The sequence below is a fragment of the Amborella trichopoda genome, chromosome 11, assembly GCF_054954075.1.
Source record: "Amborella trichopoda isolate Santa Cruz 75 chromosome 11, AtrichopodaSantaCruz75HAP2 v2.0, whole genome shotgun sequence".
Classification (NCBI taxonomy): Eukaryota; Viridiplantae; Streptophyta; class Magnoliopsida; order Amborellales; family Amborellaceae; genus Amborella; species Amborella trichopoda.
The window spans coordinates 18,484,837-18,629,015 of record NC_142346.1 but is presented as its reverse complement, the minus strand read 5'-3'; positions in this window follow the sequence as shown (position 1 = coordinate 18,629,015).

The window sequence follows — 144,179 nt, the reverse complement described above, 5'->3', positions numbered from 1 at the left end:
GTAGTACTATTGAACAAGGGGAGCTTCCCATTTTGATAGTTCGGAGGGAAGGGTACCTGGTCTATGTACGAAGAGTACAACTTTTGATGGAGCGGCGTCTCCTGCATGTCTGGGAACTTGTTCTTGAGACTTTGGGCCACCATAGCATCTATGTTGGTCTTGGAGACCTCGCGGGAGGTAGAAATGTCTTAGGAGGCTGATGGAGGTTCATTCGCTCCTCTTGCGTGTCATTCGGGTCATTAATCACCATGAAACTGACCGTCTCTTCTGGAGGGTTAAAGCCTGATGGGACAGTGGACTGCCAAGGTCGGTGAGTGGTGCGTGGGAAGTTAGTCTGAAGGGGTTGGGCCTACCTCGACTGGACTCAAGCCTTGTATGCTGATCTTGTGAGGTCTAGTTCTTGACGGTCTTGGGACCATGGTTTCTGAGTAGTGACGACTCAACAATACTCTTGAACTCGATTAGGCTCTAGAGTTTGGAGAGGGAAAAAGGGGTTACGAAGCAAGAGGTCATCAAAGGTGGTGGCCTAGACTGCCTTGGAGGCTTCTTTAGTCAGGATTTGATGACCTCTTTCCTTCTTAACCCTGAGACGGCTGTAGACTTCACTTCAGAACCACGCCTAAGGCCTGGACTTCCCCACCTTCTTCGAACACACAAGGGTCGTGTCTAGGAGCTGGAGCAGAGAGTGGGGTCCAGGGATGGAAGGTAGCTTGGGTTTCTGCCTTGGAGGCTGGAGGCCTTTGTCTAACATCAGGCCGTTGCCCCCAGTTCCTTTGAGAGTGGCCTAAGATGGTACTCTTAAGGAAGACCTTTGAGTACCAGGGATAAAGGTGTTTTCCTGGTGTCTGGAGAGTGGAAGAGGAAGGAGATGGTTCACGACTCGATCTGAGTTGAGGTCGAAAAGGAACCTGCTAAGGCAGTGCATGTGCACCTTTAGAGTTAGCCATCCGGGTGACTTGGGAGTCGACTCGGGCCTGGTCAATGGGTTTAACCTGAGGAGGTCGAGACCCCCGAGCTTGTGCTTGTGAGGGGTGATGCCGAAGCCCCTCTTTTGCAGGGTGAAGCTGTGTGTGTTGGGAGGGAGGACGGAGTGGTCGACCCTCATGTGCTCGAGGTGGCGTAGAGCTAGCGCTGCCCCAGGCTAAGGAAAGCAAATGCATGGTGCATGTAGGGTTTGGCCCAAGGAGGCCGAGCCCTAAATGTGAGCCCAAGGCAACATGAGGGTTGCCTCGAGGTGCGACTCGAGTGGATGGACCACGAGCCCTTGGATGTGTGCGAGGGGTGAAGATCTCAGGACCTCTGCCTTTATGTGCTAACCCTCTAGGTGTGGAGGTTTGAGGTGGTCAAGGAGCATAAGGGGTTGTCTTTTGGTGAACCTATGGGAACAATGGCAACTCGTTTGCCTTTCACGGGAGTGATGAGGGCAGCCTTCCGGTGTGGCTTAGCAGTATGACCAACAAGAGACTTGCTGGTAGCAGGGTGTGTGCTATGTGTGGTGGCAGATGTCCCACTGATGCAAGAGGCCTTGGTGGAGGGTCCACCAGGGTGAGGCAGCAGGGAGGCGGGGAATTTTAAGTCCCCTCTCGCACTAATCGAAGTGAGAACCTGGGAACCGAACTGTGAGTCTTGACTCAGGAGGAGAGTTGAGAAGGAAGCTTGAGCAGTTCACTTCCCTGGGACGGTCATGAGTGTGGTGATAAGGCATTCCATAGAAAAACCCCGATGCCATAGAAATTAATGTAGAAAGTAAAAGAGGATACTGGTCAAATAAGAGCGAGCCGATTAAGGGGTAGTAAGTCCCTAGTGGAGTCACCAAGCTGGTTAGGTGCCTCGATCTTGCCCTCCAGATCTGGATGATCTGGCGGCATGTATCTCGAGTTTCTAGCGAACCCGGGATTTGAGATCGCTCTCTCAGAACCTTGCTTGAGAGCAAGGGTAGGTATACCAACCGATGAGACCAAGGGTAGGAATTGAAGGTGGGTTTGGGACTTATTCGGGCTGGCTCGCGTGGGTGCCCTCTTCGATCACGAAGAAAGCCCCCCAACTACTTTAGCTGGTTCAGAATCATCTTCCTTGACTTGCAATCCTCTTGTTTTCTACACAACACTTTTATGGTTAATTTGTAGGACAAGTGGGTCAAAGAGACCCACCCTTGACTTAGGGCAACAAATGTTCATGCCAGAGGGTGATGAAGCGTAAGGTTTAACTAACGATAGAAAAGGGAAGAAAACTTGACGAAGAGGCAAGACTAGTGTGACAACTAGGAAGTTATCGACTAGAAGTGGTAGCAAGATGGGCATGGTTCTCAAGACCAGCATGGCGGCAATACTACTCGAAATCAAGTCTGATATGGCAGGGCTAGGGTAAGTCTAGCCTCTGTCAAGTGAAAAGAGAAAAGAGAGTGAAAAGAACACACGAGACAATAGAGGGATGAGTTCCCGATGGTGCTAGGCGTCACCATTCACGATCTTGGAGTAGCAGAGTTGTGGCCCATGGGCGGCGCTCGCCACTACTGCTCATGGCTAGAGAGTCAAAAATGAACTACAGGCGACTCTAGGTACCACTGCTGGAAACATAAGAAGACAACATGCCTCCAGGCAGGTGGCAATAGTTTCTGATGAAGTGCACGACGATGGTCATTCGTGAAGCACGGTAGTCCTCACGACACGCACCACAATTGGTGTGGGATGCAGGAAGGACGACGATGAACCTCGAATACGAGAAGGACACTTCGTGGACAAAGATAGGAGTTGTCGAGGCTCCTAGTAGGCGGCGAATGACATCACCGTCTACCATAGACACGCAACAGGGAAAGACCCCTACGGGCTACAACGTATTTCGTCGTCTGGATTCCTCACTGAGACATCCAATATATGTCTATGAACTTCGATGAGTAGCACCATCTATTGGCCTCACTAGACGAAAGAGATAGAAGAAAAAAAAAGGAGAAGGAGACTCACGCATGGCGTTGCCATCGCTATGCGTGACCTGTGTGAGCTCAGGGGATGCATACACGACACTGCCACTGTCGTGCATGACCCCTGCAAGGAACTCAGATGGAGAAGAGAGAAAAAAGAGGAAAGAATAGAGAGGGAAGAAGAAAAGGAAAAGAAGAGAGAGAAGATTTACCTTGAACCTAGGGATACTGGTCAAAATTTTCTCTCACCTCACTCTCTTTCACAAATGTGTCGCAACAATGAGAAGAAAAAGAAACTTGTATTAAGTAAAAACTTTCTCTTTTGGGAAAGGTTGAATCCTCTAGTGTATACAATGCTAGTACGTATATATAGAATTTGCCCTAAACATGGGTGGATGATCAAAAGTAACCCTAATTTCTGGAAATTAAGATGAAATTGAATTAAAATAATTTTGAAAATAAGGTGAAAAATGACAGATTCACCCTTTCTTAACAATTCATGGAATTCTAGAATAGTTCATGTGTTGCCTTAGAACTTGCATGGCTGATATGGGGTCGTTCTGATGCCCGGTTGATCATAAGATGATTGTTTTCTTGTAAGGCTCTGCATGGCGATTGATTTGATATCAACTAACACCCATAGATAGTGTTTTTAGTGCACGATCTTGTGACTTGAAATTTGAATGGATCTTGAAACTTCAGATCGATAGTGTACTCGTTCCTTGATGCTTTTCGATGATTTCTTTGCTGAATTACACTGAGCATGTCGTTACGATCTCGGGGCAACAAACGTAGCTCAATTCCGTGCCCGAACGAAGATTTTGTAACTTTAGAATTTCGACCGGAATCTGGAATTCAACGATAGAATTTGTGGTCGCTTCATCGCCTTTGTGTGTAGAATTCGACCGTTCATTATGTACGGGGTTTGAGTCGATGATAGCCCTAGACCTTACGCATATGATGGAATTGGTCTCACGACGATCGGGATTGCGAGCGGTGTGATCTGGCCGCTCGAGTGAGGCACTAACGCTGCTAAATTTCCTACACTTTCTTCATGGATCCACAACCTCTCTCTAGCTTATCTTCGAGCTCGGATGTCGTCATGGGGCGTGCCACATATCGAATCGCTTGTCTTGACTAGACGAACATCCTCACCAAATTTGAGCGCAATTAGACTTGGGACAGATGTGATATGAGTGTAGAAAGTCACTGGTCTTGAGTATCCCTTCCGTGGCGTGGAGTTGCAAGGTGGCTGCAAGGGAATAGCGTGCAACCCCTCCCGTTTCACTCTTTTGCTTATAACTATTTTTTGACTGTCCGTTTAGGCTGAAATTTGACCCCTAGGTTTTTATCGTGCTGGATCCAATTGTGGCGATCCCATGGTGATTTGAGACACCAAAAATGTAGCTCTAGTTATAAGGGCCATTTGAGGGTCCGAGAGGCCGATTCTGCTGGAACTGTTTCTCAGTCTGCACTGCCTTAGACATGTCGGACTACGATGGAACTTGGCAGGAGAATTTTGAGAGAACTTATGAAGATCTTTAGTAGATTCTAGGGCTATTCTGTGACTGCCGGAGTTTCCACTGTTTGCTAGGCTTTATTGAGCGGGGGCCTCAAGTTGATGAAAAATACCTTCCAACAATTGTCACACCCTTCATCATGGGCTTAGCGCCATCAGTAGCATCCCGAAAATAGCATCGTACGCATGCCACGACACTCCCATATAGACCTTTGTCCAGCAACCCCAGGAACATCATTCCCTGTACCCTAGTCTCACTCTTCATGAGTCAAGTCCCTAGTTACGACTCGATTCCCAAGAGAGTCACTTTCCCCTATCACAGCCTTCGTCCTATTCGCGTGACCTCAAATACGCGGCCACGGTCTTGTTGCACAACCTTAAACTGCATGGTCCAAACTATATGACCCTAAATTGTAGTGGAGGTCTAGTTGCACGACCTTAAATTGCATGGTCCTAACTGCAAGACTTTAAACTACATAGCCATGGTCCGAGCTACAAGACCTTAAAATTGTAATGCACGACATGACAAATAGTCCACATGTAAGACCTTAACTATGAAATGGATGCCCCTTTTCGACCAAGTGTATTCTATTGACATCCTCAGTGAAGTTGTGTGTATCTAAAAGAAAAAGAGGGTCCCCTTACCCCTTCAATCCTCGAAAGGTCTGTTTCACTCCAACATCCCCCAGTAAGAGTCACATCTTATTGCAACCTACTATCCCCGGGGGTTTAGAGCTTTTCAACCCCCAGTGAGGTTGCATCTGTGCTCTAGCATGTCATTCTCAGCAAAGTTAGGTTATACCGATACTCATCATCCCCAAGGGAGTCACACTTGCGCTCTTAATCCCCTGTGAAGTCCGCTTCCACTTGCCACTCATCGTAGGGCCACCATCTTCATCTAAATCTCTTTTCTTGTGTATAGCCTTTACTATATTTATCCCTAGGGAGTCAGATTGCCATCCATAGACCAATCCCCCCCCCCCCCCCATGCCACTTTACCTACAAGGTGACCCAAACCCTGGTCCATCCTAAACTGCACAACCTTGGTCCTAGTTGCATGACCTTTACATGATCTTAAACTGCACAGCCATGGTCCGTGTTGCATGACCAAACTGCACAGCCTTGGTCCATGCTGCATGACCTTAAACTGCACATCCATGATCTGCAGTACATGACTTTAAATTGCATAGCCATAGTCCAATTATATGACCTTAAATTGTTGCGGAGGTCTAGTTGCACGACCTTAAACTGCGTAGCCTTAGCTGCATGACTTTAAACTGCATAACCACGGTTTGTACTATATGACCATAAGGTATAATCCACGTTCTAGCTGCATGACATTAAAAGTCTCAGCATCGTGGTCAAAACTATAAGACCTTAAACTGTAGCGGAGGTCTAGTTGCACGACCTTAAACTGTCTGGTCTTAGTTGCATGACTTTAAACTACATAACCACGGTCCAAGCTATATGATCTTAAACCATACTACATGTCCTGACCGCATGACGTTAAACTGCTTTGCCCAGGTCCAAGAGGAATGACCTTAAAGACACCCCCACACATCCGTGCAAATCCCCTTTACATGCATTTTCATGCACACTTTTCCTAACCGATCAATTCGTGTACGCGTACCACCTTCATTGACTCTCCAGTGAACCCATTCACTTCACTACCACTATTCATCATTCCTTTGTGAGTCTCACCTATGCTCACAAAATGGTGAGCCATCTCGCCATCCATACTCGTCATCAGTTAGTGGGCCACCATTTTTCACCAACCATTCATACACCTTCCATCTTTCATACGTTGCCTGGCGCCATCCCCCCAAAGTGAGTCAAGACCATCACCATACTCACTCTATGGCCTCCACAGACTGTCATTCTTCACCACTCCGGTCCAGCTGTATTGCCTTAAACTATAGTATATGTCCTGGTCGCATGATGTTAAAAGGCTTCGCAAAGGTCTCAAAGGCATGACCCTAAACACGCCTTCACAAAAAAAAATAGGCATGGTGTATACCTAGACAAGGGAATGCCATGAGTAAAAATGACAGACTGGCATGGTCACTAAATTATGAGTAAAAGAGTTCCATGATAGCAAAAACCCCGGCATGGTGAAAACCCCAAAAGGGTACCGTGAGAAAAAACAGATGAAAAGAGTGGACATGGCCGCAAGGTCGTGGGTAAAAGAGCCCAAAAATCAAGGAAGTTGGTGAAAACTATCTTTGCGGTGCCACTTCCCCTATTCAAGTGAAAACTCGCAAAAGGGCGCTTGGACCAACAAAACAGGTTGACACAGCACCACGGCCTCAGCAGACACACAGTTGTCAATTAGTCAAAATCCTAATGAGGTCTACCTAAAATCCTCAACTACTAGTATCCAATCATAATGCAACGTGGCTCTCCCGAGAGTGAAAGCCTCATAAGATCTCCCATGTTTCACTTCCAAAAACAATAAAGAGTTCTTGAGGGTGAGGACGACGACCGAAAGATCCCTCCAAAATGCTAAAGATCCCCATGAAGGTAAGAAACTGACTAAGCCAAGGCTTAATCTTCCAGATACTTCATAGTAATGTCTCACCATGAGATCGCCTCGCCTAAAACCTTCCTTGGCCAATAGGCCCATATTTTCAAACTGACTGCTAAAAAGCCCCCAACTGGACCCGATAGGATGGGGTCCATGAGACTGCCTTACCAAAATTCCCCTTAGCCGACAGGCCCTGATTTTCGAGATAGGTCAAAAGCACCTGACTGGACCTGGTTAAACGGGACCTATAGAGATACCTTGATCATCAAAAGCAAACCTAGTGTAGCAAGAAACAATGTCGACCAAAGGTTCATAGGACTTGGTCGCTAGAAAGGCTCGATTCTGACCAATGAGGTCCCTACAAAATCCTCTAGTTGTCAAAGTCACAAATAGTCCCTCGAGGGTTAGGACATTGATAGGATCCCTCAAAAGTCCGTTCTCCCTTTAAAGGCTCCACGGATGTGCACGTACATTACGTCTAGATGTCTGAGCATCCTAGTTATAGCATTGCATGGATCTACTCGACATTCACGTAGTCCAATGGATTGTCAGGGGAAATTTATTGAATGATTGTACTTCTCAATTCTCTTGAAGCACAAAATTCGATAGGGCATGCTGTTGGAAAACATAATTCTTCATCATGGGTCCTCAGTCAATAAAGCCTAACAAAAAGTGAAAATTCCTACCATATCATAATAGCCCCAGAACTGGCCAACATCTTCATAAATACTCTAAAAGTCTCCTGCCAAGTTTCATCGTATTCTGACATGTCTAAAGTAGTGCAGACTGAGAAACAGTTTCGATAGAATCAGCTTCTAGCACTCTGAAATGGACTCTATAATTAGAGCTATATGTTTGGTGTCTCAATTTTCTATGGGACCACTGCCATTGGATCTGGCATGGTTGAAAACCCCTAAGGGTTAAATTTTAGCTTAAACGGACACTCCAGGAAAATGTTATAGGAGAAAGAACGAAACAGGAGGAGCCGCAAGCTATTGCCGTGAGGCCACCCTGCAACTCAACTCCATTAAAGGGACAATCACGATCAGTGACTTTTGGTGTTCATATCTCACCCGTCCTGAGTCGAATCGCGCTCAAATTTGATGAATCTATTTATCTCATGGAGATGAGTGTTTCGATATGTAGACGTGGGGCGACGACTCCCGGGCATGAAGAAAGTTAGAGGGAAGTTGTTGATTCATGAAGAAAGTGCAAGAAAATCAGCAGCGTCATGCCTCGCTCGAGTAGCCAAATAATGCCGCTCATGAGCCCGATCGATGTTAAACCAATTCAATCGCGTGTGTAAGGTCTAGGATATCTCTGGTCCGAACCCCGCACATGATGAATGGTCAGATTCCGCACATGAAGCCGATGAAGTGACAACAAATTATGTTGCTGAAATTCTAGATTCTAGCAAAAATTCCCAAGTTGGAAAATCTTCGTCCGGGCATGAAATCGAGCTGTATTTATTGCCTCGTGACCGTGATGTCATGCTCAGTGTGATCCAGCAAAGAAATCACAAAAAAACAACAAGGAACGAGCACACAACTAATCCAAAGTTTCTAGATTCATTCAAATTTAAAGTCACATGATCGTGTTCTAAAAACATGATCCACGGCTCGAAGTCGGTATCAAATCGATCGCCATGCTGAGTCCTACAAAAAAACATTCATCTTTTGATCAAACAGGCACCAGAACAACCCCGGATCATCCATATAAAATCATGCACATTCTAGGGCAACAGAGGAACTATCTTGAAATTTCACAACTTGTTAGGAAGGGGCAAATCTATCATTTTGCACCCTATTTTTTAAGTTCTTTTAATTCAGTTAAATCTTAATTTCTAACAAATAGGTTTAATTTTGATCAATCCACCCATGGCTGAGCACAAATCTGTATATACCATGTACCATCATTGTACACAAAGGCTTGAAAACCCTTCATCAAAGAGAATTTTTACGTAATAAAAGTCCCTTTCCTTCACATTGTTGGGTCACATTTGGAGAGAGAGAGTAAGGAGAGAGAAATTTTTTTGATCGGTACCCCTAGTGTTAAGGTAAATCTTCTCTCTCTTCTTGTTTTTCTTCTTCTTCTTCTTCGTTTGGGCCTCCCTCAGAGGCCATGCACGATAGTGGCAGTGTCGTGCATGCCTCTTTCTCTTCTTTTTTCCCCGTTCCTGTGGTTTCACAGGTCATCCATGGCGATGGTAGTGCCATGCGTGAGATCCTTTCCCCCTTCTATTAGTTCATAATTATCGCTCCTTTCCCCCTTCTGTTAGTTCATCCTGATCGCTCCTTTCCCCCTTCTGTTAGTTCATCCTTGAGATAGCGCTGCTCTTCGCCATCCGTAGATGAATCATAGACACCTTAGGGAAGAACGCAGACGGCAAAACTAATAACCGCGCATAGGGCATCCACCTGTTGCATACCAATCGCAGAAGGTGATGCCTATCGTCGCCTGCTATAGGTCGTGGCAACACCTATCACCGTCCACAACCTTCCTTCATGCGTTCGATGCCTGTCACCGTTCGCGAGCTCGGTGCCTATTGCAGTCCGCGAGCTTCCTTCGTGCGCTTGGTGTCTATCGCCGTCCACGAGCTTCCTTCATGCATTTTGTGACAATCGCCATCTGTGAGCTTCCTTCACACGCTCAATGCCTATCGCTGTCCATGAGCTTCCTTCGTGCGTTCGATGCCTATCACCGTCCGCGAGCTTCTTTCGCGTGCTCGGTGCTTATCGCTGTCGGCGAGCTTTCTTCGCCTTCTCAGTGCCTATCGTCGTCCGCGAGCTTCCTTCACGTGCTCGGTGCCTATCGTCGTCTGCGAGATTCCTTTGCATGCTCGGTGCCTATCGCCATCCACAAGCTTTCTTCGTGTGCTTGGTGCCCATTGCTGTGCGCAAGCTCTTCTTACGTCCGATGTCGATCGCCGTGTGCCATGGTAAGAATTGTCACCGCATGCTTTCGTGAGTGTTCCTAAGGAACATGTTCCTCCAACGTCGTTCCCAACCATCCTTTTGAGCAAACATCACTTGTCTAGCTCCTATGTCTTAACCTGAACCAATGTGAGGTGGGACTTTAAATTCCCTCACTCCCTATCTCCTCGCTCTAGTGGAACCTCCACCAAGGCACCCTGCATCGGCAGTACATCTGTTGCCACACACAATATACACTCAGCCACTGGCATGTTACTTGTCCGTCGTGTTGCCGAGGTACGCCAAAGGGCTGCTCAGTCCCTTTCTGCAAATGGCAAGCAAGTTGCCATTGCTTCTGTGGGTTGTCGTAAGGCTCGCCTCACATTTTTGCACCACCACGAGTCTCTATCCCTAGAGGTTCGACACATCAAGGTAGGGGTCCTGTGGCCTTCATCTCTTACACACACCATAAGGCTCGTGGGTCACCCACTCGAGCCACACCTCCGGGCAACCCTTATGCTACCTCGCGTCCGTGTCCAAGATCAAACCTCCCAAGGCCAGGTCTTGCACATGCTGCTCATATGCATCTCACTGTTCGGGGCAACATTGTCATTGCTTCAACCCGGATACACCGAAGACGACCTCCTCGTCCTTCTACTCAGCACACACAAGCACAACCTGTAAGGGGCAGGCCTCCACCTGTTCTATTATAAACAATTGCTTGCAGTTCTCGGCCTCCTAAGGCCAAACCACTTGCTCAAGCCCAAGCTAACCCCCAGGTCCCCTGAGATCCTTCTTCAAGGGGTGCACATGCGTCACCGTCATAGACATCCCGTCACTCTCGACTCAGGCATTCTCATGAGTCTGCTATGTTCATGCCTGCTCTTCCTTCTTCGAGCAATTACCTCCAGCATTGGTACTCCAAGACTTTTCCCAAGAGTACTATCCTGAACCAGACCCGTTATTTTGGTCATGTCTCTAGAACCCACAAGAGAGCTCGGGGCAATGACCTGATGGAAGATCGAATCCTTCATCCTCCCCGACCCGAGATGACTCCCGTCCTTTGCCCTTATCCTTTGCCGCACCTAATGGAGACCGCTTTATCTTGTTCAGGAGGAGCTGACTAGCCACAGTCCTGATCACAATTTTGGCGCGAGGTCCATCAAAGCCTCAAAGCTAAGCATGATAGAGGTCTACAAATTCTGACCAAGGAAGTGACCAAGGCGGTCCGAGAAATCTGCTCTGATGACCCTCTTCGCTTGAATTCTTTCTACCCTCTTCAGATGACAAAGCCTGAAGAAGAAGGCCATGAGCCCTGCACTGTGGTTAGTGTCATAAAAGATGACTCAGCCACTCAGCAGCCACGGTCCCAGCACCCTTGAGAACTGGTCCTCACGCGATTGATATATAAGAGTCGAATTCAGTTGGGGCATGTTGGCTCCTTGCTGACTGATCTACCGCACACGACCCATCAAATTCGCAAGCCCTCAACTACAACTAACACTAATCTTTCGAGAGAAACACTCAGCGTAATGGATGTAAGCAAGCCTGGTGACACGTAGGAAGAGTGCATGAATAACTTTGAGGATATGATGCGTGAGATGATGAAAAAGATCAATCGTATGGACACTACATGCTAATCAACTAACCATGAGGTCAGTTCCCATCACTCTAATGGTGCACCTCCAAGGTAGCCCCTTCCCTCTGCCTCACAGGACAATTCTATCCCTCACCTCCACTCTTAGGTAGACATCGATGCTATGGTGACCCATAGCTTACAGAACAAACAAATCTTAGGGATACAGGGTGCGCTGCCTTTCCAAAGGTTGTACCTTTCATATATTGACCAGGTCCCGTTTCCCTCAGATTACAAGAAAGGGAAGTTTCCTTTGTTCAACGGAACCACGTCCTCGAACCAACATATTACCCACTTTCAGGTTGAGTGTTGAGAAACAGCGGCTGATGGGAGACTTCTTCTTCATTAGTTTGTTGAAACCCTTGACAAACCAGTTTTTCAATGGTGTGCTCGAGTCCCTCCAAACTCAGTGCATACATCGGAGGAAATGGAGAAACTATTCTATTAACGCTTCTATGAGGTCCAAAGAGAGGTCCAAACCATTGAACTTCTCACTCTAACTCAAGAACCCGTTGTGCCCAAGGACCAGTTCATATCGAGATGGAGGTAGTTTGTTGCTCGCCATCCTAATCCTATGCTCGAGAAGGAAGCATTTCGGACTTATGTGCTGAACATGGGACCTGAAAATGCACTACATGTTGAGGCCTCTAATCCGACCTCCATGTTAGAATTGATCAGTAAATCAATCCCCATAGAAATTCTATCGTGCCACCACAGCGAGTCATGACAACCATTTACAAGCTTTGGAAACAACCGCTGCAATGGTAGACCTAAGACTAACACCTGGGGTAACTAACAAAAAGGAGTAATCAGTGAAGCATTCACTGTCACTGATCCAAGGAAGGCTTCCTCCCAAACTTTAGACATCTCCTAATGGGTGAGCATAGCATAGACAACTCCTAAGGCAGGGAAGCAACAACAACCATACAATCGGGTACCACCACCGACGAATCTTAATTGGGATGAGTATTTCACATAGGAACAAGGTTTACCGCTTTGAAAGGAATGGGTCCCTGCATTGTTCCAGTTATTATTAGAACAAACTATGATTCAGCTTTCAGAAGCCAAGTTCCCTGAGCAAGCCAACCTTGACACTCAGGCGAATTATTGTGCTTACCATCGAAGGATCAATCATCCCACATATGACTGCTACATGCTAAAAGATATTATCGAGGCTCCAATCCAAAAGGGTGAAATAAATCTCGAATACTTAAAGAAGGCCTTCGGGGTAGCAGAAGCCTCTGATGCAGTAACAATCCAGGAGGAAGACAAAATGCCTGATATCCTTCACGCCTTCTTTATTATAGTGCTTCAGAAAGGCATAATCACACCGAAGCCCGCAAGGCAGCCTCGACGCATTTCTCAGGGGACTGAAGACCGTTGGTGCCCGTATCACCAAATAAGGGGTCACTACCTGTGGGAATGCACCAGTTTCCATGATATATTCACAAAGAAAATGCTAGAATGTTAGGAGTTTTACAATGTTCTAGTAAGTGATCCCCAAGTCATCGCTCCATCAGTGTAAGAGGAGGACCTCCCAACACAAGGCTCTCCTAATCATGAAACAAACTCTGCTGAACCCTTGACTTCCCTTGCATGAATAGTCCACCATGGGTAAAGCAAACTCAAGTCCTTAAGACGAGAAGCTGTTCAGCAAGTAGGGTCGTTCACAAGCTTAACGAGATGAATCTAACACTACTTCAGAAAATCAGAAGGAGACGGGTACTATGGGCTGCTCACCGTAGAAACAAAACAGTTCAACCGCCAGTTGAGCAGGAATTTCTCAGGCCCCTTCCCCCACTACCAACCTTACTAGATTTTATCTCTAGCACAATCCTCCTTCCTTCTCATCGAGAGGACCTCCCGGAGTTATTTTCTCTCAGAGCACGTCCAATGAGGGTGACGATCTAAGCAAGGGAAAGACCTAAAAGACCCCTGCACCCGTCCAACCCTGGCGATGACGTAAAAAACTGCCCAGATCAGTCTGATGAGGGGAACGACCTTAAAAGTCCCCCACCTTCTAACCTTTCTCCTTCTTCTTCTTCTGCTTCTCATACTTCCTCTTCTATATCTCCTGCAATATGTCCGAACTTCAAGGCTCTCAACAGAGAATTTGAAGGACTCAACATAAGCAAACTGCAACGGAAACGGTTGAAATAGGTGCTAGCTCAGAAAGTAGGATTTCTAACAATTGCTAATGCCCTGGCAGCTAAAGCTAAAATAGAGCCATCCGCTTCAAAGAAGCATAGAAAGTCAAAGCCAAAGAGACCCCAGTGATCCCCTGAGCCCGACTTTGAGCAGAGACTGAGAGATACAAGGGGGCAGAGTTTTTATTCTCAAGAAGCTTGCCACATGGTACAAGTCTCTGAAGCACCGGCTAGCACGTGGCAAGCATTGCAGACACCCGTGAAAATATCGGGTGATTCATATGAGGACACTTCAAGCTCAACCATCGCTGAACCCAAAGACAAGCTCCTACAACCTGATTGGCTTCTTATGTTTGGTGTTGACCCTTCTGTCCCTTAGTTCGAGAAAGGCGCTGAAATCATGACATACTTTGTAGCCCTATTGGAAGTAGAGATGTCAGGATCATGGGTCTCTGCACTTGAGGTCGATCAAAGGACCTTTGAAAACAACGATGAAGAGTTGCAGGCGATAAATCTTGGAGATGAAGCTGACCCCAGACCCACTTTTACTTCAACGAATCTATCCCTAGAAGAGAAAGAAGATTTCACTACTTTCTTACAAGAAAATCGAGATGTCTTTGTATAGCATTACCATGAGATGCCTAGTCTAGACCCTGAATTTGTCGTCCACCGTCTTGGCATTGACCTGACTGTCAAGTCTATCAAACAAAAATCAAGTAGGTTTAGGCCTGACCTTGAAATGCAGATAAATGAAAAATAACCAAAATCAGACAAGCAGGCTTCATTAGTGAAGATGGTTAGAAAATGCCATTTCAATCAAGAAGAAGAACTGTCAAATTAGGGTTTGTATTGACTTCCGAGACCTCAATATCGCCTGTCCTAAGGATGACTTCCCGTTCCATTCATCGAGATGCTCATCGACTCAACGGCTCACTGTCAAATCTTTTCCATCATGGATGGGTACTCCGAGTATAACCAGATAAAGATGGTGCCTGATGATGAGGAAGCCACTACGTTTTTTACTCCAAAAGGGATCTTTTGTTACACAATGATGCCTCTTGGATTAAGGAATGCTGGTGCCACATACAAGAGAGCAGTGACGACCATCTTCAAAGACATGATGGACAAGGACGTGAAGTATTATGTAGATGACTTGGTGGAAAAATCCAAGGAGAAAGATGCTCACATGAAAGAACTTGAAAAGGTATTCAAGCGACTACGTCTTCATCAGCTTAAAATGAACCCACTAATGCGCTTTTGGCGTGCATTCAGGAATGTTCTTGGGGTCATTGTTGGACATCGAGGGCTTGAAGTAGAGCCAGACAAGATCAAAGCGATCCAAGAAATCACATCACCAACTACATTGTGAGAACTACGCTCTCTTTAAGGGCAGCTAGCGTACATCCATAGGTTCATCTCAAATCTCTCAGGTCGCTGTAAACCCTTCACACACCTGTTAAATAAGGATACCCCATTTATCTGGGATGAAGCATGCCAAGCAGCTCTTGTTGACATCAAACAATATTTACTCAACCCTCCAGTACTCTCTACACCTGTGCTAGGAAAACCTCTCATCCTATACATGACCACTTTGGATGATTCACTCGAGGCATTATTGGCACAAAACAATGACGAAGGAAAGGAAACCGCATTATACTACCTCAACTGCAGGATGCAAGGGGTCAAGAAGAATTATCCCCCTATTGAGAAGATGTGCTTGGCCCTAATCTTCGCGGTAAAAAAACTCTGTCATTACTTACTTAGTCATGAAGTGAAACCTATATCAAAAGCAGATCCTGTAAAGTTTCTCAAGTCACACCCGTGCTTATCAAGACACCTTGCTAAGTGGGCATTATTGTTGATGGAGTTCAACATCACGTATGTCCCACAGAGGGCCATCAAGGGCCAAGCCCTGACCGACTTTCTCGCAGCACATCCCGTACCTGCAGAGTCTCCATTATGAAGCGACCTCTTTGACGAAGAAGTATTCTGTGCTGAGCTTGCTCGTGCGTGGGAAATGTACTTTGATGAAGGCTTTCAATCTGATTGAGGAGGAGCAGGAGTGGTATTCTTGACTCCGAAAGGAAGACTATTACTACTTTCTTTCTCCCTCACCGAAGCCAGTTCTTATAATGAGGCAGAATATGAGGCCCTTATAATTGGGTTGGAGATAGCCTTTGACCTAGACTTGGAGCAGCTCAAGATCTATGGCGACTCTGAGTTGGTTATCTGACAGCTCAAAGGGATCTATGATGTAAGAAAAGACACTCCCAAGCCTTATCACGATACTGCAAAATCGCATATGGCCCAGTTTGAGGACGTATCCCTGAGTCACATCCCCAGGAGGCTAAACTTGCAGGCTTATGCACTGGCAAAACTTGACGTTGCAATTAAATTGTCCTCATCATGACCCACGCTTCTTTGGGTGGTAGAATGGAGACACATTAAACTAAAAACTGAGGTCGACGTGGATGATGAGAGAAATATTTTCCTTAAGTGACCCCCATATCCGTTTGACACACTTCTATCAGCTAAAGAAGTAATTAAGATTGAACAAGAAATGGCACAGACTCAATGAGCTAAGGGTAGAAACCAAGAACCAGAATTCTTTGACCTAATATGCACGGAAATTGAGCAGGTAGAAAATTGGAGAGAACCCATCAACAGTTTCCTAAAACATGGCAGGCTCCTTGAAGAGCGTGTCGAATGCAACAGCGTATGTCGAATGTCAATCAAGTATACCCTCCTTGAAGGAGATGCTCTCTTATGATGATCATTTAACGGTATTCTTCTTAGATGTGTGGATGTTCAAGAAGCAAATACGGTGTTAGAAGAAGTCCACTCGGGCATTTGTGGACTACACCAGTCTAGTTTTAAGCTCTATGAATGAATACGTAGGTTGGGATACTATTGGCCTTCCATGATCACCGAATCCTTAAACTATGCTAAAGAGTGCCAAGTGTGCCAAATACACTCAAGCCTAGTTGACCAGCCTCCATAGCCCTTACACCCTACAGTGGCATGATGCCCCTTCTCACAATGGGGTATGGACATTGTAGGGCCTATTGACCCTCCTTTGGAAATGGGTCATGTCTTTATTCGAGATGCAATAGATTATTTCTCTAAGTGGGCTGAAGCAATTCCCCTCAAGAAAGTTCCTGGCACAACAGTAGCTAACTTTGTTCAACATCACATCATATATCAGTTTGGGGTGCCTAACCAGATTATATCTGACAATGGTCCCCAGTTTTGAAGTCACCATATTGATCACTTGATCAACCAATTCAGTTTTGAATGGAGATACTCAACTATGTACCACCCTCGGGCGAACGGCTTAGATGAGGCTTTCAATAAAACCCTGTGCAATGTTTTACAAAAATCGATATCAAAGACAAAAATAACTGGCATGAGAAGATTCTTGAAGCACAATAGGCTTATCGTACTACTACACGAAATGCTACTGATTCCACTCCTTATTCTCTGGTCTATGGGGGTGAAGCAATTTTACCTCTTGAAATTCAAATCCCTTCACTTCGAGTCGTTATTCACTAAGGAATAACCGAAGAAAAGAGAGTAAAGCTCTGATATCAAGAGTTGGATGAGCTCAATGAAAAGAGGTTAGTAGCTCAGCAAAATGTTGAACTTAACCAAGGGAGAATGAAGGAGGCTTTTGACAAGTCCATCAAGGTCCGCTCATTCACCCGTGGCGATCTAGTTCTTGTTGTCAAGAGGCCTATTATTATGCATGGCCGATGTAAAGGGAAGTTTGAACCTAAGTGGGGAGGTCCCTTTATAGTAAGAAAAGCCTCGTCAAATGGAGCCTACGTACTGGCACATCCTGAGGGAGAGGAGGCAATGCCCCCTATCAATGGGCGAAACCTAAAGAAATACTATTTGTAATGCATATTCAAAGTATGCAAGATAGTCTAAACAAATTCTAACTCTTTTTATTGCAGTAAAAGTAATCCAAGAAGCCCATAAATAGGGGAGTTACAATTCTCTTCTATATGAGGAAAAGAAAACATTTGACACCAAATGTGTTGCTCTTGCATCTAAGGATAAGAGGACGGTTACAAACCAAAATCTAAAGTTTCACTCTTACATCTGAGGGTAAAAGGATGGTGACAAGCCAAAAGAAGTGCTCTCCTCATGAAGACGAAGCAAACCCATGAAAGAATTGCTCTCCTCATGAAGAAGAAGCAAACCCACCAAAGATGCACCCTCATCATGAAGAAGAAGCCAAACCACTTGGGGAAGTTAGCTTCCATTCATCTGACGAGTAAGAGGATGGTTACAAGCCAAAGGATGAAGCGAAACCCCTCTGAGAAGTTAGCTTTAGTTCATCCGACATGTATATCAAACATTCAAGCTAGAGATATTATCGGACGTGTGTATCAAACATACAAGGCAAAATTCATTCAACGTGTGTATCAAACATACAAAGTAGGTTGCTCTGGCAAGGCACTGGCCTATGATGAAGAGCATACCCTATTCACAGTGGATGCCCTTCCACAGAACAACATGGACATCAATGTTGGGCTGGAGGGCTTGGCTTCCAACAGGTACTGCAAGCCATGGCTTACCATCATTCACCACCCCTTACCAGCCAATGTTAGCGGCACGCACGAACATCGTCGGACGTAGTTCATCGTCAGCTGCCGCAAGTCCTGCATGTGACTTATTGCCACATGCGAGCAGCATTGTGCACGTCATGACATGCCACATGTGCTGATGAGTGCCGTCTGAAGCCTGTGTCTGCTATGTTCTCCAAAGGGCAGCATCGGCTATGCTCGTAGCTCTTAGCACCAATTACCATTCTTGACGATCAGCACCGACTGTGTCAGCTCTGGTTATGCTTCTAACCATCAGCGCTGGCTGTGTCAGCGCCGGCTTGCCACTGTTAGCGTCGACTCTGTCGCGACTATTCGCCTCCAAAAACTCCTTATTTTCAGTGCCTAAGTCTCTTCACCTCCTTAATGCTTGCAGGATTTTCAAGGGCAACCATTCACCTCTTGTAATGGTCAACCTTCTGCGGTGGTTCTCCTCCAGTGACCGTTCATTTCCCCCAACCATTCGTCTTCCCTGCGACGGTCCACCTTCCGTAACTGTTCGCTTTCCCTGCGACGGTCTGCCTCCCGCAACCGTTAGCTTTCCTTGCAATGGTCCACCTTCGGCAACCGTTCCATTCCCAGACGCTTTGGCCTCTCCCCGAAAACCCACTAAGAGACTTTCCCTGCCTGCGCCTTGGTCGGGAAGTCACCAAAACCTTGTCAAAAAATATCTACAAGGCCACCGATAACTGGGAAACCACCTAAGACACCCAAAAGACTCTCAAAGCAAGAGGAAATGCCCACTGCTGGACTTCCCGTCTCTTTTACCCTCAACGACCACGGCAGGAGTTCCACTGCTTCTCGAAAAGCCCCAATGCTAACTAAAAAGCTCCTGCAATGCCTCCTTTTCTAGCAATCCCTTTACAATATTTCCAAAACCTTCACAGTACAGTTTTTCGGAACACTTGATCTCTTGCTAGAATTCCACTGCTTGCTGGAGCTTCTACTGGGCACCCTCTACTCATTGTTAAATTTTTTATGTTTTTTTACCTTCTGTGAAAATGTGAAGGAAATGGGGTTTTACCCCCCTAATATAGCCAACACTACCCTCAAACACGCCTCATAAACTGGGAATTCAAGTCATGTCCTGGAAAGCTAAACGATGATGGGCCGAGTCAGGCTTTGACCAGAGGCTCGAGGCAAGTCTCATCGCAACTTGTAAAATTCCAGCAAAGAAGCCAAGATCGGGTCGGGCTCAGGTCATGACTTGAATATTAATCCATACCCAGCGCCGGCTATACAGTCGAAGTCACTTAGCACCGGCTGTGTTTCGATAAACCTAGCGCCGACTGTGTGATAGGCAACTCAACACTGACTGCGAACAAGCAACAGCATAACGTCAACTGTGTCTAGTAACTCAACATCAACTATGCTCAAGCAATAGTATGGGTCGTCCTCAATGCCGACTGTGTTTATAACTATCTAGTGCCAACTTAATGATTAAGAAGCAGTGTTGGTCGTCTCCATCACCTATTGCATTTTTGAAGACTTATCGTCGGCTGAGTACTCAAGAAATAATGGTTGTTACACCTGATGTCGACTGTATTTTATGCAATCTAGGTCGAAGTCGTGTGTGTCCTTTCACTATCCCCAGCAGAGTTACAGCTTGATCTTGACCTATTGCCTCTAGCAAAGTGGAACCCAAGTCGACCAAACTTAGGTCATGACTTCTTATTCCCAATAAGAGAGCCATACGCATAGTATTGTCCCTAATGGAGTTAGGGACCTTTTTTCTGTTGTAACCCCCAGTGGTCTTCCCCATGCTTAGTTATTCTGTCCTCAAGGATATAAAAGACCCACATTCTTCCCCTTTTTCCAAAAGAGGTTGGGTTTCCAATTTTGTCCTCAGGGAGTCACATTGCTTCCGCATGGAGTCTCACTTACATGGCGACCCAAGCCTTGGTCTGCATTGCATGACCTTAAATTGTAGTGGAGGTCTAGTTGCATGACCTTAAACTGCATGGTCCTACCTTAAACTGCATAACCCTGGTCCGTACTGCATGACCATAAACTGTAAAGGCCTGGTCGGCTCTGCATGACCTTAAACTGCACAACCCTAATTAAGTTGTCAGACTCTAAAACTATATGGTCCAAACTATACGCCCATAAACTGTACGGGAGGTCCAGCTGCATGACGTTAAACTACTCGGTCTAATCTACATGACTTTAAACCCTAGTACACGTCCTGACCGCATGGCGTTAAAAGGCTTCTCACTGTGGTCCGTGCTACATGACCTTAAACTGCATAACCCTAGTCTTGTTGCACGACCTTAAACTGTATAGTCCTAGTTGCATGACTTTAAACTTCATAACCATAGTCCAAACTATATGACCTTAAACTGTAGCTGAGGTCTAGTTGCACGACCTTAAACTGCATGGTCCTCGTCGCATGACGTTAAACAGCATAACCCGGTCCAAGCTATATGAGGCTAAACCATAATGCACGTCCTGATCGCATGATAATAAACAACTTTGCATAGGCCCAGGAGGCATGATCATATACTAGCCCCCACATACACGCACACACCTTTTACGTCCATCTTCGAGCATGCCTTCCTTAACCAACTTGTTCGTTTGCATGCACCACCTTTACTATCTCCTCAGTGAGTCCATTCCTGTCATCATCTTACATCATTCCCCAGTGAGTCACGCACTCACAAAATGGTGAACCATTCCGCCACCTATACTCGTCGTAAGCTAGTGGGCCACCACTTTCCACATTCCATCCATATATCATAGGTAGTCTCGTGCCATCTCCCCAAAAGTGAGCTAAAACCACTATCATAAATCACTTATGGCCTCTACCAACTGTCATCCATCTCCACTATGGCCCAACTGTATGACCTTAAATTGTAGTGCATGTTTTGGCCGAACGACGTTAAAGGGCTTTGCACAGGTCCTCGAGGCATGACCTTAAACACGCCTTTACAAAAATGATGAAATAACGACCATGGTACATACCTTAACAAGGGAATGCCATGAGAAAAATATGGATGGGCATGGTCACAAAACCATGAGTAAACGAGTTTCGTGAATAAAAGCCGAGCATGGTGAAAACCCGAAAGGGCATCATGAGTAAAAATGGAAGAATAAGGGTGGACATGACTGAAAGGTAATGAGTAAAAATTCCTCAGAATAAAAAGAAGTTTGTGAAAATCGTCTCTACGGCGTCCCAGCCCAAGTTCAAGTGACATTCTGCAAACGACGCTTCTACCAATAAACAGATTGATGCAGTGCTCGCCTTAACAGGCAGCTTCCACCCTCACTCAAAAAGAAAAAAATTCCTGGTGTTACAATACCAAGGTCAAAAAATATGTTCTCTAAGTAAAAGATTCCGACAACCTGAGTACATTTGCGAACAGGACTCGAAAGACTGAAGACTGGCCAAGACAACAAGACATGTCTCATGAAGAGGAGCATCTTTCCCATGAGGTCATGAAATGCAGTCCAAGATGCTGGAGTTTCCCCAAGACGGCTAAGTCAACCATGACTTTGGAGGGACAGTCAGATGATTGTCATAGCTGCAAAGCAGTGGGTAGGAGTGATTGTACCCAAAGCTGGTCATCTCGATAAACTGAGGTACCGTACTCGCCAAGGAATAACTGGTTAGTTATGACTTTGGAGCGACAGTCAAATGATTGTCATAGCTGCAAAGCAGTGGGTAGAGGTGGTTGTACCCAAAGCTAGTCACCTCAATAAACTGAGGTACTGTACTCGTCAAGGAATAACTGTGCATAAAGCAGGCAACGCCGACGTAAGACCCTTCAGCATATCATTCTCACAATCCTTGAAACATGGCCGAACACCAGAGGATACAAACAAACCCAGATCGAATGGGAACAATTCCCTTCGACATAGCACTCAATTGTCAGACATGCCCGATTCTGACTGATGAGATCCGTATAAGATCCTTAGCTTAAAAATCACAAACAATCCACGTGAGAGTGAGGACTTCAACAAGATCCCTCAAAAAAGTCTCTTCTCCCCCTAAAGTCTCCATGGATAGCCCCGTTAATAATGCATCCCTACGTCTGAGCATCCTAGTTGCACCAATGCGTGAATCTCCTCAGTGTTCACGTGGTGTTGTGGCTAGGAAGATAAAAGTAATAAAGCCGAAAGAAATTTTCTGAATTTTATCCTTCTCGCTTCTCTAGAATTGCAATGTTCATGGGGCAAGTTATTTGAACGCATTTTTCAACACGTTGGTTCCTGATCCGGAATAAAGAAGAAGCAGGTCAATAAAAGTCTACAAAAAAGTGGAAATTTTGACAGTCTCATAATTGCCCCAGAACTACTCCAAATCTTCATAAGTTCCCCAAAAGGCTACTTGTCAAGTTGCATTGTAATTAAACATGTCTAATGCAATTAACATAAAGAAACAATGTCAGAAAAATTGGCCTCTAGCACCCTAAAATGGACGCCGTAACTAGAACTATACTTTTGGTACGTCAAACAGCTGTGGGACAACCACCATTGGATCTAGTACTGTTGAAAACCCCTATGAGTCAAGTTTCAGCATAATTTGACACTCAAAGACAAAGTTATGGGTAAAATAATGAAAAGGGGTAGGCCGCACACTATTCCCGTGTAGTCACCTTACACCAAAACACCATTAAAGGTGGTTGTTTAGATAGTAACAAGCAGTTACTTTTGGGGCCTATATCTCACTCATTCCAAGTCGGATCGTGCTCAAATTTGGTGAGCGTGTTCGTCTCGTAAGGACAAGCGCTTCAATATATGGTACGCCCCGTGACGATGCCCAAGCAGGGAGAAAAACTAGAGAGAAATTGTTGATCCGTGAAGAAATTTACAGAAAATTCAACCGCGACATGCCTCACTCTTGTGGCCAAATGACGACACTCACATACTCGATGGACACGAAACTAGTTTCATTATGTGCGTGAGGTCTGTGGCCATCTTTGGTCCAAACCTCACGTATGATGAACTGTTGGATTTCATACATGGAGGTGTCAAAGCTGCTGTAAAATCTGGCTGCCAGATTTCAAGATTTCGGTAAAAAACGTAAGATGACAAAATCTTCATTCGGACATGAAATCAAGCTGTATTTGTTGCAACGTGACCATGACGACATGCTCAACATGATTCACAGAAGAAATCAAGAAGAAACATCAAGGAACGAACCCACAATAGATCCAAAGTTTTCAAGATTCAAGCAAATTTCGAGTTCGTGATCATGGCTTAAAAACATGATTCATAAGTTGGTATCAAATCGATCGTGATGCCAAACCCCACAAAAAAATAATCTTCCTTTGATTAACGGGCATCAGAACAACCCCAGATCAGTCATGGAAGATCACGCAAGTTCTTGGACAGTAGCCAGGACTGTTATGAAATTTCACACATTGTTAGACAGAGGCAAAACAATCATTTTCAGAATTTCTTTTAATTCAATTAAATTGTAATTATATTCAATTCTAGGTAGTTTTTAGGCGTACACCCATGTTTTAGCCCAATTCTATATAAGCATGCAAAGTCAAATTATTAAGGACTTTTGGTTCATTTCACACAGTGATCAATAAAATTTCAATTTCTTCTTGAGCTTGTGAGTGCATCTTGGAGAGAGAGAGAGAGGAGAGAGAAGAAATGGGTCGATACCCTTTGATAAGGTAACTTTCTCTCTCCTCCCCTCTTTCTCTATCCTTCTCTCTTTCTCTCTCTTCTTCTCATCTCTTTCTCTCTGTTCTTCTCATCTCTTTCTCTCTTTCTCTCTCTTCTTCTCATCTATATCTCTCTTTTTCTCTCTTCTTCTCATCTCTATCTCTCTTTCTCTCTCTTCTTCTCATCTTTATCTCTCTTTCTCTCGCTTCTTCTCGTCTGTATCTCTCTTTCTCTCTCTTCTTCTCATCTCTATCTCTCTTTCTCTCTCTTCTTCTCATCTCAATCTCTCTTTCTCTCTCTTCTTCTCATCTTTATCTCTCTTTCTCTCTCTTCTTCTCATCTCTATCTCTCTTTCTACTCCTCATCTAACACAATGAGCGAAACCTAGTGCCGACTACATCTCTCTCTTCTCGTCTAATATAGTCGGTGAAGCCTTGCATCAACTGCATCTTCTCTCTCTTCTCTATCTAACTCAGTCTGTGAAGCCTAACACTGACTGTATGTTCTCTCTGTTCTCTGTTTAACATAGTCGATGAAGCCTAACACCGACTGCATTTTCTCTCTCTTCTTTGTCTAACACAGTTGATGAAGTCTAGCATCGATTGCATCTTCTCTCTCTTCTCTATCTAACACAATTGGTGAATGCTAGCACCAACTGCATCTTCTCTCTCTAACATACTCGGTGAAGCTTAATGTTGACTGCATTTTCTCTCTCTTCTCTATCAAACATAGTTAGCGACGCTTAGTGCCAACTGTGTTACCTCTCTCTTCTTTATCTAACATAACTGACGATGCTCAGCACCGACTGTGTTACCTCTCTCTTCTTTGTTGAACTCAGCCAGCGATGCTCAGCACCGACAAAGTCCTTTTCGTGGTCTTTACCTAATACAGCTAGTGATGCCTAGCGCCGTCTGTGTTTTTCTCTCTTGCCCCTCCTTCTTTCTGTTCTCTTCTTCTCTTATCTTGCTTCTTATTCTTTCTTTATGATCTTCATTCTGTTATTCTTTCATTTGATTAAGAAGGGTCGAGATTAGCCTTTCATGATAGTTCTGTCGTCTAGTCGTAATGCTGTTATGCTAGAATTACTGTACCTACTTTATTACCACGATATACTAACCATCGCCTCTAGCTAGTCAGTACCGGTATCGACGTCTAGTAGTAATCCTGTTCAGCCGATTTGAGTTATAGAGCCCATTTAATCTAGCTCAGTCACTGTGTTGATCGCCCCGCCTGGTACAAATCTTCTCTCCCCCATCTTTCTTCTCTCATTCTTCTCTTCTTCTTTTGAATGTGCATGCTTATGTACGTTCACTAAAGAGGCGAGGTGAGCTCTGTTGAGCCACCTATCTTATAATACTTGCCATATGTGTGTTATTTTAGAAAACATGTGAATACAAGCTAAAGGAGGTGATTTCGAACTAGTTTTAATACTGGGGGCTTCTTTGTGATCTAAGAGGGCGCCGACATGTGCTCGCCCGAATAAGTCCTGAACCCACCTCAAATTCCTCTCTCATCGGTTGGTAATACCTGACCTTGTTCTTGAACGAGGTTCTCGAGAGAGAGATCTAAAAAGTCCCGGGTCTACCCTAAACTTGAGATGCGTGCCGCTCGATCATCCAGATCTGAGGGCGAGATCGAGGCACCTAACCATCGAGACCAGGCACTCAGGTTTTCCCTAAGCATACCATCTTGAATCAGGTGCCTCAAGTCAGACATGCACCTGGGCCCCACAAGGGAATTCAGGGTAACAACCTGATGTCAGACAAAGCTGTTGAAAGGTATTTTCATCAACATCGGGCCCCCGCTCAATAAGGCCTAGCAAGTAATGGAAATTCGGACAGTCTCTGAACAACCCTAAAACTAGCTAAGATCTTCATGAGATCCCTCAAGAGTCTTCTGCCATGTTTCGTTGCGTTTTGACATATCTAAGGCAATGCAGACTGGGAAACAGTTCTAGTAGAATCGGCCTCTACCACCCTAAAACGGACCCCTATAACTACAGCTATATTTTCAACATCTCAAATTTTTGTGGGACCACCACCATTAGATCCGGCATGATTGAAAATCCCTAAGGTTCAAGTTTCAGCTCAATCGGACATTCCAAGAAGACGTTATAGGTGAAATAGTGAAACAAGAGAAGCCGCACGCTATTCCAGTGCGGCCACCCTACAACACTACACCATTGAAGGGACGGTTACGACTAATGACTTTTGACGCTCATATCTCGCTCGTTCTAAGTTGAATCATGCTAAAATTTGGTGAGGATGTTCGTCTAGTCAAGATGAGCTATTCGATATGTGGCACGCCCTGTGACGATAACCAAGCACGAAGAAAAGCTAGAGAGAAATTGTTGATCCATGAAGAAAAGTGTAGGAAACTCAATAGTAACGTAACACACTCGAGTGGTCATGCCGCTCACGAGCCCGATCGATGCTAGACCAATTCCATTACGAGCGTAAGGTCTCGAGCCATCTCTGACCCAAAATCCTGTGCATGATTAACAATCAGATTTTGCACACGAAGCTGACAAACAAACTGTAAATTCCATTGCCAGAATTCTTGATTCCAGCCAAAATTCCAAACATGCAAAATCTTCGCTTGGCCATGAAATCGTATTGCGTTTAGTGCCCTGTGATCATAGTGGCATGCTCAGTGTGATTCAGCAAAGAAAATACAAAAAAACATAAAGGAATGAACACACTATCGATCCAAAGTTTCAAGATCTACTCAAAATTCAAGTCACATGATCATGCACCAAAAACATGAATCATGACTTGAAGTTGGTATCAAATCAATCACCATGCCGAGCTCTACAAGAAAAACAATCATCTTGCGATGAACCAGACACCAAAACGACCCCGAATCAGCCATGCAAGATCACGTAAGTCCTAGGGCAACACAACGACTATTCTAGAATTCCACAACTTGTTAGGAAGGGGCAAATTTATCAGTTTGCACCCTATTTTAAAATTTCTTTCAATTCAATTTGATCTAAATTTCCAGCAATTAGGGTTATTTTTTATCATCCAATCATGTTTGGGGCATACTTCTATATATACGTACCGTCATTGTACACATAGGCAGAGGCATACACACACAAGAGAGAGTTTTCACTTAATACAAGTTTCTCTTTCTTACCATTGTGGTGTCACGTTTGAGAGAGAGAGCGAGGTGAGAGAAAATGTTGGCCAGTACCTCTAGGGTTGAGGTAAACCTTCTCTCTCTTTTTTTTTCTTTTATTCTTTTCTCTCTCTTCTCCCCTCTCTTCTCCCTCTTCTTTGTCTAAGTTCCTTGCAGAGGTCGTGCACGGCAGTGTTAGTGCCATGCATGCCTCTCCCTTTGTCCCACAAGTTGTGTATGATGGTGGCAGTGTCATGCATGATTCCCCCACCCCTTATATTTGTTTGTCTCGGCAAAGAACCCAGATGGTGAAACTTGTTACCGCCCGCAGGGGTCTTCCTCTACTACACGTCTAGCTGAGACGTGATACCTATCGCTGCTCACTAGAGGCTTTGGCGACACCCATCGCTATCCTTGAGCTTCCTCCCTGGGACCGACGCACATTGCCATTCTCCCTGTGTCCCACGCCTCTTGCCGTGCGACCTGGGAGAAGTTATCGGCTTGTGCCTCGTCAAGAGCTAGTGCCATCCATAGGGGATGCGTCATCTCCTTACAATGCCCAACGTAATGCTTATTGATGGCCAGACTTCCCTTTTCTCTTTGACGTCTCGTTATCTCCTCTTCACCTCTTCACCTCTTTCTCCTTTCACTTGACTGAGGGTAGACCTAGCCTATCCCCGACATGCCGACCTCAATTTCGAGTAGTATTGCCACCGTGCTGGTCATGAGAACCATGCCCATCTTGCTACCACTCCGAGTCGGTAATTCTTGGTTGTCACGCTAGTCTCACCCCCACATCAAGCGCTCTTCTCTTTTTTATCTTTCCTCAAACGTTGCACTTCATCGCCTCCTCATGTGAATGTGCATTGCCTTAAGACAAAGGGTGGGTCCCTTCGACCCCACTTGTCTTATAAATTAACCATAAAAGTGTTGTGCAAAAAAACAAGAGGATTTCAGGTCAAGGGAGGCAATTTCGAACCAGCTCAAGCAGCTGGGGGGCTTTCTTCATGATCGAAAAGGGCGCCCATGTGAGCCAGCCCAAGTAAGTCCCGAACCCACGTAAAATTCCTCTCTCATTGATTGGTATACCTTCCCTTGCGCTTAAGCAAGTTTCCAAGAGATCGACCTCAAATCCCGGGTTCACCAGAAACCGAAGACATGTGTTGCCAGATCACTTAGATCCGGAGGGCGAGATCGAGACATGTAACCAGCTTGGAGAGTCCACTGAGGACTTACTACCCCTTAGTCGGTTCACTCTTGTTTGACAAATTTTCTTTTTACTTTCTGCATCTTTTTCTATTGTGCCTGGGTTGTTCAACCCATTCATCCGAGTTGGGAACTGTCCCAGGGAAACGAGTCACTCAAGCCTCCTTCCTTACTCTCCTTCTGAGTCAGGTTCTCACTTGGATCGGTGTGAGAGGGGACTTAAAGTTCCCTACCTCCCTGCTTTCTCGCCCTGGTGGACTCTCCACCAAGGTCCGTTGCATGGGAAGCCCTCTTGTTGTCGCACGCCCTGCTACTGGCAAATCTGCTGCCAGTCATACCGTTGCAGTACGTCGAAACGCTGCCACGTCCATCCTTACAAAAGGCAAGCAAACAGCGGTCACTACTGAGGTTTGCCTCAAGGTGACCCCCTGTGCTCCTTCGCTACTCCGAGCCTCGACACTTGGGGGGTTGTTACACAGAGGTAGAGGTCCAGAGGTCTTCACCCCTTGCACACACTCAAAGCCTCGTGGTCTATGCACTTGAGACACACTTCGATGCAACCCTCATGTTGCCTTGAGCTCGCGTCCATGGTCAGACCTTCTCGGGCCAAACCCTACATGCGCCATGCATTCGCTTTCCACAGCTCGGGGTAGCGTTAGCTCCATGCTGCCTCGAGCACAGGAGGGTTGATCGTTCCGTCTTCCCTCCCGGCGCACACATATTCACCTTATGGGAGACAAGCTCCGGCCTCATCCCTCACAAACACAAGCTCGTGGGTTTTGTCCTCCTCAGGTCGAACCCATTGACCGAGCCCAAGTTGACCCCCAAGTCACCCGAATGGCTAACCCTAAAGACACACACGCACCATCTTTGCACGGCCCTCTCGAATCCAGGCTCAGGCAGAGTCGTGAACCAACTTCTTCCTTTGCCGCCTCCCCGACATCAGGCAAGCACCTTGAGCCTTGCTATCATAGGTCTTCCTTAAGAGTACCATCTTGAGCCAAGCCCGGGTCAACCAAACACCCAGGACTTACAAAGGAATTCGGGGCAATGTCTTGATGTCAGACAGAGGCCTCCAGCCTTCAAGAAAAGAACCCCAGCTGCCCTCCATCCTTGGGCCCCACTCCCTGCTCTAGCTCATAGACGTAACCCTCATCTGTTTGAAGAAAACGATGCATTTCAGGTCTTAGGCTTGGTTATGAAATGAGGTCTAGAACCGCCTCAGGATCAAGTAAAAAGGAGGCCTGTAGATCCTGACCAGGGAAACCTCCAAGGCAGTCGAGGTCACCACCCCTAACGATGTCCTGCCTTGTAATCCCTTCTTCCCTCTTCAAACTCTGAAACCTGAGCAGGTTTAGGAATACTGTTTGGTGATCACCACCCAGAAGTCACTGTCCTAAGACCGTCAAGAACCGGTCCTCACAAGATTGGCATACAAAACCCGAGTCCAGTCAAGGCAAGCTGAGCCACTCCAGACTGACTTACCACGCATGGCTCGCCTGCCTCGACAGTCTACTGCATCACCTGACTCTGATCTCCTAGAAGAAACGGTTAGTGTCATGGTCATCAATGACCCGAACGACGCTCAGGAGGAGCGGATTAACAAGTTCGAGGAAATGATGCAAGCCATCCTCGGAAAGATGGAGCGCCTAGAGGCCTTCAGGTCCCCTTCTTCGTCTGATTCCCCGACTAGTGAAGACACAGATCCTATACAGACTCTCCCTTCTTCCTCCTAAGACAGTGCCTCGTCTCGTGGGGTCTCCCAAACCGACATAGATGTTATGGTGGCTCATAGCCTCATGAACAAGGTCACGGGAATGATGGAGACACCACACTACCAAAAGCTGTATCCTTTGTACATTGACCAGGTGTCGTTAACCCCGAACTACCAAAAAGGGAAACTCATCCTGTTCAATGGTACCACATCTCCTCACCAGCATACAGCCCACTTCCAAGTGGCCTGTCGGGAGCCGGCAACTGACGGATGTCTCCTCCTTCGCTAGTTCGTCGAGACTCTTGAAGGATCGGCCTTTCAATGGTATTCTTGACTGTCGCCAAACTTGGGGCACACTCGACATGAAATGGAGCAGTTTTTCTACTAACTCTTCTACAAATTCTAAAGGAACGTAGAGACCATCGAGCTCCTCACCTTGATGCAAGACCCTAGTGAGCCAGATGACAAGTTCATCACCCGATGGAGAGAGTTGGTGACCTTTCCCGCCACCCCCATGACTGAGAAGGAAGCAGTCCAAACCTGCATATGAAACATGCTTCCCGGATCGCCCTGCATGTCGAGGCATCCAATCCACCCTCCATGTCAGAGTCAATCTATAAGGCAGTTCGTATTGAGGGATTATTTAAGCACCACGATAGTTCTCGTTAGCAATCCTCCAGCTCAAACTCTTGCTAAAACAGTCAGGGCAATCAAAATGCAGTGATTAGCATGGCCGACACCATGACTGACACCAAAGGCATGGCTCCTCAAACTCTCGACCTCTATAAAGCAAAGACGCCTCAGATTAGGGGCAAGCAGCAATCCTACAATGCGGTCCCACCTCCTTCAAACAATAAGCAGAACGACTACTAAACCCAGCATTAGAATAAGGTTTACACTTTTGACACGGAGTGGACCCCTGCACTGCTCCAACTGATATTAGAATATAACATGATCCAACTACAGGAGGTCACCACTGTAGAGTCACGGGGGCCGGAGTTGAATGAGAAGTACTGCTGCCACTTACGACTGCTATAAGCTCAACGACACTGTTAAGGCCCTTATCAACAAGGGCCAGATAAAGTTCGAAGACTTGAAAAAGACATTCGAGGCAGCTAAGGCATCTCACATTGTCACTATCCAAGAGGACGACGGGGCACCCTCTATTCTTCGTGCATTTTTCTCTATAATGCTCGAAGAATGGATCTCCACCCCAAAGCCGACAAGGTAGCCCAAGTTCCTGCCTCCAAGGATCAACAACCTCTGGTGCGCGTACCAGCGGATACGAGCTCATGACGTCAGCGAGTGCACTGGATTCCATAAACTCTTGGAAGAAAAGATGCAGCAGTGTCAGGAAGTTTAGCACGACCAGGCACACACACGCTTAGGTCCCTTTTCTGCTTGTGCAAGAAGACCCCCCTGACGCAAGCCCAGTAAGATACTGAGCAAGACCCTTTGCAGGCCCCCTTTGAGGCAATGCTCGAGTAGAGTTATGTCACACCTAAGTTAGCCTGACAGCCTAACTGTCTTGCCCGAGGCAAAGAAAAACTCTGGTGCTCCTATCACCGAGTGTGGGGTCACGAACTCAAGGAGTGCACTGGGTTAGATGCCATAGTCGCGGAGAAAGTTCAGTAGGGACACATCCAATGCCTCGCTCCCTTTCAAGAGGAAGCCTCGCTAAAAGCTCCTCATGAGCATGCATTGGACCTTTTAGAGCCCTCGACCACTCAGCCTTGGGAAGTCTACCATAGGCGAAGTAGGCTCAAATCCCTGAAACATAAGGCAGTCTATCAAGCTAGGACCACTCACCAGGTTGATAGGGGGGTCCAAGCACCCCTTCAAGGATCTTGAAGGAGACAACAAGCACTTAGCTTAGCCTACTGAATGAATCATCTTCCTCAACCACTAGTCGAGGAAGAATTCCTCGGGCCCTTTCCTGTAGTGCCGACCTTATGGGACTTTATCCCAGGTGCAGCTCACCTTATCTTATCATCCAATCAGGCAGAAGACCTTAAGTTATCAATATCTCAGAAGTCGACCAAAATGGGTGACAACGTTAAAATCACCCCACAACGGTCAAAGCCGGGGCATGGCCTTAAATACCCCTTGCAAACGTCTAATTCCAGTGATGACGTAAAAAGCTACCTGAAACATTCTAAATCTTATTTTCCTTCTCCCTCCTCTATTTTCTCCACAGGTGCAGCTCGACGATGCCCAAATTTCGACACTCTAAACAAAGAGTTTGGAGGAACTAGCATCATCACTCCACAATAAGAATGCCTCAGAGAACAACAGGCCTAGGCGGCAGGATTCTCTACAGCTGCCGATGCCCTGTCAACCCGAGCAATGAACGGGTCATCTTTAGACTCCTGTTCCAAAGTGGCCTTTCACATGGTGCAAATCTTGGAAGTACTAATAGCACGGGACAAATGGGTCTAAGATCGGGTAAAAACCTATACAAATGGGTCTAAGATCGGGTAAAAACCTACAACCCACACCTCAGAAGCTCAAGGTCCTCATACTTCCTGATCCTTCATTTTCCCCTAAAACTAAAACTCAAACCTCTACGTCCCTAGTACAAGTTCCTATTACTACCCCATCAACCCAGTCTGCACTGGCAGAACAAAGTTAACAAGTGTCACAAATCAGATTTCAACCAAAGCTTATTCCTAAGCCCACCCTACCACCTACACCAGTGACTGGATCACGAACACAGAAGACTAATGACGATAGAGTGAAGTACGATGTAGTTGGGAACTTGAGAAAGCTTCGAGCCCTTTAAAGTATCTATGACGCCTCCTGTTATCTAGAGACTATCGTATGGCTCTAGTCTAAGCTCTTTCTAACCCTGAGGTGCACGAGACTGAGGCGGAACCTATTGAGGTTGATCCAGCCATTCTAAGTGGGTGCTTGGCAATCTCCTTTTTCAAAGATAACTTTCAGTTGAGAGGCAAATTCCACAATTGCCCCCTCTACGTGAATGGTGAACTGCACACTTACCCTCTCAATCGGATCATGCTGGACAAAGGGTCAGCAGTTAACTTGATCTCAAAAAGGATTCTCACTCGACTGGATTAGGGTCTGACGACCTCACTCCTACCCACATCACTGTGCAAAGGTTCAATGAATCAAGAGAAAAGCCAGCCGGCACAGTGCGTCTTCACCTCATGATCAGTGATCTTATGCTCAGTTTCATGTAATCGACATCGATACCTCTTAGAACGTCCTACTTGGTCGACCTTGGCTTCACGATCAGGGGGTGGTTCCTTTCACGCTCCACCAATGTTTCAAGTATAGTCGAGATGGAAGACAACACACGGTCTATGCTGACAAAAGACAGTTCCCTGTAGCTGAAACTCACTACGCTGATGCCAAGTACTACTTCACAGACCTTCCAAAACCAGAAAAGCCAAAAGATGGTGACCAGACTTCAAAAGAAGGTCCTACACTTCTCCGAGGAAGAATTGGCGCACTTACAATGGGAAGAAACAAAATAGAAAAAAGAGAAATAATGCTTCATAAAAATCAATCAATTACTTCATTGATCTTTCTGCTGTACAATGCAGCCGATTTTTTCACTTGTTCAATCTCGTTCTTCAGCTCTGCTACCATCCTCATCTCTTGCTCCATCAAGGTGGTCGCTTCTCTCAAATAATGTTGAAGGGAGGGCCAAGGCATTATCAGAAACCACTTTATCCTTCGTTTCCCAATCCGCAGTCTCTTTCTCGAGCTTGTCAAGACTCTGCGTGAGCTCTAATATCTGCGCTCTCAAGGCCATCACCTTGGGATGATAGATGATGGCCTCCTCACTAAGGCCTGTTCTCTGGGAGTCCGCGGTATCTAGCTGCTACGATTGAGTGTTGACCAATTCACGGTAGAGCAGTAGAGATGACTCCAAAGGGGGAAACATCAAGCTTTCCAGTTGCTGCACAGTTGCTTCTTCTTACAGTGCGGTCACCCTCCATACCTCCAGCTCATTGATAACTCTGTCAAAAGAAGGAAGGACTTCAGGTGCATTGCCTAGGGCAATCTCCCTCAATCATTGGATCGCTGATCCAATCTCTTTAAAAGACAGCTTCTTTAATTGCTGGAGGCCTGTCTGAAGCATCCCAAAAATGACATCTGACAACCCTCTGAAAGAACACCTGGGCAATGCAGCAAGAGCAACCATAGTAGGAGGAACCCCAGCTATAGCCTAGGTCTCGGGTTCCTCAGGAGCAACCTCAGGCTGCTTTGGCACCTAGGCAACAACTTTCTCGCTCTAGCCTTGGACATGACCACGACGAGCAAGATCCCTTGGCACCCAAGCACCATCGGCTCGTCCTCTACAGGCACTGTAACCACAACCAGAGCAAGGCTAGCCTCCTCGCCTGGAGCCACTACCTCAGACTTAGGTGGCACATCGGTAGTCTCCTCGCTTGGGGCAGCGACCTCTCCACTTGTCCCCTCCTCTAGAGACATCTCCACCTCGGGAGGATCCACACCCCCTCCCTCTCCTTTCTTGCCCTGATCTGCCACGACGATCATTTCATCAATGGGCTCTCCCATGGCGTCTGCCGCCTTGGCAGTCACGAGCACCGCCCCAAGGCCCGGTTGATTCCTCGGAACATCTTGCTTCTACACCCCTCGCAGATCTGTTGCTCGAGGTAACTGTCTCCTGCTACTCGGATGGTCCCTCTTTAGCACTAGGGGGTTCGTCCTCTTCTATTATCATGACCTCTATCGGGGTTTACCTTCCCTCAGCAAGCATGATGACTATCAGAATTCAAGAGGTCGTTGCTACCTTTGCTGCCTCATCAAGACCAGCCTCTTCAGCCCTAAACACTTCCCTCGGGATTGGGCCCTCCCCTTTAGCCACAGTCGGGGCAGCAGGCTCCGAGGCACTGACTTGAATCTCTGATGAGTGGGGAGAAAGCTCAAGCGAAAGAGAAGGCAAGGCCACAACAGAAAACGTTGATGGGAAAAAGGCCAAAGATGCATAGCCCTCCGAGGTAGCCGAGGTCGAGGAGCCGTCTCCTGGCTTGTGAATGACTGGGACCTTGCCTCCATTGCGCCCCGAAGCCTTGGTTGCCTTCTGGGCTGGGGCATGAAGAGTCACTGGGGCTGTCTACTTTTTCTCCAGTCCTTTCACTAGCTCGGGTGCAGCAGCCTGCGTTTTCTTCTTCACAGGCTCGGGCGCAACAACCTGCTTTTTCTTCTTTGCCACCGGCTAGGGGGCAACAACCTGCTTTTTCTTCTTTTCTTTCACGGGTTCAAGTGCAGCAGCCCTATTTTCTCTTCTTCCCTTTCATCTGTCTAGACACAATAGCATTTGAAGTCCCAAAATTGGAAGAACTTGCGGCCAATTTGCTATGAGGGCCGCTCCTTATCAACTCATTTAAGTCCTGGATCGAATGCCCTTCATACCCCACGACTTTACGGCCATCCCTCCATTTGAAGATCTCACAGAGGATGTAAAAAATACTTTCTTCTTCTTCAAACTAGGAAAACGTGACAAAGACTTGTCCACGATAAGTCAACGAGGCCACCCGAGTATGCACCTGTCACAAGGAAAGCTCAGGGTAAAGATTTTTCCTATGGGAGGGGTCTTAGCCAATTTTTGCTGCCAGGTGTCTTGGCTCCAGCGGCCATCATCCTTTATCCAAGGTGGTCCACGTCCCAGTACCCCTTGTTCATGATTCTCCACCAATGATTGTGAGCTTTGGTTGCCCGTGCCATTCTTTCAAAATGGAGCAACACGTACTTGTTGGCCCAGGTGGCGTTCAGGCATGTGGCCCATGCAGTGCAAACACGACTCAAGTGCCAAGCCTCCTGGCGGCTTCTCAATTCATCCTTCGTCCAGCAGGCTGCCCTACTATGTCGCTTCTCAAAGAGCATAGAGAACGGGAACCCCTGATCTAGCCCATGCTGTCGGGTTAACCGATGAGAAAAGTAGCCCTCATTCTTCACACCATGGACACTGCGATAGGCAAGATTGCCGCTGACACTTAGCATATACATTAACTCTTTCTAGCTGGTGAAGTCACCATCTAGGTGATGGCGCTGCTCGTCGACATACGTGTAGTCTGTGAGGCTTCCAACTAGAAACACCACCTGGGTCATATAGAGGTGGTCGTTGAAAAACAGGTTGCATGCATGGCCCGAGCGATGGAAACTTACTTTCCGCCTAGCAATCTTAAGAAAAAATGGACACATGCTATCCTCCAGCTCTTGGGTTCTAAGAAATGTGTCCCGAAAGTAAGCTCCAAGCTAGCCGTACACGTAATGAACATGGAAAGGGGGCTTGAAATCCCCTGGGAAAGCCTCACCCTCTACTATGCCATTTTTCCCCTCTTCATCCCCCTAGTACAGTCTCCCCTTGAAAATGGCACCCAAGACATAACAAATGATGCATAGCAGGGGCTATGCGAGCCCGTATTCCCTCCCCCGCACCATGTAATAGGCTAAATAAAAGGTCCTGGGATGAAAGACGTCTGACCCTCCCGGTAGGGCAAATTTGCACAATAAAATACAAAGTAAGCCACCAAGAAAACATTTCCATTCTTCTTCTGTCGCTCAAAAACTAGTGGGGTTTCCTTCCCCTCTTTTCTCGGTGACGGACCAGCTTCATCCGTATAGTCGCCATAAAAGAACGCTACCCACTTGGCGAAGGTAACCTGCTCCTTCTTGGGCTCATCATAGAGTTGTTGGTAGATCTCGAGCAACTCACGAAGCCTAACCGGTGGGGCTTCTTAGCTTACCTTTTCCCCTACCAAAATGATTGAGTTTGGGAGAATAAACTCATCATACATGGCACCGAGGAGAGGCAGCCGCCGACAAAGTGTAGGTCCATCAGTGAAATCCTTGCCTCTCCGTGATCAAGCAACCATGTGGTTTTAGCATGGCTCATACTCTCCAACAACACTTTGACCATGTTTGAGCAATGGTTGTAGTAGCCTAGTGAGCACTGGAGGGCATCCAGTCTCAAAATATCCTTGAAGTCCCACAGCACGTTCGGGTCTAGGAGGAATAACCCTTAGGTACTGGTGCTCCCCTTGCACCCGCAGATCAGAAAAAGACCATTGCATGCCCGGGGTTTCCACCATTCGCTTGCCTAAGGTCAGCAATTTCATGTTAGAGGCTACGTTTTGGTGTAGGCAATGTAGAAGGCCCACCTCTTCCTCTATGCTCACTGTTCCATCATTATCTTCCCTCGTCACTAACTAAATGGGGGAACTCACAAAGGTGACACGCAAAGGCCACCTTGGTTTACATAAGGCTTTGATGAGCCATATTAGTTCACCTCTCACCCAGTTCTTGCCGGTGAAAACGTCAGTGCCAAGCTCCCCTTCTCACGGGAGGTTCTTCCCTTCTGGAATGACCCACAAGGCTCGGTCATTAGAACATAAACAAAGGACGCTAGGCGGCCACGAATAATTGCGCTCACCAGGGCGAGACTATCGCCATCTGCCCAGCAAGACACTATCGCCGTCTTACAGCCAAGGGCCGAACTATCACCGTCTACCACCGGTATGGAATTGCCATCTCACCTCCGAGGATTATCGATGTCCTGCGAACCAAGGCGTATTAATGGCTCACTCCAGCTATTAGCATGCGCTGCACGTGCGACCCTTGAAACCTGGACACGTCGCCTGACACTTGCAGCAAGTCTGGTCGCCACGCATGCAGAGGGTGACTGTTCGCCGTCCCATGACTCCTCTCGTCCTCGACAGGTATGAGTACCCCAATCCTTCTGGTTTCATCGGGAATTCACTCCCGCCCACCTGGAAAATGCTTCTCGCCTTCTGCTTGTTTCTGGAGTTAGTGAAAAACCACCGAAAATCCCCAAAAGCTGCCTTGCGATCCTGCAAATTGCTCTTCTTCCTGGTTTCCCACTTCAGCAGTTCACCAAAGCTCACCAGAAGTCCGCTATGTTTCTGGTGAACTTAATACGCCCCCTTCTCCTTCTCCTCCAACAACCAGAGACCTGACAAAGCTCTCTAAACTCTCTGCAACCTCCCCTTGCGCAACAAAATGACTGGAGGGGAACTAGAACTTTGGCAAGTCACCTCTGTGAACCTTGTTAAGGCCCCGAAAAGCCTTGTTCCTTGCTCAGAAAGCCTCGGTACTTCCCGGAAAGATTCTCAACTACACTACGAAGCATCGAACCTCTTGAAGCTCTCCAGAAAAATCCCTAGAGACCTGTCTCTGTAAATTTTGGCAGAGAAGTGCTCACCGGAAATGGCCAAAAGCATTGGCTCTCTCTTTCTCTGAAAAGCTTCCTACTATTTTACCCTTCCGTAAAATAGTAAGCTGGGGTTTCGCCCTTTTTTATACTCTGTAGTACCAAAGACTTCCCCCCGACAAACTGAGAATGACGCTCCCGTCCTCAGCTTTTGATGGCGATAAGACAAGGCCAAGGCGGGCCAAGCCTGAGACTTGAATTATCATCATCGCACGCCTCGTCAAGACTTGCGTCGTGTGCCTCATCAAAAGGCTAGTGTCATGCACCCAATCAATACTTTTACAGAGTGCCTCGACCAAAGACTATCGTCGCGCATCTCATCCAGAGATTATTGCCTTGCGTCTCTTCCAAGGGTCATCGCCTAGCACGTCCCGTCCAAAGATCATTGCTGCATGGAATGTCAGAGCCTACTGCCACGTGCTTCACCAAGGGACCTAATGCATCACCTAGGCTTACTGATGCAAGCGCCACTCCACACTTGGTGCCGCGTGCATGCCTTGGCACTCCCCTCCAGACCATCATCTCTCATCCTCAGGAAACTCATTCCCTGCATCACAACCCTACTCCTCAAGGAGCCCAGTCTCTGGTGACGACTCTATTCTCCATGCAGTCGCACTTTCTCCCCACGTCCTCGGTCCGTGCTGCATGGCCCTAAACTGCACAGCCATAGTCCTTGCCACATGACTCAAAACTGTGAGACCATAGTTCGAACTATATGACCTTAAACTGTATCGACAGTCCGTGCTGCATGACCCTAAACTGCACAGCCATAGTCCTTGTCACATGACTCAAACCTGTGTGACCACGGTCAAAACTATACGACCCTAAACTGTAGCGGAGGTCTAGTTGCACGACCACAAACTGCATGGTCATAGTTGTATGACTTTAAACTACATAGCCATGGTCCGAGCTACAAGACCATAAAACTATAACCCGCAGTGTGAAAATGGTCCATAAGCATAAGTCCAACCTCACCCCCAGCGGAGGTAGATATATGCAAGGGTCATACTCACCTCATCATCTCCAGAGACTTACGACCACTCTTATCCTTTCAACTCAAGGTGGGGTTCATCCGTGCTCTGGCCTGTTAGAGTTCCATGTACACCGGTATTCATTATCCCTGTGAAGTCACACTGCCCCTCCTAGTCCCCAACAAAGTCCCATCCACTTGCCACCACCTTCTTTATCTCTCTGCTGGTATATAGCCTTAACTATCCTTATCCCTCGGGAAGCAGATGGCTATCCACAGACCTATCCCTCATGGAGCTTCATCTACATGGTGACCCACACTCGTGATCCAAAACTACATGACCTTAAATTATAGCAATGGTCTAGTCGAATGACGTTAAACTGCATGGTTCGCACTGCATGACATCAAACTACATAGCCATGGTCCGCATTGTATGACCTTAAACTACACAGCTATGGTCCACATAACATGACCTTAAACTGCACAGTCATGGTCAGCATTGCATTCCCTTAAACTACATAGCCACAGTCCATGCTGTATGACCTTAAACTGCACTACCTTAATTCATGTTGCATAAACTTAAACTACATAGCCATGGTCCAAACTATACGACCCTAAACTGTAGCGGAGGTCTAATTGCACGACCTTAAACTGCACAGTCTTGGTGGCATGACCTAAAACCGCATAGCCACGGTCCAAGCTATATGACCTTAAACCATAATGCGCAGCTTGAATGCATGACATTAAACTGCTTTGCCCAAGTCTAAGAGGCGCGACCTTAAAACATGCCCCCTTTAACCACACACCCTTTTCATGTGCATCTTCGGCATGCTTTCCCTAACTGGCCCATTTGTGTGCACGTACCCTCTTCTTCTCCCCAATGAGCCTACTTAGGTGCACACACCTTTTACGTGCATCTCCACGCACGTCTTCCCTAGCCGGTCCATTCGTGTGCGTGAGACACCTTCACCATCTTTCATCATCACCTATGTGATTCTTACCCATGCTCACCAAACAGCAAGCCTCTCGGCATCCAAATTCGCCATCAGCTAGTGGGTCACCCCCTTTCACCTACCATCCAATCAACTCTCCACAGGCAACTTCATGCCATCCTCTCAAGTGAGTCAAAGTCATCACCAGACTCACTCTGTAACCTCTAAAGACTGTCATTCCGTACTGCTACGGTCCAGCTATATGACCCTAAACTATAGTGCATGTCCTGGTCGCATGATGTTAAAAGGCTTAGCACAGGTCTCGAAGGCACGACCCTAAAACATGCCTTCTCTAAAATAAAAGGGGCATGGTGTACACCTGAACAAGGGAACGCCATGAGTAAAAAGGACGAACGGGCATGGTCACAAAACTATGAGTAAAAGAGTTTCATGGAAAAAAAAACTCAGGCACGGTGAAAACCCCAAAAGGGAACTGTGGATAAAAATGGATGAAAAGGGTGGACATGACTACAGGTCATGAGTAAAAGAGCCCAAAAATAACAAAATTTGGTGAAAACAGTCTTCACGGTGCCACTTCTCCTGTTCAAGTGAAAACCCGCAAAAGGGCGATGGACCGACGAGACAAGATGATACACGACTACCACCTCAGCTAGCATTCAATTTCCAAATGGTCATGATGTTACTGAGGTTTGCTTAAAATCTTCAAAAGACAGCATCCACTCACTAGCCAAATGGCTCGTCAAGGAGTGAGAGCAAAAACGATCTTGGTTTCATGGCTCATTAGGGAGTGAGAGTCGCATAAGATCTCCCCAATTCAACAACAACAACAGTCCTTGAGTGTGAGGACGATGACAAAAAGATCCCTCCAGAAATGCTAAGATCCATCGCGAAGGCAAGAAAATGATGAAGTCAGGGTCCAACCTATCATAGGCTTCAGAGCTCGTCTAACAGCCTAGCCTACATGGGACCAGACTTTTGGATTGGCTCAGAAGCCCCAGACTGCACCCCGCTAAACGGGACCTATAGAAGATACCTTGAGCATCAGAAGCAAACCTGATGTAACAACAAATGACACCGATCGAAGGGCAATGCACTTGGCCTTCAAACTGGCCTTGTTCAGTACGAGGAGGTCCTGGCAAAGGCCTCATGCTCCAGAACCACAGAGAGTCATTGAGGGTGAGGACGATGACCAAACGATCCCTCTAGAAATGCTAAGAGCTAGGGTCTAACCTGCGACAGACTTCAGGGTAGTCTTCACTAAACCCCCTAGGCTACATGAGACCAAACTTTCGGGTTGGGTCATAAGCACCTAACTGGACCCCGCTAGACGGGACATACAGGAGATACCTAGAGCATCAAAAGTAAACTTGGTGCAGGAGCAAACAACACTGATAGAAGGTTCGTAGCAGTTGGCCTTTAAAAAGGCATGGTTCTGTATGAGGAGGTCCCGACAAAGCCCTCATCTCCAGAACCATAGAGAGTCCTTGAGGGTGAGGATGATGACCAAAGGATCCCTCCAGAAATGCTAAGAGCCATCAAGAAGGCAAGAAACTGATGAAGCCGGGGTCTAACCTGCCACAGGCTTCAGGGTAGTCTTCATCAAACCCCCTACCCTACATGGGACAAGACTTTCGGGTTGGGTCAGAAGCCCTCGACTAGCTAGACTGGACCTACAGGAGATACCTTGAGCATCAAAAGCAAACTTTGTGTAGCAGCAAACAACGCCGAGTGAAGGTTCGTAGCAATTGGCCTTCTAAAACGGCCTGGTTCTGTACAAGAAGGTTCTCACAAAGGCCTCATGCTCCAGAACCACAGATAGTCTCTTGAGGGCACTGACTCTACAAAAATCCCTCAAACTTCCCAAATTATTGCACTTCTCAATTCTCTCAAAGCACAACATTCGATGGGGCATGCTGTTTGATGGTAGGTTTCATCAACATGGGGCCCCCGCTCAATAAAGTCTTAGAAAGTAGTGAAAATTCAAACAATCTCAGAACAACCCCAGAACTGACCAAGAACATCATGAGGTGTCTCAAGAGTCTCCTGCCACGTTTTGTCATGTTTAGACTTGTCTAAGGTAGTGTAGACTAAGAAATAATTTTGACAGAATCGGCCTCTAGCACCCCAAAACGGACCCCTATAACTAGAGCTACATTTTTTAGTGTCTCAAATTGCTGTGAAACCACCACCATTAGATCCAGGATGGTTGAAAACCACCAAGGGTCATGTTTTAGCGTAAACAGACATTCCAAGAAGAAGTTATAGGTGAAAGAGTGAAGCACGAGAAGTCACACGTTATTCCCTTGCGGCCACTCTGCAACACTACACCATTGAAGGGACAGTTACGACCAGTGACTTTCCACCAATGTTCACAAAATCTAACCGGAACAGTTAATGAGTTTTGAGGATGGGAGCGGTTTGAACTGGAACCGGACTAACTGGGGCGGTTAATCGTTTTAATCGGTCAAGTAGTTTTTTTTTTAAAAAATAAAACGTTGAAAAACATCCAAAAAAATTAAAAAAAAAAATTGAAAAAAAATATAAATAACTTAGATTAAATGTATACTATTATATTACGTACATTTATCTTACAAAAAAGATTTAAACAAATTTTTATATGAGTTAATATTTGAATACTATGAAGATATGCAAGGCAATTTAGAATTTGACATTAATTCAATTAATGAAGTTACAAAGTCCAACTAACAATTCTAGTAGTAATGAGAGTGACGATGGGGATCATGATATTATTGTGTTTCACTATCAAGATTTACAGGGCGAAAATATGAGTAAGGCTTGGTAGAGTCTGTAATGCCGCAGTTGTGCCCCCCCGCCAGTCAGGAATATTTTTTGTGGTACCCCCTTGGCCAAAGTCTCCTAGACTCATCCAGCCTTCATGCTTTCCCCCACCGTGTTATGTGTTAACCCCCACCTTGTTCTGTGTTAACCGCACCCTGTTCTGTGTTACCCCCACCCTGTTTTGTGTAAATTTTCTTGAACATAAAAGTTCATTAAAAAAAATTTATTTGGGAAAATCACTCCATCAATGGGACCTTGTAAGAATGGATATTTAAGCCCTGCTTTCTCATGAAAATGAACAAGTTACAATAACATCCAATAGAAAAAAAAATTATAATTAAGATGACCATGAATCACCATTCCATTCAATTAATATTTCTCAATAAAAAACATGCATGTGTGCCTCTAGACCATGAAAGCTGAAAAAGCCATGCATGAGGGGAATGCATTAAGAATTGTGGTGCTTTTAAACCGAGATTGATGTGATTTTCCCAATTATTGGAGAAGCACGAGGTAATACTAGGAAATATGCTTTCTAGACGACTAAGGTCAAGTAAATCCTTCAATGGAGAATATGAACAAAAATAAGTGCCCAAACATTTCCCAAAGCACATGGTACACCATGAAATTGAATAAGAGCAGCAACCTATTAAATAAGAAAAAATCCATATAAAGATACCTCAATTCCTGATGAGCAGTTTGCATTTCATGCGATAATGACCCTTGCCATGAATATATATTCAAGGTAAAAAGTATTTCTCAAAAGGTTCTAAATGGATGCATCTGAAGGGAAAAATACATCCACTTTTCAAAAGTGAAATTTAATACACTCCTTACTATAAGTTTAAACTATAAAGTATGCATTGCTCCAAGGAGTTCTACAAGCTAGTACAATAGCTCAATTTTGTATGTTGATCAAAACTGAAGATCTGATAAGATATGCTGCCAAAACATAAACCTCTACAAAAATGAGTTGTAAACACAATTAAAGTTGAACAACTAAATATATCCATTTTTCATAACATTGCTGCATGCATAAAGATATAAAATATTAATTGCTGCATACATAAAGATATAAAATCTTAGGGCTTTATGACACAATTGCATAATGAAATATAGCCAACAGGTAGTCAGATACCTAAAGACTACATGGAATACTAAGTGTTTTTTGAATCAAAATGTCTCCACAAAATCAAATCATTCATAAAAAATGTCTCCCTTAAATTTAAAGAATACTTGGAACACAATTTTTTTTTTTATTGAATATATATATATATATATATATATATATATATATAGATATTCATCACCAAAAAAATATTTTTATAAATATAAATATTATAGGACATTTAAAACAATCCTCACAAAAAAAAATATCAATTTTATTTTTCATTCAATAAACCCTAAAATTTTGAAAGTCCCTAAAATCCCCAAAATCGATGTCCAAATTTTTGTTTTTGTTCTAAATTCGTTCATTTATTTAATGCAATCAGTAATCTCACGCAAATTTTGTTTATATATATTCTCATATTCATCAGAAGAAACATATTTTTATAAATATATATATTATATAACATTAAAAAAAAAAGCCCTAAATTCCTAAAATCGAGCTTCAAAAAACCCTAAATTTTTGGTTAAAAAATAGTTCTTTTATTTATTGCAATAAATAATAATAGTCAAATATTGTCTGAAAAATCTTAAAAAAGCTGCAAACTTAAGAAAAACCTTATAAGAAATTGTGTTCAGGCATACCTTGTCTGCTACAATCTCAAAATCGACCCACAAATCTCTCCATTTCAATGAAATCAGAAGTCTTGAAATATATGTATCTCTGTGCTCATTATAATCCCCAATTTTTTATCGAAAAAAACTCAAAAACCAGGCCAAAATCAAATGAATGGTGGATTTTTCATAAAAAATTGAAGAACACCAAAAAAGGAAAAAAAAATTCACCAAAATCGATCTAATCTTGGAGGTTTTTATTCAATATTGATCAATTTATAGAAGATTTGAAGGTATAGTACAATATTTGAGCCAAAAAAAAACAAAAAAACAACAGCAAAAAGTTGCAAAAAATGGTGGATCATGGGTTCTTCCCAAATAACAAGCACCGTTAAAAAAAACGGCCGTTATTTTCTGTGGCGCTGTTATTTTGTTATATCGCTCGATATAACGCCAAACCGGATCGGTTTTTACAAAACCAACTGGTTTTGTCAAAAAATCGTTGATTCGAGGCTAAACTGGCCGGTTTTTTAGGGCGATTTTTTTCAGGACGATGTGTTTTTTTACTATACACTAAAACCGGACCAAGCCGGAATCGCGACCCCACCGGTAGCGAGCTAACCGATCGGTTCCAGTTCCGACAGGTAGATTTTTCGAACACTGCTTTCGACGCTCTTATCTCACACGTCCTAAGTCGGATCGTATTTTGGTGAGCATGTTCGTCTAGTCAAGATGAGCGATTCAATATGTGGCAAGCCTTGTGATGATACCCGAGCGCGAAGAAAAGCTAGAGAGAAGTTGTTGATCCGTGAAGGAAAGTGTAGAAAATGCAGCAACGTCGTACCTCGCTCGAGTGGCCAAGTCACATTGCTCACGAGCCCGATCGACGCGAGACCAATTCCATTGCAGGCGTAAGGTCTTGGGTGGCATGCTCAGTGTGATTCAGTAAAGAAAACACAAAAAAACATCAAGGAATGAACACACTATCGATCCAAAGTTTCAAGATCTATTGAAAATTCAAGTCATTTGATCATGCACCAAAAACACGATATATGTCTCGAAATTGTTGTCAAGTCGATCACCATGCTGAGCGGTATAATAAAACAACCATCTTGCGATAAACTAAGCACTAGAACGACCCCGGATCAGCCTTGCAAGATCACGCAAGTCTTAGGGCAACACAATGATTGTTCTGGAATTCCACAACTTGTTAAGAGGGGGTAAATATGTCATTTTGCACCCTATTTTCTAATTTATTTTATTTAATTTATTCTTAATTTCCAGCAATTAGAGTTACTTTTGACCATCCACCCATGTTTGGGGCATACTTCTATACATACGTACCATCATTGTACGTAGAGACATAGGCATACACACACACAAGAGAGAGTTTTCACTTAATACAAGTTTCTCTTTCTTACTATTGTGCTATCATGTTTGAGAGAGAGAGTGAGGTCAGAGAAAATTTTGGCCGGTACCCCTAGGGTTGAGGTAAACCTTCCCTCTCTTCTCCCCTCTCTTCTCCCTCTTCTTCGTCTGAGTTCCTTGTAGAGGTCATGCACGGGAGCGGCAGTGTCATGCATGCCTCTCCCTTAGTCCCCCAGGTTGTGCATGGCGATGGCAGTGCCATGCATGAGTCCCCCTCCCCTTCTATTCGTCTGTCTCTTTCTTCCAGTGAAGTCTGTAGACGACCCTGCCTTCGCCATTCACAGACGTAGCTGTGACATCTTGCCGAAGAGCCCGGACGGTGAAGCTTGTTGCCGCCTGTAGGGGTCTTCCTCTACTGTGCATTTAGCTGAGACGTCGATACCTATCTCCAACAACAACAAGCTTTGGCGACACCCATCACCGTCCACGAGCTTCCTCCATGCGATCGGTGCACATCATCGTTCTCCCTGTGTTCCATGCCTCTCACCGTGCGACCTGGGAAAAGCTATCGCCATGAGCTAGCACCGTTCATAGGGGATGCGTCGTCTCCTTGCATTGCCAACCGCGACACTTATTGATGTCTGAACTTTCCTTTTCTCTTTGCCGTCTCGTTATCTCCTCTTCACCTCTTTCTCTTCTCACTTGACTGAGGCTAGACCTAGCCTAAAACCGACACGCCTACCTCAGGTTCGAGTAGTATTACCACCGTGTTGGTCCCGAGAGCCATGCCCATCTTGCTACCACTCAGAGTCGGTAATTCCTGGTTGTCATGCTAGTCTCACCCCCACATCAAGCTCTCTTCTCTTTTTTATCATCGAACCTTACACTTCATCATCTCCTCATGTGAACATCTATTGCCCTAAGTCAAGGGTGGGTCCCTTCAACCCACTTGTCTTATAAGTTAACCATAGAATTGTTGTGCAGAAAAACTAGAGGATTGCAACTCAAGAGAGGCGATTCCGAACCAGCTCAGCTGGAGGGCTTTCTTCGTGATCTAAGAGGGCGCCCACGCAAGCCAGCCCGAGTAAGTCCCGAACCCACCTAAAATTCATCTCTCATTATTTAGTATACCTGCCCTTGCTCTCGAGCAAAGTTCTAAGAGAGCGATCTCAAATCCTGGGTTCATCAGAAACACGAGACACATGTCGCCCGATCACTTAGATCAAGAGGGAAAGATCGAGGCACCTAACCAAGAGGCCTCAAGTCTCCAAGGCAGAAAGTCAGGTTACCTTCTATCTATAGAGCCCACTCTCTACTCCAATTAATAGACACAACCCTCTCGTGCTTAAGAAAAGCTGGGCAGTCTAAATCTCAGGCTCGGTTTTGAGGTGGAGTCCACAGTAGCCTCAAGATTAAGCAGAAGAGAGGCCTGCAAGTCCTGACCAAAGAAGCCTCTAAGGAAGTTGAGGTCACCACCCTTGGTGACCTCTTGCCTCATAATCCCTTTTTCCCTCTTTAGATTTCAGAACCTGAGCAGGTCTAAGAATATTGCTCGGTGATCACTGTCTAGAAGCCACGGTACGAAGACCGTCGAGAACCGGTACTCACAAGGTCTGCGTACAAGGCTCGAGTCCAATCAAGGCATGCTGAGCCCTTGCAGACTGATTTGCCTCATACGACTCGCTAACCCCAGCAGTCCACTACTCCTCTTAGCTCTAACCTTCTAGAACCAACGGTCACTGTCATGGTGATCAATGAGCCAGACGACACCCAAGAAGAGCGGATGAATAGGTTCAAGGTAATGTTGTAGTCTATCCTCAAATTGATTGAACACCTAGAAGCCTCCAGGTCCCCTTCTTCTCACCAAGAGACGGATTCCCCATCTGGTGAAGACACAGTTCCTAGACAAACTCCCCCACCAGTCTCCCAAGATAGCCCTGCTTCCTGCATGATTTCTCATGCTGATATAGACGTCATGGTGACCCAGAGTCTCAAGAACAAGGTCACAGGCATGCAAGAGGCGTCGCTCTACCCGAAGACATATGCTTCGTATATCGATCTGGTGTTGTTTCCCCAAACTACCAAAAAGGGAAGCTCCCCCTGTTCAACGGTAGTACGTCGCCTCACCAGCATACCGTTCACTTCGAATCAGCTTGTCGAGAGATGACAATTGACGGGTGACTCCACCTCAGCCAGTTCGTCGAGACTCTCGAAGGGCCAGCCTTCCAGTTGTATTCTCGGTTGCCTCCGAACTTGATGCACACATGGCAGGAAATGGAGCTGTCATTTTACTAACGCTTCAACGAAGTCTAAAGGAACATGGAAACCATCGAGATCCTCACCTTGACTCAAGAACCTGATGAGCCGGTTGACAAGTTCATAGCCTGATGGAGAGAGTTGACAACCTTTCATGCTACTCTCATGACTGAAAAAGAAGCAGTTCAAACCTGTATAGGGTATATGCTGCCTGAGATCGCCCTACATGTCGAGGCCTATAAAGCTGTTCATATAGAAGGTCTATCTAAGTACCATGGTGGATCTCGTCAGCAACCATCTGCTCGAACTCCCGCTTCAACAATTGGAGCAACCAGCAAAAAGCGATGATCAGTGCAGCTGTCACCGTGACTGACACTAAGAATGCCACTCTTCAAACCCTGGACCTGTCCAAGGCACAAATGTCTCAGACCGGGGGCCAGCAGCAGTCTTATAATAGGGTCTTGCCTCCTAAAAATGTTAATCAAAGTGACTACTGGATCCAGCACTAGAACAAGGTATATCCTTTTGACAAGGAGTGGGTTCCCGCACTGCTTCGACTACTACAGGAGCAAACAATGATCCAGCTGCCAGAGGTCAAAATTGAAGAACAAGTCGGGCAGGAGACACATGAGAGGTACTGTGCCTTTCATAGGAAAGTAGGCCACCCAACTCAAGACTACTATATGCTCAAAGACACTATCGAAAACCTTATTAACAAGGGTCAGATAAAGCATGAAGAGTTAAAGAAAGCATTTGGGGCAACTGAGACTTCTCACATAGTGACAATCCAAGAGGGTGATGAGGCACGTGCAATCCTCCGTGCACTAATCTCCATATGCTCGAAGAAGAACTCATCACAACTAAGCTGACAAGGCAGCCCATGTTCCTGCATCCAGGAACTATGAACCTCTGGTGCGTGTATCACCAGACCCAGGGCCATGACTTGTGCGAATGCATCGGCTTCCGTGATCTCTTGGCAAAGAAGATGTGATAATGCCAAGAAGTTCATGGTAACCTAGAAGGACACCCTCAAGTCCCTCTTCTGCATGTACAAGAAGAACTCTCGACACAAGCCTCGAGAAGCGCTAAGTTACGCCCTCTCCGAGGCGATGCTTCAACAGGGTCTCGTCACTCCCAAGCTCGTCAAGCAGCCTAAGGGCCTTGCCCAGGGTACAAAAAACCTCTGGTGCTCATATCACCAAGTATGGGGCCACGAGCTAAAAGAATGCTCTGGGTTCGAAGCCATAGTCATTGAGAAGGTACAGAATGGCCACGTTGTTTGTGTCATCTGGTTAGGTGCATCAACTAGCCCTTCGGATCCTAGATGATCGGGCGTCTCGGGTTTAGTGGGAAGACCGGGGACATTTATGAGAATTCCATCTCCGGAAGCTCGTTCGAGAACGGGGGCATGTGTTACCAACCGGTGAGAGGAATTTTAAAGGTGGGTTCGGGACTTACTCGGGCTGGCTCGCATGGGCGCCCTCTTTGATCACGAAGATAGCCCCAATAATGAAAACTTGTTCGGAATCTCCTCCCTTGGGTTGTATTCTTCTTGTTTTCTGCGATCACGCACATATATGGCAAAGGTTGTAAGACAGGTGGGTCAAACCTCACCCTTTTCCTCTTTGATGAACGCACACACACATGCACATTAAAAAAGAAGTAAAGAAGAAAGACGGGGGAGAGAAGAGTTTGACTGAGCAAAAGGATCAGGTTAGCAAGTTATTGGCTTGACATGGTAGCAAAACGGGCTCGATATTAAGGCCAACTCACAGGATCACTACTAGACGTCATTATCGTACCGGCTAGCTAAGCACGATGGTCAGTCTGTCATGGCAATAAAGCCGGCAAAGTCATCTTGACAATAAAAACATTACGGCTAAATAATAAGACGTCCATGAGTGGCTAACCTTAAACCCTCTTAATCGAACAAAAAGATAGCAGAGTGATGGTTATGGGGGAAAGAATGAAGTAAGAGAAAATAGGAACAGACAAAAGGAGGGAGAAGAGACAAGAGGATAAAAGAGAGAGGGTAGGAAGAGCAGTCGGCGCTAGACATTGTTGACTATTTCAAAAGATAAGAGGGAAAGCAGTCGGCGCTAAGCCTCGTCGATTGTGTCAAAAGATGGGAGAGAGATGAAGTGAACCAACCGGTGCTAGGCCTGCACTGTTTGTAATGAGAGAGAAGCAAGGGGGAGAGATCGAGAGGATGTTAGGCTTTGTCGACTGCAAAAGAAAAGGGAGAAATCCAATAGGTACTTAGCTTCACCGACTATGACAAAAGAGGAAAGAGAAATCCAATCGACGCTAGGGTTCATCAATTGCATTAGAAGAGAAGAGAGAGAAATTCACCCGATGTTGGGATGAAGGAAAAGGAGAGAGAACCCCACTTGATGCTGCGAATGAAAGAAGAGGAGCAAAGAGAAAACCTCACCCAGTGTTTGGGATGAAAGAAGAAGAGGAGAGAGAAAAAACCAACTGATGTAAGGCCTACACCAGTTATGATGGAAGAGAGAAATAAAGATGAGAAGAAGAGAGAAAGAATAGAGATGAGAAGAAGAGAGAGAGAGAGAAAGAAGGGAGGAGAGAGAAAGATTGAAGGAGAAAGAAAGAGGGTAGGAGAGAGAAAGAAAAGAGGAGGGGAAAGAAAAAGAGGGGAGGATAGAGAAAACTGTTCGATGCTAAGCTTGCATCAAATGTGATGGAAGAGAGATAAAGATGAGAAGAAGAGAAAGAAAGAGATAGAGATGAGAAGAAGAGAGAGAAAGAGATAGAGATGAGAAGAAGAGAGAAAGAGAGAAAGAGATAGAGATGAGAAGAAGAGAGAGGAAGAGATAGAGATGAGAAGAGGAGAGAAAGAGAGAAAGAGGGGAGGAGAGAGAAAGAGGAGAGGAAAGAGAAAGAGGGGAGGAGAGAAAATCAATCGACGTTAAGCTTGCGTTAGTTTTGATGGAAGAGAGAGATAAAGATGAAAGAAGAGAGAGAAAGAGATAGAGATGAGAAGAATACAGAGAAAGAAGGTAGTAGAGAGAAAGTTACATGTACGAAGGATACCGACACTTTTCGTCTCTCCTCTCTCTCTCCAAGACGTACTCACAGGCTCAAGTAAGAATGGAAATTTCTATTGAATGACTAAAGACTGAACCGAGAGTTTTTTCTTACAATGAGGTAGTGCCTTTTTATATAGAATTAGCCCCAAACATGGGTGGACGCCCAAAAACTATCTAAATATAATGATAATTACTATTTCATAAAATTTAATGAAATTCAAAAAATGGGTGCAAAAAGATTGTTTTGCCCCTACTTAACAATGTGTAAAAGTCCACAACAATCCCTGCTGCTGTGCGAGATCTTGTATAATCTTCCATGGCCGATCTGGGGTTGTTTTGATGCCCGTTTGATCGAAAGATTATTGTTTTCTTGTAGGGCTCAGCATGACAATAGTTTTGATATCAACTTCGAGCCATGGATCGTGTTTTTAAGCCACAATCTCGAGACTTGGATCTTGAACGAATCTTGAAAACATCGGATCGATTGTGTACTCATTCTTTGATGTTTTTTTGTGATTTCTTCATCGTAGTACAATAAGCATGTCGTCACGACCACGTTGCAATAAACACAGCTCGATTTCGTCTCCGGATGAAGATTTTATCGTCTTGAGTTTTTGGTTGAAATCTTGAAATCCAGTTGTCGAAATTTACAGGAACTTTGACACCTTCATGTGTGAAATCCAACCATTCATCGTACATGAGGTACGAACCATAGATAGCCTCAAGCCTCACACATATAATGCAATTGGTTTTGTGCCGATCGGGTGTGCGAGCGTCGTGATCTGGCTGGTCGTACAAGGCGTGCTGCTGCTAAATTGTCTGCAACTTCTTTCATGGATGAGCGAATTTCATTTAGTTTTTCTCTTTGCTCTGATGTCATCACAGGGCGTACCACATATCAAATTGTTCGTCTTGATGAGACGAGGATGCTCACCAAATTTGGGAGCGACCCAACTTGGAACGAGTGAGTTATAAGCTCCAAAAGTGACTGCCCATGACTGGGAAAACAACCACCTTTAATGGTGTTTTAATGCTAGGTGGCTACACAGGAATAGTGTGCGGCCTACATCTTTTTAGTCTTTTACCGATAACTTTGTCTTAGAGTGCGCGATTAAGCTGAAAATTGACCTATAAAGGTTTTCGACCGTGCCAGATCAAATGGCGGTAGTCCCACAGCTGTTTAACTCCCCAAAAGTGTAGTTCTAGTTGCGGGGTCCATTTTAGGGTGTTAGAGATCGATTTCGTTAAAATCGTTTCTTCGTGTTCACTGCTTTAGACATGTCTAATTGTGATGAAACTCGGCAGGTGGTCTTTTAAAGTGCTGCTGAAGATATCGACCAATTTTGGGGCCACTCTGAGACTATCAGTAATTTTCACTATTTTGTAGGCTTTATTGGCCTGCTTCCTATCAGAGACCAAGGTGCTGAAAAATACATTCAAATAGCTTTCCCTGTCGAATGTTGTGCTTCAAGAGAAGAGGGAAGGAAAATCATTTGGAAATTTTCCTTTGACTTTTAATTTTTTCCTTCCTAGACACAGGACCACGTGAACGCTGAGGTGATTCATGTAATGACGTAACTTGGCTGCTCAAAAGTAGGGATGAATTATTCGTGGGTCCATCCGTGAAGGCTTTAGGAGGATAAGAGAATTTTTTGAGGGATTTTGTCCAAGTCCTCACCCTCATGTGGACTATTTGTGATTTTGAATCTGAGAATTTTGTACAGACCTCGTCAGTCAAAATCGGGCTCGTCTAGCAATTGAGTGTCATGTTGAAGGGCATCATTCCCATTTGGTCTAGATTCGTTGGTTTGCTTTGGTAGGCACTGTTTGCTGCCACACCAGGATTGCTTTTGACGTTCAGAGTACCACTTTGGGTCTCGTCACCGAGTCCATTTGGGGGCAACTTCTATTAGCCGATCCCAAAGGTCTGGTCTTGCCGGCTAGGCCAGCTGACATCTCTGGCAGGTTCTCCCCCTGCTTTGTCAGTTTCCTACCTTTGTAATGTATGTTTGTAGATTGTGTTTGTGACCTTGTGGGAATAATGTTCTTCCTCATGAGACTTGTCTTGCCATCTTGACGAGTCTTCTGTCTTTCAAGTCCATTGGCAACTAGACTCGGACTGTCGAAATCGTTTCCTTGAACCTCATATTTTTGGAGTCCTGGTATTTTTGAAATCGGGGATTTTCTTCTTTTGAGTGAGGTCTGAAGACTCTTGTTGAGACGAGTGCTGCATCAACTTGTTTATTGGTCAAAACATCCTTTACGGATTTTCACTTGAACTTGGGAAGTGGCGACGTAGAGACGATTTTCACCAACTTCTTTTTATTTGGGACTCTTTTACCCATGACCTTTCCATCATGTCCACCCTTTTTGTTCATTTTTACCCACGATGCCCTTTCGGGTCTTCACAGTGCCCAATTTTTTTATTCATCAAACCCTTTTACTCATGGTTTCCTGACCATGCATGTCCGTCATTTTTACTCATGGCATTCCCTTGTTCAGGTATACACCATGTGCATGTTCAGGTATACACCATGCTCGTTATTCTTCTCTCCTTTCCTTTTGTAAGGGCGTGTTTAGGGTCATGCCTTTGGGACTATTACAAAGCAATTTAACGTCATGTGGCCAGGACGTGCACTATGGTTTAAGGTCATACAGCTGGACCATCATGGTGGTGAATGGCAGTCTATGAAGGCCATAGAGTGAGTATGGTGGTGGTTTGACTCACTTGGGGAGATGGCTCGAGGCTACCTATGAGAGATGGATGATGTATGAAATGTGGGCAGATGATGGTGACCCACTACCTTACAATGAGTTTGGATGGCGAGATGGTTCATCATTTTGTGACCACGGATGAGACTTACTGGGGAATGATGTATGGTGACGCACGTACACTAGCCGGCAGGTTAGGGAAGGTGTGCGTGAAAGTGAACATAAAGGCATTTGCACGTATGTGGGGGTATGTTTATGGTCATACCTCCTAGACTTGTGCAAAGCAGTTTATTGCCATGCCAGCAAGATGTGCATTATGGTTTAAGGTCATACAGATGGATCGTGGTTATGCAGTGTAAAGTCATACAACTCGAACCGTGCAGTTTAAGGTCATGCAAATAGATGTAGTTTAGGGTCGTATAGTTTTGACCATGGTGTTGAGTTCTTTAACGTCATGTAACTCGGATGTGTACTGTGGTTTAAGGTCATACAGCTGGACCGTGGTTATGCAGTTTAAAGTCATACAACTAAGCCTAAGCAGTTTAAGATCATGCAACTAGACCTCTACTATAGTTTAAGGTTGTATAGTTCGGACCATGGTGCTGAGGTCATTAATGTCATGCCGCTAGAGCGTATACTGTGGTTTAAGGTCATACAGCTGGACCGTGGTTATGCAGTTTAAAGTCATACAACTAGGACTGTGCAATTTAAGGTTGTGCAATAATACCTCCACTATAATTTAAGGTCATATAGTTTGGACCATGCAGTTTAGGGTCGTGCTTCTAGACCATCGTTACAATATAAGGTCATACAATTTGGACCATGGTGTTGAGCCTTTTATCGTCATGTGACTTGGACATGTACTGTGGTTTAAGGTCCTACAGTTGGACCATGGTTATGTAGTTTAAAGTCATACAACTAGGACCGTACAGTTTAAGGTCGTGCAACTAGACCTAAGGCCATATAGTTTGGACCTTGGTGTTGCAGTTCAAAGTCCTACAACTAGGACCATGCAGTTTAAGGTCGTGCAACTAGACCATCACTGCAGTTTAAGGTCATACAATTTGGACCATGGAGTTTAGGGTCGTGCATCTAAACCAGGGTTGTGCAGTTTAAGGTCATATAGCAAAGACCACTTTGTGGGTCGCCATGTAGGTGGAGCCGCATGGGGAATAGGTCTGTGGATGGTAATCCAACACCCTGAGGATAAAATGGCTAAGACCATTAATAAACTGAGGGCTTAGATGGAAATGGTGACCAACAGAAGTGGATTTCATTGTGGTTTAAGGAGGTAAGCATAATCTCTGGGGTGAAAGATGAAACTGGCTTTCTGAGGATGAGATAGCTTAGTGTGAAATGAATGCACTCGAAATTGAAGAGGTAAGAATGACCCTAACTCCACTGGGGATAATGGGTTGTAGTATGGGTGTGATTCCTACTGGGGGATGAGGGACAACTGCTGACTCTATTGGGGAGGTTACAGTTTGGGTGCAAAGGCCATGGTGCAAGCCCGTTAGGGATGACACATCATGGCTTGGGTGCAACTCCCCTAGGGATGGTGGTAGGGCATACACTGCTTCAACCTGGAGTCGGTGATAATGGGATGTTTGTAATAAAGCCGGCTCCAGGTGTAGCGATCATGGTTTCTTGAGAATGTCCAACCGATGCTGATTTCTTAAAACCACAACCGGTGTTGGGCTGTTTGAAACTCAACTGGCGCGTGCTGTGACATTGTTTGAACATGACTGGCACGAGTTCAACTGGTGCTAAGGTGATTTGAAACTCTCTTGGCACTGGTCAACCGACACTAGGGTTGTTTGGGAGTACACTCGGCGATGGTTAACAGGTGCTATGATGAGATTTACCTCAGGCCTCAAGTCAAAGCCCAACCCGACTCAACGTCGCTTGGTTTCCTTTGGATGCGGCTAGAATTCCCAGTTTGTGAGGGGCATCCGAGGGCAGTGTAGTCTATATAAAGGAGGTAAAACCTTGGTTTCCCTCATTTTTCATCAAGGGTAAAAAAAAACTTACGGAACAATTTTCTTTAACAGTGAGGAAAGGGTGTGCCCGATTGAAGTTTCGACGAGCAGTAAGACTTCAGCAGAAGTTTTGCAGGGAAGGTTCTTTAGGAGACAGCAGCATTCTGACGGTTTGGCATACAAAACCTTCGGTGAGCAGACTTTGCCAAGAATTTGGTGAAGTTGCAGAGAAAGTAACGGGGAACGGGGAGCTCTGCGGGGATCTTCAGGGAAATAGAAGAGGTTCCGCTTGTAATGTTTTTCTGGTAGAAGAGAGGGGAAACACAACAATGAGTATTTCTGCTCGTCTTGAGGGCTTTTTGGGAATTTTTAAGAGGTTTCTTGGTGTTGTGGTACCTTTTCGACATTGTTCGTATTGTTGTAGAGGTTTCAAAAAATTTTGGAGAAGTCTGCAGAAGTTTTTCAGTGAGGTCCCTGTGAAGTCCAGGGTAAAAAGATAGGCGGGAAAGTTTTTCAGTGGATTTCCAGCCGTATTGGAGAAGTTTTGATGGAAAATGAACGATCATAGGAGATGGGCCGTACAATTGTAGGAGGTGATCCGTCATGGGGAAGGCGTACGGTTGCGAGAGGTGAACCGTCGTCCTTTGAAATTGTGTGACTATTAAGAAGGTGCAAAAACTTAAGTTTTGAAAAATGAGGAGTCTTAGGAGGAAAACAGTAACGACAGAGTCGGCACCAACTGAAGTGCAACTGACACTAAGACAATCGGCACTGATGATTTCGAGTGCTGACACAACTGACGCTGACCCTCAAACAAAGCAGTCAGTGCTATGGGTTAAGCACGCAACCGGCGCTGACCTCTAAAGGACCCAGCCGGCGCTGCCTTCAGTTGGTGTTGATCAGCACGTGTGGCTTATGATGATGCAGAGAATGACGCTCGCATACATTGATAAGTCACGTGCAGGGTTTTCGACTTTCGGGGATGAGCTACGTACGGTGATGTACATGGGCCGGCAAAAAGTGGCGAAGGATGGGACGTGGCTTGTGGTACCCATTGGAGGTCAAATCCTCCAGGACAACAGTGAGATCCATGTTGTTTTGTGGAAGGGCATCCACTGTGAATACGACGTGCTTTCCATCATAGGCCAGTTCCTTTCCAGGGCAGCCCACCTTGTATGTTGGATATACACGTTGAGTGAATCCTACGTCGTATGTTTGATTTACAGGTCAGATGAGGCATCTAGCTTGTATGTTTGACATACATGTCGAATGGACTGAGGCTAACTTCTTGGAGTAACTCAGCTTTTTCTTCTGGCCCGTAACCATCCCCTTACTCGTCGAATGAATTAAAGATAACTCTCCCAGTGATTTCGCTTGTTCTTCATGTGGAGGGCCTTCCTTTCGTGAGTTTGCTTCTTCCTCATGAGACAGGCATTTGTTTTGGCTTGTAACCGTCCTCTTACTCTCAGATGCAAGTGCAAGAGTACACGTTTTGGTTTGTAACTGTTCTCTTATCCTCAGATGCAAGAGACTTGTAACCTCCCTAGTAATGAATTCTTGTAACTTGTAACTCATTTTTGCTACAATAAAAAAAAGAGTTGGCATTTTATTTGGACTATCTTGATTTTTTTCGTGTTGAGTCCCTTTCGCTTGAATACACATCATGGATAATACTTCTTTAAGTATTATCCGTTGATAGGGGGCATCGCCTCTTCTCCATCAGGTTGTGCTAATATGTTGGCTCCATTGGGCGAGACCTTTTTTACTGTAAAGGTACCTTCCCACTTAGCCTCAAACTTCCCTTTACGTAGGCCATGCATAACTATAGGCCTCTTGACAGTTAAGACTATTTTACCACGTGTGAATGAGTGGATCTGGATAGACTTGTCAAAATTCCTCTTCATTCCCCTTGGTTGATTTCAAGGTTCTACTGATCCTCTAGCCTCTTTCCATCGAGTCCATCCAATTCTTGATACAGGAGCTTGACTCTCTCATCTTCGGTTATTTCTTGGTGAATAGCGACTCGCAATGAAGGGATTTGTATTTCGAAAGGTAAAACTGCTTCACCCCCATAGACCAGAGAATAAGGAGTGGATGGGTAGCATTTCGTGTAGTAGTACGATAAGCCGACAGTGCTTCAAGAAGCTTCTCATGCCAATTCTTCCTTGTTTTTTATATTAACATTCTTAAGACATTGCTCAGAGTCTTATTAAAAGCCTCAGCTCATCTATTCACTCGAGGGTGGTACATAGTTGAGTACCTCCATTCAAAATCGAACTGGTTAAATAAGCAATTAATGTGATGACTCCTAAATTGAGGGTCGTTGTGAGATATGATCTGGTTGGGCACTCCAAAGCGATATATGATATGATGTCGAATGAAGTAGGCTACTGCTATCCCAGGAACCTGCTTAAGGGGGACCTCTTCAGCCCCCTTAGAGAAGTAATCTACTGCAGTTAGGATAAAAGCATGGCCCATTGCGGAAGGGGGTCCAAGAGGCCCTACGATGTCCATACCCCATTGTGGGAAGGGTCATGACGCAATCGTTAGATGTAAGGGCTCTGGAGGCTGGTGAACCAGGCTGGAGTGTATTTGGCATACTTGGCAGTTTTTATCATAACTTAAGGAATCGGCTATCATGAAATGCCAATAGCATCCCAACTTGCGTATTCATTTTTAGAGCTTAGGACCAGACTGATGTAGTCCGCAGATGCTTGGGTGGACTTCTTTTAGCACTTTATTTGCTCTTTGGATGTCGACACAACTAAGAAGAATGTCATCAAATGACCGTCTGAAGAGAGCATCACCTTGAAGGAGGGAATACTTGGTGGACATTCGACTCGATCTTCTGGGAGCCTACAATGTTTTAAGAAACTAATGATGGGCTCTCTTCAGTTTTCTACCTACTCAATTTCTGTGCATATTGGGTCAAAGAATTCTGGTTCTTGATTTCGATCCTTAGCTTCTTGACTCTATGCTATTTCTTGTTCGATCTTAATTACTTCTTTGGCTGATAGGAGTACTCCAAATGGATAAGGAGGGCACTCAGGGAAGATATTTCTCTTGTCATCAGCATCGATCTCGGTCCTTAGTTCGATGTGTCTCCATTCTGCCACCTAAACAAGCATAGTTCCTGATGAGGATAGCTGAATTGTAGCACCGAGTTTTGCAAGTGCATCAGCTTATGAATTTAGCCTCCTAGGGATGTGACTTAGGGATACTTCTTTAAACTGGGCCATTTGCAATATCGTGATAAGGCATGAGAGTGTCTTTTCTTACATCATAGATTCCTTTGAGCTGTCGGATAACTAACTCAGAGTCACCATTGATTTTAAGCTACTCTAAGTCGAGATCGAAGGCCATCTCGAGTCCGATTAGATGGCCTGATATCCTGCGTCATTATGAGAACCGGCTTGAGCGAAAGAGAAGGAAAGTGGAAATACTCCACCTCTCAAAGTTAGGAATACTACTCCAACGCCTCCTCAATCTGATTGGAAGGCTTTGTCAAAGTATAATTCCCACACAAGAGCAAGGTCAGTACAAAATATTTCTTCATGTGGGAGGTCACTCGATAGAGGACATTCTGTCGGTATGGAGTGTGCCATGAGAAAGTCAGTCAAGGCCTGGCCCTTGGTGGCCTTTTGTGGGACATACATGATATCGAACTCCATCAACAATAATTCCCACTTAGCAAGGTGTCTCGACAAGCATGGGCATGTCATGAGAAACTTTACAGGATCAGCTTTTGATATAAGTTTCATTTCATTACCAAGCAAGTAATGGCAGAGTTTTTGTACTGCGAAGATCAAGGCCAGACACATCGTTTCTATCAAGGGATAATTCTTCTCGGCCCTTTGTACCCTGCGGTTGAGGTAATATAATGCAGTTTCTTTTCCCTCTTCATTGTTTTGCGCCAACAATGCTCTGAGTGACTCATCCAAAGCAGTGACGTATCGAATGAGGGGTTTTCCCAACATTGGTGTAGAGCGCACTGGAGGGTTGAGTAAATAATGCTTGATGTCGTCAAGGGCTGCCTGACATGCTTCATCCTAGATGAATGGGGTATCTTTCTTTAGCAGGTGTGTAAAGGGTTTACAACGACCTGAAAGGTTCGCGATGAACCTACGAATATATGCCAGTTGCCCTTGGAGGAAGCGCAGTTCTCGAAGTGTAGTCGGTGATGGAATTTCTTGGATTGCCTTGATCTTAACTTGCTCAATTTCTAGCCCTTGATATTTGACGATGAACCCTAAGAATTTTCTGGAGCACAAGCTAAAAGCGCATTTTAACGAATTCATTTTAAGTTGGTGGAGACGCAACCGCTCGAATACCTTTCCAAGGTCTCTCATGTGGACATTCGTCTCTTCAGATTTTACCACCAAATGATCTACATAACACCCCACATCTTTGTGCACCATGTCTTTGAAAATGGTCGTCATTGCTCTCTGATATGTGGTGCCAGCATTCTTTAATCCAAAAGGCATCATTTTGTAACAGAAGACCCCTTTTGGAGTTAAGAAAGCGAAGGCCTCTTCATCTTCAAGCGCCATCCTTATCTTATTATACCCAAAGTATCCGTCCATGAAAGAAAAGATTTGACAGTGAGCCGTAGAGTTGATGAGCTTCTCAGTGAATGGCAGCGGGAAGTCATCCTTTGAACAAGCGATATTCAAATCACAAAATTCGATACACAACTTGATTGGACCATTCTTCTTCTTGACCGAAACGACATTTGCTAGCTATGTCAGATATTTGACTTCGCGGATGAAGCCTGCTTGTCTAAGTTTGGTCATCTCGGCATCTATCTACATCTCGAGGTCTGAACCTATTTTAATTCGATTTGATGGGTTTGACAGTCAGATCAATGCCAAGATGGTGAACAAGTACTTGAGGTTCTAAGTCAGGCATCTCATGATAATTCCAAGCAAAGTTGTCACGGTTTACTTTCAAGAAGGTATGGAACTCCTCTTTCTCCTTTGGACGCATACTCGCTGAAATGTACGTAGGTCTGGGGTCCGCTTCGTCTCCAAGATTTATTTCTTCTTCTTCATCAATTGTGGCCTGACCACCTTCTTCCCATTCCTCTAGAGCCTCTTGCAATTCTTCATAATTGTTTCAAAGATTGTTTACCTCAAGTGCAGAGACCCATGATCTTGACATCTCTGCCTCAGATAGAGGCCCAGAGTGGATTTTAATTTTTGCACCTTCCCCCGCTTGAGGAATGGAAGGATCTTCTATAAACAGGGATTATATTTCGGATTGCACCGGTTCGTCTTGGAGATTACAAGGAATTTGGGATTCAATGATTGTAGTGAAAGAAGTGTGCCAATGTGAATCACACGGCCTTTGAGCAGCCATCTGCAGTGTTAGGTCCACACTGGCTGGTGCTTCACAGACTTGTATCATGTTGCAAGTTTCCTGATAATATGCCCCCTTTACTCTCTCAATCTCTGCTCAAACTCAGGCTCAGATGGCCACTGGGGTTTCTTTGGCTTTGACTTCTTGCGCTTCTTTGTAGAAGGTGGCTCTGCCTTGGCTTTAGCTGCCGGGGTGTCAACAACTATTAAGAATCTTGCTACCTGTGTCAGAGTCTTTCTCAATCGCTTTGTTGTTTTTTATGTTCGATCCCTCAAGTTCTCTATCGAGAGCCTCTAAATTTGTACATATCAAGGTTGTACCTGCGAGATACATAGATGAGGAATAATGAGAAGTAGGTGAAGAAGGAGGAGTAGGGTTAGAAGGTGGGGAACGTTTAAGGTAGTTGCCCTCATCAAACTGCTCTGGGTAGCTTTTTACGTCATTGTCAGAGTTGGATGGGTGCAGGGGGTCTTTTAGGTCTTTACCTTGCTTAGACCATTGGGGAGTGCTTTTAACATTGTCACCCTCATTGAACGTGTGCATAGGGGCTTTTAGGTCTTTCCCTTGCTTAAACCGTTGGGGAGTGCTTTTAACATTGTCACCCTCATCGGACATGTGATGGGGGGCTTTTAGGTCTTTCCCTTGCTTAGACCATTCAAGAGTGCTTTTAACATCATCACCCTCATCGGACGTGTGCTGAGTGGGAGACGGCACGGGAACGTCTTCTTGACAGGACGAAGAAGGAAGAACGATCATGCCAGGGACGAAGTCTAGTAAAGTTGGCAGTGGAGAAAGGGGCCTGAGAAGCTCCTGCTCAATTGTGGGTTGAGCGGTCTTGTTTCTTCGACGAGCAGCCCTTGCTGGCCATCTTTTTCTGGTTTTCTGAATTGGTGTTTGATTCGTCTCGTTGGGGTGGCAAATTTCTCTAGCTTGGCAAACCGCTTCTTGCCTTAATAACTTGAGTCTGCTTTGGCAATGGTAGATTATCTATGGCTCGGAAGTCTAGGGTTCCGCAGAGTCTTAATCATTGATTGGAAGGTTCAGCCCAGTGAGATCTTCATGCCACGATCAGGAAGTGATTTGGGGATCACTTACAGGGAGGTTGTAAAATTCTTGACACTCCTGCATCTTCTTTGCAAATATATCAAGGAAATTTGTGCATTCTAACAAGTGATGACCTCTTATTTGATGGTATGGGCACCAAAGATCTTCAGTCCCCATAACAAGGCGAAGATGTTGCTTTGCTTGCTTCAGTGTGATTATGCCTTCCTGAAGCATTATAATGAAGAAGGCATAAAGGATACCAGGCATTTCTTCCGTCTCTTGGATGGTTACGACATGGGAGGCCTTACTTGCCCCGAAGACCTCCTTTAGGTTTTCATGGTTTATCTGACCCTTCTGAATCAGGGCCTCAATAATGTCCTTCAGCGTGTAGCAGTCATCAGTGGGATGATTGATCCTCTGATGGTAAGCATAATAATTCACCTGAGTGTCAAGGCCATATTGCTCAGGGAACATGATTTTTGGAAGATGGATCATATTATGTTCCAATAATAATCGAAACAGCGCAGGGATCCATTCCTTCTCGAAAGGATAAACCTTGTTCCTATGCCTAGCAAAATAATCACCCCGATCAAGGTTGGCTAGTGGAGGTACCCAATTGTACGACTATTGTTGCTTGCCATCTTGGGATGTTACCTTTGCTATGCTTACCCTTTTAGAGAGATCCAAGGTTAGGGAGGGAGCCTTCTTCGAATCAGTGACCATGATGGCTGCACTAATTACCCCTTTGTGTTGCCTGCCCCGTGTGTTATTCTGAAAGCTACCATTGCCTCGATTGTTTGCTGAACTTGTAGATGGTTGTCGTGTCCCACCATGGTGGTGTGATAAACTTTCTATGCAAACTGATTTAGAGATTAACTCTGACATGGAGGTTGGATTAAAGGCCTGAACATGTAGAGCAATATCGGGCCGCACGTTTTGCATGCAAGTTTGGACTGCTTCCTTCTTGGTCACAGGACTAGGATGGCGGGAAGCCAAGTTCCTCCATCTTGATATGAACTGATCCACGAGCTCATCAGGGTCTTGAGTCAGGGTGAGACGTTCAATGGTTTGAACCTCTCTTCCAATCTCATAGAAGCATTGATAGAATAGTTTCTCCATCTCCTCCCATGTTTGCACCTAGTTTTGAGGAAATCGGGCATACCATTGGAATGTTGGGCCATCGAGGGTCTCGACGAACTATCAGAGAAGAAGCCTCCCGTCAGCTGCTCTTTCTCGACATGTGGCCTGGAAGTGGGCAATGTGCTGGTTCGGGGACGTGGTTGCACTAAATAGAGGAAACTTCCTTTTCTTATAGTCTGAGGGGAATAGGACCTAATCAATATAGGACGGGTATGGTCTTTGATAAGGCAACGCACCCTGTATGCCCGGAATTTGTCTGTTCTTTAGGCTATGGGTGACCATAGCATCAATAGCTAACTGAGAGACCGGATGAGGGAGTGAATTGTCTTGTGAGGTAGACAAAGGAGGCTGTAGTGGAGGTACACCGTCAGAGTGATGGAAATTGACATCATGGTTAGCCGACTGGCGTGCAACGTCAATACGATGAATCTTTTCCATCATCGTGTGCACCATTTCCTCAAAATTGTTCATGCGATCTTCTTGTGCATCATCGGGCTTACGCTGACTGTTTCTCTAGGGAGGTCAACATTAGTGGCAACTAAAGACTTGCAAGCTTGACTGGTCATAAGTGGTAGGTCAGTCGATAAGGGTTAGCATGCCCTGATTGAACTTCATTGTTGTACGCAACTCGCATTTGGACCGGTTCTTGACAATCTTGGGACCGTGACTGCTGAGCCAGTTCACGACGGTCTTGGGACCATGGTTATTGAGTGGCTGGGTCTTCTTCTGCAACGGTAACCACAGCACAGGGCTCTTGGAGTTCTTCTTTAGGCTCCATCGTCTGAAAGGGGTAGAAGGGATTCAGGTCAAGAGGGTTGTCAAAATTGGCTGTTTGGACTGGCTTAAGCACCTCCCTAGTAAAAATTCATAGGCCTCTATCGCATTTAGCCTTGAGGTTTTGGTGGGCCTCGCGCCAAAACTATGATCTAGGTCACGACGGGTCAATTCTTCTTGCACAAGAGAGAGCTGTCTCCATCATGTGCAGCAATGGATGAGGACCAAGAACTGGAGTCATCATGGGTCGAGGAGGCTAAAGGACTAGATCTTCCATGAGGTCCATGCCGCAAGCTCTTTTGGTAGCTGTAAAGACATGACCAAAGTGGCAGGGTTGGTTCAGGATGGTACTCTTGGGGAAAACATTCAAGTACTAAGGTTGAAGGTGCTTGCTTGATGAAGAAGGAGCAGGCAGGAGCAGGGTTGACTGATGAAAAGGCCTGAGTCAAGGGCAAGGGGATGCCTGATATGTCAACGCTTGTGCGCCCTTTGAAGAAGGATCTCGGGCGACCTGGGGGTCCACCCAGGCTCGTGGAGGTGATTTGGCCTTAAGAGGCCGAGAACTATGAGTAGGTGTCATCAAGAGAACAGGTGTAGGCCTGCCCCTTACAGGGTGCGCTTGTGTGTGCATGTTAGGAGGATGAAGAGGTCGTCTCCTGTGTACTCCAGTTGACGTAATAACGGTGTTGCCCTGAGCAGTGAGATGCATATGAGTAGCGTGTGCAGGACTTAGCCTTGGAAGGTTTGACCTTGGACACAGACTCGAGGTAACAGAAGGGTTGCCTCGTGGTGTGGCTCGCGTGGGTGACTCACGAGCCTTGTGAGGTGTGTGAGGGGTGGAGACCACGGCGTTTTTGTCTCGAAGAGTTGAGCCTCTAGGGATAGAGACCAATTGTGTTGAAATGTGAGGGGTAGCCTTATGTCAACCCATAAAAGCAATGGAAACTTGCTTTCCTTTTGTAGAAAGGAACTGGCCAGCCTTCCGGCATACCTTTGGAACACGACCAGCAAGTGACTTGCCGGTGGCTGGGTGCATGCTGAGTTGGGCAACGTAAGTGCTGCCCATGCAAGGCACCTTGGTGGAGTTTCCATCAAAGCGAAGGGATGGGGAGTGAGGGATGTTCTAGTTCCTCCTTACATCGGTCAAGGTTAAGACTTGCGAGCTAGACAAGGGGTCTTTGCTCAAGAGGATGGTCGGGAACAAAGTCGAAGGAACTTATTCCCTAGGGACACTCTCAAATGCAGCGATAAGAAAATCCCCGATACGGATAAATGGGTTACAGAACCCAACAGCCATAAGTGAATGTGAAGAGATAATGAAAGCAGAAAATAAAAGAAGAAACTCGCCAAACAAGAGCAATCCCACTAAGGGGTAGTAAGTCCCCAGTGGAGCCGCCAAGCTGGTTGGGTACCTCGATCTCACCCTCTGGATCTTGGATGATTGGGCGGCACGCGTCTCAGGTTTCGAGGGAAGTCCCAGGGTGTTTTTGAGATCGCTCTCTCGGGAACCTCGTTCAAGAACGGGGGCAGGCGTTACTAACATGTGAGAGAGGAATTTTAAAGGTGGGGTAGAGACTTACTCGGGCTAGCTCGTGTGGGCGCTCTCTTAGATCACGAAGAAAGCCCCCCAGAAATTAAACTAGTTCAGAATCACGTCCCTTGGCTCGTATTCTTCTTATTTTCTGTGATCACACACATATATGGCGAAGATTGTAAGACAGGTGGGTCAAACTTCACTCTTTTCCTATTTGATGAACATACACAAGCAGGTGCATTAAAAAAGAAGATGAGAAGAAAGTCGGGGGAGAGAAGAGTTCGACTGAGCGAGAGGATCAGGCTGGCCGGTAATTGGCTTGACGTTGTAGCAAAATGGGCTCGATACTAAGTCCCGCTCACAGGATCACTAGTAGACGTCATTAATAATACCGGCTAGCTAAGTACGATGGTTAGTCTGTAGTGGCAATAAAGCGGGCCAAGTCATATTGGCACAACAACGTTACAGCTAGATGATAAGACTGCCATGAGAGGCTAACTCAATACCTCCTAATCGAACAAAACGATGGCAGAGTGATAGCTATGGGGAAAAGAATGTAGTAAGAGAAGACAGGAACAAACAGAAGGAGGGCGAAGATACGAGAGGATAAAAGAGAGAGGGAAGGCAGATGCAGTCGGTGCTAGACATTACCGACTGTTTCAGAAGAGAAGAGAGAAAGCAGTCGATGCTAGGCCTCGTCGACTGTGTCAAAACATGAGAGAGAGAGGAAGAGAACCAACCGGTGCTAGGCTTGTGCCGGTTAGGATGGGATAGAAGCAAGAGGGAGAGATCGAGCCGACGCTAGGCTTTGCCGACTGCAACAGAAGAGGAGAAATCCAACTGGCACTAGCCTTCATCGATTGTGACAAGAGAGGGAAGAGAAATCCAACTGGTGCTAAGCTTCATCAACTGTGACAAGAGAGGAGAGAGAAATTCTACCGATGTTAGGGTTTGTCGATTGCATTAGAAGAGAAGAGAGAGAAATTCACCTGATGTTAGGACGAAGGAAAAGTAGAGAGAACCCCATCCAACACTCGGAATGAAAGAAGAGGAGAGAGAAAACCCCATCCAACACTCGGAATGAAAGAAGAGGAGAGAGAAAACCCCATCCAACACTCGAAATGAAAGAAGAGGAGAGAGAAAACCCCACTCAGTGTTAAAAATGAAAGAAGAAGATGAGAGCAAAAAAATCAACCGACGCTAAGCTTGCGTCAGTTGTGATGGAAGAGAGAGATAAAGATGAGAATAAGAGAGAAAAAGAAATAGAGATGAGAAGAAGAGAGAGAAAGACAGAGGAGAGAGAAAGCGAGGAAGAGAGAGAAAGAGGAGGAGAGAAAGAAGAGTGGAGAGAGAAAGAAGTGTGGAGAGAAAAAAAGGGAAGGAGAGATGAAGAAGGGAGGAGAGAGAAAAACCAATCGGCATTAAGATTGCACCAGTTGTGATGGAAGAGAGATAAAGATGTGAAGAAGAGAGAGATCAGAAGAAGAGAGAGAAAGAGAGAAAGAAGGGAGGAAAGAAAAAGAGAGAACGAGAGAGAAAGAGGGGAGGAGAGAGAAAGTTACATACTCGAAGAGTACCGATGCTTTTCTTCTCTCTCCTCTCTCTCTCCTAGACATACTCACAGGCTCAAGCATGAACGGAAATTTCTATTAAATGATCAAAGAATGAACCAAGAGTTTTTTCTTACAATGAGGCAGTGCCTGTTTATATAGAATTGGGCTCAAACATGGGTGGACTCCTAAAAATAACCTAAAATTGACGATAGTTACTATTTAATAAAATTTAAAGAAATTATGAAAATGAGTTCAAAAGGATTATTTTGCCATTGCCTAACAATGAGTGGAATTCCATATCAATCCCTGCTATTGCTCGAGATCTTGTGTGAACTTCCATGGCTGACCCGGGGTTGTTCTGATGCCCGTTTAATTTAAATGCTATTGTTTTCTTGTAGGGCTCGGCATGCCGATCATTTTGATACCAGCTTGAGACATGGATCGTGTTTTTAAGCCACAATTACAAGACTTGTATATTGGATGGATCTTGAAAACTTCGGATCGATTGTGAGCTCATTCCTTGATGTTTTTCTGTAATTTATTCATTGTAGTGCACTAATCATGCCATCACGATCACGTTGCAACAAACGCAACTCGATTTCGTATTTGGATGAAGATTTTCTCTTCTTGAGTTTTTGGCTGGAATCTTAAAATTTGGTGGCCGAAATTTACAGCAGTTTGACGCCTTTGTGAAATTTACAGCAGTTTGACGCCTTTGTGTGTGAAATCCAACCGTTCATCATACACAAGGTTCAAACATGGCATAGACTCGGACCTCATACACATAATGCAATTGGTTTCGTGTGTGCGATCGTTATGATCTGGCTGGTCGAACAAGCCAGACGAACACATAAACTCGGACCTCATTTAGTTTTTCTCTTTCTTCAAGCATCATCACGAGACGTACCACATATCTTGATGAGACGAACAAGCTTACCAAATTTGGGAGCGATCAAACTTAGAACGTGTGAGTTATTAGCCTCGAACATGATTGCCCGTGACTGTGAAAACAACCACCTTTAAGGGTGTTTTAGTGCAAGGTGGCCACATAGGAATAGTGTGCGTCATGCCCCTTTTTAGTCTTTTACCCATTACCTCATAATGCAACTGCACGCAGCCAGGAGTCGGCAGAACCCTTGGGAAAGGATCCAAACCCTTCCTGATAGGCGTTTGAATTCTCTCCATTACTTCCTCTTCCTCAAAGAACGGGGCACGAAGTTCAAAATAAAAAGGGATGAAAAGAAGAAACCTCAGACACATCAAATGCAAAGAATAAGAAATTTGATTGTCTTATTCATGTTCAAAGGAGGTTCAAAAATATTGGTGGGCCGTTGAAGCCCACAGAAAAAAAGAGATAGGGAAAGAGGAAAAAGCAGGGGGGGTGGCAGGAGATGTCAACAGTAGTCGAGCGCCTCCCTAGTGCGGCCTTCACCTCCTCTTCACCACGAGTGATCTCCGCGACGACTGACTTAGACAAAATGGTGATTGCGATTTGTCTAAACCTACCTGTTCCAAGCGACGGGAGTTTGTAGCCATCATCTCCTGATAACGCCGTAGTCAACCACGGGGGTCTGCGGCAGAGCGATCTCGTCTACAGCGCTCTAGATCTTTTCCTTCATCTCTGCCTCCTCCCTCAAGAGTCAGGCATGGTGGGAGGGAATTTTCTCTCTTTTCTCCTCATGACCTCTCACGAGAGTTTGTTGAGTCGCCAGCTTAATCTTCAAGGAGGTCAGACATGCTGAGAAAGTTGTTCACGCCAAAGTCTCCACTAAGTGAGCTTCAACTTCCCAATATGTAAGGTTATGCAATAGCTCATGTACCCAGCCAAAGGTCTTTGCATCCAAGCCCACGGCCTGTAGGCCGGTTGTACAGGCCCTGACGCCCTCGATCCCCTCTTGAAGGTCAGGAAGGGGGCATTCCTTGAGCCCCTCAAGGCCAGTCTAGAGCATGTGCCGTACAATTCACGCTCTAAAGTCGGGGAACTCACTGAAGCAAGTGGGGGCACGTAAAGGGCTAGTCTCTCGACAACAAGGGCCAAAGACTCGGAGGGAGTAGAAGGAGATTTTGATGGGGGCTCACTAGTCCCATGCAAACTCTCGGCGCCAGATGCCATGGGCGACATAGTTGAGGCCTCATCACAGCAAACCTGATGCGCTTCCCTGCTGCCAAAAAAAAAGGAGGGATAAGGTCAAAAGGAAACGGTGGACCAACCATGGGCCCAAACCAGCATTATCTAGAGGAAAAGGTGGACTACTACTAGCCATGGTCCCTGCTCAAAAGTGCTGCTTCAGAAAGAGGCGAACATCAAAAAGGAGGCTTGAGTAGAAGGCACAAACGGTGTTTGCTCTTACTTGGGATGAAGACCCTGGGTGAGAGTGAAAAGCAACCACCCCTCCTTTTATAAAGTCCAACATCAAAAAGGGCTAACCAATAGGCAACTTGCCCTCCAATCCCAAAGGAATGCTGGTGGCACACAAAGCGATGCATCAGAGGAGGGATAGCGAAGCATCGTTAGTGTGTGAATCAAAGCAACACACGAGCCAGTGCCACATGCCAAAAAAGGTATGATCGTATGAATGACACAAGAAGCGATATGCCACGCAGCGCAAAAGATTACGCTCTGTCCCCAGGAAGCACTATGGGCACGTAATCAAACTGTCATACAATGTCAATGCTGCCTCTCTTGCTTAGCATTAACTGCTGCATGATGTGGCCCATCAGGAACGACATGCCAACCATCGTCCTAATGCTGCTCAGGTATGCAGTCCCCGTTCGGTCTGCCTACAACACAGTCCCACTATGAGCGCCCAGGGCACGCCTCTACACCACTGTGCTTCGCAGGCGATCGAACTCATTCGTTGTCCTGCCCACATATGAGACCCCCTTGTGGTTCCTAAAAAAAAATTAAAATGTTAGGTATTGCGAAAATCAGCCACGCATTCCCTAAGGGATGGGATGAAAACCTGCAAGGGAATTCCAACCATCATCACACAACAAGCAGCAACTGCCCCATGGGCACAACGGGCACTTGATTGGCCGATCCTTATCCCCATCATCAGTAGGGATAAGGACTGCGCTGACCCTTAAGAAAAAGAGGAGTATCAAATAAAGGCAGAAGGCAAAGGAGGAAATATCAACACAATAGAGGGTTTTTATTATGTGAACAAAAAGATTACAGAATTGTGGTTACAACAAATCGATAACTACAAGGAAGTACATCTGTTCCAAATTAAAGCCTCTCCCTTTCAAGGGTCTACTGCTTTCTCATTGCGGTAGTGACTGCCAAGAGGTTGAGTCCATCTCTTCAAGCAAGGCTTGAAGAAGGCAAAGAGTGCCTCCTTGTTAAACTCATCGCCCCCAACGCCTTATACACGGCCGCGAGCCCCACGCACAAATAGAGGAGCTCCGAAGAAACAAGCTCGTTGTTTGTCACGGGTCCATTATCGCTTCTGTACAGGTGAATAGCTTCATAGGGTTGCCTAACACCTGCGCACACCCCAAAGGCCAGTATCAAGCAGTTAGCCCCTGCAAAGGGCATCGCTCATCGACAATTTTCTTCAAAAGAAAACTGAGTCTCCACAAAAGGAAAAAACACTTCCTCCATAAAAAGGAAAAAAAAGCCACCCTTACGCTCTCCTGCCTAGCTGCCTTTTAAAGGGCTTAGGCTCCTCAAAGCTTGCTACTTCTCGAGTAGCATGCCACCCAGCTGCTCGACCACGTGTCACCACAACGGCGCCTCGTTGACCACAAGGCATTGCTCACGAAGCATCATGGTCAAATCTCACACCACTATGCTATCAGCCTGGCACTATCAACAGATCACTCAAATGGATCTGCGTCAAGCATCGCCATCCACGTGGCACCCTCCATCTATCCTCGCCCCAGCATGCAGGCACCTTGTAAATCGAGTGCCGCCTCTCTAAGCACACTGTGTTCGGCGTAGCTCGTCATTCCAGCCTCTGCAGGTGGCTTCTTCCCTACACGTCCCGCACGTGCCTTCTTCACTTCACCCCCTACGGGTAACTTCTCCACTCCACCCCCGCAGGTGCCTTCTTCACTCCATCTCCAGCGAGTTCCATCTTCACACCCCGTTGCAGGTCCCATATTCACTCCAGCCGCTGCGGGTGCCTTCTTCACTCCACCCCCTACCGGTGCCCCTGCAATCACCCCCCGCGGGTTCCTTCTTCACTTCCACGCCCCACAGGTGCAACTTCCCTTAACCCCTCCCCCCCCTCACAGGTGCCTTCTTGACTTCCAGCCCCATTGGTGCCACTTCACTAACCACCCCCTTCCCCCTCGCAGGTACCATCTTCATTCACTCCCCACGGGTGCCCACCTTCATTCCACTTCCCCATGGGTGCTTCCAACATTTCACCATCATGGGCACCATCCAACACCTCCCGCAGACACCACCATCATCGACCTCGCGTGGGCACGAACTGCCTGTGTCATAATAAAGCTACTGTCGAGGCAATACCTCAAAAAAATATTAAAAAAAAACGGGGAAGATCCTCTGCCTCAGCCATCACCCCCTACAATCAAACCAAGGCAGGGCCACAATCTCATGACTCTCAAGGGTCCTCCATCAAGGTTCACTATACTGGTGACCTCTCTTCCCCCTCAAAAAAAAAAAGGGAGCCGAGCACGATGGCAAACATTGCACGTAAAAGTAAAAGTGCTTTAGACGGACATAACTAGAAAAAAAAAAATCTATGGCTAAAATCGCCTAACAAAAATAAACAGGGGCATGGTGAATACTCGCAAAGGGCACGATGAGTAGAAATGATAGGCAGGCATGACTACAAAGCCATGTGTAAAAGAGTCCAGAGAAAAAATTCGGGCATGGTGAAAACCCCCAAAGGGTGCCATGAGTAAGAGCAGCAACCAACGAGTGGACGTGACCTCGAAGTAACGGGTCAAAGCGCCCCAATAAAGCATATGGTGAAAACCACTCTGCTAGTGCCATATCCTCTCAGTCCAGGTGAAAACCCGCAAAGGGTGCCTGGACCCAGCCTCCTTCTTCGGACCATCAGGCCAAACCTCTTTACCCTAGGCCCCAGTGCCTTCCCCAAAAAAAACAAAAATTCAGGCCCCAGCGCCTTCAAAAAACTCCAGGTCCCAGTGCTTTTTAAAAAAAAAAAAAAAAATCCAAGCCTCAGTACCTTCAAAAAACTCCGAGGCCCAGTGCCTTCAAAAAATCTAGGCCCCAATGATTTCCAAAAAAATCCAAGCCCCAGTGCCTTCCAAAAAATTCAGGCCCCAGTGCCTTAAAAAAAAAATCCAAGGCCCAGTGCCTTTCAAACAAGTTTTTTTGCCCCAGTGCCACCTTTTTTTTTTTTTATCTCGGGCCTTAGTGCCACCACATCAAGAAAAAAAAATAAAAAAATCCTCTCCTCCTCTTGTCTTCCATCAAACTCTCACTGCCAGGGTGAAGTCCCCTAAAATGGGACCGCTTCAGAGGTCATCCTTCTATTGAGTCTGGGTAATTCGGGAGACCCCCAACTAGACCAAAAGGACATAGGCTAAAGAGGTACCTTTCCTGTCCTCCTTCTCATCAAACTCTAACATCCAAGGTGAAATTCCCTAAAATGGGACTGCCTCTAAGGCCATCATCCTATCTAGTCTGGGTAATTCGGGACACCCCCAACTGGACCTGTAGGACTTAAGCTAAAGAGGTACCTTGCCTTCTTTTTCTTCCCCCACTAAGCTTCAAACATCCAGGGTGAAGTCCCCTAATACGGGATGTAAAACAAGAGGTACCTTGTTTGCTCCTAGGTTTCTGTTTGGATAGGGATAGAGCTCACAAGAAGGGCCGCCAAGAATTGGAATGCTAGAACCTCCGCGGCTAGAATGGGATAAAGCTCATAAGGAGGGTCCTCACAAGTTGGAAAATCAGGAGTTCACGTCGAGAAAAAGATTCATAGGCCCGTTGAAGGCAGACCTTCAGCGTGACCTCCCAAAAAAAAAATTGATTCTGGCAGAATCCAGAGAAAGCCCCTCAACAAGGCACCAGACCACTAGAAACCACTTTAGTCACCCCCCGATAAAGGGAAAAGCTCAGCGAGGTCTACCCCTCGAAGATTGCATTGTGCATATGATCAAGAAAAAAAATATTAATCAAGAGACAATAAACACATCTTGCCAAGGATTCGTTAAAGGAGCTACGACGTTAAAGTTTTTCGAATCTTGCACTTCTCGCTTCTCTCAAAGAGCAACATCCGTTAGGGCAAGTTGTTGTACGTCATTTTTGACATACATCCATGAGTCCATGCGAATACCAAGAGAGCCGACGACAGTCTGGTTTCGTGAGGTCACGAAACACTTGTCGATGAAGATTATGCAAAAAATAAAGCCTTTAGCCTAGTGATATGAGTGTGGTTCCCTCTCACCAAAGAAGGACCCTTCACTATAGCCCTATGCTAGTGGTTGCAACAGGGGACCAGACCACTGACATTATGCTTAGAACATTGAAAAATTGTTGAGGACCAAATTTGGGCTCAATTGGGCCTCCCTAGCGGGGTCTACGCTCATGCAGCCTCGCAACTCATGGGTCTTACCATAGCACAGTATGGCTTCAGCAAACCAGTCTCAGAAATGGGGACTTCTACGATGTTTTCTGGCAATAACTTTGCCAACCCATGGTGCCTTAATTCGAAACCAGAAAGAGTTCAAATGTTGACATATTCCATATCACGCCAGCCCCATCATTTTGACCTACGGCACACTATGGTGTGACTGAGAACCCCTATTGCTCTGAAGAGGAAAGTCGTTGGAGAAACCAACGAAAAAATACGGTTTAGCAAGCTTCGAATTCGGTGAAGCATAGCTCAATATCCAAACCGTGGATTGACGCGAGGAGGAGTTCAATAGAACCACCTTGCAAGGAGCAACATTTTAGTAGAATTGTTACATTCAATTCGTGGTTCGATGAATGCAAGTCCTCAGGACACCAAAGAAGAAAATTCAGCAGGTTGCTAGAATCCCTTTCTCCAGCAACCTTCCAAATTAGGCAAAGGCACAAATCTCCACCAAATCAGCGCAAACTTGATGCAAAATGACTGCAGCAGCCTCCTCGCTGGCTTGTAAGCCGAGCTAGGGGCCAAAACGATGCAATTTTAATATGCATTGGTAGACAAAGTTCGTAAAAATGACCAGACATTCACCTCGGGCAAAAAGGCCACCACAACACGTTTGAAGGGCATCAAAGCATCAAAATGTTCAGAATAGAGAGAAGAACCAAGATATGTTGCTAAAACAGCCTAACAATTGCCACAAGTTGTAGGACCAGCTTCCAAGGTCTTCCCATGTTGGAGCAACCTGCATGCAGGGACGATCTCATCATTTGGGCAAAAGATCACATGGACATTTTGGTCATTTGTGCTTAATTGAATTTGTTTAATTGCAATTAAGCTTGAATTTTGAGAGTTCACTTTTGTTTGGTGAATCCATTATATAAGCAAGCTTAACTCACTTGTAAGAGGAGAAAAGGAGACTCCAAAACCCCTCTTTGAAAGCTTCATTACCCCTAAAGGCTGAGAAGAATCAAGGCTAGATTTTGCTTGTTAGCTTGTCTATCTTTGTGAGCCCCTAGTCTCTGTGGAAGGGAGAGAGTGAGGGAGAGAGAAAACTTTGAGAGAGTGAGGATACCCCTGATTGTCCGGTCCTGCGGGCACCCCAAAGGCATGGGTCACCCCCACGTCACCTAAGCCAAGTCGCTCTTCCTCTCTCTCTCTCTCTTTCTCTCTCTCACATCTTTTCACATGACCCTACCAGCATGGCATTCCACATCTACCCGCAAGACTGTGAATGCGAGCAAACCCAAGGGCTTTGATCCTCAGGTTTCCCCAGACCCTCTCTCAGCGGTCAGCCACACCCACCCCCCCCACGAAAGGGTGACCAAGGAAAAGGAATTTTTGGATTCCATCCCAATAGGTGAGAGGAGAGAGGTTGAAAACCTGAAGAGGGCTCCTGTCCATATCGTGCTGACAAATAGCCGAAGGGCTTCATATTGATCTAAGAAGGCCATCCGTCGGGGCGACTCCCCGAACCCCCAAAGCGGCGTAAGAGCGTTCACACTCCAATCGTTAAAATCTCTCTCACCATTGGCACCTCTATTCACAAGCAGGAGGATCCATGAGATGAACCTCCGTGGTTGTTCAAGAGAGAGTTTTCACCTCCATCACCCCGAGGGAAACCAGGACCCCATTGATGTCACGTGGTACCGGCACGGTTGTGCTCCTCGAAGAAGGTCTTCGGGCGACTTGGGGGTCCACTCGGGGTCGAGAGGCAGGTCTGGGCATAAAAGGCCTAGCTCTGCGAGCACGTGTGCCTGATGGATTGGACTTGTGACCATCCCTCACAGAGTGAGCATGAATGTGCTGGGAGGGGTGACGAGGAGGTCCCCTCTCCTGTGTTCAAGAATGTGTGACAGCAGAACTTCCTCGAGCAGTGTAATGCACATGGACAGAATGTACAGGGCAAGGTCTAAGAAGACCTAAACCCTGATAAAGACCCAAATCAACCTGTTGGCTACCCCTGGGTGTAGCTCAAGTGGATGAACCACGAGCTTTGGCCAGTGTGTGAGAGTCGCTGGTCTTTGAACCTTCTCCTCGATGTGTTAAGCCTCTTGCTATAGAGACTCGACGTGGAAGAGAATGAGGGGTTGCCTTGCGGTGACCCACTTGAGCAACAACAGGTGATCTGCCAATAGCGGAAGAGGAAGGGGCGGCCTTATTGCTGCTTTGAGCTATGAGACCGATGAGTGACTTGCCAATAATGGGTTGCATGCAACGTGTGGTGATTAATGTGCCACTGATGCAAGGGCCTTGACGCTTGGAAGGCATGGAATGAGGGATCTTTACATCCCTCCCAGCCTCGATCCGGGTGAGGAACAGGGAGCATGACACTCGGTCGACATTCAAAAGAAAGGACGGGAATGAGGTTCCCAAAACTTGTTCCCGAGAAGGACTCATGAGTGCGGGGATTACAAAATCCCGACTCAGATAAAGGGGTTGAATAACCCCAAAGCCATGTGCATGTAGAAAGTAGGAAGAAATGCAAGGAAGGTTAAGTAAGGACGAGATGACGATGGGGTAGCGTGTCCCCAGTGGAGTCGCCAAGCATGTTGGGTGCGACGATCTCGCCCCCAAGTTGGGATGACCTTGGGGCCGGGTCACGGGTTTGCGATTAGCCCGAGACCGAAGATTGCACTCTCAAGAGCCGTTTGAAGAGGACAGGGTACCAATTAGTAAGAGAGGAATTAGGGTCGTGAGGTGGGACATACTTTACGTGGGCCCGTGAGACATTTGGGCGAGCTCGTATGGGCTCCCTCTTAGATCATGAAGAAAGCCCCCAAAGTCTGAGACTGGTTTAGAATCTCCTCCCTTAACCTCCTTGCTTCCTTCCCGCAAACACACACACACACACATAAAATGTCTAGACTAGTGGGTCAAGGGACACCGACTTGTCCTTGGATTGAGTGTACACGTACATGTATTCCTAAAGGAGAATGAAATGGGAATGACGGTATTATAGAGCTAAACAGAGACAGAGAAACAAGGGAGAGGGTGAAAGAAAGAAGAGAGACAGAGTTAAAAGGAAAGGAGATGAGATAAAGAGAAGGCAAAAAATAGTAAGATAGTGTGAGGAAAGAGGGTGGTTAGGTGCCTCGATCTCGCCCTCCAGATCTAGATGATCTGGCGGCACTTGTCTCGGGTCTCAAGGGAACCCGAGACTTGAAATCGTTCTCTCAAGAACCTTGCTAAAAAACAAGGGCAGGTATACCAACCAATGAGAGAGGAGTTTAAGGTGGGTATGAGACTTACTCGGGTTGGCTCATGTGGGCGCCCTCTTAGATCATGAAGAAAGCCCCCCAGTCGTAAAATAGGTTTGGAATCACCGCCCTTGGCTTGTATTCTCCTATTTCTGCAATCCTACACATATGGAAAACGTTATAAGACAAGTGGGTCAAGGGACCCCACCTTGCCTTTGGTGGAACGTATACATGTGTGAACATTCAAAAAAAAGATGAAGAGAAAAGTGAGAGCAGAATATTAAGATTAGAAGAATTTGATCAAGCGGTGAGACCGACATAGTGACTAAACTAGTAAGTAATTGACCTGACGTTGCGATAAAATGAGGTTGGTAACTCAGATCGGCTCAACAGAATTACTACTAGACAACATAACCGATACCGACTAGCTTGACACGATGGTTAATCCGTAGGGATAGTAAAGCGAGCACAATAACTCTGACCAGCACAATGGCACTGTTGCTAGACAATTGGGCTATTGTGGAATGCTAGTCTCCACCTCTCTTGGTCAAACGAAAGGGTAAGAGAAAGAAAGAAGGAGAATAGAAAGAGAGAGAGAGACAAGAGGAGAAGGAGAAGAAGAAGAAAGGAAGAAAAGAGAAGAAGAAGCAAAGTAAGGGAGAAAACAATGAGAGAAGAAGAAGAGAGAGAAGGGAAGGAAAGGAGAAGGAGGACATAGACAACAATGAGATGGAGAAAGAGAAGACGCAGACGGTGATGGCTTTCATCGACTACGACGTGAGGAAGAAAAGTTAGGAGGAAGCACAGGCAGCAACATACTTCTGCCGATTGTGACATGAGAAACAGGTAGATAAAACAAAGGCAACGATGATCCTCTGCCGGCTGTGACATAAAGAGAGAAGAGAGGAAAAGAACACAGGCGGTGATGTTCTTTCGCCATCTATGATGGAAGAGAGAGAGAGAAGGAACACAGGTGGCAATAGGCTTGCGTCGGTTGTGTATTAAGAAAGAGGAGAGGGAAAGAAGATAAGCGGCGATAGGTTTTTTTTGTCTCTGATAGAAGAACAATGACGGAAAACACAAGCGACGCTAGGCTTGCGCCAACTGTGACAGAAGAGAAGAAACATAGAGAAAACACAAGCGGCAATAACCCTATGCCATTTGTGATAAAAGAGAAGAAAGAGAGAGAAAACACAGGTGACGATAGGCTTGAGCCGTCTGTGATAGAAGAGAAGAAAGATAGAGAAAGCACAAGCAACGATTGGCTTGTGTCATGTATGAGAGAAGAGAGAAGAGAGAGAATTTTGACAAGGGCCCTACCCGCCCCTCGGGCTAAGGCCTGGCTCATTGTTCATGTCTCAAGAGCAGAAAGGCATCACACCAGACGATAGGTCCACGATGCGTGAATGGAGAAAGAAAGAGGAGCAGGGAAAGAGAAACATGATAAACAAGAGGAGGAAGACAAATGAAGAGATAAAGATGACAACAAAAAAGAGAAAGGGAGAGACGAGAGAGAAAAGAAGAGAGAGAAAGAGACAAATAAAGATGAGAGAGAAAATAAGAGGAAGAAAGAGAGAGATAAGATGAGAGAGAAAAGAGGAGGAGAGAGAAAATTACCTTATCGAGGGGTATCAGCCCTTTTCTTCTCTCCTCTCTCTCTCTCTCCAAGACACCTACAACCTTAAGCAAGAATTGAAATCTTTATTAAATGATTGAAGAATAAACCAAAGGTCGTTTACAGTTAGGTTTTGCATGTTTATATAGAATTGGGCCCAAACATGGGTGGATGCACAAAAACTACCTAAATTGATGATAATTACAATTTAATTGAATTAAAAAAATTAAAAAAATAGGGTACAAAAGGACTATTTTGAGCTTGCCTAACAATAGATGGAATTCTAGAACAGTCCCTACTATTGCCCTAGAACTTGCGTGAACTTTCATGATTAATCTGGGGTTGCTTTGATATCCGTGTGATCCAAAGATGAATGTTTTCTTGCAGAGCTCGGCATGGCGATCCATTTGATACCAACTTCAAGCCATGAATCGTTTTTTAGACCACGATCATGAGGCTTGAAATTTTCACGAATCTTGAAAACTTCAGGTCAATAGTGTGCTCACTCCTTGATGTTTTTCCATGATTTCTTCATTGTGTCACAATCATGCGATTTGGTGCCTGAATGAAGATTTTATAACTTTTGGGTTTTGGCCAGAATCTAGAATCCTGTGGTAAGAATTTATAGTCACTTCATCACCTTCATGTGAAAAATCCAACCGTTCATCATATACGGAGTTCCGACCGATGGTAGACCTAAACCTTATGTCCACGATGGAATTGATTTCGCATCGATCCGATGTACGAGCGCCGTGATTTGGCTTCTCGAGAGAGGTGTGTCACTGTTGAATTTTCTGTAACTTCTTCATGGATCAGAAACTTCTCTCTAGCTTTTCTCCCTACTCAGGTGTCGTCACAGGGTGTACCACATATCGAAACGCTCGTCTTGATGAGACGAGCATGCTCACAAAATTTGAGCATGATCTAACTCAAGATGGGTGAGATATGGGCCCCAAAATTCACTTCATGTTACTATGAAAATAGTCACCTTTAATGGTGTTTTGGTGCATGGTGGCTACACGGCTCCTCTTTTGTCAATGTTTTGCTCATAACTCTATCTTGGAGTGTCCAATTAAGCTAAAACTTGACTCATAGGGATCTTCGACAGTGTCGGATCCAACGGCGTGGTCCCACAGCTATTTGACTTATCAAAAACATAATTCTTGTTGTAAGGACCCATTTTAGGGTGCTAGAGGCCATTTTTCTGACATTTTTTCATTTTGTTCACTGCCTTAAACATGTCGGATTGGGACAAAACTTGGCAGGCGGACTTTTGACGTACTTAAGAAGATCTTGATTAGTTTTAGGTCTCTATTGAGACTGTCAAACTTGCCACTATTTTTGTCAGGCTTTATTGACCGGCTTCCTCTTTATTTGGCATTAGGGACCAAGGTGCTGAAAAATGTATTCAAACTGCTTGCCTCAACAATTGTTGTGCTTAGATGGAAGCGAGAAGGACAACATTCACAAAATTTCCTTCAACTTTATTACTTTTTTATTCTTAGCCACATGACCACATGAACACTGAGGAGATTCACGCAATGCTGCAACAAGGATGCTCAAACGTTGGGATGCATTGTTCACAGGTCCATCTGGGGAGACTTTAGGAAGGAGAAGAGACTTTTTTTAGGGATCCTATCGAAGTCCTCACCCTCAAGGGACTAGTTGATTTTTTAATAGCTGAGGATTTTGTATAGACCTCGTTGATCAGAATCAAGCCCATCTGGCAATTGAGTGCCATGTCGTAGGGCATTGTTCCCATTTGGTTTGGGTTTGTTTGTTTCCTCTAGTGTTGAGCCACGTTTCGAGGATTTTGTGAATGGTGTGCTGAAGGACCTTCTGTCGGTGTCGTCTTCTTTGCACATCAGTTATTCCTTGATGAGTAGGGTACCTCAGCTTATCGAGGTGACCAGCTTAGGGTATAACCCCTACCCACTACTGTGATGTTCCGACAATCAAGATACCTCTCGATTCTGATTATCGCATTGAAGTCATGGCTGGCTTAGCTTTCTTGGGGCGTCTTCAACATTTTTGGAGTGCGTTAGTAGCCTCTGGGAATGACGCTCTTCTTCATGAGACTTCCCTTGATTTCTTGGCAAATCTTCTGCTCATCGAGTCCTTTCTATAAATGGACTCAGGCTGTTATAATCTTTCCTTGAAGCTCATATTTTTTAGTCCTGGTATTGTGACACAAGTGATTTTTTTTTAATGCGAGCTGAAACTACCGGTGGAGGCAAGTGCTACATCCACCTGCTTATTGGTCTGAGCGTCGTTTATGGATTTTCACTTGAGCTTTAAGAAGCGACGTCGTGGAGACGGTTTTCACCAACTTCCTTTTATTTGGGGCTCTTTTACCCACAACCTTCTTGCCATGTCCACCCTTATTTTCCATTTTTACTCATGGTGCCTTTTGGGGTTTTTCACCATGCCCGGGTTTTTATTGTCACAGAGCTCTGTTAGTCATGGTTTTGTGACCATACTCGTCCGTCATTGTTTTTTTTTTTTTTTTATGAAGGTGTGTTTAGGGTCATGCCTTTGGGACCTATGAGCAATTTAACGTCATGCGGCTAGGACGTGCACTACAATTTAAGGTCATATAGTTCAGACAATGATGCTGATGGATGGAAGGTGAAAAGTGTGACCCACTAACTGACGATGAGTATGGATGACAGAATGGCTCGTCATCCTGTGAGCATGGTTAAGACTCACTAAGGAATGATAGATGATGGCAATGAAGAAAGGTAGACTCACTGGGGAGTCGGTGAAGATGGTGCGCACACGAACGGGTGAGGTAGGGAAGGTGTGCATGAAGATGCATGTAAAGGGTGTGTACACATATGTGGTGGAGCGTATTTAAGGTCGTGCCTTTTGGACTTGTGCTAAGTAGTTTAGAGTCATGCGGTCAGGACGCGCACTATTGTTTTAGGTCATATAGCTTTGACTGCAGCTATGGGGTTTAGAGTCCTGCAGCTTGGACCATGCGGTTTAAGGTCGTGCAACTAGACCTCCGCTACAGTTTAAGGTCATATAGTTCAGACCATGTTGCTGAGCCTTTTAACATCATGCGGCTAGGACGTGTACTATAGTTTAGGGTCATATAGTTTGGACCTATGCAGTTTAAAGTCGTGTAGCTAGACCAAGGCTGTGCACTTTAGGGTCTTGCATCACAGACCCTGACATTTAGCCTTTTAACGTCATGCAGCTAGGACGTGTACTGTAGTTTAGGGTCATATAATTTGGACCTATGCAGTTTAATGTCGCGCAGCTAGACCAAGGTCATGCAGCACATATCGTGATGCTGAACCTTTTAACATCATGCGGCTAGGACGTGTACTACAATTTAGGGTCACATAGTTTGCACCTATGTTGAGACTTTAACGTCATGCGGTTAAGACATGTACTATAGTTTAGGGTCATATAGTTTGGACCTTTGTAGTTCAAAGTCGTGCAACTAGACCAAGGCTATGCAATTTAGGTTCATGCAGCACGGACCATGATGCTGAGCCTTTTAATGTCATGTGGCTACGACATGTACTATAGTTTAGGGTCTTATAGTTTGGACCTATACAGTTTAAAGTCGTGCAGCTAGACAAAGGCTATGCAGTTTAGGGTCTTGCAGCGCTGACCGAGATGCTAAGCCTTTTAACATCATGCGGCTAGAACATGTACTATAGTTTAAGGTCATAAAGTTTGGAACTATGCAATTTAAAGTCGTGCACCTAGACCAAAGCTTTGCAGTTTAGCGTCATGCAGTGCGAACCGTGATACTGAGCTGTGTAACGTCATGCGGCTAGGACGTGTACTTTAGTTTAGGGTCATATAGTTTGGACCTATGCAGTTTAAAGTTGTGCTGCTCGACCAAGGCTGTGCAGTTTAGGGTCATGCAGCACGGACCATGATGCTGAGCCTTTTAACGTCATGCGACTAGGACGTGTACTATAGTTTAGGGTCATATAATTTGGATCTATTCAGCTTAAAGTCGTGCAGCTAGGCCAAGGTTGTGTAGTTTGGGGTCATGCAGCATGGACCGTGATGCTGAACCTTTTAACATCATGTGGTTAGGACGTGTACTATAGTTTGGGGTCATGTAGTTTGTGCCTATGCAGTTTAAAGTCGTCCAGCTAGACCATGGTTGTGCAGTTTAGGGTCTTGCAGCGCGGACCGGGATGTGGGTCGCCATGTGGGTAGAGCTACATGGGGAATAAGTCTATAGATTGGAATCTGATTCCTTGGGGATAAAATGGTTACAGCTGGGAAGACCGGCTTCATTGGGAATAATGGGAACTAGTGTGGGACCCTTATTGGTGAAAAATGGTACTCGACTCCTTTAAGGACATGATAACTTAATGTGAGGCAGACCCACTGGGTGTTGCAGTTGTAAAAATGACATTACCTCCACTATGGATGATGGGATGCAGTAATGGTATGACTTCTACTGGGGATGAGAAGTCATGGCTTAAATTGGACCACCTTGGTACCACTCCACTAGGACACGGTCAAGGTGCAACTCTACTGGGGATAACATTAGTAGGACACACACGACGTTAGCATGGGGCATGTCGCAATGGACTGTTTAGAACACAGCCGGTGCTAGGTCTTTTGAAAACGCAGCCAGTGCTGATGTCAGCCAATACTATTTCTTGAATACCCAGACGACGCTGAGGTTTAAAAAACATAGCTTACGCTGAGGGCAGTCGTGCTAGCTCTTGAACACAGTTGGTGCTGAGGTGCTGAGAACACAGTCGGCGCTGAATTGCTGAGAACACAGTCAGCACTGAAGTTACTAACAACACAGTCAGTGTTGGGTAGTTTCGACAACATAGCTCGCTTTAGGTGTAGGTAAGTGTTTGGGCCCTGACCTGATCCCTGCCCAGCTCTGGTTTGTGTCGCATGGGATTTTATGAGCGGCGGTAAAAATTACCTCAGGCCTCGAGTCAGAACCTGACCTGGTCAGGCCCATTGACATTTGGCCTTCTCGAATGTGGCTGGGATTCGAAGTTTATGAGGGGCATTTGAGGAAAGCTTCGGCTATATAACAGGGGTTGAACCCCTTTTTCACTATTTCACAAAAAAAAACATAAGGTAAGAATTTTAACGGTGAGGGTGAGGTTTCCGGTGAGAGCTTCGACAAACACACAGGGGATTCCAGCCAAGTTAGAAGTTTTTCCGGTGAGCAAGGGAGGTTTCGCCTAAGGGAAAGAAAAATCAAGCGACGAAGGCCGTGCTTTTGTGGTAGGAATTTGTAGTAAGAAGAAAGGGAGTTCACCGGGAAGCAGGGTAACTATGGCCGTGATTTTGAAAGTTCTGATGAAGGGAAAAAGAGGGGGGAATTGTAGCAAAAGGAAAAGGGCTGTCTAGGAACATTCACTAGTTTTTAGCAGTTTTTCGGTGGGTATAAGTGGTTTCCCAGTGACTTGGAGGAAGGTTGTTGAGGTTTTCAGGGGGAAAGGAATTTCCCAACGGAACCTGAAGGGTACAAGGAGAAGGATCATCGCTGAAGATGGACAGTTGTAGGAAGGTGAACGATCATGATTCCACATGTGTGAGACATTCTTCAGGCCAAGACATTGCGACGATTGTTAAGCGATGTAACAGGGCTCAAGGTTCCACTTGCAAAATCTGTAGCACGTGTGAGAGATTTGAACCTGAGCGACAACTGTCCTTTGAAAACACAACTGATGCTAGACGTTGGCAAAGACAATCGGCGCTACGAATTGGTGAACATAGCTGGCTACTGGCGTTGGTAAACACAATCGACGCAAAGCGTTAGCAGACAGAACCGGTGCTAAGCTTTGAGTGCACAACCAGTGCTGGACCTCTGAAAACACAATTGGCGCTAAGCTTCTAAAATCACAATCGGCGCTAGACCTTTGTAAATGCAATCGACGATGGGCTTCTGGAAACACAGCCAGCGCTAGACCACTAATAATATAGTTGGCACTTAGCCACTAAAGACCCAACTGACACTTATCCATTGCCTTTAGAAATTTTTCTTCGAGGTGAATCCTTGAAGCCTTTATAATGGATGATCTTCTTACCAAATTCCTGAAGTAGAAAACCTTCCCAGGGAAGGGGATTTTGACACCAATGAATTTACCAGTGAGACTCTAGTAAGGGCGAGCCCATTTCGCTGACAGAGCCAATATGCAAGTCAGAGTGGCCTCTCAGTGTCACTTTTATCACTGACCCCGTTCATTTTAAAGTTCAAAAAGACAATAGCAGAAATGTCAGTATTGAAGAAGGGGTGGCGCTCCTTCACTGTATGCACAGGAATATAGCTTCTGGAGAGAATTTGCCCACCCTAGGAAAGCGAATGATGCAAACAAAGGAACTAATGTTGTCAGGCAAAGGTCTTTGAGTATAAGGGAAGCACCAATATTTAAAAGGCTACTCTTCCTGGAGAACCAGAGTGTTGGTGTTCCACAAAAGCATTCTTGAAAGCACTTCTTTGCTAGCAGCGATTCATTGCTCAGCCAGCTACTATGATTGGTGCTTCAATACTATCAAGGTACTTCTTGAGACATGGAGCCACATTAGCAATACCTAGGTTCTTAGGCATGGGGAAGAAGGAATCTTGTTATTAGATATTCATTTCATCGAGAGCCGTCCACTAATCGAGGCCATGTATGACGAGTTCGTACCCCAGAAATCAGTAATCTTTGGTGGTGCTAGCTTGGGGAGAGAAAAGCCACCCGCTAGTCTTCAAAAGGTTTTCGAGGTTTACCAATTACTCCATGCCCATTCTAGTAATGGTCAGGTAATCATCACCGCATGGGTGAAATTCTTTTATGGGGACTACCCTGAAGGTGCTCGGGGTACTCCAAGAGGAAAAGGGAAGGCATTTTGCAAAGGGGACGTCTCTCATGTATAGTCTGAGACCACCGACGATTGTGTCTTCTTGGCCGCATATTTGGCCATATTTTATGTAAGTTCGTGCTCCCTGGAGGGGTGGATGACATTCGTTCAGGAATCTTCTATGTGCCCTGCGACATGGCAAGAGGGCATGCCTATGCTCTTGCTCAACCAGTTTTGTTCAATATTTACCATGGCTTGGGGGCCATCTCTCCTAGAAAGGTTGACAAAGGCAAGGAGGGAGGGAATGGCATTGTCAGAGGAGAAGCAGTCCTTAGGGACTTTAAGACCTCATTCCCCATCCATTATGTATATGGGTGGTTAGGGGCCCATTTCCCTGGCACCTTTGTCAGAAGCCAGGGCTCAGGAGATAAGATATGCCCCTTCTTGATGAGGATTGCTGGCCAAAACTCTATCTTTCATAGCCCAGGGGAGGCTCGAAGCTTGTTTGGGCATGACTTCTCAAATATGCGTTGGGTCCCATTCCCGGCTAGAAGGTTCACCGATCATGCTTTCATTGATGAATTGGGGAAGGAGCTTGACGGTGCTCCCTTTCCTATCAGGAAGCTGATGTTCATTTTGAGCATTAGAGGGGGAGTTTTACCTTATCGAACCTCGCACAATGCGAGATTGGAAGGGTATTTCCCTCATCGCTTCACCCGTCAGCATGGGGTTGATCAGAGCTGCCCCTTCTCTATGATTTTTTAAAAGCGCCATGGCAGAATAAACATGGGGAAGGCAAAAGAGCTTGAGAATCTTCGAGAGTGCTGGTTGCCCAGACACATACAAACCTCTTAGTCCACATCTCTAGAGATGACCGAGATTAGCAAGTATGTGTTACCTCATTTCGACTGAAGGGTCCGGGTGATCGAGGCCAATGCAAATTGGTGGAGAATTACCAGTCGAGGATACTGGGATGTTGATCACCCTTGAAAAGGGGAAAATAGAAACTGGCATCAGGAGACTAGACAGAGGAGACTGGTGGATACTCCTTGTCTTGGCAAGGTCTTTGTCTTGGGATTCCTCGAGAGATAGCGACCGATGACACTTTGTCGCAATTTCATGTCATGAAGAAGAAAACTGGGAGCATCTTTGATAGACTTGGTTCCATCTTCGAATGTAGTGAGGGCCGAAATGTCCCAGGTCATGAGGGGTGTCCCATTCAGAACTTGAACGCACTGATCGGAAGTGATCCTTATAAGAAACTGTTGCGAGCCCTTCTTAAGGAGGGAGTTCTGGAGCGGCTGCTCCTCCTCCAGCAAGGGGAAAGAAAAGGAAACAATCTACCCCTACTAGCACTCGTGCACTAGCTCAAGCTAGTTGACGTACTTGAAGACATGGGGGTACTAAACTTCCTATGATTTTTGAGTCAGGAGGTAGCTCTCCTTCTTTTGATTCATTAATAACTCAACAAGTGTCACCTTCTACACTTTCTCCACCATCATCTGTCTGTCCTGAACCATTATCTTTTTCTTCAGAGACTGAGGTGAATGACTCCGGCCCTTCTGAGCCTATTGTTATTGCTTCTGATCGCGAAATATCCTTGAAACTTGAAGAGGCACCTCTAAGTTTAGGGGCAGTTCTTGGGTCAGATCTGGTTCCCATGAAGACTAATGAGACTGAAAGCTCTAGAGTTATTGCTCTAGGAAGGGAACGGACTACCGATGTGGTTCAGGAATTTAGTGCCTGACAGAGACAAGGGCCATGATTCAAGAGGAAGTGCCTATGGTTAATTATTCTCTTGAGTGTCAAGAGGCTGCTGCCTCCGATGGCGCAAATTGTGAAGATGAAGGGGTTGAGATTTTTGTGGCCGGGGTTCTGGCTGTTGAGGGATGGACTAGATAGAAGGGCTCATGACTGAAACTAAATCGGTAATTGATGAGGGCCAAAGGGAAGAGGCAGCTCCTGAACTTGTCAATAATGTCATGACAACTCAAGAGGGTGAGAATCAAAGGGAAAAGACTCCTTTGGAGGATGCTGGGACAGCAGTAGCGACCCTCATAGACGATGGTCAAGGAGACGAAGCTGGTATCGAAGAATCAAGGCACGTTGAGGTAGGGGCTGCCTCTGGGTCTGATGTGCATAAAATGCAAGACTTCACCATTGTTTTGAAAGAGCCGGTGGCTCAGATGGCTATAACTTCTACAAGCCTGGTCGTTGAAACAAAAATCTCTTCAGGAGTGATAATCCCAACAGCATCATTTGAGCCCATTTTCAGCGAGGTTTTTAGTATAACTGTAGGCATGCTTTGTGCAGTCCTTTAAGGTTTAAGGGAACTGCCTTTCAATGAGCTGGGTGTAGCTTTTGCTAAACTCAGGGAATTTGCTGCCGTGACCTATGTTGTTGGGAATGCGCCTGAAGTCCATTCCCATTTTGATGCTACCCAAAGTGAGTTGGAGAGCTGACGAATGGGAAGACTGCACGATGAGGCAAAAATCAGGTGGCTAGCTTCCTTGGAGGCGTCGATCTCACATCGTCGCGAAGGAATAGATTCTTGCACTGAGAAGAAGGCCACTTTGTCTGCACATCAGCTCAATCTCAAAAGGGAGGGGCGAGCTTGCTTCAAAAGGATGGTTGAAATAAGTGAGGAGATGCTGAAATTAAGGAAGGAATTTGATGGACTTGAGAAGGAGATGATTCTGAGAATAGCCATGGAGGCTTCTCTAGCTGTGGATTTATCATCACTCACTCACACCATTACATCTGAAACTGTGGCGGTGGAGGAGGAGACTCAAATGGTGGCCAAACTGAAGGAACATATACAAGATACCGAGGCTTCTTTCATAGTATGCAGAGTAGAGATCAATAAGATGATTGATCATTTTTTTAAATGTCCTCTCTTTTGCTTCTTATTTCCTTCTCTGTATGGCAGCAATTGTAAAATTTGAGTTTGTGAATGAAATTGCCTTCTGCTTTCTTTCTCATTCTATCGCATAATTTCATTCTTCACTTTGTTTTGTTGGATCTCATATCCCTCTCCTAAGTAGGCCCCACCTATGGGCTTTTACCGCTTCGTATTTTCACTAAGAGAAACCCTAGGCCTTGCTTTGTCTTGTGACAAACTGTTGCGATTCCGATAGCCTCAAACAGAGGAGCGGTTGATTCTTCTCCTTTTAATGTTTGATTGAAAAGGGGTTCATAATTCATTTTTCTCATCATTTGATGAGCCTGCTAGCTATAGATAGTCCAATTCAGAGGGGTTTTGGCTACTGCATTATACATGTTCATCATAACTCTTCGTCTCAAGTTCTTCAGATATTTTGAAGCAGTACGTGGGACCTTCAATTAGCTCTGGAGACTGCGAACTTCACTTCTTAACTCTGCCATGGTGTCTTGTTCCTGAGGACGAGCAAGATGCCATGTCTCTAACTGCTCCCCCTTTATAAAATCCAAGAAACGTAAGAATTGAGGACTATCCTCAGTAAACGAGGTTTGAGGCACCTTTCGTGGCTGCTGGGATGCCAATTTGGCTCTCAAGAGTGCAATAGGGATATGCAGGACCTTTTGATAGTCTGGTGTGTAAGTAACCTTTGTAACTGAGAGTTCTGTCTTCATGACCTCCTCAATCTCAAGAGGGATTTATGGTTCATCTTCTTGCGGAGGTGACTCAGAAGAGGGTGAGGCCTCCTCATCAGGTAAAGGTGGAGTCTCATTAGGAATGGTTGTCAGGATGCTAGAATGAATAGGGGTTAGAGGGAGAATTCTGCCTTGCCTTTCTTCTTCTTTGAACATGTTTACCCTTGTTTTCCCACGCCTTCACCATCTTCATGAGGCAAAGATCATGTCTTAATTGTGGACTTCTGATCCCCATCATTCAGTTTTTGAGGTGACACCAGAGCTATGAAATAATATTTGGCATTCGCGTAGTGTGTTTGGGCTACAGGAAATGATCATTTGTTAGCATAGACCATATGTTTTCTCCCATCTCGACTATACTTGAAGCACTGTTACAACGTAAACATAACTACTTTTTGGTCATTGAGTCATGGACGGCCGAGGAGAATGTTATAGGAAGTGTCGGTGTTGATTAGATGAAATTGAGCACAATTGTTTAGCTTACCGATCTTAAGATGGAGGCAGACTGTGCTAGCCGGCTTCTCTCTTGACTGGTTGAATCCTTGAACTGTGATGTGGGTCGGAGTGAGATCTTAACCCCAATTGAGTGAGGATCCTTCTTGGTATAAGGCTGACTGCTAACCCTCCATCAAACATAATTCGATTGATTGGGCATGCATGTAATTCACCAGTCACAAAGAGTGGGGGATTATGAAACTTTTCCCCCAATTACAGATAGTCCTCTGAAAACGTGATTGACATACATCCTCCTAAAATCGTCGGGTCCACCTCAATGGGTTCCACTTCGGTCTAGTACACCTCTGAATTAAAGAGAGCCTGAGCCAAATCCATTTGATAATCCTTCAAGAGAATGAGGGTGTCGTAGATGCTGAGAAGGGCTGGAAGCTTCCTCAGATGCCCAATCACATGATATTTCACCTTTTCTTTGTCAAGACTTTGTGCTTCTAGTCTTGCCACTGGTTTGGGTGGTATGTTGGATTAAGGAGCAGATTTGAGCGGGCAAGGTTTATTTTGCTCTGTTGACTGGCTTGGTTGGTCAGCCAACTTAGCTTGGGTAGTTTGTTTAACGGGGGTAGGGATTTGTTTAGGTTGAGGTTTAGGAAGTGATTGAGTAAGTGGGATTAGAGACATCTCGGGGAATTGGAGAATAGGTGGATTGTTTAGGATATTTGGACGAGGAAGGAGCCCAGGGAGCTGGAGGATGGGTAAGCTATTTGTGTTTGGATTAGGGAGAAGCAGCAGACTAGTAGATTTGGAGACGCTTGGCTTTCGAGGTGGGGGTTGTAGCATCTTTCATGACCTCAAGCTAATTTTCCCCATGGTGGGTGAGGCCTCTGAGATTTGTATCATGCGATAAGCTTCTCGAGAATAAGAACTCTCCCCTCTAGATTCACTCAACCTCAGCGCTAAGTCGGGCTCATGGGGCCACTGAGGTTTCCTTAGCTTGGACCTCTTGTACTTTCTAGCAGGGGAAGATTCCTTAAACCGAGCTTGAGCGACTAAGGCATTAGCAACTGTGAAGAATCCAATTGCCTGGGCTAATGTCTTTCTCAGCCGCCTCTGTTACGTCCTGCCTATGTTGATTCCTTCAAGTTCTCGATCAAGGGCGTCGAAGTCTGTACATGGCAAGGTTGTACCTACAGGAGACACTTAAGAGGAGGAGAGAGAAAAAGAAGAAGAAGAAGAGTAAGTAGGTGAGGGGGATTTAAAGTCATTCCCCTTGTTGGACCTATCTTGTCAGCTTTTTACGTCATCACCATAATTGGATGTGTGCAGGGAGTCTTTTAGGTCTTTCTCTTGCTTAGATCGTTGGGGAGTGCTTCTAAAATCATCGCCCTCATTGAACATGTGTTGAATGACGGATGACCTATGACGCCCTCCTTATGAGGTGAAGGAGGAGGGATGATTGCCTCAGGGATGAAATCCTACAAAGACGGCAAGGGAGGAAGACGCCTGGGGAACTCTTGCTTGATCAGCGGGTTGAGGAGGCATGTTCCTTCTGCGAGCCCTTCTTGCGACCTGTCTCCTCTTGGGTGAATTTGGAGGTGCTTGATTCATCTCACTAGGTTTGTGGACTGCCCAAGCTTGATGGATAGCCTCTCTTTTTAATGACTTTAAGTCTGCTTCACTCGTGGTAGACTATTCATGGTTGGGAAGTTGAAGGTTCAACGGGATCCGAATCCTCATTAGCTAGGTCTTGTGTCAAGAGGTCCGCTTGCACCTGTGGAGCTGTGATTTGGAGCTCCCTTGTGGAAGGTTAAAGGGTTTGTGGAATTCCTTTATTTTCTTCATGATTATCTCATACAAACTGGACCATTCTCTCAGATCATGTCCCCATATTTGATGATGCGAGCACCACTAGTTCTCTGTTCCCTTAGCATGGCGCTTGGGTTGCCTTGCTGGCTTTGGTGAGATAAGGCCTGGTTGAAGCATCATGACAAAGAAGGATCGAAGGAGATCAGGCACATCGTCTTCTTCATCGACTGTCACTATGTGAGAGTCTTTTGTTGCCCGAAACGCCTTCATGAGTTCCTCAAGCTGAATTTGACGCTTCTGGATCAAAGCCTCGATGAGGTCTTTAAGTGTATAACAGTCCTCCGTGGGGTGATTTACCCTTCGATGATAGGCACGGTATTTTACGTGCATATCAAGACCAACTTGGTCAGGAAACTTTCTCTCGGGTAATTCAACAATGTTCGACTCCAGCAGTAGTCGAAGCAATGCAGGCACCCATTCCTTTTCAAAGGGATGAACTTTATTATGATGGGCAATCCAATATTCACTTTGATTAAGGTTCGCGGGTGGAGGCACCCGATTATATGATTGATGCTGTTTGCCAGCTTGAGGTGTTGTCTCTGCTGTGTCGACAGCTTTGGAGACGTCCAATGTTTGAGAGGTGACCTTCTTTGAATCGTTAACTATGACAACTGCACTGATCACTCCTTTTCGTCGGTTCCCCCAAGCGTTGGCTCGAGAATTACCATTGCCCCCGTTGTTTGCCAAATTTGAAGACTATTGTCGTGACCCATTATGATGGTGTGATGAGCTCTCTATGCGAACCGACTTAAAGATTAGGTCTGACATAGAGGTTGGGTTAGAGGCCTCGACATGTAAAGTGATCTTAGGTTGCATATTTCGAATGCCAGTTTGAAGTGCCTCCTTCTCTGGCATAGGATTGGGATGATGAGCCGCCAGATCTCTCCACCTCGATATGAATTTATCCACCGGTTCATCTAGCTCCTGGGTCAAGGTGAGGAGTTCAATGGTTTGGACCTCCCACTCAACTTCATATAAACACTAATGGAACAATTTCTCCATCTCCTCCCAAGTACGTATTGAGTTTGGAGGCAGCCGAGCGTACCACTAGAAGGCAGGGACGTCAAGGGTTTCAACAAACTGACGAAGAAGGAGTCTCCTGTTAGCCGCTGTCTCTCAAAAATTTCCCTTTCTTATAGTCCTGAGTGAAGGGAACCTGATCAATGTAAGAAGGGTATGACTTGTGGTAAAGCCTCATGCCCTGTATACATAGGATTTTCCTATTCTTCAGACTGTGAGTTACCATAGCATCAATTTCTGCCTGAGAATGACCCTAACTTCATTGAGGATGAAGGGCCGTAGTACGGGTGTGACTCCTAATGGGGGATGAGGGACAACTCATGACTCCATTGGGGAGGACACAGTTTAGGTAAACGGCCAGGGTGCAAGTCCACATGGGATAGTGGTAGGGCATACACTGCTTGAAATACAGTCGGGGCCATGTAGAGCGTTGATGGTTTGTTGCTAATTTTCAACCGGCATTGAGTTTTGACAACACAACCGACGCTGAGTTCTAACACAACTGACTCTAAGTTCTAACACAACCGATGTTGTTCAGCTGGCATTGTGAATGACTCGTGATATTATCTAAAGTGAACTCACACTGCGTTAACGGATGCTAGGGTTGTTTCAGAGACACACCCGACGCTAAGTCAACCGACACTAAGGTTGTATTTGAAAACACACCCGGTACTAAGTCAATTGGTGTTATGGTTGTTTGGAAATTTACCCGATGCTGTGTCAACCGACGTGGGGATGGATTTGGAAACACGCCAGACGTTAAGTCAACTGGCGCTAGGGCTGTTTTGAAAGTCCACCTAGCGCCGCGTCAACCAGTGCTGGCAATGGAGTGATGAGAGTTACCTCGGGCCTCGTGTAAAGAACGACCCAGCTTGTTGTTGCTTGGCTTCCCTTTGACACAATTGGGCTTCCCAATTTGTGAGGGGCTTTCAAGGGATCTGTAGTCTATATATGGGGGCAAAATCCTATTTTCCCTTATTTTCATAAAAGGTAAAAAAAAAACTTAACCACAAGTTTTCTTTAACCGTGAGGAGAGAGCGCTCGTTTGAAGTTTCTGGTTAGTAGTAGGACTTCAGCAACAGTCTCTGCAGGGAAGGTTCTTCGGCAGGCAGTAGGCTTCCAGTCAAGGGTCTTGAAGAGAAGAACTTCGTTGAACAAACTTCGTCAAGGATTCGGTGAGTGTGCAGAGAAAGTAGAAGGGAAAGGAGAGCTTTTCGGGAATCTTTTCGGGAAGTAGAGGAGGCTTCGACTATAGTTTTTCTTTCGGGAAGAGGCAGGAACCACATCAGTGAGTATTTTTGCACGTCTTGAGGGCTCTTAAGGGGTTTTTTTTTAGGGGGAGTGGTTGTGGAAGTTTTTCAGCACTTTTGTGGTGTTACCGAGGTTCCTAGGACTCAGGGGACATTTACAGAAACCTTTTGATATGATTTTGATGAAGTCTAAGCTAAAATTGATGAAGTCTAGGCTAAAACGATAGACGGGAAGGTTTTCTAATGAGACTTGAAACCTTCCTAATAATCAGATTTTTTACTGCAATATAAAAGAAAAAAGTTAGCATTTTGTTTGGACTATCTTGCTTGTGTTCGCATTGAGTCCCTTTCTTTCTAATACGCACCACGGATATTGCTTCTTTTCCATCAAGATGTGCTAGTATGTAGGCCCCGTTGGGCGAGACCTCTTTTAACTATTAAGGGACTTTCCCACTTAGGCTGAAACTTCCCTTTACGTGGGCTATGCATAACAATAGGCCTCTTGACGGCTACGACTAAATCACCACGAGTGAATGAGAACACCTTACCAGATTGTCAAAAGCTCTCTTAGTTCTCCCTTGGTTGAGTTCAAGGTTCTGCTGAGCCTCTAGCCTCTTTCTATCGAGTGCATCCAATTCTTGATACAGAAGCTTGACTCTTTCCTCTTTGGTTATTCCCTAGTGAATAGGAACTCTCAATGAAGGGTTCTGTATTTCGAGAGGTAAAACTGCTTCACCCCCATAGACTAGAAAATAAGGAGTGGAATCGGTAACATTTTGAATAATAGTGCGATAAGGCCACAGTGGTTTGGGAAGCTTCTCATGTCAATTCTTCCTTGTTTTTGATGCTGAGTTTCTTAGAACAATGCATAGAGTCTTATTGAAAGCCTTAGCTAATCCATTCGCCCAAGGGTGGTACATAGTCGAGTACCTCCATTCGAAACCGAACTGGTTAACTAGATGATCAATGTGATGACGCCTAAATTGAGGTCCATTATCAGATATCATCCAGTTGGGCACTCCGAAGCGGTATATGATATGATGTAGAACAAAGTAGGCCACCGCTATCCCAGGAACTTTCTTAAGGGGGGACCAATTCAGCCCAGTTAGAGAAATAATCTGTTGTAGCTAGGATGGTCAATGGGCCCCACAATATCCCTACCTCATTGTGAGAAGGACCATGATGCAATCGTAGGGTGTAAGCAATATGGAGGCTGGTGAACTTGGCTGGAGTGTATTTGGCATACCTGGCACTTTTTAGCGTAGCTTAAGGATCAGTGATCATAGAACACTAATAGTATCCCAACTTGCGTATTCGTTCATAGAGCTTAGGACCGGACTGATGCAGCCCACAAATGCCTCAGTGGACTTCTTCTAAAACCTTATTTGCCTCTTGGATGTCGACACATCTCAGAAGAATGCCATCAAATGACCGTCTAAAGGGAACATCACCTTCGAGGAGGGTATACTTGGTGGACATTCGACGTATATTGTTACGTTCGACACGATCTTCTGGGAGCCCACCATGTTTTAGGAAACTAGTAATGGGGTCTCTCCAATCTTCGACCTGCTCAATTTCTACGCATATTGGGTCAAAGATCTGTGGTTCTTGATTTCGACCCTTAGCTCCTCGAGTTTGTGTTATTTCCTGTTGGGTCTTGATTACTTCTTTGGCCAATAGAAGTGCTCCAAATAGATAAGGAGGACAATTGGGGAAGATATTTATCCCGTCATCTACATCAACTTCAGTTCTTAGCTCGATGTGTCTCCATTCTGCCACCCAAACAAATGTGGGTCCTGATGAGGACAACTGAATTGTAGCACCGAGTTTTGCAAGTGCATTTGCTTGCAAATTTAGCCTCCTGGGGATGTGACTCAGGGATATGTCTTCGAATTGGGCCATATACGATTTTGCAGTATCATGATAAGGCTTGAGGGTATCTTTTCTTACATCATCAATCACTTTGAGATGTCGAATAACCAACTCAGAGTCGTCGTAGATCTTGAGCTGCTCCAAGTTGAGATCTAAATCTATGTCAAATCTAATTATAAGGGCCTGATATTTTGCTTCATCATGAGGACCGGCTTGAGCGAAAGAGAAAGAAAGTGGCAGTATTCTCCTGTAGGAGTCAGGAATACTACTCCGGCACCTCTTCGTTTTGATTGGAAGGCTCCGTCGAAGTATAATTCCCACACAAGAACAAGGTCGGCCCATAATATTTCTTCATTAGGGAGGTCACTTGATAGAGGAGATTAGGCCGGCACAGGGTGTGCTGCTAGAAACTCAGCCAAGGCCTGGTCCTTAATGGCCTTTTGTGGGACATATGTGACGTCAAACTCGATTAGCAATAATGCCCACTTGGCAAGGCATCCTGACAATATGGGCATGCCATGAGAAATTTTACAGAATCAGCTTTTGATATAAGTTTCACTTCATGACCGACGAATTAATGGGGGAGTTTTTGTATTGCGAAGATTAGAGCTAGGCACATTTTCTCAATAGGGAGATGACTCCTCTCAGCTCCTTTCATTCTACAGCTGACGTAATATAACACAGTCTCCTTCCCCTCTTCATTGTTTTGTGCCAACGATGCTCCGAGTGACTCGTCTAAAGCAGTCACGTACAGAATGAGGGTTTTCCCCAATGGGCACTTGAGGGTTGAGCAAATAACGCGTGATTTCGTTAAGGGTTGCCTAACATGCTTCATCCCAGATGAATGGGGTATCTTTCTTTAGCAGCTGCGCAAAGGGTTTACGACAACTTGAGAGGTTCAAGATGAACCTGCGAATGTATACCAGTTGTCCTTGAAGAGAGTGCAGTTCTTGAAGTGTAGTGGGTGACGGAATTTCATGGATTCCGTTGATCTTAACTGGCTCAACTTCAAGCCCTCAATGTCTGAGGATGAACCCCAAGAATTTTTCGGAGCGCATGCAATAAGCGCATTTTAGCGGGTTCATTTTAAGGTGATGAAGAGGTAGTCGCTCAAATACTTTTTCAAGGTCCTTCATGTGAGCATCCTTCTTTTCAAATTTTACCATCAAGTCATCTACATAACACTCCACCTCTCTGTATCAGGTCTTTGAAAATGGTCGTCATTGCTCTCTGATATGTGGCCTCAGCATTCTTTAATCCAAAAGGCATCATTGTGTAATTGAAGACCCCTTTTAGAGTTAAGAATGAGGTGGCCTTTTCATCTTCTAACGCCATCCTTATTTGAGTGTACCCGGAGTATCCGTCCATGAAGGAAAAGATCTGGCAGTGAGCTGTAGAGTCGATGAGCATCTCGGTGAATGGCAACAGGAAGTCATCCTTTGCACATGCGGTGTTCAAATCACAAAAGTCAATACACAGCCTGATTTGACCATTCTTTTTCTTGACCGAAAAGACATTTGCTCACCATTTCGAGTATTTGACTTCACGGATGAAACCTCTTGTCTAAGTTTGGTTATCTCGGTGTCTATCTACATCTCGAGGTTAGACTTGAACCTTCGCAACTTCTGTTTGACTGGTTTGATAGTTGGATCGATGTCGAGATGGTGAACTACTACTTGAGGGTCCAACCCAAGCATCTCATGATAGTGACAAGCAAAGACTTCTTGATTTTCTTTCAAGAAGGTGCTGAAATCTTCTTTTTCTCCTCGAGACATATTCACTGAAATGAAAGTGGGTCTAGGATCCGCTTCATCTCCAAGATTTATTTCCTCAAGTTCATTAGTGGTGGCCTGACCACCTTCTTCCCATTCTTTTTGAGCCTCTTGCAGTTCTTCATCATCGTACTCAGAGATTTTTTGATCAACCTCAAGTGCAAAGACCCATAATCCTGACATTTCTACCTTCGATAAAGGTCCAGAGTGAGTCAAAATTCTGCACCTTCCTAGAATCGAGTGACGAAAATGACCTCAAATGTGGTGAACACGTCAGGTTGGAGAGGCTTATTTTGAACGTTAAAGGGGAATTGAGGTTCAACAATGATGATGTGAAGAGTGTCTTCGTATGAACCATATGATATTTGTATGGATGCCTTGAGTGTTTGTTCCAAGCCAGTCAGTTCTTCACAAACTTGTATCGTGTGGTAAGCCTCCTGATAATAGAAGCTTTTTCATCTTGATTCCCTCATTCTCTGCTCGAAGTCAGGCTCAGGGGACCACTGGGGCTTCTTTGGCTTTGACTTCTTGCACTTCTTTGATGATAGTGGCTCTGCCTTGGCTTTAGCTACTAGAGCATCAACAATTGTCAAGAATCCTACTGCCTGTGCCAAGGTCTTTCTCAATTGCTTTTGCTGCGTCCTACTTATATTGACTCCTTCGAATTCCTGGTCGAGAGCGTTGAAGTCTAGCCACATCAAGGTCATAACTACAGAAGAAAGAAGAGAATGAGAAGCATGAGAAGAAGGTGGAGAAAGGATGGAAAGTGGGCGACTTTTAAGATCGTTCCCCTCAGCAGACCGAATAGCCTTAGCTTGATGAACTGCTTCTTGCCTCAAAGACTTGAGTCTGCTTCGGCCATGGTAGATCATCCATGGTTGGGAATTCGAGGATTCTGTAGGGTCTAAGTCATTGATGGGAAGGTCCTGCCTTGTGAGATCTTCTTGCCCCGATGAGGAAATGATTTGAGGATCACTTATAGAAAGATTGTAGAATTCTTGATATTCCCATATCTTCTTTGCGAATATGTCAAAGAAAGTTGTAAAAGTAAAGACTTCTTATCTGATGGTATGGACACCAACGATCTTTAGTCCCCTTAACAGGATGAGGGGTTTACCTTGCCTGCTTTTGTATGATTATGCCTTCCTGAAGCATTATAATGAAGAAGGTGTAGAGATTTCCAAGCACTTCATCCTCCTCTTGGATGGTTACAACATGGGAGGCCTCAGCTGCCCCAAAGGCCTTCTTTAGGTCTTCAAGCTTTATCTGACCCTTCTAAATCAAGGCCTCAATGATGTCCTTCAGCGTGTAGCAGTCATCCGTAGGATGATTAATCCTCCGATGGTAAGCATAATAATTTGCCTGATCGTCAAGGCCAGATTGCTCAGGGATCTTGGTTTCTGTAAGCTAGATCATATTCTACTCTAATAATAACTGGGGCAATGCAGGGACCCATTCCTTCTTGAAGGGATAGACCTTAGTCCTATTCCTTGAGAGATAATCCTTTTGATCAAAGTTGGCTGGTGGAGGTACCCTATTGTATGATGGTTGTTACTTACCAGCCTGTGGTGTTACTGTTGCTGCAGTTAGCCCTTCAGAGAGGTCCAATGTTTGGGGGAAGCCTTCTTTGAATCAATGACCATGACGGCTGCACTGATCACCCCTTTCTATTGGCTGCCCCGTGCGTTATTCCAAGAGCTACCATTACCCCAGTTATTTACTAAACTTGTAGATGGCTGTCGTATAACACCATGATGGGGTAACAAACTTTCTACGCAGACTGATTTGGAGATCAACTCTAACATGGATGTCGGATTGGAGGCCTCGACATGTATAGCGATCTCAGGTCATATATTCTGCACATAAGTTTGGACTCCTTCCTTCTCAGGCATAAGATTAGGATTGAGGGAAGCCAAGTTTCTCCATCTTGATATGGACTGATCTACAGGCTCATCGGGGTTTTGAGTTTGGGTGAGAAGATCGATGGTTTGAACCTCTCTTTCGACCTCACAAAAGCGTTGATAGAACAGTTTCTCCATCTCCTCCCATGTATGCATCGAGTTTGGAGGAAGTCAGGCATACCATTGAAATGTCGGGCCATCAAGAGTCTCGATGAACTAGTGGAGAAGAAGTCTCCCATCAACTGTTGTTTCCCGACATGCTGCCTGGAAGTGGGCGATATTCTGGTTTGGGGAGGTGGTTCCACTGAATAGAGGAAACTTCCCTTTCTTATAGTCAAAGGGGAACGGGACTTGATCAATATAGGAGGGGTGGGGTATGGTCTTTGATAAGGCATCGTACCCTGTATGCTTGGAATTTGACTCTTCTTTAAGCCATGGGTGACTATAGACGGAGGTATACAATCAGAGTGATGGGAATTGACCTCATGGCTAGCCGACTGGCGTGCAGTGTTAATACGATCAATCACTCCCATCATCGCACGCACAATATCCTCAAACTTGTTCATGAGATCCTCCTACGCATCGCTGGGCTCGCTTATGACCATTATGCTAACCATTTCTCAAGAGAGGTCAACGTTAGTGGCGATAGAAGGTTTACGAGCTTGACGGGTCGGACATGGTAGGTCAGTCAGTAAGGGGTCAGCATGCCCCGACTGAACTCGACTTTTGTACGCAGATCACGTTTGGAACGGTTCTCAACGGTCTTGGTATCGTGGCTGTGGGGCAGGTTCATGACGGTCTTGGGACCATGGTTGTTGAGTGGCTGGGTCTTCTCTTGCAACAGTAACCCCAACACAGGGCTCATAGAGCTCTTCTTTAGGCTTCATCATCTGAAGGGGGTAGAAGGGATTCAGGTGAAGAGGGTCGTCAGAATTGGCTATTTTGACTGCCTTGCATTTAGCCCTGAGGTTTTGATGGACGTCTTGCCAAAACTGCGATCTTGGTTACAGTTGGTCTACTCTTCTTGCACAGGAGAGAGCTGTCTCCATCAAGTGTGGTAAAGGAAGAGGGTCAGGAACTGGAGTCATCTTGGGCCAGGGAGGATGAAGGACTCGATCTTCTGTGAGGTCGACGCCCCAAGCTCTCTTATGAGCTCCAGAGACATGACCAAAGTGTTGGGGTTGGTTCAGGATGGTACTCTTGGGAAAAACCTTCGAGTATCAAGGCTGAAGGTGCTTTCTCAATGAAGAAGGAGCGAGCGGGAGCAGGGTCGACTCATGAGGAGGACTGAGTTGAGGAAGAGGGAAGGCTTAAGAAGGTGACACGTGTGCACCCCTTGAAGAATGATCTTGAGGGAACGAGGGTCCACCCAGGCTTGTGCATGTGAGCTGTCCTTAAGAGGTCGAGAATTATGAGCAGGTATCTAGAAGAGAACAGATGCAGGCCTGCCCCTTACAGGGTGTGCTTGTGTGTCCATAGGAGGAGGCTAAGGAGTTCATCTCTTATGTACTTGGGTTGGTGCAATAATGGCATTGCCCCGAGTAGTGAGATGCACATGAGTGACATGTGGAGGATCTGACCTCGGAAGGTTCGATCCTGGACATGGACTCGAGGTAATATAAGGGTTTCCTTGAAGTTTGACTCGAGTGGGTGACCCATGAGTCTTGTGGTGTGTCTAAGGGATGAAGACCGTGGGGTTTCCTCCTCTCTGTGTTGAGCCTCTAGGTAAAGAGACCCCTAGTGTAGGAATGTCGGGGGTAGCCTTATGGAGACCCACAGAAGCAATGTCAACTCGCTTGCCTTTTGCAGAAAGGGAATGTTCAGCCTTCTGATGCATCTCATGAACATGACCGGTAAGTGACTTGTCGGTGGCAGGGTGCATGTTATGTGGGGCAACATAAGTGCTGCTCATGCAAGGTGCCTTGGTGGAATTTCCACCAGAGCGAAGAGATGGGGAGTGTGGGACCTTCAAGTCTCTCCTCACACCGGTCTAAGTTAAGACCTGAGAGCTAGACAAGGGGTCTTTGCTCAAGAGGATGGTTGGAAACAAAGTCTGAGGACCTTGTTCCCTAGGGACACTCGCGGATAAGGGGATAAGAAAAACCCCAATCCTGATGAATGGATTATAGAACCCAGCTGTCGTAAGTGAATGTGAAAAGATGACTAAAGCAGTTGAAGAAGAAACTAACGAAACAAGAACAATCAGACTAAGTGGTACTAAGTCCCCAGTGGAGTCGCCAAGCTGGTTAGGTGCCTCGATTTCGCCCTCTGAATCCCTAAGGGATCAAGCGGCCGCGTCTCAGGTTTCGAGAAAGACCAGGGACGTTCAAGAGATCGCTCTCTCGGGAACCTCATTCGAAAACAGGGGTAGGTGTTATCAACCAGTTAGAGAGGAATTTAAAAGTTGAGTTCAAGACTTACTCGGGCTGACTCACGTGGGCACCCTCTTAGATCATGAAGAAAGCCCCCTAATAATAAAACTGGTTCGGAATAGCCTCTCTTAGCACGTATTCTTCTTATTTTCTACTTTTTGCAATCACACACATATATGGCAAAAGTTATGGGACAGGTGGGTTAGGCCTCACCCTTTTTCTCTTTTATAAACGTATGCAAGCATGCGCATTCAAAATGGAGAAAGAAAGATAGGGGGAGAGAAGGACTCGGCCAAGCGAGAAGGTCAGGGTAGTGACTAGGCTGGTGGATAGTTGACATAATGTGGTGGTGAAACGGGTTCGATAACTGAGACTGGCTCACAGGATCGCTACTAGACGTTATTGTCGATATCGACTAGCTAGGCATGATGGTCGGTCGGTCATGACAATAAAGTGGGCCAAGCGAACCTGACGCAACAACATTACGGCTAGACGATAGGACTGCCATGAGATGCTAACCTCAATCCCTCTTAAAAGGGAGAGAGCAGCAGAGGAATGGTTAAAGTGAAGAAGGGGATAGATGGAAGGAGAGAGAAGAAGGAAGAGGAGATGCAGTCATTGCTAGACATCATTGATTATTCCAGGAGATGGGAGAGAGAGGAAGACGTTGGTGCTAGGCTTCACCGAGTATGTTAGATGAGAAGAGAGGATGGAGCCAATTGGTGCTTAGTCTTTCCACTTGATAAAAGAAGAGAGGGAAAACTAGTTGGCGCTAGGTCTTACCGATTGATAGAAGAAGAGGGAGAAGACCAACCGACGTTAGGCCTTGTCAACTGGTAGAGAGAGAAAAGACAACCGTTGCTAGGCCTCACCGACTGGTAGAAGAAGAGAAAGAGGATCAACTGACCCTAAGACTTATCGACTGGTAGAGAGAGAAAAGACAACTGACATTAGGCTTTTTGACTGGTAGAAGAAGAGAGAAAACTGACCGACGTTAGGTCTCACCGACGGATAGATGAATAGAGAGGAGACCAACCGGTGCTAGGTCTCGTCGACTGATAAATGAATAGAGGGGAGACCAGCCACCTCTAGGTCTCGGCAATTGATAGAGGAAGAGAGAGAAAACCAACCGGCATTAAGTCTCGCCAACTGACAGTGGAATAGAGAGAAAACCAACCAGCGCAAGGTCTCATCGATTGATAAATGAAGAGGGAGAAGAAGAGAGAGAAATAGAGAAGAGAGAAAGAGAGAAAGAGAGAAGAAGAGTGAGAAAGAGAGAGAAGATAGAAAAGAGAAAGTGAGAGAGGGAGAAGAGAGAAAGAAGAGAGAAAAAAAGAAGAGAGATAAAGAAGAGAGAGAAAGAGAGGAAAAAGAGAGAGAGGAGGACAGAGAGTTTTGTCTGCTCAAAGGGTGCCAGCCCTTTTCTTCTCTCTCCAAGACGTACTCACAGGCTCAAGCATGGAATCAAAATTTCTATTCAATCTTCTCAAAAATTAACTGATGGTCGATGTTCTTTTTAGGGGTGGGCCTCTCTTTTTTTTACAATGAGGCAGTGCCTGTTTATATAGAATTGTGCCCAAACATGGGTGGATGGATAAAAAATAGACCTAATTACTGAAAATTAAGATTTAATTGAATTATAAGAAATTCTCAAAATGGGTGCAAAAGGACTGTTTTTTCCTTGCCTAACAATGTGTGGAATTACAAAATAGTCCTTGTGGCTGCCTGAGAATTTACGTGATCTTCTATGGCTAACTTAGGGTTATTCTGATGCTTGTTTGATCGAAACATTATATTTTTCTTGTAGGGCTCGACATGGCAATTGTTTTAATACCAACTTTGAGCCATGAATCATGTTTTTGAGTCATGATCATGAGACTTGAAATTTGTTTGAATCTTTGACACTTCAGATCGATAGTGACATCTTTCCTTATTATTTTACTGTGATTTATTCATTGTAGTGCACTAAGAATTTCATCATGATCACGTGACAATAATCGGAACGTGATTTGGAGCCCGAATGAGGATTTTGTAACTTTTGAGTTTTGGCTGAAATCTGGAATCTAACGAGTGAAATTTCAGTAACTTCATCAGCTTTGTGCATGAAATCTGACCATCCATCATGTACGTGGTTTGGTCCAATGATAGCCCTGAACCTTACCCACATAATGGAATTAGTTTTACGTCGATCTATTGTGCGAGTGTCGTGATTTGGTTCATCGAGCGAGGTCTGTCGCTGCCGAATTTACTACAACTTCTTTACGAATGGGCAACTTCTTTCGAGCTTTTCTCCTTGCTCAGATTATGTATCGTTGTGCACCACATATCAAATTGTTCGTCTTGATTAGATGCATAGGGTCACCAAATTTGGGAGCGATCAGATTTGGAACGAGTGAGTTATGGGCTCCGAAAGTGACTGCCCATGACTATAAAAACGACCACCTTTAATGGTGTTTTAGTGCAGTGGGGCCCTACGGGAATAGTGTACGACCTCTCTCTTGGTACAATGAGACCATATCTTTGTTCTAGAGTGCCACAGGGATTTGAGACATCGAAAGTGTACCTTCAGTTGTAGGGTCCGTTTTAGGGTGCGAGTCGCCATTTTTTTTAAAACTGTTTCTTGGTGTTCACTGCGTTAAACATGTTTGATCGTCATGAAACTTAGCAAGTGGTCTTTTGAAGTGCTGATGATGATCTTGATCAATTCTGGGGTCATTTTGAGACTATCCATAATTTTCCACTATTTTGTAGGCTTTATTGACTTGTTTCCTACCAGTGACCAAGGTGATGAAAAATACGTTCAAATAGTGGGTCGGGCCACTGTCTTAGTCTCCTTCTCTATCTTGAACGATCGAAGCACATCATCATCCACATTTTCTCTCTCCTCTTTCCCTATCATGAACGATAAAAGCTCATCGTCGTCCTTATACGTTCTCTCTCTTCATCATGGACGGCGAAAGATCATCGCTGTCCTTGTACGTTCTCTCTCATTGTCATGGATGATGCTCATCACCATAGGTGTTTTTTATCTCCTCATATCTTTGTCATGGCTGATGGTATTTCAACACCTTTTTCAGCACCTTGGTCCCCGATGCGGAATAAAGACGAAGCTGGTCAATAAAGCCCGACAAAGAATGGAATTTTTGACAAACTCAAAATGGCCCTAGAACTGGTCAAAATCTTCATAATGACTCCTAAAGGTCACTTGCCAAGTTTTGTCGCATTCTGACATGACTAAAGCAGTGAACATATGTAAACAATTTCAGAAAAATTGGCTTCTAGCACCTTAAAATGGACCCTTATAACTGGAGATCTATTTTTAGTGTGTTTCAAATCATTATGGGACCACCGCCATTGGATCCGACACGGTTAAAAACCCTCAGGGGTCAAATTTTAGTTTAAACAGACACTCTAGGAGGACGTTATGGGCAAAAGATTGAAACAGGCGGAGCCGCACACTATTCACGTGAGGCCACCTGCACCAAAACACGATTAAAGGTTGTAGTTTTCACAGTCACAGTAGTGACTTTCGGGGCCCATATATTCTTTGTCCGATATCGGACCATACTCAAACTCATTGGAGGGTGTTCATCTTGACAAGGCAAGTGTTTGGATATGTGGTACGCCTCGTGACAACGTCCGAGCAAGGAGAACTTAGAAAGAAGTTGTCGATTCGTGAAGAAAGTTGCAGAAAATTCAGCAGTGACATGCCTCGCTCGAGCGGCTAAATGATGGCGCTCGGTCATTGAATTGATGCGAGACCAATTGCATCGTGTGCGTAAGGTCCATGGATACAATTAGTCTGAGCCTGTACATGATCAACTGTCGGATTTGTACACGAAGCCCATAAAGTGACTGAAAATTGCGGCGTCGAAATTCCAGATTCCTACCAAAACTCTAAAGTTACGAAACCTTTATTTGGGCACAAAATCGAGCTATGTTTGTTGCCACGTGATCCTGACGGCATGCTTAGTGTGATCCAGTGAAGAAATCACATAAAAACATGAAGATTTTGAGATTCATCCAAATTTCAAGTCTCTTGATTGTGGCTTAAAAACATGATATGTGGCTCGAAATGGGTATCAAATCGATCGCCATGGTGAGCCCTACAAGAAAAAAATTATCCTTCAATCAAACAGGCATCAAACTAACCTTGGATCATCCAAGAAAGATCACGTAAGTTCTAAGGCAGAAGCAGGGACTGTTTTGGAATTCCAGGAAATCCTAAGCAGGGGTAAAACAATCATTTTGCACCCTATTTTTTTAATTTTATTTAATTCAAAATAATTATAATTATCATCAATTAGGCTAGTTTTTTAGCGTACACCCATGTTTGGTCTCATTTCTATAAGTACATGTCAAACACAATTGTCAAAGGACCCTCGATTTTGGAGATCATCAATAAAATTTCAGAGCTCCTCGCATTGAAATTGTGGGTACATCTTGGAGAAAGAGAGGAGAGAGAAGAAAAGGGCCGATATCTTTTAATAAGGTAATTTTCTCTCTCTTACAATTTTTATCTCATCTCTCTCTTTCTCTCTCCTCTTTTCTCTCATCTCTCTCTTTCTCTCCTCCTCTTTTCTCTCTCATCTCTCTCTTTCTTTATCTCTCCTCTTTCTCTTTCCTAGAACTCTCTATCCTTTTTCTTCTTTGATCTTCTTTATCCACATTCCTTCTCTCTTTGTTATCTTTCCTTTCTTTTTCCTCTCTTTCCTTCTCTCTCTCTCTCTCTCTTTCTCCTTCCTTTCTCTGTTCATGCATGATAGAATTTATTACTTGGCGTGATGTCTTCTTGTTTCAGGGATGCGAGCAGTGAGCCGGACCTTAACCTGAGTGGAGGGCTGGGCCTCAGTAAAAGCTTTCTTGTCTAATCTTCTATCATGCACGGTGGATGCTCATCGTCGTTCATGTTCTATCTCTTCTCATCTCTCTGACAAGGATGGAGGAAGCACATCACTGCCCATGTCTTCTCTCTCTTCTTATCCTTCTGACATTGATGGCGGAAGCACATCGTCGCCCATGTCTTCTCTCTCTTTTTATCCCTCTATCATGGACAGTGGAAGAACGTCGTCACCCATGTCTTCTCTCTTCTTATCCTTTTGACATGGACGATGGAAGCACTTAACCGTCCATATCTTCTCTCTCTTCTTATCCCTTTTTCATGGATGGCAGAAGCACATCACCGCTCATGTCTTCTCTCTCTTCTTATCCCTCTGACACGGACAACAGAAGTACATCATCGCCCATGTTTTCTCTCTCTTATCTTTTATTCTCTATCATGGATGGAGGAAGCTCATCGACGCCCATGTCTTCTCTTTCTTCTTTTATTCTTATGTCATGGACGGTGGAAGCACATCGCCGCCCATGTTCTTTTCTATCTTCTCACTCATTGTCATCCAGGTTCTTCTTTCTCCCTTCTCTCTCTTTGTTCTTCTTCCTTCTTTCCCTTCTCATATTCTTCTCCCTCTATTCTTCTTCTCTCTCTTTGCTCATCTTTTCTTCTTATCACATGCACGACATCGATAGTACTGTGTATGTCCCTTTTTCTCTTCCTTCTTTCTTCTTTTAGTCTAATTTGACCAAGAGAGGCTAAGATAAACATTGCCATGATAGTCTCATCATCCGGCATATTGCCGTTGGGTTGGTCTTAGATACCATGCCCGCTTTATTGTCATGATAAGCTAGCCATTATGGCAGGTTGGCCAATGATCGTTCTGGTGTCTAATGGCATTGTTGTTGTGCCAGTCTAGCTACTGTGCGCACTTTGCTACCATGCGGGGCCAATCACTTGTTGGTCTAGCTCTTGTGGTAGTCTAGTCATCTAGTCAAATTCTTGTCTGCCCATCCCTCTGCTATACCCTTTTCTACTTCTTTTATCTATTCTCTTCCCCTTTCTTCTTTTGTATGTGCATGCCTATGTACATTCGCTTCAAGACAAGGTGGGGTCTCTTTCAACCCACTTGTCTTGTAAAATTAACCATGTGTGTGTGATTGCAGAAACAAGAGAATACAAGCCAAGGGAGGTGATTCTGTACCGGTTCTACGATTGGGGGGCTTTCTTCGTGATCTAAGAGGGTGCCCACGAAAGCCAACCCGGGTAAGTCTCAAACCCACCTTAAATTCTTCTCTCATCGGTTGGTATACCTGCCCTCCCTCCTGAGCGAGGTTTCCGAGAGAGTGATCTCAAAGTTCCGAGTTCTCCAGAGGGTGAGATCAAGACATCTAACGAGCTTGACGACTCCACTGGGTACTTACTACCCCTTTGTTGGGTCCTTCTTGTTTGGCTAGTTTCTCTTTTTTTTCTCTATTTTTATACATCACATGGCTGCTAGGTTTCTTAATCTATTTACCTCGATCGGAGATTTTCTAATCCCCACATTCGCGAATGTCCCCAAGGAACAAGTTCCTCGAACATCTTTCCCAACTTTCCTTTTGAGCAAAGACCTAGCGTCAAGTCTTATGGCTGATAGGCGTGACGGAACTTTCACCAAGACATCCTGCATCGGTGGTGCACATGGCACCACTCACAGCATGCACTCTGTCACCAGCAAGTCACTTATCGGTCATATTTCTGAGGTACACCGGAAAGCTACCCAGTCCCTTTCTGCAAATGGCAAGCAAGTTGTCATTGCTTCTGCGGGTCGCCTCAAGGTTACCCCTCATACTCCTGCACCACAACGAGTCTCAACCCCTAGAGGCCCGACACATCGAGGCAGAGACCCTGAGGCCTCCGCCTCTCGCACTCACCCTAATGCTCGTGGTTCATCCACTTGAGCTACACCTCGACGCAACCCTTATGTTACCTCGAGTCAGTGTTCAAGATCAGGCCATCTAAGGCTAGGTCCTGCACACGTTATGCATGTGCATCCCACCACTCGAGGCAACATCGTCATTGTGTCAAGCCACATACATGGAACACGCCCCCTTGTCCTCCCACTCAACACACACTAGTGCACCCTATAAGGGGCAAGCTTCCACCTATTCTCTTACAGACACCTGCTCGCAGTTCTCGGCCTCCTAAGGCCAGAACACTTGCTCGAGCTCGGGTTGACCCTAAGGTCACTTGTAATCCCACTTCAAGCGGCGCACACGCGTCACTATCACAGGCAGCCCCTCTCTCCCGACTCAGGTGCCCTCATGAGTCAACGCTTCTCCTTCTTGCCCCTTCTCCTTTGGGTAAGCACCTCTTTCCTTGGTACTCAAAGACCTTCCCCAAAAGTACCATATTGGACCAGCCCCATCATCTTGGTCATACCTCTGGAGCTCATAAGAGAGCTCGAGGCAAAGACTCGATGAGAGATCCAGTCCTTCATCCTTCCTGGCCTTGGATGACCCCAGTTCCTGGCCCACACCCGTTACTTTACTTAATGGCAATAGCTCTTTCTTGTGCAAGAAAGGCTAATTAACCACGGTCTCGATAGTAGTTCTGACAGAAGGTCCATCAAAACCTCAAAGCTAAACGCGATAAAGGTTTGCGAATTCTAACCAAGGAAGCAACCAAGACGGTTAGGGCATCTAGCTCTGATGACCCTCTTTACTTGAACCCCTTCTACCCTCTTCAGATGACAAAGCCTGAAGAAGAAGTTTATGAACCATGTGTTATGGTTAGCATTGTAGAAGATGACCCAGCCACTCAGTAGCCACGGTCACAAGACAGTCGAGTAGTGGTCCTCAAGCGATCAGCATATAAGACTCGATTCCAGTCGGGGCATGCTGACTGATTAGCCACGTGCGACTCGTCAAGCTCGGAAGCCCTCAAACACACCTCAGAATCAGAGTTCTTATAACAAAATCAGAGTTCTTGTAACAGAATCAGAGTTCTTATAACATAATCAGAGTTCTTATATCCGAATCAGAATTCATATAACAGAATCAGAGTTCCCATAACAGAATCAGATTTCAGATAACAAAATCAAAGTTCATATAATAGAATCAGAGTTCAGATAATAGAATTAGAGTTCAGATAACAGAATCGGAGTTCATATAGCAAAATCAAAGTATTGATGTCACACTTTTTCAAAAATTCAGGCAGTGACATCCAAGTCGATATAAGGCTATAGATTTCAGTTCATTTGGAATTTGAAGAAAGTTCCAAAATCAGTTTTATGTTAGAAACATCTATCTTTCAAGTAGGGGTGTTTATAGTACAATTGGACCTTAGTTGGTTCCTAAAAAGAACCCAAGAACAGCAACACTTGGTCTGAAATTTGTTGTGCAATGAAGACAGTGACATGTCTTTGAAATTCCGCTCATGTTTCAAAATCGAGAGGGAACCTCGAAAAGTGCTCAACATGCTAATTAAATATGACTCACAAATGGTTCCAATGGCTGGGGTTTGGATAATTTTGATCGATCAAATTTAGTGATATCAGCGGCATTAAATCTGTGCTTTTGCTAAAACTGTCTACAGCGACATACCTTCATAAAATGAAGTCTATCTTTCAATCTAAAGAGAATTTAAAAATATTTTCTCCATGAAACCTTTAACCCATTAAATTATCTTTCAAATGGCTCTGGTTTGGCCCAAAATAGATGTCATTTGGTTATTTAAAATAGATAAACGCAATGGTATTAATTACAAATCCAGAAAAACAGTCCACTGTGACATACCTTCTTATTTCGAAATATAACTTCATTTTTGTAAATAATTTCAATATTGGGAAAAAACAAAAATTTTACTAGGCCCGTGTATCTTTCTAATAGTGGTAGTTTGAGGTCAATAGGGCTCCATTTGTCCATCCAAAAGCCTCATTCAAGAACATACATATTCCTGGAATTTCATGGTTTCATTTAACATGTGTCAAGAATGCATTCCCTAACCATCATTTCATAATGAAGAAGATGATAACCTCCATTCCCTTACAATGTGAACACACATAACATGCATTTCACTGAATCTAAGAATCACAACTCCATTCTTACATTCATCATCATCACAGAACAAAAACCTCAAATTTCCATTGAAAAGGGCGTAATGTTTTTTTCTACATTGCATACACTTCTATTGCTCATTCATATGACTTTGTTTCCATGCATTCCCATGACTACAATACAAGGGTAATGGATCCACTTACCTAATTAACAATGGGCGTTCTCTAACCTATTCTCTCAGCTCTCACCTGCCTAACAATTGCTGCTCACAAAGTCACTTCTTCCACTTCGTGCCTTAAGGAGAGAGAGAGATGAGAAGAAGGGACATGGGTGAGAGAAGAGGCTTTAATACTCATGGGTTTGGGGTTGCTGGCCAAGTGTCACTAAGGGGTAAAAAATCTGGACAAGTGGTACTCAATCCGCTGCATCAAACAAGTATCACCTCCAACTCATGCATGTTAGAGACACGGCTGGAGCTGCAATTGCCAACTGATGCTGGGCAACCGTTGTTGTCGGACACAATGCTGACAAGTACTCCATGCAGCCTTACTATTTCCTTAACATACAGCAGAGCCAGTTTATAAAGGGTATAAGTAGTGCAGACAGGTAAGAAATGTACAGGCTTAATCAGAAATTTGCAGCCTTAGTCAATCGGTCCACAATAACCCAAACACTGTCATGACGCAATCCTAATCTTGACAAACCAGACACATATCCATGGTGATGTGTTTCCACTTGCATTCATGAACAGGTAAGAGCTGCAACAGTCCAACCGGTCTTTGGTACGCAGCTTTCACTTGCTGACAGGTCTGACATTTAGAAACAAATTGTGCCACATCTTTCTTCAAATTACTCCACTAGAAGGTCTTGTTTAAATCTTGGTACTTTTTTTGTGCTTCTTAGGTGCACAGTATAATAGGAGTGGTGCGCTTCCTCTAGAATAGCTCTTTTTATATTCTCATCACTTGGGACGCACACCCGTTCTCTAAATCTTAACAAATCATCACTACCGATAGAAAAATCTCCTTCTCCTTCTTATCTTAATTCTTCCAGAATTTTACTCAGCTGAAGGTCTGCCTTTTGGGTTACCTTCATCAGTTGAAAGAGTCGAGGTTCCACCTTATACCAGTAGTTATTCCTTCCTTGGAACTAGAGGCTAAGGTCGGGTGCCACTCCACTGCATCCTCTATCAATTTCATTTCTCGGATCATCAAATGTGCCACTGATATTGAGGGTTCCAACTCAAAGCATCGATGACTACATTTGTCTTGCACAGTTGATAATTGATGATGCAATCATAATCATTAAGTAGATCCATCAATCTCCTTTGTCTCATATTCAATTCCTTCTGAGAAAATAAATACTTGAGGCTCTTATGATATGTAAATATCATGAACTGAGCTCCATAGAGATAATGTCTCCAAATTTTCAAGGTACAAACCACAATCGCAAGCTCTAAGTCATGAATTGGATAATTTTGCTCGTGCGGCTTTAACTGTCTGGAGGCACAAGCTATTAATTTTTCTCTTGCTACATTAATACGCACCCCAATCCCTTATGGCAAGCATCAGTGTAGATTACAAAACCTTTATTTCCCTCGGGCACTGTTAGTATTGGGGCCATAGTCAATGTCTTCTTTAAATCTTGGAAACTCTTCACACATACATCTGTCCATATAAATTTTATGCCTTTCTATGTCAGGTGAGTCAGGGGAAGTGCTATTTTTGAAAAACCTTCTACAAAATGCCTGTAATATCCGGTCAAACTTAGAAAACTATGGACTTCTGTCGCATTTGCTAGTCTTCCCCCATTTAAGCACTGCTTCAATCTTACAAGGGTCAACTGCAACCCCATCCTTAGAATAAAGATGCCCAAGAAGACCACACTTGAGAGCCAAAACTCTCTTTCCCCAAGTTTAGCATATAACTTCTCTGTTTTTAGAGTTTAGAGGACCATCCTCAAATGTTGTTCATTCCCTTATAGATTCCTAGAATACACCAGAATGTCATCCATAAAAACCACCACAAAGTCATCCAAAAAGGGTCTAAACACTCTATTCATCAAATCCACAAAAACAGTCGGGGCATTAGTCTACCCGAAGGGCATTGCTAAGAACTCGTAGTGACCACAATGAGTCCTGAATGTAGTTTTAGATACATCTTTTCCCTTGACTCGCAGCTGAAAGTAAACCAACTGAAGATCAATCTTAGAGAACACTTGAGCCCCTTAGAGTTGATAAAAAACGTCATCAATTCTAGGAAAGGGGTACTTGTTTTTCACAATGACCTGGTTCAGCTGTCGATAGTCTATGCATAACCTCAATGTCCCATCCTTCTTTTTAACCAATAAGACAGGCGCACCTTAGGGTGACACACTAGGTCGAATAAAACCCTTCTTTAGTAACTCTTGTAATTGCCATTTTAACTCCTTTAGTTCTGCTGAGGCAAATCTATAAGGGGCTTTAGAGATAGGGACAATACCAGGAATCACATTTATCTCAAATTCTATTTCTCTGATTGGGGGCATAGAGGTTAACTCCTAGGGAAAGACCTTCGTATATTCTCTTACCACTGGTATATCTTCTAACTTAGACCGGTCATTCCGATTTTCCACTATGTAAGCTAGATACCCAACACAATTTTTAATCCGTAAATGGGAAGCCTGAAGAGCCGAAATAAAATGCAAAGGAGGAACATCCTTGAAGCCAATAAAGTTCAACTCATGCTAGTTTGGATGTCTAAGGGTTACAGTCCTATCACGACAATTTACAGTAGCATGATGTGTGGTTAATCAGTCCATGCCCCAAATAACATCAAAGTCTTGGATATCTAATAGTATCAAATCTATATGCAGCTCACACCCTTCAAGCAAAACCCCACATTGTTTATAAATAGTATCAGTTTCTATAGATCCTCCCATGGGTGTGCATACTAGCAATATCCAGTCAAGCAAAGAAGGTCTAGAATTTATGTGGCATGCAAAGTGAGGTGCAACAAAAGAGTGTGTAAATCTAGGATCAATCAAGATTTTTGCTTCAATGCCACAAACGGAAAGCATACCTTAGATGACGGAAGTTGATGCCTTAGCTTCATGCTTGGTAAGAGCAAACACCTGACGTTGAGTCTTTGGTCGGTCCTCAAACCCCCTTACTGGGCAATCTCTAATATGCTGGCCTGGCTTGCCACATCTGAAGCATGCCCCCATCTTCCTTCGACAATCAGCCGTCAATTGATTGTCCTTCCAACAGTGCGGACAGATCGGGCACCGATTTTCTCTTACATTGCCTGACATTGTTCTCAAAATCTTCTTGCCTCTTTGATTTTCTCTTCCCAGTAAGTTCCTCTTTAGTGATGGTCGAGCTTTCCTCCCCGAGTCTCCATACTGGGCTAGCCTTATCTTCCAGTTTCCTCTCACTCGGGATTCTTCATCTTCCCTTTCTTTCCTCATGGCAAGATCCACTAAAGGGGAAAAGGTCTTTAAATTGGCTGATACCAATCCCTTCCTTATTTTCGGCCTTAGGCCTCTTTCTAACTTTCTAGCCTTCCGGGCCTCAGTATTAATGATGTGTGGTGTGTATTTCAACAACTCAGCAAATTTAGCTGCGTACTGCTCCACAGTTAGATTCCCTTGTTGCAGCTCGATAAACTCCACTTCTTTCTTTTCCATCACAGAATCAAGAAAGTACTTATCGTGGAAGGCTTTTAGGAAATTCTCCCAGGTCATCTCAGTCCCTGATCTTTCCCAAGATTGTTCTACCGAGCCCCACCAGTGTTTGGCATCCCCTTCAAGCATGAAAGTGCCCAGTCTTACTTTCTGTTCATCAGTGTACTTTAAAGCTTTGAATATCTTCTCTAATTGTCTGCCTTTTCTACTCCCCCAACCCCCAAGAACGTCGGAGGAGCCAACCTCCTAAACTTTTATAATAAAGCACTATCATTCGAATCAGGGGCAGGGGTAGATGGGGCTGGCACAGATTCCTTCATCATCTGTGTCATGGCCCCCAAGGCCCTGACCAACTCTCCGAGGGCACTAGTAGTTCCGTTACTGGAGCTGGCATTGTTAGCCCTCGTCCTTGGCATCTTCAACATAAGACATAAACATTCAGTTGCTATCCTACCCAAACTATTCTAAAGACACTTCTAAGCTTCCTAAGCAAAGAATCCTATCCTGGCAGCTCTGATACTATAACTGTCATGACCCTGCTCCCTGACCCTTGCAGGAGGGCGACAGAATGCGGGATCGCAACCGAAAGTCGAGAATGTCACTTAGGTGGGAGTGGCTCAACGCATGAAACAAAAAATCGAGAGCAAACCATGAAAAAAAACTAAAATTAATCCATACATCCATCAATCCAAAAGTACAAAAAATTCATATCTTCCCAATTCAAAGTCTTTACAAGTTAATTAAGGTACTATTGACCCAAAAGAAACACAAAATGAGGAATACGTCATATCACTGAAATCACCTAAACATACTGCAGAAGTCTTCGGAAGACGGCTTCTCAAACTTCTTGATTTCAGGATTCAGGACTTCAAAAACTGCCACCCACCGTAAGTACAGCTGCCACACCCCTTCACTCTACAGTTATGAAATTAAGATCGAATGACCTAAAAGCCCAGCAAGAAGATCACTACCCTTGCATTCTTGATTATTAGTACATAATAACATGTTCATAGTTCATCAGGAATCGCATTTTGTCTTACAGAGTAAGGTCACATATCAAAGTGTACATGAACACCATATAAAGGAATCAGAATCAGTTAATGGAACATTACTTGCATATCACAGTTACAGACTGATAATCTTACAAAATATAGAATTTAGACAAGCAAAACATAGTAGTTAACTCCCGAAGTAGAAGCCACAGTGATCAAGCTAAGCCAATCCTGAACTTGGGACTTCTACCCTCATTCAGGAGGGAGGACAATGACAAGTAGGAGCCCTACTTCGTAGTGTCCTCACTCACACACACATCTCGATGTGATTTTCGGTTTTCGATAGGAAGAGGCCTTGCAAGACACTGCCCTCCTACTCTCTCACCACTAGAGGACGTTACATTGCCAAAGGGGTCCCGATGGATAGTGTCCAAAAATATTGGGGGGTGCAACCCTCCCAAATATAATTAGAGCCTAGCTCCCTTCCTATCATCGGGAGTTAGGAAAGGATCATGTGGCAAGTCCATGGTCACACTTACAGAGTCTGACAAAATATCAAATATATATGATTGTGCGGAATGTCCATGCTCAGACGCACAGAATCAGAAGGCTCACTGCCAATGGAGGATCCATTGTGTAGCAGTTATAATCAAGGTCCATATAACAGAGTTAGAGCTCATATAACAAAATTAGAGTTCATATAATAGAATAAGAGTTCATGTAACAAAATCAGAGTTCTTATAACAAAATCATAGCTCATATAGCCGAATCAGAGTTCTTATAATAGAATTAGAGTTCTTATAATAGAATCAGAGTTCTTATAACAGAATCAGAGTTCTTATAACCGAATCGGAGTTCATATAACATAATCAGAGTTCATATAATAGAATCAGAGTTCAGATAACAGACTCAAAGTTCAAATAACAGAATCAGAGTTCAGATAACAAAATAAGTGTTCAGATAACAGAATCGGAGTTCATATAAAAGGATCAGAGTATCGATGTCACGCTTTTCCAAAAATTCCGGTAGTTACATCCAAGTCAAAACAAGGTTACAGCTTTCATTTCATTTGGAATTTGAAGATACTTTCAAAATCAATTTTATGTTAGAAACAAATATCTTTCAATTAGGGTGGTTTGAGAGCATTTGGATCTTTGTTGACCCCCCAAAAGAACCCAAGAAGAGAGACACTTGATCAGAAATCTGTTGTGTAGTGAAGACAGTGACATGTCTTTGAAATTCCACCCATATTTCAAAATAGAGAAGAAACCTCGGAAAGTGCTCATCATGTGAATTAAAGATGACTCATAACCGGTTCCAATGGCTAGGGTTTGGGCTAAATGGATACTTTTGGTTGGTCAAATTCAGTGATATCAGAGGCATTAAATTTGGGCTTTTGCTAAAACATTCCAAAGCATACCTTCATAAAATGAAACGTAACTTTCAATCTAGAGAGAATTTAAAAATATTTTCTACATGAAAATTTTAACCCATTCGAAGATATTTCAAATGGCTCTATTTTGGCAGAAAATGGATGTCGTTTGGTTAGTTTAAATCGATAAACACAGTGGTATTAAAGACAAATCCAGAAAAACAGTCCACTGTGACATACCTTCTCATTTCAAAATATACCTTCATTTTTGTAAAGAATTTAAATAGCGGCCAAAAAAATACATTTACTAAGCTGGTGTATCTTTCCATCAATGGTATTTTGGGGTCAATCGGACTCCATTTGACAGTCCAAAAGCCTCATTCAAGAACATACATATTCCTGGAATTTCATGGTTTCATTTAACATGTGTCAAGAATGCATTCCATAACCATCATTTCATAATGAAGAACATGGTAACCTCCATTCTCTTACAATGTGAACACATGTAACATGGGGCCTTCTCTAACTTTTGCTCACAGCTCTCACCTGCCAAACAATGGCTTCTCACAAAGTCACTTCTTCCACTTCATATCTTAAGGAGAGAGAGAGATGAGAAGAAGGGGCGTGGGTGAGAGAAGAGGATTAAATACTCATGGGTTTAGGGTGTCTGGCCAAGTGTCACCAAGGGGCTCAAGAATCTGGACAAGTGACACTCACATCAGCATGCATCAAACAAGTGTCACCTCCAACTCATGCATGTCAGAGACACAGCGAGCACCGCACTTCCCAACTAGTGCTTGGCTCGTCCTCTTCACAACCGGCACTTCTCACATCCACCCGGTGCTGGGCAACCGACGTTGGGCTCTTCCTTTAACACAACCGGTGCTGCTCATGTCCAACCAATGGTGGGCAACCGACGCTGACCTCCTCACTTCCTCTAGTCGGTGCTGCACAATCAAACTGGCACTGGGCAACCGGCGTTGTCTTCCTTACTTCCTCCAGCCGGTGCTGCACAATCCAACCGGCGCTGGACAATTGGCGCTAACCTCCTCACTTCCTTTAGCTGGCACTCTATAACTTCTTCCCTCCTTGACTCGCCCTGGGAAAGTTTTAGGTCGTCACAGGCGACGCTTACAAAGAGCGCATGAATAAGTTCAAGGATTTGGTGTGCGTAATGATATAGAAGATTGATTGCATAGATGCCGTAAGACAATAGGTTAATCATGAGGTCAATTCCCATCCCTCAGACGATGCACCTTCATGGCAGCCTCTTCCCTCTGCCTCACAGGACAATTATATCCCCCACCCTGTCTCACAGGCAGACATTGATGCTACGGTGACCCATACCTTAAAGAGCAGATAGATTCCTTGTATGCAAGGAGCAACCCTTTACCAAAAGCCATACACATCGTACATTTATCAGGTGCAATTTCTCTCAGACTAAAAGAAAGGGAAGTTTCCCTTGTTAATGGTACAACCTCCCCGCACCAACATATCTCCCACTTCCAAGCGAGATGTCAAGAGACAACAGCTAATGGGAGACTCCTTCTCTGTCAGTTTGTTGAAACCCTTGATTGCCCACCTTTTAGGTGGTATGCTCGGCTTTCCCCAAAATCAGTACATACGAGGGAGGAAATGGAGAAACTATTCCACCAGTGCTTCTATGACGCTGAGAGGGAGGTTCAAACCATCTAGCTTATCACTTTAACCCAAGACCTTGATGAGCCTGTGGATCAATTCATATCAAGGTGGAGAATTTTGGTCGCTCGCCATCCCAATTTCATGTCTGAGAAGGAAGCAGTTCAAACCTGTGTTTGAAACATGCGACCTGACATTGCTCTACATGTTGAGGCCTCCAACCCAACCTCCATGTCAGATCTCATCTCAAAGTCGATCCGCATAGAGAGTCTGTCACACCACCATGGTGGGTCAAGACAACAGCTTGCAAGCTCAGGGAACAATTGGGGCAATGGTAGCACTCAGACCAACACCTGGGGCAACCAACAGAAAGGAGTGATTAGTGCAGCCATCACCGTAAGTGATCTAAAGAAAGCTCCCTCCCAAACTTTGGACCTCTCCAAAGGGGTAAACAACAGTAGTACAACCGAGAACCTCCACCAACGAACCTTAATCAGGATGATTATTGGACCAGGCATAAGAATAAAGTTTTTCTTTTGAAAAGGAATGGGTCCTTGCACTTCTTTGATTATTACTTGGACAGAACATGACCGAGCTCCCAGAGACCAAGTTCCCTGATCAATCTAAACTTGATAGTAATGCAAATTACTATGCTTATCATCAGAGGATAAATCACCCCACAGACGACTATTACACATTAAAACATTATCGAAGCCCTAATCCATAACGGTCAGATAAAGCTCGAAGAGCTAAAGAAGGCATTTCGGGCAACAAAAGCTTCCCACATAGTGACAGTCCACGAGGAAGATGAAGCATCTGATCTTCTGTGTGCCTTGTTCGTTATGATGCTTCAAGAATGCCTCATCACACCAAAGCTGGTGAGGCAACCCAAGAGCCTTACTCAGGGAACTGAGAACCATTGGTGCCTGTACCATTATATATGAGGCAATGACCTGAGCGAATGCTCCAGTTTCCATGAGATAATCGTAAGGAAAATACAGGGATGCCAAGAAGCTTGTAACGTTTCAGAAGGAGATCCCCAAATCACTGCTCCAGCAGTATAAGAGGTCCTCACAACACAAGACCTAGGTAATGATTATTCAGATCCTGCTGAACCCTCAACTTCCCAACCATGGATAGTTCACCATGGGCAAAGTAGACTCAAGCCCTTAAAACGAGAAGCAGTTCCCCAAGCTAGAGTTGTCCATCAACCTAGCGAGACAGATCAACCACTGCCACAGAAAACCAGAAGGATACTAACACCAAGGGCTGCTCGCAAGAGAAATAAGATGGTTCAACCACCCGTTGAACAGGAATTTCTCAGGCCTTTTCCCCCACTGCCACCTTTACTAGACATTATCCCCGGCACAATTGTCCTTCCTTCCTCATTCCAGTACGAGGATATTCCTGAGCCATCCTCTCTCCATCACGTACAATGACGGTGATAACGTTAAAGGCACTCCTCAACGGTCTTAGCAGGGATGGCTTAAAAGACTCCCAGCACAACTGCAATTCCAGTGATGAGGTAAAAAACTGCCCAGATCGATCCGATGAGGGGAATTATCTTTAAAGTCCCTCACTTACAGACCCTTCTCCTTCTTCTTCTCCTTCTTCATCTTCTTCTCATTCTTCCTTTTCTATGTCTCCTGCAAGTACAACCTTAAAATGTCCAGACTTCAGGGCTCTTGATAGAGAACTTGAAGGAATCAATATAAGTAGGATGCAACGGAGGCAGTTGAAAAAGACTCTGGCTAATGCTGCTGGATTCTTGACAGTTGCTGATGCCTTAGCTGTTAGAGCCAAGGCAGGGCTGTCTTCTTCAAAGAAGTACAAAAAGTCAAAATCAAAGATACCCTAATGGCCCCTTGAGCCTAACTTTGAATAGAGAATGAAAGAATCAAGGGGACAGAGCTTGTATTCTCAGGAAGCTTGCAACATGGTACAAGTCTATGAAGTATCAACCAACGCGGGGCAAACACTACAGACACCCGTACAAAGACCGTGTGATTCATATGAGGGCACTTCTCACCCCACTATCGTTGAATCTCAACTTCCATGTAAATTTGAAATTAAACTCTCACTGCCGGATATGATATCCATATTAGAAACTGATCCTTTTGTGCCTCAGTTTGATAAAGGTGCAGAAATCATGACCTACCCTAGACCTTTATTGGAAGCAGAGATGTTAGGATCATGAATCTCTGAACTTGAGGTTAATGAAAGGACCTCTGAGGAGAATGAAGAGGAGTTCAGGAACCCCCAAAAGAATGGGAAGAACACGGTCAAGCCACAACAGATGAACTCCAAGAGATAAATCAAGGGGATGAAGCTTACCCCAGACCCACTTTGATCTCGGTGAATATATCTTCAAAAGAGAAAGAAAAATTCACTACTTTCTTGTGAGAAAACCGAGATGTCTTTGCCCGGCATTACCACGAGATGCCTAATTTAAACCATCAAGTAATTGTTCACCATCTAGGAATCGATTCGACTATCAAACCTGTCAAGAAGAAATCAAGGAGGTTCAGGCTTGACCTCAAAATGCAGATAAATGCCGAGGTGACCAAATTCAGACAAGCAGGCCTCATTCGTGAAGTCAAGTACCTAAAGTGGCTAGCAAATATTGTTCTAATCAAGAAGAAGAATGGCCAAATTAGGATTTGCATCGACTTTCACGACTTGAATATCACCTGTCCCAAGGATGACTTTCTGTTACCATTCACCGAGATGCTTATTGATTCTGCAGCTTATTGTCAAATATTTTCCTTAATGGATGGATACTCCAGGTATAATCAGATATGAATGGTGCCCGAAGATGAGGAAGCCACCGCATTCTTGACTCTAAAAGGGAGAGTAATGATGGCTATCTTCAAATACATGATGCACAAAGAGGCCATTGTATGTCTTTTACACACCTCTTGAAGAAAGATACCCCATTTGTTTGGGATGAAGCATGCCAGGCAGCGCTCGATGACATTAAGCAATATTTTCTCAACCCTCTGGTGCTCTTTACACAAGTGCTGGGGAGGCCTCTCATCCTATATGTAACTGCTCTGAACGAGTCACTCGAAGCATTATTGAAATAGAATAATGACGAAGGAAAAGAGACTGCGCTATACTATCACAGTCGCAGGATGCAAGGGGCAGAGAAGATTTATCCTCCTGTAAAGAAGATGTGCCTAGCCCTGATCTTTGTAGTGCAAATACTTCGTCACTATTTACATGGCGTTTTACGCTGTAAGTCTTTTACACACATCCTGTATTGACAGAATCTCCTTTATCTAGTGATTTCCCTGATGAAGAAGTATTATGTGTAGACATTTGTGGGAAATGTACTTTGATGGAGCCTTTCAATTTGACAGAGGATGTGCTACAATGGTATTCTTGACTCTGAAAGGAGGAGTATTGCCTCTTTCTTTCTCTCTCACAGAAGCCGGTTTTCATAATGAGGCAGAATATCAAGCCCTTATAATTAGGATTGAGACAACCTTCGATCTAAACTTGGAACAGATCAAGATCTATGGCGATTATGAGTTGGTTATTCTACAGCTCAAGGGAATATATGATGTGAGAAAAGACACTCTCAAGCCTTACCATGATATTGTAAAATCATATATGGTGCAGTTCGATGAAGTACCATTGACACACACCCCTAGGCAATTGAACTCGCAGGCTGGCACACTTGCAAAACTTGGGGCTACAATTCAATTATCCTTTATTTGGGTGGCAAAATGGAGACAAATTGAACTAAGAACAAAGGTAAACGCAGATGATGAGAGAAATCTCTTCCTTGAGTGCCCCCCTTATCCATTCGACGTACTCTTATCAGCCAAAGAGGTTATCAAAGTTGAATAGGAAATGTCACAATTTCAAGGAGAGGTCGTGCAAAAACAGGAACTAGAGTTATTCGACCCAATGTGTGCGGAGGTTGAATAGGTAGAAGATCGGAGAGAGCACCTTATTAACTTCATAAAGTATGGTAGGCTGCTTGAAGATGGTGCTGAGCACAATAATGTCCTATGTATGTCTACTAAATACATTCTCCTTGAAGGAGATGTTCTCTTCATACGCTCCTTTGACAGTATTCTTCTAAGATGTGTAGACAAGCAGGAGGCAAGTAAGGTCCTGGAAGAAGTTCACTCAGAAATGTACAGATTGAATCAGTCTGGCCCTAAGCTCTATGACCAGATACGCAGATTGGGAATTATTAGCCCTCGATGGCGGTCGACTCCTTAAACTATGCAAAGAGGTGAAAGGTGTGGCAAATGCATTCAAGTCTTATCCATCAACCCTTGGAATCCTTACACCCTACAATCACATCATGGCCTTTTCACAATGGGCTATGAACATTGTAGGGCCTATAGACCGTCCTTCTGTAATGGGTCATGCCTTCATTCTAGCGACGACTGACTATTTCACTAAATGGGCTGAAGCAGTCCCGCTCAAGCACGTTCTTGGCGCTATGGTGGCCAACTTTGTGCGAAATCACATCATCTATCGGTTCGAAGTGCCTGACCCGATTATATCTGCCAACGGCCCTTAGTTCAGGAGTCATCACATCGATCAATTGGTTAACCAGTTCGGTTTCGAGTGGAAGCACTCACCTATGTACCACCCTTAGGTGAATGGCATGGCTGCATCTTTCAATAGGATTCTTTGTAGTGTTTTAAGGAAGTCAGTGGTTAAGTACCCCGATCTCAATCTCCAGATCCTGGAGGATCGAGCGGCATGCTTCTCAGGTTTCGTGGGAGACCCGGGATGTTTACGAGATTTCTCTCTCAGGAACCTCGTTCGAAAACGACGGCAGGTGTTACCAACCGATGAGAGAGGAATTTTAAAGGTCTCTTAGATCATGAAGAAAGCCCCCCAGTAATAAAACTGGCTTGAAATCACCTCCCTTGGCTTACATTCTTCTTATTTTCTACTTTTCTTCAATCACACACGTATATGGAAAAGATTATGGGATAGGTGGGTCAGATCTCACCCTTTTCCTCTCTGATGAACGTACACAAGCATGCACATTCAAAATGAAGAAAGAGAGATGGGGGGAGAGAAGAATTTGACAAAGCGAGAGGATCAGGGAAGTGACTAGGCTGGTTGATAGTTAGTCTAACGTGGTAGAAAAACGGCGTCGGTAACGAAGATCGGCTCAGGAGATCACCACTTGACGTTATTACCAGTATCAACCAGCTAAGCATGATGGTTGGTCTGTCGTGGCAGTAAAGCGAGCCAAGTGATCTTGATGCAACAACATTACGGCTAGACGACAGGCTTGCCGTGCGATGCCAACCTCAATCCCTCTTGGTCGAACGCAAGCATTGCAGACGAATGGTTTGAAGAGAAGAAGGGAATAGACAGAAGGAGAGCGAACAAGGAAGAGAAGAGGGAGAAGAAAGGAGAGAAGATACAGTCGACACTAGACATTGTCGACTGTTTCAAGAGATGAGAGAGGGAGGAAGCTGTCAATGCTAAGTCTCACCAACTGACAGAAGAAGAGAGAGAGAAAACCAGTCGGCACTAGGTCTCACCGACTCATAGAGGAAGAGAGAGAAAACCAATCGATGTGAGGTCTCACCGATTGACAGAGGAAGAGAGAGAAAACCAGTCGACGCTTAGTCTCATTGATTGACAGAGTAAGAGGGAAAACTAGTTGATGTTAGGTCTCACCGACTGACCGAAGAGAGAAAAAACCACTCAGCACTAAGTCTCACCGATTGACAGAGGAAAAGAGAGAAAACTTGTCTATGCTATATCTCGTCAACTGACAGAGGAAGAGAGACAAACTTAATCGACTCTATGTCACGCTGATTGACAGAGAAAGAGAGAGAAAATTAGTTGGTGTTAGGTCTCACTGACTGATAGAAGAAGAGACAGAAGACCAACAGACGCTAAGTGTCACTGACTAATAGGGGAAGAGAGAGAAGGGTCAGTCGGTGTTAGGTCTCGCTGACAGACAGAGAAAGAGAGATAAAACCAATCGACATGAGGTCTTATCCACTGACAGAGGAAGAGAGAGAAAATAAATTGATGCTAAGTCTCATCGACTAACAGAAGAAGAGAGAGAAAGCTTAGTCGATGTTAGGTCTCACCGATTGAAAGAGAGAGAGAGAGGAGAAGGGGACGAATAGAGATAGAGATGAGAGGAGAAGATAGAGAAAGAGATAGAGAAAAGAGAGAGATAAAGAGAGAGAAGAGTGAGAGAAAAGAACGAGAGAGAGAAGAGGGAGAGAGAAGAGAGAGGGAGAGAGAAGAGAGAGAAAGAGAGAGAAGAGAGGGAAAGAGGGAAAGAGAGAGGGAGGAGAGAGAAAGTTGCTTGCTTGAAGGGTACTAACCCTTTTCTTCTCTCTCCTCTCTCTTTCTCCAAGTCGTACCCATAGGCTCAAGCAAGGAATCAAAATTTTTATTCAATCCTAAAAAAAATCAATAGAACGCCAAGGGGTCCCTTTACAATGTTGCAGTGCTTATTTATATAGAATTGTGCCCAAACATGGGTGGATTGATCAAAATTAAACTTAATTGTTGAAAATTAAGATTTAATTGAATTAAAATAAATTAAAATTGAGTGAAAAAGGACTGTTTTTTCCCTGCCTAACAATGTGTGGAATTTTAGAACAATCCCTGCTGCTGCTCGAGAACTTGTGTGATCTTTCGTGGCTGACTCGGGGTTACTTTGATGCCCATTTAATCAAAAGATTATTGTTTCCTTATAGGGCTCAACATGGCGATTGTTTTGATACCAACTTCGAGCCATGAATCATGTTTTTGAGCCATAATCACGAGACTTGAAATTTGTTTGAATCTTGGAAACCTCAAATCTAAATCCTTGATGTTTTTGTATAATTTTTTCATTGCAATGCACTAAGAATGCCGTCACGATCATGTGGCAACAAATGAGGGTCAGAATTTGGCCAGAATCTAGAATCCAGAGGCCAGAATTTTAGTTACTTCATCAGCTTCATGCATGAAATCTGACCATCCATCATGTATGGGGTTCGGACTAATGATAGCCCTTGACCTTATGCACACAATGGAACTGGTTCGGCATTGATCTATTGCACGTGCGTCATGATTTGGTCCATCAAGTGAGGCATTTTGTTGTTGAAGTTTCTGCAATTTTTCATGGATCAGAAACTTCGCTCTAGCTTTTCTCCCTACACAGACATTGTCTCTAAGCGTGCCACATATCGAATTGTTCATCTTTATGAGATGAATACGCTCACCAAATTTGGGAGCAATTCGAGTTGGTACAATTGAGTTACGGGCCCCAAAATTGACTGCCCATGACTATAAAAACAACCACCTTTAATGGTGTTTTGGTGCAGTGAGGTCACACGGGAATAGTGTGCGGCCCCTCCTGTTTCAATATTTTGCTCATATCTTTGTTCTGGAGTGTCTCATGAAGCTAAAACTTGTTCCGTTAAGGTTTTCAACCATGCCGGATCTAATGGTTGTGGTCCCACAATGATTTGAGATATCAAAAATGTAGTTCCAGTTGTAGGGTCCATTTCAGGGTGCTAGAGGCCATTTTTCTTAAAATTGTTCCTTTACTTTTACTACCCTAGACATGTTTGATCGTAATGAAACTTGGCAGGTGGTCTTTTGTAGTAATGATAAAGATCTTGAACAGTTATGGGACTATTATGAGACAATTGGGAATTTTCACTATTTTGTAGGCTTTATTGACCTTCTTCCTACCAGGGACCAAGGTGCTAAAAAATATGTTAAAACAGCATGCCCCACCGAATGTTGTGCTTGAAGAGAAGTGTGAAGTACAATAATTTGAAAATTTTCCTTCGGCTTTTACTTTTTTCCTTCCTAGCCACAGGACCATGTGAACGCCGAGGAGATTCATGTAATAGTGTACCTAGGCTGCTCAGACGTAGGGATGCATTGTTCGCAGGTCCATCCGTGGACACTTTAGGGGGAGAAGAGACATTTTTTTTGAGGGATCTTGTCGAATTCCTCACCCTCGTGCGAACTGTTTGTGATTTTGATTCTGAGGATTTTGTACGAACCTCGTCAATCAGAATTGGGCCCATCTGAAAATTGAGTGTCATGGCGAAGGGCATTGTTCCTATTTGGTCTTGGTTCGTTGGTTTGCTTTAGTAGGAACTGTTTGCTGTTATGCTAGGTTTGCTTTTGACATTTAGAGTACCACTTTGGGTCTCAACTACAGGGTTCAGTGGGGGGCAGTGTTAGCCGGTCCCAAAGGTTTGGGCCTATCGGCTAGGCGAGGTGAAGTCTCTGACAAGTTCTCCCCTTGCTTTGTCAGTTTCTTATCTATGTAATGTTTGTTTCTTAGAGTGTATCTGTGACCTCGTGAGAATAATGTTCTTCCCCATGAGACTTGTCTTCCCGTCTTAAAGAGTCTTATGTCTTTCAAGTCCTTTCGCAACTGGACTCAGACTGTCGAAATCTATTCCTTGAGGCCCATGTTTTTGGGTTCCTAGTTTTTATGTCACTAGGGATTTCTTCTTTTGAGTGAGGATTGAAGCCGCCTGTTGAGGCGAGTGTTGCATCAAACTGTTTATTGATCCAGGCATCCTTTACAGATTTCACTTGGTCTTGGGAAGCGGTGTCGTAGAGATGGTTTTCACCAAGTTCTATTTATGGGGTTCTTTTACCCATGACCTTCTGGTCATATCCACCCATTTTTTTATTCTTGCTCACAATGCTCTTTCGGGTTTTCACCGTGCCTGATTTTTTTATTCACAAAACTCTTTTACTCATGGTTTCAGGACCATGCCCGTCCGTCATTTTTACTCGTAGTGTTCACTTGTTTAGGTATACACTATGCCCGTTATTCTTTTCTCTTTTTTTTTATGAAGGAGTGCTTAATGTCATGCCTTCGGGACCTGTGCAAAACAATTTAACGTCATGCAGTCTGGACATGCACTATGGTTTAAGGTCACACAGCTGAACCATGATGATGATGGATGACAGTCTATGAAGGCAATGGAGTGAGTATAGTGGTGGTTTGGCTCACTTGGGGTGATGGCTAGGGGCTACCTATGAGAGATGGACGATGTATGAAATGTGAGTGGACGATGGTGACCCCCTAACTTACAACAAGTATGGATGGTGGGATGGTTCGCCATTTTGTAAGCATGGGTGAGACTCACTAGGGAATGAGGTATGGTGATGAAATGAATGAACTCACTAGGGAGGTAATGAAGGTGGTGCGAGCACACTATCAGGTAGGTTAAGAAAGGCATGAATGAAAGTGCACATAAAGGAGTGTGCGCGTATGCATGGGCGAGTTTATGGTCATGTCTCCGTGATCTGTTCAAAGCAGTTTATCGTCATGCCAGTAGGATGTGCACTATGGTTTAAGGTCATACTGCTGAATCATGGTTGCTGACCCTTTTAACGTCATGTGGCTAGGATGAGTGTTATGGTCTAACATCACACAACTAGGCCGCGATTATCTAGTTTAATGTCATACGACTAGGACCATGCAGTTTAAGGTCGTGCAACTAGACCTTTGCTACAGTTTAAAGTGATATAGTTTGGACCATGATGCTGTGCAGTTTAAGGTCATGCAGTCTGAAACACCGCTGCAATTTAAGGTCGTATAGTTTGGACCATGGTGTGGTGTAGTTTAAGTCATGCAGCACAGACCACTGCTACAGTTTAAGGTCATATAGTTTGGACCATGATGTTCTTCAGTTTAAGAACATGCAGCACGAACCACCACTATAGTTTAAGGTCATATAGTTTGGATCATGCACTTTAGGGTCATTCGTCTAGACCAAGGCTGTACAGTTTTAGGGTCGTGCAGCACAGGCCGAGGCTATGTAGTTTAGGGTTTTTCAGTATCGATCGAGGCTGGGCAATACAGGGTCATGCAACATGGACTGAGGCTGTGTAGTTTACAGTCGTGTAGCACGGATCGAGGCTATTCAGTTTAGGGTCGTGCAGCACGTACCAAGGCTGTGCAGTTTAGGGTCGTACGGCACAGACCTAGACTGTGAAGTTTAGGGTCGTGCAGCACGGACCGAGGCTGTGCGGTTATGGCCATGTAGCACAAACCGAGGCTGTGCAGTTTAGGGTCCTTCATGGACAAAGGCTATGAAGTTTAGGGTCATGTAGCACGAACCAAGGCTGTGCAGTTTTAGGTCATGCAGTGCGAACTGAGGCTATGAAGTTTAGGGTCGTGCAGCACGGACCAAGGCTATACAGTTTAGGGTCGTGTAGCACAGACCGAGGTTGTGTAGTTTAGGGTCCTGCAGCACTGACCGAAGCTATGCAGTTTAGGCTCATGCAACATGTACCGACATTGTACAGTTTAGGGTCGTGCAGCATGGACCGAGGATGTGCAGTTTATGGTCGTTCAGTAGGGATCGAGGCTATGACGTTTAGGGTCCCGTAGCACAGACTTAAGCTGTGTTTCTTAGGGTCATGCTGCACAGATCGAGGCTGTGCAGTTTAGGGTCGTGCAGCACAGACATAGGCTGTGCAGTTTAGGATCGTGCAGCATGGACCGTGGTTGTGCAGTTTACGGTCATGCAGCACAGACTGAGGCTGTGCAATTTAGGGTCGTGCAGCACGGACCGAGGCTATACAGTTTAGGGTCATGTAGCATGGACCGAGGCTGTGCAGTTTATGGTCGTGCGGCATGGACCGAGGCTGGGTGGTCATGTAAGTGGAGCTACAGGGAATAGGTATGTGGATGGCGTTTCAACTCCCAGGGGATAATGGTTAAGGCCATTCACAAACTGAAAACCAAGATGGAAATGGTGACCTGATGAAGGTTGGTCAATAGAGGCAATCTTCACTAGGGTTTAAAGGAGGTAAGCATACTCTTTGGAGAAAGTGCTTAGGAGGATAACTCGACTCCCTGGGGATAAAATAGCTTGGTGTAAAATTGACCCATCGGGAACTGAAGAGGTAAGAATGACCTTAACCACACTAGGGATAATGGGCTGTAGTATGGGTGACACCTACTGGGGGATGAGGGATAGCTCCTTACTTCATTTAGGAAGTCACGGTTTGGGTGCAATGGCCCATGTGTAACTCCACTGGGGTTGACACATCATGGCTTGGGTGCAACTTCACTAGGGATAGTGGTAGGGCATACACTGCTCGAAATACGGTTGACGTCATGTGAAGAGCTAATGGTCTATTGCGAGTATTCAACCGGCACTGAGTTCTCACAACATAACCAACATTGGGTCGTTAAAGATTCAGCTAGTGTTGTGAATGACCCATGATGTTATCTAAAGTCAACTGGTGCTGAGTTAACTAGTGCTAGGGTCATTTTTGAAAACACACCCGGCGTTAAGTTAATCGACGCTAGGTTCATTTTTGGAAACCCATCGAGCGCTAGTCGATTGACGCTAGGGTTGTATTTGATAATTCACCCGACGCTAAGTCAACCGATGCTAGGGTTGCATTTGGAAAGTCACCCGGTGTGAAGTTTTATCAAGGGGTGAACCAATTTAGCTGACCCAGCCAGTGTGCAAGCCAGAATGGCCCCTTAGTGTTACATTCATTACTGACCCCATATTCTTTGGAGTGCTGGAGGCTAATGATGGTAACGTCTGTATTGAAGAAGGGATAACACTTCTTTGTTGTATACATTGGAACATAGCTTATGAGGAGAAGTTGCCCACCTTGGGGAAGCGAATGGTCCAGGCGAAGGGATTATTCGTATGGAAGCACTCTTCCTGGACTGCTAAGGTATTGGCTTCGTATGGAAGCACTCTTGTGCGTGTTTTGCTATTGGCAGCTGTCCAGTGCTTAGGCAGCTACTATGACCGTTGCTCCAATACAGTAAAGTTATTGCTGGGGATGTGGAGCTATGTAAGTAATACTTGGCTTCTTGCTCATGGTGAAGCATGAATCTATATACTCGACCTTCACTTCATTGGAGGTCTCCCGATGATCGAGGCTATGTATGATGAGTTTGTGCCCTCAAACTCAGTCATTTTCGTGGTGTTAACATGGGGGGTGAAGAGCCGCCAACCAATCTTCCAAATATATTTGAGACTTATCAATCGATTGTAGCCCGATCTACCAATGGTAGGGTCACCTTTACAGAATGGGTGAAATTCTTTTGTGGGGATTATTCCGAGGGCGGTCAGGGTACTACAAAGGGAAAAGGGAAGGCAGTTGCAAACGAGACACCTCCCATATATCAACTCGAGACCGACAATGATCGTGTCTTCTTGGTCACTTACCTGGCCTTATTCTTGTACAAATTCATGTTCCTTGGCTGGGGCGACAACATTCGTCCAGGGGTACTATACGTGGCATGCGACATGGCTAGAGGGAGTGAGTATGCCCTTGCTTAGCCAATCCTGTGCAACATATACCATGTCTTGGAGGCCATCTCCCAGAGAAAAGAAAAGCCTATAAGGGTAAAGAGGGAAGGAACGACATCATAGGAGGAGAAGCATTTCCTGGAGATTTTAAAACTCCGTTCCCTATGCTAGAGGCTTATTTCCCTAACACCTACGTCAAGCAATAGTGCTCAGGAAATAAATTGTGGCCCTTCTTGATGTAGATTGCAAACCAAAGGGCTATCTTCCATACCTCAAGGGAGGTTCGAGGTTTGTTCGTTGAATATGAGGAGAGTCCCTTTTCCGGTTGGGTGCTTCACTGATCGTGCTTTCGTTGAAGAATTGGGGAAGGAACTGCACGGTGCCTCAACAACGATTATGGAACTCATGTTCGTGTTGAGCATCAAAGGGGAAGTTTTAGCTTATCAGACTCCACACAGTGCCCAGTTGGAGGGGTATTTCCCCCACCACTTCGCTTGTCAGCACGGGCTTGACCAAGGTTGCCCCTTCTCGATATTCTTTGAGAAGCACCGGAGTAAGGTGTATAAGGGGAGCGCGAAAGAGTTTGGAACTTTTTGAGAATGTTGGCTACCGAAGCATATACGGACTACTTGGTCCATGTGTCTTGAAATGACAGAGATCAGCAAATATGTGTTGCCTCACTTTTGTAGGAGAGTTCAAACAACCAGGGCATACGTGACCTAGTGGAGGGTCACCAGTAAGGGCTATTGGGATAAGGATCACCCTTGGAAAGGGGTGAACGGTAACTGGAGCCCGGACACCAGGCAAAGGAGGCTAGCAGATGTTTTTGCTCCCGACACGGTGTTTTCCTTTGATTATCCCTTTAACTGGCGGGTTTTAGGGCTTTCTGCTCGAGATTGCTGCTGATGAGGCCTCGCTAGAGTTCCTTGCTTTGAAGACGATGACTGGGAGTGGCTTCGACAATCTTAGCTAGATCTTTGAATGGGATGAGGGGCGACAAGTCCCTGGTTATGAGAAGTGTCCACCACAGGACTTGAACATCGTAATTGAGAGCGGTCCTCACAGCAAATTGGTTGGAGGGCCTTCTCTGGGAGGTGGATTTGAGGTGGCAACTCCTATTCCCAGAGGGCGATAGAAAACAAAGCGCTCGACTACTGCGGACACCCTTGCAGTGTCTTTAGCTAGTGGGCGTAATCGGAGGTGGAAGAGCGAAAAGCTTCCTTTGGTGTCAGAAACAAGAGGTAGGCCTTCCTCTTCTGATCTTTTAAGAATTCTTTTAGTATCACCCTTTGGGCCTTCTGAAACATCTTCTTATTTTGCTAAAATGCTTTCGTTTCTTTAGAAACTAAGGTGGATGACCCTGACAGCTTTGAGACTATTGACGTCGCTTCTGATCGGGAGGGGACTCTGGATCTTTGGGAGACACCCTTAAGTCCCAGGGTAGTTCTTGAGTTTGAGGCGGCTCTGGTGGAGACTGAAGAGGATGAAATCCCCGAAACAATTGCTCCAGATAAGGGCTCTGTTGTCGATGTGGCCTCCATGCATGAGGAGTTTAGTGGCCTGACCAAGGTAGGGGCTATGGCTCCAGGAGAATAGCCTGAAGTTGATGACGTGCCCTGAGCACCAAGATGTTGCTGCTCCCATGGTCCGGAGTCATGAAGATCATTGGACTGAACTCTTTGTGGTCGAGGTTCTAGCCATTGAAGGAAAGGGCCAAATGGAGGAAGCCATTGCCAGAGATGAATCGACTTAGGAAGGCCAAAGGGAAGACGCAATTCCTGAACTTGGTTATTTTGAGGTGTCTGTTCAGGAGGGTGAAGAGCAAGGGGAACAAGTTCCTCTATAGCCTGTTGGGACAGTAGTAGAGGTCCCCATAAGAGAGCATCAAGATGGCGACGTTGGCATCGAAGAGCCAATGCAGATTGAGGTTGGGGCCGCCTATGAGCTTGAAGGGCAAGAAGCTCTATGTTTTGCCCTTGTTTCAGAGGAGCCAGTGGCACAGATGGCTATCACTTCAACAAGTCCGATCCTTGAGGTCGAGGTGTCTTCCATAGTGGTGGCCTCAGTAGCACCATCCCGGCCTGTTTTCTGTGGTGTTTTTAGCATGATTGAAGGCATGTTTAGAGCAGGCCTTTAGGGCTTGAGGGAGCTACCTTTCGATGAGCTAAGTGAAGGTTTGGTTAGGCTGAGATAGTTCGTCGCGACTTCTGTGGTCGGGACAGCGCCCGTGGTGCTTTCCCATTTTGATGCAACTCTAAACGAGTTAGAGAACTGGAGGTTGGGAGTGTTGCATCATGAGGAATAAACCGAAAGGGTAGCCTCCTTGGAAGAGTTGATCTTGTGCAGTTGCGAGAAGATAAATGCTTGCATTGAGAAGAAAGCCTTGATAACTAAGCGCCAACAGGAACTCAAGAAAGAGGCACAAGGAAGCTTCAAGAGAATGATCGAAGTCAAGGAGGCAATACGAATACTGAAAGAAGAATTCATGGGCCTCGAGATGGAGATGGCTCAAAGGAAGGCCATGGAGGCCTCTTCGGCTGCAGATTTGTCTGAACTTGATGGCACAATTGAGTCGAAACTGTGGTGATGACAGAGGCAACTCAAACAATAGAAGTCGAAGGCACGTGTTCATGGCATAGAGACTTCTCCTGAAGCACGCAACGCAGAGATCAATACGATGATTGATTGTTTCTAAGCATGTCATTCCCCCTTTTTCAGTACTCGCAAAGTTTTGTATGATGAATAAAGCGCTTCTATTTTTTATTGACTTTACTGCATGATTTCATTCTCTCTTTACTTTTGTTGTGCTTCATGTGATTCTTCTGAATGCCTCTCGATACTTTCATTATCTCAAAAGACTAATACCCTAGGCCTGGTTTAGCCCCATGGTGGGCTGCCGTGACTTGGATAGCTTCGAAATAGGGAGTCATTGCTTTTTGTCCTTTCAATGTCTGATTGGCCAAAGGCTCATAGTCCATATTCCTCTCGATTTGGTGAGCATGGCCGCTAAAGACAGTCTAATCAGAAGGGGCCTCGGCTTCTGTTGGTGGCATGTTTATTTCAAGCTCATCATAGTTTTTAGCCTCTTTGAAATGCTTCGAAGAGATACGCATGACCTTCAATTCCCTTCACCAAACTTCTCTCCCGAGAGGTCGAGGAAAAGTAAAACTTTTGACTGGACAACGGTCTGAAGAACATCCTCTATACTTGTAGGAATCGAACTTTGAAAAACATTTCGTGGTAGTTGTCGTACTGCTTCGGCTTTCAAGAGTGCAGTGGAGATATGCAAGACTTTTTGATGCCCCGACATATAGGTGATCCTTGGAGCTGGGAATTCTACCCTCATGGCTTGCTCAATCTCATAAATGACTTCTGGTTCATTTTTTAGCCAAGGTGGCTCAGAACGGGGAGTAGAAGGTGAAGACGCTTTTTCAAATGAAGAGGGAGTTTCTTGAGGGATGATGGTTGGGATGTTGGAATGAATAGTAGTTAGGGGTAAAATTCTACCCTACCTTTCTTCTTCCTTGAACATGTTCACTAACATCCTTCCAACATCCTCAACATCTTCATGAGACAAGGACACAGTCTTGCTTGTAGACTCGTGACCTTCATCACTCAGCTTCTGAGGCGACATCAGATTTGTGAAGTAATATTTAGCTTCGACATAGTGATTTTCGGCCAAAGGGAACAATCTTTTTTCAGCATAGACCGTATGTTGTCTCCCATCTCGGCTATATTTGAAGCACTGATGCAACGTTGATGGAACTACCCCCTGGTAATGGAGCCATGGCCGACCAAGGAGGATATTGTAAGAAGTGTCGGTGTCAATTACATGAAACTGGGCATAATCGTTCAGCTCACCGATCTTAAAACAAAGGCGTACCATGCTAGCCGTCTTCTCCCCTGATTGGTTGAACCCTTGAACTATGACGTGGGTCGGGGTAAGATCTTCGGACCCCAATCCTAATCGAGTAACGATCCTCCATGGAATCAGGTTGATTGTCGACCCTCGATCGAACATAATTCGGTTGATGGGGCATGCATGTAATTCTCCAGTAACAAAGAGAGTGCGTGATGAAACTTTTCCCTAGCTATAGATCGTCTTCTGAAAAGGTGAATGTCATACATCCTAGCAGAATTGTCAGGTCTACTTTGATAGCTTTTACTTCGGTCTCGTGCACTTCTGGGTTAGAGAGAGCTTGAATCAAAGCCATCTGATAATCCTTTGAGTGCATGAGGGCATCGTAGACACTGAGACAGGTTGGAAGCTTCCGTAGAAGTCCTATCACATCATATTTCACCTTTCTTGATCAACGCCTTGTGCTCCAAGTCCTGCCACTGATTTGGTGGGTATAATGGGTTGAGGAGAAGGTTTGGGTAAAGCAGGTTTATTTTAGCTGGCTGGCTGATTTGATTGCATGGCGGGCTTGGTTCGAGTGACGAAAGTTTGAGGTTTTGGAACGGGCTGAGTGCATGAGATAAAAGGGCCGAGGAAATTGGAGAATAGGAGGATTGTTTAAGGTATTGGGATTAGGAAGAAGCTTAGGGAGCTGTAGGATAGGCAGACTAGCCTTCGGATTAAGGGGCAATGGTAGACTGGGGAAGTTCAAGATGCCCGACTTCTACAGTGGAGGCTGCAGCGTCCTCTCTGATTTGAGAATTATCTTTTATGTGGTAGGTATTGCTCCTGAAATTTGCACCATGTGGCAAGCTCCCTAAGAATAGAAGCTTTGCCCTCTTGACTCTCTTAATCTCTTCTCTAAGTCAGGCTCAGATATGCCCAGAAACGAGCAGATCTACTCTCAGATCTATGACCGAGCTAGCATGATCCGAGGTATTTCAAAACACAAGTTTGAATCAAAATGAATCAAAACCAGATCAAAATAAAATAAATACAATAAAATAAAAGTGGAAATGAAGGAGAAGAAAATATCAAACCAGACCAGATGGCTTGGGCTTCCCAACCCTTTGAGGGCTTGCCCGTATCAGAACCGGTTTCTTTTTCCCTTGTGGTCTAGATGTCGATTAGCAAGTGTCTGGTAGTAGTAGGGTGGTTGTGCCCTAGAAATGGCTTAGTTATAGGGTTGTTGTGCCCTAGGTCTAGGTTTACTCAGGCTTAAGATGAGGATTACGGTTTGGTTAGGGAAGATCTCTCTACTCTCCTGGGGTTTCTCTTCCAGCCAAAGTTTTTAAAAGTCTCATCCCTCTTCAACCCTCTCATTTTTCATCCTTTTATGGTCACCCAAATTCAGTTCATCTGGATGACGGATTTTATTGGGGTAGAGTTATCCCGTAATCAACAAATTCCTTGGTCAAACCAATCTTTTATTTTTTTAAAATTCAGATTTGACCGACGCGGATACAATCACACTGCCAAAGCACACATAAGATAACCCTAAAGACACAAAAAATGATAAAAATGCAGTTGGAGAAAATTGATATGGGCGACACGGGTCGTGTCGCCCAAGGCTGGGTGGCACGAGTCGTGTCGTCTGGGATACACACCCCGTGTCGCCCAAACCAAAACTTGTCCAAATTGAAAATTTTCTTTTCAGGTGTGTTCCTTAGCCTCTTGTGAAGAACCTGGAAAACATTTGGGTCAAAACATATTTTTTTTCCTATTTTTAATTAGTTTTTAAGTAAAATAAGGCATTTGCAGGAAGACTTGGGTGACACGCCCTGTGTCACTTGGGGAGCACGCCCCATGTCACCCAAAGCAGAAGATGTCCAAATTAATGGTTTTCAATTGTAATGTCTTCCACAGCCTCTTCTGAAGCTCTCAGAGAAAATTTGGGTTAAAACATAGTTTCTTACTTTTTTTAATGATTTTTTTCGTAAAACAGTGTGTTTACCAGATTCCGGGTCAAAATAGGCATCTGCTGGATTCTGGGCAGGCAGAATGGTTCTGGCTCACAGGGTAAATTGTGTGACCTATGGATTTTGGGTTTACTAAGCCAATTTGATCCTAAGGGTCCAAGAAAACCACAAAACTTGCCAGATTTAACGCTGGTATCTACAGTTGCCCCTCTTTGGCACTCCCTGTCCTTCGAGGGACAGGAGAGTGGCAAAGAAGTAAACACGCTATCATTCCTGGTCCTTCATGGGGCATGCGATCGTGCAGTCTCTATCCTTCGAAGGATAGGTGAGTAGTAATAGTAGACTCTCTGACGCTCCCTGTCCTTCTAAGGCCAGAAGAATGTCAAAGATGAATGTCATCTCGACGTCACGTGGGAAGATGGCACACCAACTATCCCTCCAAGCCATTGCACTCCCATGCTCACCCACCTAGGGCATTTTCATCCTAGGTTTTTTGGTGAGGTGTCGGTGAGTTATGCAAGCTTGAAACTCGAGGTGGATTTTACGACCATGCCACTTGACCTTAGGGTTTTCTCAGTTTGAAAATTTTAACCTTGATAATTTCATTGATTTCCTTAGGGGTTTCCTAAGGCTGTCTATAAGAAATGGCTTTCTATAGGATGAGACTTGTCTGATCAATTCTGAATAGAGAGACGAGGAAGCGACGTGGCAAAGTAGTGTTTATCATATACAGGTGTCCAAGCTCCTTCGTTTTAGAAAATGTTTTAGAAATTTTGAAAGTCGGGGGAGATTTGAAATAGAACCCAGAGCAGGGATAGGTTACGACTTTAACAAAGAAATTAAAGTTTTTGGAAACACAAGAAATATAATGCAAATATTGAAAAGAGGAAGATATTTCGAAAAACAATGTTGGTTAGGAATTTCAACTCCTGCAACCATAGAGCCCTTTAAGAAGTTTAGCGTCATGCAGGGATGGATGATGCACCCTACCTTTTACGTCATACAGGGATAGATAGTACATGTCTTGGCTCTTTTACATCACATGAGTTTGACGTTGAACTGGATAACACGACCTTTTACGCCACAAGGGGCTAGATGTTACCTGTCTCGACTCTTTGACGTCGCATGAGGTGGATGTATTAGCTCGATTTTTTAACGTCGCACGAGTTTGACATGTTAGCTCGGTTTTTTAATGTCACAATAGTTTGACGTGTTAGCTCGGCGTTTTAACATCACGCAAGTTTGACATGTTAGCTTGGTTTTTTAACGTCTCAATAGTTTGACGTGTTAGCTCGATTTTTTAACGTCGCACGAATTTGACGTGTTAGGTCGGGTTTTTAATGTCGCACGAGTTTGAGGATCTGGATCTTGGTCGGTGGTTTATGCTCATACGACTGTAGAGGAAAATATTTTTTCAAATTGGTTGGCAGTTTAGACTCATCCAACCGAGTAAAAATTTTGAAATTGGTTAGCAGTTTAGGCTCATGCCACCACAGGGTCTTTAGAAATTTTTGAGTTTTTATTTATTTATTTATTTATTTTTTTGAAATTGGTTGGCAGTTTAGGCTCATACCACTAAGGAGCATATGATATTTTTTGAATTTTTTTTTTTTTGAAAAGGTTGGTTTAATTGAAAAAACTATTTTTTGGCAAAAATATTTAGGTGACATGAGGCGTGTCGCCCATGTCAATTTTATTTATTTATTTATATATATATATATTATTATTATGTTTTGACTGGGAGACACTAGGTGTGTCGCCCATATTCTATTATTATTATTATAATTTTATTAAGTGTTGCTACCCCTGTTGTGAGGCCTTTCTCAACTTTGCCCCTGTTGTGGGGAGCTTGAATTTTTTTTTTTTTTTTATTGCCCTTGTTGGGGGGTCTTTGCTAAGCTTGCCCTTGTAAGTTTGCAATTTTATTCATCGAAGCATAGTAGAACACTTTCTTTGCACATACTTTCAAACTGAATATTTACAAACTCAGCCCCCTAGTTGTAGGTATCTCGAATTTTTGACTATGGGTCATTGTACGCACGCACAAGGATAAGCTTACCTCATTTTGCCTCAGGGAATCCAGTTGAGAGAAAAAATGCTCCCAAACTAGCCAATTTCATCATTGGCGAGGTGCACCCATCTCTTATAGGTGGTAGTTGATAGTTATACTCATACAACCATGGAGTGCCTGGCTAGTTTCAAGCCTTCATAACAGGCATAGGAAGTTGGCTTCGAGAATGAGGCTAGATGACTACCAGTTTAACCTCTTGTAGTGATGGAGGAAGGCCTTTCTAAAAGGGAAAACTTTTTCAAAATAGATAATTTTAATGGTTAAATTGAAACAACATTTTTGAAAGGGATGAGCCTTACAGTTTTTCCACCTGTGGCCCCTTTGGTGGTGATTTTCTTTGTTTAATTTTACTTAGAGATGATGAAAGGATTCCTTTGCGGGATCGTGAGAATTCAGAAATCACAAAGCTGTCTTTTTACCTTTGAAGCTTTCATCCTCTGCTTCGCCGATCCATGAAGAGTCCTTTAGATTCTTGCTGGGCTTTCCTCTTGGAGGGTCACGACATTTTCCAGTGTTCGTCAAAATCACATTGGCTTTCCATTCATGTCAACCTCCTACATCTTTCTGAGTTGGTTCTGTTGGGAACCTGCGGGGTTTTAGGAGGAGTCTTCATCCTCAGGGTTTGCTTGTGCAGTATTATTAGAACTTGCAAGTACTTATTTGTTCTTGAGTGTTTTGCATCGAAATCTCCTTCTTGGGGATTTTTTTTTATTATTATTTTTACCCGTGATGCCTTTTCAGGTTTTCACCACATCCATTTATTATTACTATTATTATGATTATTTTTTTTCTTTTGTGGTGCCTTTTGAGGTCTTCACCATGCTTTTGAGCCCATTACGAGTAGTATTTGTTGAGATACATCGCATTAATGGGGTCCTTGAGGTTGTACCATCCTGATTTTGACCATATAAGAATTGCCTGCATGCACTCGGTTAACCACGAATGGCCCCTCCCAATTAGGTTTGAGCTTTCCTAAAGGGCGTGGATTTGTAAGAGTGTGGAAGATTTTCTTGAGTACCACGTCCCCTTCTTTGAATTGTGGAGGAACAACTTTCCTTTGGTACGCTCTCTCGATTCTACGCTGGTAAGAAATGATATTTTGTGTTGCTCGTAGTTGTTTTTCATCCGCATTAACAAGGGAAGTGATTCGTGCTTCGATCTTTTGTTCCTCATCTGCATTTTTGTCAATAAGCACTAGGAGGGATGGTATCTCAACGTCGATAGGTAGCACTGCTTCCATACCATACACCAATGAGTATGGGGTCATGCCAGTAGGAGTCTTCTCAGTTGTCTAGTAGGCCCATAGAGCATCATTCAGCTTTTCGTGCCATTCTTTCCCGTCTTCTATTATTTTGTCTATGATTCTGAGAAGTCCTTTATTTGTGACTTCTGCTTGTCCGTGTCCTTGAGGGCAGTATGGTGTGGAGAATTTATGTGTTATCTCAGACCTTTTGCACACCTTAGTGACCTTTTCATTTTTGAGATTGGATCAGATGTCAGTGATGATTAAGTTAGGAACTCCATATCTGAATACAATGTTATTCTTTATGAAACGGGCAATATGTTGGCCTTCAATTTTAACAAATGACACGGTCTCTACGAATTTGGAGAAGTATTATGTAGTCGTTAATATAAAACGGTGGTCGTTTAAGGATTTTGGTGATATCATTCCGATGATATCAAGACCCCACATGACGAAGGGCCATACAGGCGGTGTTGAGTTGAGTGATACAGACGGTGCATGGATGAGGTCTCCATAGAGATGACATTTGGGACACTTCTTAACGAACTTCCAGCAGACTTCAGCCATGGTGGTTCATTAATAACCTTGGCGCCTAATTTTCTGAACTAAGGCGGCTGCCCCAGAATGACCTCCTTCATTGCAACGCTATTAGAACTTGGTCAATTTCTGGCTAATCGAGGCACCGTAGAATGATGCCATTGAAGGAATTTTTGAATAGGAGGTCACCTCTTACTAAGAATCCTATAGAAAATCTTTGAAGGGCTTCTTTATCCTTTTTGGTAGCTTCTTCAGGGTACAACCCATCTTTCAACAGGGACAGAATGTCGTGGAACCATGGATTTTCCTTAGCTAACGCATCTGAAGCCATGAGAGATACTTCCCCATTGTTCTCCTTTTTCTACTCCATTTCTTTTTCGATCCTTGGTGGGGAAAGGTCATGTTTGTTCCTGATGTAGAATGGTAGTGTGGTGATTTCTGGAGGAATATCAACCATTGAAGCAAGGGTATCGACGAACCGATTATTTTCTCTAGTTACATGCAGAAAGGTGATTTTCTTAAAATATGGAAGCCTCTTTTCCACCTTTTATTGGAACATGGGAAATTCAATCTGATGGCTATTGGTATTAAAATCTTCTCGGGTGAGCATAATATGACTCCTACACCTGACCCGTATTCATTCTTTGCACCGTCGAAGTATAGCTTCCAAATCGAGTCCTCAATTGTGAAGAGGTTCTCATCAGGGAGATCCGTGATAACAGGAATATTGTCTGGCAGTACGTGTTCAGTTACGTGGTCAACAATGGCTTGTCCTTTGACCGATTTTTGAGTGACATACTCGATCTCGAACTCTCTCAATAGCATTCTCCACTTCGCCAAATATCCGTTGAGGACTGGCCTCTCCAATAGGAACTTGAATTGGTCAATTTTTTATATGTGCTTGACTGAATGAGATAAGACATAATGTCTAAGTTTTTGCATGGCCCACCTAAGTGTTAAACAGTGTTTCTCCACATCCGTGTATCTTGCCTCATAATCCACCATGGTTTTGTTGATATAGTATATCGTTTGTTCTCTTCCATGGTCCTTATTTTGTCCTAACATTGCCCCCATGGTCTTGTCTTTCACTGACATGTATAGGAACAGGGGTATCTAGACTAAGAATACTAAGGATGGAAGGTTTTGTGAGGTACTCCTTGATTTGATTGAACGCTTCTTGGAATTGATTATCCCATATGAATGGGGAGTCCTTCTTAAGGAGTCTATTGAATGGTGCGCACTTATCCACCAGTTGTGAAATGAAATTCCTTATGGCTTGTATGCGTACTTGAAGCCCAAAGATTTCTCTGATGTTCCGGGGAGGAGGTATTTCAGTGACAACTCGTATTTTGGATGGGTCCACTTCGATGCCTCTTTAGATTACTATACAACCTAGTAATTTGTCCGATTCAAAATCGAAAGACACATTTTTGTTGATTGAGTTTGAGTTGATGTTTTTGGAGTCTTTCGAAAATGGTTCTCAAGTTGGTGAGATGATCAGACCTGGTCTTTGACTTGACTAGAATGTCGACATAGTCTTTCATAATGGTATGCATTAGATTGTGGAAGATGTTAGTCATTGCCTGTTGATAAGTTGCTCCTGCATTTTTTAAGCCAAAGGGCATGACTTTATAGCAGTAGGTTCCCCATTGCGTTATGAATGACGTCTTGGTTTGGTCTTCTTCTGCCATGAGGATTTGGTTGTAACCCGACAAGCCATTCATGAATGATAACATCTCATGACCCATAGTGTTGTCGACTAAGGCATCTATGTTTGGTAATGGAAAATTGTCTTTGGGACATGCCTTATTGAGGTCTCTGTAATCGACAGACACTCGGATCCTCCCATCTTTCCTGGGTACGACCACTATGTTGGCCAACCATTCTGAGTAATCGACGGGGGTAATGAACTTCACCTTGAGTAGCTTGTCAATCTCTTCCTCGATTTTGAGCTCGAGGTGGGTCTTTTGACGTCGAAGTTTCTGCCTTATAGGCTTTTCCCCTTGGTTGAATATTAGGTGATGTTGCACCAATGTGGGATCTAGCCCTAGCATATCATCGTAGGACCAGGCGAAGACATCACGATATTCCTTAAGAAAGGAAATCACATTTTCCCTCTCCTCAGACGATAAGGAGGTTCCAATCTTGGTTAACCTTGGGTCCTTCTCAGTTCCTAAGTTTACGTCAATCGTCGCCATTGGGTCACCATCGAATCTCTTCTTGAATGGCTCAGCATGGGAAGTAAGTTCCTCAGGTTGAGAGATATCTTCAGACTCTTAACTCTCTTGATCTTCATCTTGGTCATTCAATTCATCATCTTGGGTATTATGCATCGCTATTGGCTATCTTGAGTGAGCACCGTTTTTTAAATTTCTTTTTCATTGTTATCAGCTTTATCATGTTTTGAATTTTCCATGGTTTTTTAACTATTGGAAAAGGTGTCCCTTATGGGACTCGCGGGAGAAATATTGGGGACTAGACGGGCAGGGAGGTTAGATGGCCACCTTGCGCCTATCCAGTTTTTGGCACTGGGACATGAAGCTGCCACTGGTATGCTTCCAGTGATTCTCAAGATAGAGGAGTGATTGACTAATTCCTTTCCTGAGTTTGAGTAGGTAGATGAGCGCACTTGGTTGTATCAGAGCCGATTTTGCATACCTTCAAATCCAGGTCAGCAAAAAGGTCTTCAATTCCCAATTCTTGTGTGTGCTGAGATGTGGAAGAAGGGCTATCCCCTTTTGAGGAATCAAGGATCACCTTTGGTCGTTTTGAAGGACGAGCATCGAGAGGATCGAGGCTTTGAATGCCCCCTGATATGAAGCACAGAGGGCTTGAAGGTTTTGTTCAGCTTTGAATAAGGGTGAGAGTACACTCAAGCCCTCTTCGATCCCCTTTTTTAGCTTTGGCTTCATGTGATATAGAAATCGCTTCCTTTACACCTTGGTCTTGATTGCCCAAGCCTTGGCCTGGTTGAAAGCCTTGGGAGAGGAGCATGTGCCAGGCTTAGAGGGACCTGAAGCCGTACCGATGTTGGCAATGGATGATCTTCTCCATCGATGCGAAATTTTGCAAACTTTGAGGAACGGGGTCACCGACCTCTAAGAGTAAAGTAGCACAATCAGCTTGCTCAAAGGAAGCAATCAGGATTTCTTTGAGCTCGACTCCTACAGCCAGTTTTCTGTTATATATGCTAGAATTGGAATGGGAAGGGGGTTCACCGCATACCTTTGCTACACCATTTTTAATCAGAAACTTGAGGCATTGAAGTAGTGTTGAGGCGACCATGAGGTTCTCATGTAGCCATGGTCTGCCTAGCAGCATGTTGAATGAAGGTTTTATGTCTAAGACATAAAACTTTATCACCTAGATAGTAGGACTGACCTTGAGTGTGAGAGGCAATATGTCTTCAGCTTGCCTCTTGGTCCCGTCGTATGTGGCGATAGTTAGTTGGCACTGCTTGAAGTTATCCGAGCTTTTGCCTATCTGCTTCACCATTTTAATAGGGCATATATTTAGGGATGCCCCATTATCAATCATCACTCTCCTTATCTCATATCCATTCATGAAAATAGTGATATGAAGAGGTTGAACGTGAAAGCGATTGAACTTAGCTGGGATGTCATCATTTGTGAATATGATTGGCGTCGGTGTCATTAGTTGGTTGATCATACTGCACAACTCATCTGGCTGTGTGTTGCTCGGGATGTGTGTCTTAGCGAGAGTCCTTTTTATCTGGGCTCTGTGTGCTGGTGAGTTGGCGAGTAGCTCTAAGATGGAGATTTGAGCCTGGATCTTCCCAAGATGAGTCGATAAATCATAGGTAGTTGCAGATCCTTGAGTTCTGTTGAAGTGGCTCCCATTCTTTCATCAAGAGTGTCCGTCATCAATTAGATGGGTTTGAACACTTGACCTCTTCGGGTTAAGGAATCAACTTTACCAGCTTGGAGCTCGATAGGGTCAGCCCTAACGAGAGTAATGGGAGACTTCGGGGTGTTGGCCCCTTGTTTGGAAGATGATCCCTTTTCATCGGC